Source organism: Plecotus auritus (assembly GCF_963455305.1).
Source record: "Plecotus auritus genome assembly, chromosome: 4".
NCBI lineage: Eukaryota > Metazoa > Chordata > Mammalia > Chiroptera > Vespertilionidae > Plecotus > Plecotus auritus.
The window spans coordinates 171,009,532-171,139,495 of record NC_137775.1 but is presented as its reverse complement, the minus strand read 5'-3'; the positions used below and the strand labels follow the sequence as shown (position 1 = coordinate 171,139,495).

Genomic DNA, 129,964 nt, shown 5'->3' with positions numbered 1-129,964 from the left:
TTCCTGTTTTGTGTGTGTTATCTGTTATAGGTTGAGATCCCGGTTGATAAATATCACTAGCTACATTCTCTATTCCCCTCCTAATCCGGACAATGAAAGGCAGGTGTGTCAGGCTCATTTTACAGATGAGGAAACTGAGGCTTTGGAACTTGTTGGAGGTCACTCAGCTGGTGGGTAGCCAAAGAGGAATTCAAGCTCTCTGTGTCTAATGCAAAAGCGCATGCTGCTTGCAAGAACTTACTCTTTCAATCCAAATTATTTGGCCAAGGTTTGTTCACGTAAGTATATGTGATATTTTTATTTTCTTCCAGCTTGTTCCTAGAGAGGCTTCTGATCTAGTGTCTAATGCAACACCAAGAAGTTTAAACTTTGTTCTGAGTCATTCATTGTATGACTTGATTTCCTTATCTGTAAAGTGGAAATCATTTTTTTTTTCTTGCTTTCTCTAGGGAAAAAAATGATGAGAACTGGAGCTCTGGATTTAAGATAGAGTTATTAATTTAGTTCAATTTCAGTTTTAGTGATAATTCCTTTCCTTTTAGTGAAGAAATAAAAAGAAAACTTTTGTATAGGTAAGTGAAATTCCCTCTCACTGAGACCAGATCTGAGGCAAATGCCTAGAATGCACTAAAAAAGTTTAGTAATATCAATACTATTTTGAGGTAGTATTTTAAAAATTTTAAATTAATGTGAAAAATCATGATAAAAATACCAAATTTTAAATAAAGGCAGTATTGTTAATAGTGCTTCACGGGACCATGTTGAAAGCTGAGGCCTTAAAGGAAATACTGATCTCCCTTTACTTAAACTTTTGATATTTGGTTTATCATTTTGGCATTAATTTTGATATTTTAAAACATACTGCATTAAAATATTATTGACCTTAATTACTGATTTTTTTTTTGCCATCTCCCTTAAATTTTGTGCCTGAGTCAAGTGCTCACTCCCATCACACTAGCTCTGACCTGGCTAGGCAATCTCTGGATTCAAACTTGCAACAGCTACCTAATTGATCCTGTGAAGGTCTAAGTTCAGCATGCTCAAACATCTCATCATTCCATCCAAACATGCTTCTCCTATTCCCAATTTCATTAATAACATGATTTCATTTTGACTCAGCACCCTCTTTTCATCTCCACGTTCATCAACTAGGGCAGTGGTCGGCAAACTGCGTCTCGCGAGCCACATGCGGCTCTTTGGCCCCTTGAGTGTGGCTCTTCCACAAAATACCACATGCGGGCGCGCACGTACAGTGTGATTGAAACTTCATGGTCCATTCGTAGAAGTCGGTTTTCAGCTCTCAAAAGAAATTTCAATCGTACTGTTGATATTTGGCTCTGTTGACTAATGTGTTTGCCGACCACTGAACTAGGGTGTCCAGAATTTTTCCCAGCTGCCGACTCTCTTGTTATTTCTCTGATTTCCATCTTCTGATTGCTATCTTCACTGCCAGTGTGCCCACCTCCCCCTTCGTTCAATCCCTCCCCCCAGTGATCTGCAGAGGATGGACCAGTGTGGTTCCCTGGGGAGTGAAGTTGTAGCCGCCAGGTGAAGCTGCCCAGATGACTATGCTTATAATGTCTAGCCTCCCCTTTGCTCTCTTCCTATTACTAATATTAATAACCTAGCTAGTTACGACAATAACAGTAATACATGCTGAAAAGATGTCGTTGAATAGTTGAGTTTGGATTAAATTACATTAAAAAATCAAGTTATCAATCTTCTCTCAGTCTAGTTAGAAACAGCCAAGGTGAGTAAGTCTTTTACTAAGAGTCAGGAGGTTTGAGGTGTCAGCTTGTGGTTGAATTCATGGTAGGTGATCTTCTAGAATGTTAATGACTAAGGAGAAATGTTGCATAGTTTAATCCTGGAAATAAATAACTAAGTTAAATAGTATAATTGATTCATTGTGCATGCAATTCATTGAGATGAGTTGTTAAACACACACACACACACACACACACACACACACACACACACACACACAACTAGTTGGCTTCAAATAATCTTCATTCCCCAAGTTGTAGACTCTTAGAATTGAAAAGCTCTTATTTTATTTCTATCACTGCATTGTGACCACAGAGTTGTTGAAATTAAATATATGCCAAAGACAGGAAGTGGACTTTTGTCCAAGGAGGAAAAAATGCTTCCAGAGTGCTACTTATTTGCTTTCCTTTAATTACAAATAACAAAATAATATAATTGATAATAGATTTCTTTTACTGGTAGTCCCTAAAGGGAACCAAAGTTTTGCCACGCCCAAATCTGTGCCTTTTGGGATATTGATTTTAAGCTGGTTATTAAGAAACATAAGTCTCAGAAAAAATGTTTGACCCTCCCCCCTTTTCTGCCCAAGAGACTTGTTAGAAAAAACGGCAAAGAAATCTTAGCATATTCACCTTAGTCTAATTTGAATTGAGTATGGTGGGTGGGAGGACATCTAGCAGGGGCATGTTTACTAAGTTACCGCCCCACCCATCCCCAACATACATCTCATTATTTTGGGGTTGCCTAGCAAAAATTTACTTGCAGACTCTCCCTCAATTACCTGCAAATTGCTCATTTTCACTTCTAAAATCTAAAACTACATCCCTCCCTTCTCTCCTTTGTCCAAAATGTCATATATACCCAATTTTGCCACACTGTCTTTGGAATTTTCATGCTTATATGAATATTCTGTGCATACATATTGCAAATTTGATTTTCTCCTGTTAGTCTGTCTTTATTAGTTTGATTATTAGCCCAGCTAAAGAACTTAGAAAGTAGAAGAAAAAGTCTTATTATTTTTTTAGCTCCCACATTCTGCTAACTGTTAGTAACTTATGTTTGATTTACCAAATTATTTGAGGGTTTAAGCATAGAAACTGGAGTTAGAAAACTTGAGTGCTTTGAGGATTAAGAGATCATGTATGGCAAAGCCCTGAGAACACAGTCAATACACATAAGGTTAATTAATAATCAGCAGGGATCTTAGCCCCAGTACTTATCAAAGATATGTTATGATTAAAGTGAAAATATACCCTAAGGAAGGGTATTTCATCCCTCCTCTCCATACTAGACAAACTAAAACTTACTTTTTAATTCACCTTTTTTTCTAAAACAAACAAACAAACAAAAAACATCTATCAGGATCTAGGACTTTCCCTTTCACTAATGAGTTATTTAAAAATTACACATGCTATAACTATACAGGCACAGTCATGCCTCAGTAAGTACTAAGGTGAAAGTTTTATTAGCCTTCAATGTCTGCCGTTTTGATTAATAATCTATATTTTGTAAGCCTGCTTACTATAGTAGGTAAATTCAGCACTTTCTTCTTATATTTTTATTATATATAAACCATTTGTTATTATTATTGTTATTATTATTATTATACAGGAAATAGCTAACCCCTGTAAGATTATTGAGAGAGGACATCATCATCAATTTAGGAGATTACATATTAGAGAATGTTTATGACTAAAAGAAAGGTTGAGAATCCAAGGTCTCATGAAGATTTATGATTTTAAAATGATAATTTTTGCTATAAGCTTATATTTATGTGAATAGAGATCTGAAGATAATTGTGGTTTTAAAATATAAAATTGAGCTAAAGCTGCTTGAAATTATAACAGCTTTTGTTGCTCTGATTTTTATAAATGTGTCTATTTATTAATAATTACAATTAACATGATACTCAGTTTTGTTTGTAGCCCTGAGTTTACCAGCTTGTGAGAAATAACTTCATATTTTCAAGAAATATTTCAACAATTACTTAGCATAGACATGATCAGATCATCATTTTGTTGTGCAGGTACTTACAAAAATAAAGTTCATTAGTTCACCTAAACCAAAAATAGCAGATTGTTTTAAAAAGTCAAGATTTCCTTCCCACTGACCAGAAATTACTTCCTTCAGCTAATTCTCTTCCTGATTCAACATCTCTTAATATGAGTTTAAATTAAGCAACTTGACTAGCGTTCCTTTCACTCTTAGCTTCCCCTTATCTTGATATTTTGAGACGTCCCTGAAATAATAGGTTTCTATGGACTATTCAAATTTATCAAAAGGATTGTTGAAAATATTTTATATATTTCAGAGAACTCTATATTCTGCATCTGACAAAATAAGAAAAAGAGAACACTTCTTTATCTAATGGCACAATAATAAATTATAACAATAACATATCAAATGGAAAACATTTAGAACAAGCATGTCAAACTTGCGGCCCGTGGGCTGCATGCCTTGTTTATTTGGCCCGTGTTAGCCTTTGAGTTTGACATGCTTGATTTAGAAGGATTTCATCTGAATGGAAAAATATAGGGAAAAATAATAGGAGCCCCAATATCTCATTGCTGTTCAACAGGGTACTGAAAGTCTTGGACAATAAGATCAGAAAAAAAAAAAGATATTAGTAATTACTAGGAAAAAATAAAAACTCATTAATTGCAGGTAGTAATCTTATGTAATAAATAGGTAATATGCAAATTGACCATCACAACCTTGCACAAGATGGCTGCCCCCATCTGGTCAAAAGATGGCCACCCCCATGTGGTCACAAGATGGCCACCACAAGATGGCCGGCAGGGGACGGCAATTGGTGGTGACTGGGCAGGCAGGAGAGGGCAGTTGGGGGCGATTGGGCAGGAAGGGGAGCAGTTAGGCATTGATCAGGCTGGCAGGGGAGTAGTTAGGGGGTGATCAGGCTGGCAGGCAGAAGCAGTTAGGGGCAATCAGGCAGGCAGGCAGGCGAGTGGTTGGGAACCAGCAGTTCCGGATTGTGAGAGGGATGTCCGACTGCCTGTTTAGGACCGATCGCAGGAATCGGTCCTAAACTGGCAGTCGGACATCCCCTGAAGGGTCCCAGATTGGAGAGGGTGCAGGCTGGGCTGAGGGACACCCCCTCCCAGTGAATTTCATGCACCAGGCCTCTAGTCTGAGAATAAAAAGGCTAAGAAATCTCCTAACAAACTAACAGAATAAGAAAGTCAAACAAGATTATTAAATGGTTAGAATGTGTTATAAAATGAGATGCAAATTCAAAAAAATTTAAATACTAAAAATTGTATGTGTATTTAATTTCTGAATAAAAAAATGATTTCTTAAACAATACCCAAAATATCAGGAAATATTAATATAAAGGAAAATTTTATCACTTTGACTACATTCAACTAAAGATGTGGCCTCAAAACAGGACAAAAAAGACAAAATTAAATGATGGGTGGTAGACTATGAAAATCTTTTCACTTTCTGTAAATAACTAAGAATATTAGGAATATATAGAAACAAAAAGGATGCAGCCAAAATAAAGTCAAGGAACTTTATGGAAAAGTAATGTGAACATATGGAGTAATCTGGCCACTAAAATATATGAAGAGTGCTCATTGATTTAGGCCTCACAATTAATTAATTAACTACATAAATAGTATTTGAGTGCTTTCTATGGTTCGGTACTATAGCACTTTTTTAAAGAAGTATTTTCATTTGTTTCAGAAAGGAAGGGAGAGGTAGAGAGGGATAACAACAATGATAAGAAAAAACCATTGATTGGCTGTCTCCTGCACACCCCCTACTGAGGATCGAGCCAGCAACTGGGGCATGTGCCCTGACCAGGAATCAAACTGTGACGTCTTGGTTCATAGGTGGATGGTCAACCACTGACCCACAACAACTGGGCAGCAAGTACTTTTAAAATATAATTGTTCTGATCTTCTTAGCAAGTCTATAAACTATGTATTATTATTATCTTATTTTACAAATTAGGCAGCAAAAAGTTATACAAGTATTAAGTGATAGAGCTGGAATCTGAATCCAGGTGGAATGGCTTTGAGTCCGTGCACCTAACCACTACCCGCTATGACTCCATTGGTTTTGTTACACTATTCTATAGCCATCATATTGTTATAAATTAGAAAGATAACATCAAAGACTGGTAAGGAGGTGAGTAAATGAGAAATCTCATGTAATAATGCAAGAGGGGCAGCTCTAACATGAGGTGGCCATTTGGAGAGCAATCTGGCAGCAGTAAATGAAAACGGCAGCCACATACTTTGTGCCCTAAAGTTCCACTCCAGAAATGCTCTTCACAGATGCACAAGGAGAAAAGGCACCCCAGGAGTTAAAAAATAGGTAAATGTATGAGTAAAATATGGTATATGGACATGCATGACAGGTATACTGTGCGGTATCAGAGCCAATGAACAGCATGGAAAGGATAGCAGTGTGGGCATATTAAAATTATAAAGTTGAATAAAATAGTAAGAAACATGACATGATGCCATTCAAACCATACCTATATTAATAAAAATAAATTTCATGAATGCACATATTTGGAAAAGGCCATGAGCCATGTAGAATGTGAGTTAGAAAAACGTACATTAACTGCATGTGAGTAGCTGCCAAGTAGGGGTGAGAAGGGAATTGATGATGGAGGAAAGAATGGGGAAAATCATGAAATATAACAAAAGAGGGAAGGTGCATTGGTGGACAATAAACATTTGCCATGAACCAAGGAGAACGATCAATTAAATTCTTTACCATGAACCAAGGGATATAATCAATTCTGAGATCCAAAACCCCAAAGCAAAACAAAGTAAAAATAGCAATAAAATTTAAATTCTTTCATCTATTTACCTACCTATCTATCATATACCTATATTTGAGATTTTTTTTATGTTGGCATATAAATATATAAAATTTAAACCTATTTTAATAAACATTGTGTAGGGATTTAAATAAACTGGGAGGCGGGGTGAGGTTAGAAAATAGCACAAAGAGAATTACTGGGGCTTAACACAGTAGTTCTAATTCCATTTTTTTTTTCAGTAGTATATTCTCTTAGTTAAAGAAAAACCTTTAACTCAGGAAGTGTTTCGCATGAATTATAAAACCTGTGTTACTGACTTACTATCTTATTAGCATCTGGTTTAAGAATGTGTACAAAAATACTTATTTCTATGACCTGAAATCTTGCAGCCTTGCAAACAAACTATTATAAAAACATTCAGATCATTATTGAGGATCATATGGGCTATACTGCATTTATGCAGGCCTTTTCTTTTTTTTGGGGGGGGGGTCCTAGTTTTAATGCTTAGAATGACCCATTTAATTATTTACTTATTGAATGAAAGAAACAGCAAGGAGGAAACAGCTTGGCCAGTACTTAATGTAAGAGAAGGCAGAAAAATGCAGAAAAATGTTTATTCCCTTTAAACTATATTCTTTCCAATGGTCATAATTACTATCCTCGTGCATTTATGTTCTTTATTATGTGATTGCAATAATTATTTAAATAATGACAAAAAATGCAATGTTTCTTTAAAATATAGAGGTAAAAAATATAAAAGCATCTTGTTCAAATTTAGATATATAAATATTTATGAATAAATTGGCACAATGTCTGTGATTTACTTTGAAACACTCCAGGAAGAAAGTTGGGGAGGAAAGAATGAAATGAAATTGGTAAAGTGATAATAATAGTTGATACTAAGTGATGGGCATTAGGGGTTTACTATTTTCTTAGGCCAACTTTTGTATAAGATTAAAATTCTCCATTATCAAAAGTTCTCTCTTAAAGAAATTATAAATGGGGGTTTGGTGTGGTGTTAAAAATTATTTTACTATAATTGCTTTCTGAAATATTTATGAATGAATAGAGCTTTCAGAGCTGTATGGCTGAATATATTTAGAAGAGTTTATGATACCAGTCAAAAAGGCCAACCACAGTCAGGATGTTCCCCATTTCCAAAACAACTGGCAGGTGGGGTTGCTTTTCTCTACATGTGGCAATCATCGGAGAGTCCTCTTCCTCTCCAAGTTTACATATGTGGGGCAGCTCCTGTCTATAAACATTGCTTTTCCTCTTGAGCAAAATTAAACCATTGGTTATTGAATATTTATGATAATCAAGTAACTTTGCGGAAGAAAAGAAAGATTTTTTTTTTTTTTGCAATTTCCAAAAGACAATTTAAAGAATAATTGCCCAAATGGACATTAGTGAGTGAAATTGATTAATATTATTGACACAGTTTAAACTAGTGGATAATTTGTTTCAGGGAGAATTTTCTATAAAGTAGTTGAAAATTAGTGCATTTATTTTGAAAGTTCACGATCATTTTAACATTTTAAATTGTGAGTACTGAAGTATAAAGGAGAATGTTCAGAGGCAGATAAGAATAACTAGAGGTCTTTGCCAAGCAGGCTTTCCATTTAACAATGTAACAACCTGGCTTCTTTCTCTTCTCATATCAAGTAAATTAAGCTCATTTTTTAAGAGAAGGGTGACATCATTCAAAAGGTCATCAGGAGGTTAACTTTCTTTTGTCATCTGGATGACTGAGATTTTAAATTTATATAATCTTCAATTTTTCTCTTAGGATTATGAGATTTAAAGTGCTCTGCCCATCTGCTAACAGAACTTTAAAAGTGAATAAGAGAGCCCTACCTGTTTTGCTCAGTGGATAGAGTGTCTGCCTGCGGATTGCAGGGTCCCGGGTTCCATTCCAGTCAAGGGCACATGCCTGGTTGCAGGCTTAATCCCCACTAGGGGACGTTCAGGAGACAGCCAATCAATGATTTTCTCTCATCATTGATGTATCTCTCTCTTTCCCTCTTCCTTCCTCTCTGAAATCAATAAAAATATTTTAAAATAAATAAAAGTTAATAAAAGATAGTTTGAAATTTAATCTTTCAACTTTGTGTTTCAACAAGTGAAAAAATCGAATGTTTCTCCACAGGCTTTAAAAAAAATATAGCAGTTATCTTTGCTTTTAAGTTTTTTCTATTATCCTAGAAAATATGGAGAAGGCATTCTTTTAACTTCAAGAGAATAACGACCCTTTTTTTGCACATCAAATTTTGTAGACAAATGAAAATGTCTTAATACTTCATAGTTTAGGAGATATAGTTGAGCAAAGTTGGTTTTCCAGTGATAAAATTCAAGATGAAAAGACACTTGAAAACTGTTTCCTGACCTTTGCTTGTATAGTTAGGGATCTGGACTTCCCATTTATGAAAACCAAAATTACCTGGGTTTGATTTCCAGATTCTCCATTCATAAGCAGTGTGGCCTCTGACAAACTAGTAACCTGTTCAGCTTCCCCATCTGTAAAATGGTGGTGATGAGTATATACTGAACACATATATATGAAAACATATGTACATTGTTATAAAGGTTAAATTAGATTGTGTATACAAGGCACATAATTTAAGTAACTAGAACATTTATAGTTATATAAATTAAATTTAATAAAAAAAGAAAAACTCCAAACTCTTATTATGAGGCCACATTTTACTTCCCTTGGCTATATTTCCTCAATGAGACTTCTGACTTTCAAAATCATTAAGCAATGGTTTTGCCTAGATCCATTTCTATTTTAATCGACAACTTCTATTTCAAAAACCTTTAAAATTGTATTTTGTGATAGTGAGAATCAGAATTAATCTCTTCTGCTTTCTACCTAACAAATAAGAGCAGTTTATAAGCCAAGCCTTTATAAGCCAGCACAAAAGTGTTGGATTTTATTCCACTACCAAAAAAAATTTACTATGAGAAACTTCTCTCCCTTCCATAATTTTTGATGTGATGAAAAAAATAATATGTTCCTATAGTTACTCATAAAAAACATTTTTAGGGATACTGTTTCTTCCTGCCTTTTGCGAAAAACAAATTATTCTTCCAGTGTAAATTAAGAATGATAAATCCTTAATTTTAATTTGTATAGCAAATGTTTAGCTATTTCATTGATAAGGATTAGAAAAGTTAATTTTGAAGTTATCACTGCATGTAACATAATGGTTAATGGGCCAGGTTTTGCAGTTTAGAAGCCTGGATATTATTTCCAGGTCCTCTTTACAAGCTGTATCTCTTATAAAGAGGACCATTAGGATATTGAAAGCATTTTGACTTAAGATGTAAAGACATTGGAGAGTTTTGAGCAGAGGAATGGCATGATGGGAACTGCCTTTTTATTTTTAATTTTTGTTATATATATATATATTTTTTATTTCAGAGAGGAAGGAAGAGGGAGAGACAGAAACATCAATGCTGAGAAAGAATCATTGACTGGCTGCCTCTTGTGTGTCCCACACTGGGGATCAAGCCTGCAACCCAGGCACGTGTCCTGACCAGGAATCTCCTAGTTCAGAGGTCCATGCTCAACTACTGAGCCACACCTGCTGGGCGGGAACTGCATTTTACAAAAGCCAAAACACTCTGCTGTTTGTTGAGCATAGACTGAGGTGGGGGACCTCCAGATAGGAGGCTATGCAATAATCAGGAGAGAGATGAAGGGGATTCGCACCAGTGTATTTACTAGAAGTGATTAAAAGTAGTTGGGTTATGGAATAATGTGAAGTAAAAAGGACAAGAGTGAATTCACCTGTATAATGTATTTATTCCAGTATTTGCTACATTTATTTTTCTAAGGAATGCATTTCCTGTTCATGGCTCAACTGTTAAAATTCCAAAGAATTTTTATTATGTAGAACATTCTTTGGGAAATGGTATCACTCATTGCCTCATCTTTCCACTTAATGTTGCTTATGCAAACAGAGCTATTAAATCCTTATTTGACTTTATTTCATTTAATTTTCATATTTAAATTGGAAAAAAGATAGGATAATTCATATGATAAAAATGTCAGTGGTATCAGTATCTACCCCTTTTTTTTAATTAAAATGACAATTAGCAAATATTTATCAAAAACAAAGAAATTTCAAGTCATTTGTTTATTTTCCCTCAAGATTTTAAAACAAAATTTTAGAAAATGATGTTAATTAATATGTTAAAGGAAAGACTTTTTCCCCCTCTGGAATTATAAATTCACCAAGCCTAATCTTCAAGGACATTTTTTGTTGTTGTTGTTAATCCTCTGCAACACTTTTGCATTGATTTTTAGAGAGAGTGGAAGGGAAGGAAGAGAGAGAGAGAAACATCCATGTGAGAGGGACATATGGATTGGTTGCCTTCTGCATGGGGCCCTTTGGGGCGCCGTGGATCAATCTGCAACCAAGATACAAGGTACGTGCCCTTGACCAGAATCAAACCCGGGATTCATACAGTCCTCAGGCCAACACTCTATCCACTGAGCCAAACTGGCTAGGACCAAGGACATTTTTTGTCTCAGAGATCTTCTCTCTTTTAATACATTTGAGTGTCTGAAGTAAACTTCAAAACATATACTGGGAAAAAAAAGAAAAATAAATATTCAGGCTGTGATTCAAAGCGCCATAAACCTATAAAATAAATGTTGATTGTCTTAGTCCATGTTCATATGTATAACTCTTGAATTTTTTCGAGAAATAGATAGTACCCTAAGATTTCTGCTGGGAACAATTTAAACCTTAAAAAATGGTGCTATACCACAAAGTAAACTTTTCTCTTTTTTGTCTTTGGGAAATCCCCCTGGAAAAGTGCCCTATTTGTATACTTCAACTCTGGTTGTTACATTGTTCTCTGTATTTTTACCTTTTACCAGTTATATCCTCCCCTAATGTTATGATATTCATCCTCTAAGTCTAAGAGAATATGTGGCTATATATAAAGAATTCTTCTTGTTAGGGTGAAGGATGCAAACAAATAGAATTTGCAATGCCTGCCTAGGAAAGCTTGGTAATGAGTAAGCATTATTCTTGCTTATCTGCTTCTTAGCTTAACCTGAGGCTAGAACATCACTTTGACTCTGGTCATTAACAGAAAGGACAAGTTTTCTCAGCATTTCCAGGTATGGTTGAGAGATCTGACTTTCACAAACTAAATCAAAACCGCGATGACAGTATTCTTATCACCGTTACAAGGGAATTTCAATGTAGGCAACTTTAGTTTGAAAAGTTACTTGTTGTTTTAGAACTTTTTTGTGCTTCTAGGAGAGTGGATATTTCCCTAGAATCCAGGACAATGCCCAAATCCAACCATCTATCTATCTATCTATAAAAATAGAGAAATATGCTAATTAACCAGGATGCCGTAACAGGTTGATGGGACAGGAGGAGGTTGTGTGCTCAGCATCGGGGGCGGGGCGGCAGGGGCCTTCGTGCCTGCGCTAGGCGAGGGCCTGAATAGCAGCAGCCTAGGCTGCTTCAAGGGCCTGAGAGGGAGACAGGGCCGGACCAGGAGTGGCCACGGCTGCTTCGGGGGCCGAGGAGGCAGGGCCGGACCAGCAACTCAAGGATGGGTGGCGCCCTGTGATTTCAAATCACACACTGGGCTCCTAGTGTTTTCATAAGGAAATGCACAGAAGATAAACATTCAAGAGAGATTTCAGGAAGCCCTATGTTGTTCTGGTCCCTCAGCTATCTAAGAGAACAAAAAAAGTGTGAGATCAGAATTTCCTGAATCAACTTCTATAAAGGGTGAGGCTTACCTGACCTGTCACTCCCGGAACCAGGAATTTGACTACAAATGCTACATGTTATCTGTTCAGTCCTTTTATCTCGTCATAGTGATAACTGCATGTAAACAGAAAGGAATAGTGGAGCAGGACTACAACTGATATGAGAACTATATCACCTTAGCCAAGCACATTTTTTTTCTGTTATTTATCAGAAACTATGCAGGTGCCTGCCATGGTGATAGATGCGTATTGTGTTTTGGGCCATCATCTTGAATAAGTGTTCTGAACAATAAATTCCTAATGAGAACTTTAGTTTCCTAGTTTATAAAATTGTAATAATAATAATGATGATGATGATAATAATACCACCTAACTAAACATCGTGTGCTCAGGACAGAATGGAGTGAAGTTATGCCTTTGAAAGTGATTGCATATTGCTGAGCTTGATTGTTAAAAGACAACTGAAGGGTGCAAAAATCAAGTACTCCTGCCCTACCCGGTTTGGCTTAGTGGATAGAGCTTCGGCCTGCAGATTGAAGGGTTCCAGGTTCGATTCCAATCAGGGCACATGCCTGGGTTTCGAGCTCTCTCTCCAGTGTGGGACGTGCAGGAGGCAGCCAATCAATGGTTCTCCATCTCTCATCAATGATGTTTCTATCTCTCTCCTTCTCCCTTTCTTACTGAAATCAATAAAAATACAACGGGCTGTTTTCTGTCCAGTTGTGCAGAAAAAGAAAAAAGGAAGATGATGTTCCCTTTCCCATTGTAAATCCCTGAGCTTTAAGGCAGATCTTTGTTGAGGAGAGCAAAGAAGTTGTAAGTTTTAATTTAGAATAAGTGAGACTTCCTTTTTCCTCTTCCCCCTCCCCCTCCCTCTCTTCTTCCCCTTCCTCCTCCTCCTCCTCTTCCTCCTCCTCCCTCTCTTCCTCCCTCTCCCTGTCTCTCTAATCCATGTTGTTGCATATAGTAAACTTTTTGTGCTGTAGTTAGCAATAGTCTATATGATTTTATGATTTTATGGAACTGCCTTTAAGTCACTTGGTAATGGACAGCCATGTCATTTCCTCTGTGGCTGGACCTTGTATTAGGCTACAAGATAGCAGTGGGCTTAAGCACACTATTGCCTATAGAGGAGAAGCCCCTATTACTGTACTAAACAAATTGTTCTCATATGCACATCAGGATCTTTGCAGTTTGAAATAACCACTGCATGAAATAACCATGCAATTTGAAATAAACTTTGAAAGGCTAAGTCTGCACCCTAAGTCATTGGTGGGTTGACTTCATACCTACCACTTATAAATATAAAATCAATTTCTGCCCATTTGAAGACAGTTTTCTGGCCATCCATCTCCTCTTTATGTATTTATCTGTACTCTGGTCCTCTTTGAGAGCTGTCTGCTGAAAATTCATCCTCTGGATTCCCCTCATTTACACAAATCCATAGATTAATCTTACTGAACTACACACACCTTTCAGTCAACTCTTAACTTGGACATTGTATATATTTTACTTTGTACAAGAAAATGAATAGCTTTTGAAATTTTATTCATAAAATGTAGCAATTACTAAGTGTCATGTGCTATGTTCCAAGTGTTTTACAAATATAAACTTCTGACTTTTCATAACAACTCTGTGAAGTTGATACTATAATTATTGTCATTTTACAGGTGAGAAAACTGAGCCAAATATATACCTTGCATTTAATTATCTTAAAACCTGAGAAAGATTGATTCAGAAAACTTAAGCAAATCATCCAAGATTATACAGATATGGGTAGTTTGATTATAATTTGAATCCATTTCGACCAAATCCAAAGCCCAAAATCTATCCACTATATTAATTTGCCCTACCACCCTCTTCCCATAGATGACACTGACAAGTGAATAAAGACGGGTAAGGAAAGTTATAATATTCCCTTCTTACAGGTGAAAAACTGAGGGAGAGTGGGCAAGTAATCTGCCCAAGATCACGTGGCAAGGCTGGGATGCAAAGCCAGGCTTTCTGCCTTCCAAGATCACTGTACTGTCTCCCGTTGTCTCGATTTAGGTTTCTCCAAAAGCAGACACAAGGATTCTAGGGAAACCAGAGGTGATCCCCAAAATGGAGGTAAGAATGGGAGAAAGGAAGACAGGAAAAGAAAAGAAGCCAAGGAAGTGGGTCGACTGGAGCTTAACCGTCTTGGGGAGCCTGGAGGAACACTGTAGAACAGTCACCTCAGTTCTGCGTCAGGACTGTTGCTGGGTGATATTAAATCTTGGGGCTTCTGACCTGTGGCACTCCAGCAGCCAGAGAGCATTGAGCAAGGAGAGGAAGTTAGGCAGAAATGCTCTGGCAGGATAGACAGAGAGGATATAGGCGGCACCAACAGTGTCTGCCAAACCTGGAATTTTGACATGTCACTGGTAATTTTCCAGCATTCCACTGAAACCCAGGAAAAAATAATAATCACTTGATCAAGGGACTGGATTCTTTCTGGCTCCACTAAAAATGGTTTAAGCACCATGAAAATACTTTATTTATAGTTTCTATGATTGTAGAGCCTCTATAGGTTACCACCTTATTAAAAGGTGATAAGTAAAAATCCACCTTTTTAGTATTATGCTGTTATGAGTATTACTGTTAAAATATATTGCCGTAAGTTTATTTTCTACCTTATTAATTACCTGTATTTAGTGTAATGCTTAAATTTTAATCAAAAATGTCTCTTTCGTAAGTTGTCACAAAGTTTGGTAAATTACATTGGTACTATATATATAAGGAAAAGATTGTACTGTTACTAATAAATACTGTATCTTACTGTATTTGGAATTTGATTTTCCCAAATAACAAATATTCCATTGGCAAAATGCAACTTTAAGGATTTTGTTATAGTATTTAAAACTTGTATATGAAAATTTGAAAGAAAGTAATCTAAGATTCAAGATAATGTACAAACTATTCATTTCATGATGAAGACCACTACTTCATTTATTCTTGTGTAAATAAATCAGAAATTGTATTTTAAACTAGATAAAAATAAGGGAATATATTCAAAATTTGGCAACTTAATCTTAAATGCACATAGAGTTGCATATTCTATTTCTGGAGCTGAACTTATTTCAGGAACATAAAAAAATATTAAACAAAACCAAAATATTTGCTGAGCCTGGAATAGCATGAACTGTGATTGCTTTTAGTAAGTTATAAGAGAAAGTAGTTTTTCTTTGATGGTTTAAATGCACTAGCTTGAACTGAAAGAAGATTTGTACACTTTCAGAAGCTAATTAAAGAAAACATCACAAATGTCTCGGCTTACAAGAGTTCCTTGGCCTTTTCAAGCTGCAGTTAAACAGGGTTCTCTTCTCAGTGAGTGGCTCTAAATCAGCCGTGGGCAAACTACGGCCCGTGGGCCGGATCTGGCCCATTCAGCTGTTCTATCCTGCCCGCGGAGCCGAAAGAGCGGAGGGTTCTCTTGCTCTCCCCTCCGCTCCTTTACTTTGAATTTATATTAGTTCACACAAACACTCCATCCGTGCTTTTGTTCCGGCCCTCCGGGCCAGTTTAAGAAACCATTGTGGCCCTCAGGTCAAAAAGTTTGCCCACCCCTGCTCTAAATCCTGCCACAAGCCAATGGGAAATGTTAAGTCACTAAGAAGGAAACTCTCTACATAAGGGTTTTCACTTTGTAATTAAATAAAATGTGAGGTCAAGTAAGTTTCAAAAAATTCTTCAGCCCTAGCTGGTTTTGCTCAGTGGGTAGAGCCTCAGCCTGAGGACAGAAGGGTCCTGGGTTCAATTCCAGTCAAGGGCACATGCCCAGGTTGTGGGCTCGACCCCCGGGGAGGGGGTGCTGCAGGAGGCAGCCGATCAATGATTCTCTCTCATCATTGATGTTCCTATCTCTCTTTCCCTCTTCCTTCCTCTGTGAAATCAATAAAAATATATTAAAAAAAAAAATTCTTCAGTTGAAGTTCCATTTGTAACAACACTGACCCCTGGTGGTTGTATAATTTATATTATGTTGCCTCCAAGAAAATAAATTCAACTCAAGTCTGTAATTCTAACTGTAACGAGTGAAATATTTAACTAAACTGACGACATTTGGCGACACCTTCAAAAGGTAACACTTGCCTTTATTATGAATAAAAGTAGTTAAATTCCCTGAATAACAGGGTTATGGATGAGGCTTTCTGGATTTTGCAATTTTTATCCTAATAGTTCATAAGGGTTAACATTCATTGAACACCTTGATATTCCAGACTCTGTTGTAAGTACTTTGTATATAATTGTCTCTTTCAATACTTAAAATAACCATATAACATATATAGTATTTCTATCCCATGTTGTAAAGAAGGAAAGAGGCTTAATTACTTGTCCAAAATTATTAGAGAGTAAGAGAACAGAGATAATCTGATTCCAGAGGCCACACTCTTAACTGCTTTCCTGTATTTTCCCACTGGAATAAATTTATTCTTTTTTTCTAGGTGTTGTGTGTGTGTGTGTGTGTGTTATCAGTACTATTGCTTTTCTCTTTTCTTATTGAGTTATATTTATGTGTTGAATTGTAAATCTCAGTGTAGGATATTTTCATTCAGATTCATGTAATGAATCCTCATGTAACCATCACCTAAAAGTGATCAATTTCTAGCCCAAATTCTTCAAATACACCTCCAACATACCTCCTTTCATTCCTCATATTTTGATATAGCACATAATTTTATCAGTAATTATTTTAGGAGGTTCCCCTAAAAGATAAAAATGGTTTTATTTGTCAAGCATAAGCACAGCTCCACTATGACATCTAAAAAAATGAACATTAATTCATTGATATTGAATATACAAGCAAAATTCAAGTTTTTCAGTTATCTCCCAAAGTCATAAGTAATTTTTGTTTTGCTTTACAGTTTGTTTGTTTGATTGATTTGGGCTATTTATACTCATTTGGTCCAAACTTTCCTATGACCTGAGTATTAACTTCTTTTTTCCCCCCCTCACAGGATATAACAGTTCCTGAAGCAAGATTCCTAATGGCTGTAGTTTTTTTGTGTTTTTTTTTTTTAAATATATTTTTATTGATTTCAGAGAGGAAGGGAGAGGGAGAGATAGAAACATGAATGATGAGAGAGAATCATTGATCAGCTGCCTCCTTCATACCCACTACTAGGGATTGAGCCTAAAACCTGAGCATGTGCCCTTGACCGGAATTGAACCCAGGACCTTTCAGTCCTCAGGCTGAATCTCTATCCACTGAGCCAAACCGGCTAGGGCTGGCTGTTGCCTTTTGACTACTTTATTATTTCATTTAAAGTGAAGGTTTACCACTAGGTGGCAGTGCATTACTTGGGATTTTAATCCAGTTTATAAACTGAGACACAAAGAAATTTGTTGGTACTGGTTTCCCTAGTGTTCAATTTTATCGTGTTTTTTCCTCATGGAAATGACAGTAGAGTTTAGCTTACTCAATTTCTTACAATTTTGGAAATAAAATTAAGCTATCTTTATGCTGATACCCCTCTCTCTCTTTTTTCTCTCCAAAGAGATGTACATGATTCTTTCTAAAAACCTCATGTTGAGTTCACTAATATTATGTAGAGTTCACTAATATTAGTTGTTTTGGATGCCAAAATATATATAACATAGCCCTGGATTTTCAGAAAATAATAAATAATTGGCTAGAAAAGATATCGACCTATAAGAATATGGTACTAAATGCCAAGATCAGTCCTAACAGTACTTCCACGGGAAATTAAAGATCCCTGAAGTTTGAGAACATCACTGCAGATTTCTCAGGGCAATTAAGCTCAATCCTGATCCTTGAGGATAGCAGCGTTCTTAATAAAAAGGAAAGGGAGGTGGTGGTTTGAATGGGTGAACAGCATAAAAACGACCAGAATTCTCTTTAACGCTCTCATGAATGTCTTTCCAGAATTTTCTAATAGAAATATACTATCTCATGGTTAAGTGGTTCAAGTTATATATAGAACCATCCAAAAATCTACTCTCTGGTAGATAATTTTGAGTGCATAATAAAATTTTATTGCACATGAATATCTAGGGGATGTGCAGAGATGTGCCACTCAGTATCCACAAATTTGGGAAGATAATATGCTGTGGGAAATAAAAACCTCAACCCTCTGACTTTTATGTTTCCAGGTACTTAAGAATATTCATACTTTTGAAAAGTTACTTGAATAACATATGTTTATACAAACAAGTTAACTTAAAATTCATTGTAGTAAATATTTGATCGTATAACCGGTAACTGCAGTTTGAAATACTCTATAAATTAATCATGAAGTAAAATTGGTTTTAAGTTATGCCAGAATAAGAATAAGGATGTTTCTTTACTTAGGCAGAAGGAGTAATATTAGCAGATGCCATAATGTAGCTAAACAGTTTAACTCCTATTTTATCTTTTATGAAAGGGAACAATTGCCAAAGTGAAAATAACCAAAATGAATAGGAATGATTTGAAGCTTGAGATAAATGAAAACAACAACAACAAAAAACCAATCCCAACATAGTTATTTACATGAATTCAGGCCCATAAAACCACATGAGTTACATTTCAATGAGAGAAGAGGCAGTAGGAAATGAGGTGGTACTTTTTTAAAACTTGTTGAGAGGAGAAGGTTGTTTTACCTGGTAACACATTATTGATTTTTTCTTTATATAATTTTATGACTAAAATCATTACAGAAGTTTCACACATACTGCATAAGTTACGTACTCAGGAATACTGGCTGAGCTACAGGAATTTCTTAGAAAACTTGATATATATATTTGAAAAGCAAAAACAAAATCCATTAATGATTTTAAGATAATTTTTAAATGGCCATTTTATTACACATTTGTGAAACTAGGTATTGAAAAACCTGTAATAGACCATAATGGGGAAGCAAACTGTTTTGAAAAAAACATAACTATAGACTTAGCAATTTTTAAATTAATTAGTATAACACAGCCCAACAATTTAGGGTCTCCAAAAATGCAAACCTAAATTTAAAAGTTAAAAATCATAACATAGAAAACTGAATTTATAAAACCTTATTCGAATTCTCATAATTTTTCATGGAGTGCCAGTCTTTATCACCTCTGTGCTATTTCCTGAATTATGACATTTAAATATTTTCTTTGATTTGTCATCCTATATAATAAAGAGGTAATATGCAAATTGACCATCACTCCAACACACAAGATGGCTGCCCACATGTGTTCAAAGATGGCCACCCCCATGTGAACACAAGATGGCCGCCACAAGATGGCCAGCAGGGGAGGGCAGTTGGGGGCAATCAGGCCTGCAGGGGAGGGCAGTTCGGGGTGACCAGGCCAGCAGGGGAGGGCAGTTGGGGGCAATCAGGCCTGCAGGGGAGCAGTTAGGCATCGATCAGGCTGGCAGGGGAGTGGTTAGGGGGTGATCAGGCTGGCAGGCAGAAGCGGTTAGGGGCAATCAGGCAGGCGAGCAGTTGGGAGCCAGCAGTCCTGGATTGTGAGAGGGATCCCAGAATGGAGAGGGTGAAGGCTGGACTGAGGGATACTCCCCCCGCCCCCCCCCCCCCCGCTGCCCCCTACACGAATTTCATGCACCAGGACTCTATATATAACATGGGATTATAGTACGGCATCATAAGAAACCCATTAATGACTCATTCCCCTCAGCTCTAAGCATAGAATCTGGGTAGCATTTTTCATGTGTCAGGGAGCTTCTGCACTGAGGAATCCGTGACACAGAGCAGAGCCACAGACAAAGACTGCAAACCTGATATGTTATCCCTTTGTTTCCCACTGTCCACCTTCTTATCCCACCCCTAATGGCTTTCACCCCCTCTAAGTCTTAACACACAGAGAGCTAGTTTTCCAGCATACACACCCTTATTGAAATTGACCTTTTCTCTTTATGCCATGGAATGACCTTAGGCAAATCTAACTTTTCCAAGTATAAAACTGAGATAATTCCACTACCTACTTTACAGAGTATTCTGAGAATAAACTAAACAATTATGTGTGAAAATATTTGGTAAAGTTAAAAAAAACCCACATATACATGTGCACGCACGCACACACACACCCCACTCATTTTTTTTCATCATGGCAACTTCTAATCCATTTTAATTACAATTTACTTATAATTAAAATAACTACACATCTTTTGTGTTTTTTTTTAAAGAGCAAATGAGAATTTCACAGATGCAAAAAGATAGATATCCTGATATGTAAGATACCGTAAAAAATTTTTCTTCCCTAAAGCAAGACGCTTCAAGATCCTTAAAAATTAGCAGAATCCATTCAAATTTCGTAACAGATTTCAAAATCTTCCCCTGGATCTTTAAGTCATTTGCTGTTGCCATACTCCAGATAACATTCTCAGCTGGAAGGAATTAAGACACCAAAGGGTTAAGACACCAATTGAATGTTTTCCTGCTTGGAATTCATTGTCAGCAACCTCCCTCAATTCTCTTTTGGCATGAGTTTAACAATGCAGGGGGTTGAAAAGTATTTCTTCATCTTGTAAAAAATGGAGACCCTGGATTATGTGTGTATATATGCATATACACAGCTCTTAGCATTTACCAACTTAAACTAGTAGCAAATCAAAAGCAAAATAAGACAGTAACTTGTGTATTGCCTTATGCCCTTTCAATACATAATTTGAATTTTAACAATATTTACATTCATGACTGTCTTTGAAAAATAGTTATGTGTAACCAAATAGACAATTTATTATATTGTTCCAAGTCAGACTAAATCTATGTGATTTTCCGCATCTAAATCAGAAGATTCTCAATGCCCTGGGAAGACGTAACAGAACTACACTGGTCAGCCAAAAGAAGTCTTAGTATTTTATTCTGATTTCTACCACGCCAACGCAAGTACTAGTTATTTAAATGTGCTAATATCATAATATTTTTAAGTACATGAGCCCTAGAAAAAGAGATATCCTATCCATCCAACATCAAAATTAGTGCTTCACATGTCTTGGAAGATGGAGAGGAAATTGCCAGATAGGAGCACACACACTATTCATATAAAGTGAACAAAACAAAACCCAAGTCCATGGCTCCATGTTAAGAAAATAACGAAATGTTTTACATTGGTCCTTCTTTTCATTGACTCTTTTTGAGGCAGAAAAGTCTCCTGAGTGGTTGTTGGAACTTAGAATTACTCCAGATTATTATAACTGAGTGGCCAGAGGGATATGCTGCCATTATGTCCTTCAGCACAAAGTAGCGCTGAGTTCCGTGAGGAACAATGAATGTCATGTTTGTCATGAAGGCGGCAAAATAAGAAATAAAGAAAAGAACGAACGTTAGCACTGTTCTTAAGGCGTTTATATGGACTTCTGTGCTGACACTTCTAAAACCATGAGATCCGTTTTGCATCCGATGAGTGTGCTTGTAGAGAGACATGAGTAACATAAAAGTGCACATCAGGAATATGGCTAGAGGAAATAGGAGTGAAAAATTGACAAGAAGCACTTCATTAATTTTCCTTATCTTGAATTTAGACGTGGTGTGTGTGGCATTTCTGAGGACATCCTCCACCGCGTTTTTAGGGTAATCTACCTCGATACACAGAGCTGCAGAGCTCACCGAGGCCAGCAAGCTTCCCAGAAGCAGCCCAGGCATTAACTTTGAGATCCTGAATTTCAGCCAAAGAAAACAGGGATGAGTGAAGCCTATTAACTTGAGGCAGTAAAATACAGAAAGGCAGGTGGCAAACCAGAGACTGACAGAGCTAAAAAACATCCAAAGGAACACCATCGCTGCACCATAAATTCTTGTCCGATAAAAGAGTGGAAAAAACATAGAGAAAAAACTCTGTACCATTAACACCATCAGCAGACCAACTCTAGACATCCCTATACATATTAAAATGAGCTGCATTGGTGTTAGCTTTCTGCTTTTGATCAATTCATTACAGCTGATGATTATCAGAAATCCATTGACTGTAATCCCTGTAATAAATTCTGCTGACATGATGATCGCATGAGGAATAGCTGATAAAGAGGAGGTCATGTCTCCTACCACAAATCTTAGCTTTTCCTTGTGGATGGTGTTAAATACCTCCTCTAGATGATCTTGCAGATAGGCACATATACTGAGAAATCTTATCTTCTGCCAACTCCTGGAGTAGAGTCTTACACTAGACTTTTCCCGTAAGGTAGAAAATCAGAGGGAGACTTTTTGAATCTGATGCCCTTCAAATGAAACTGTGGGAATGCAAATCCAAAGATTTGAATGATGGTTAGGCCTTCCAATTACATCCTTCCAATTGCCATATTGACATTATTTAATTCTCACTCATACTCAGTTTTGCCAAAAATGTAATTACAAATGTTTTACTTAGGTTATTATTATTTCTTTTTTGCCTTTTGTTTTTTCCTAATGACAATTACCACATCCTTGGGACAATTATTTCCTATTATTGCCACAAGTATCTAAACCCAGTGCACTTTTTTCCTGATAATAATTCTAAGATACTTTAATAGAATTTCCCCTTCCTCCCCTCCACGCCCCACCAAAGACAATTTCTTCTCCACACTTGAAAATCATTTTCTGGGAACTAACTTTGTATAAGAATTCTTCATTCCCCTAAGTCAGTGGTCGGCAAATTCATTAGTCAACAGAGCCAAATATCAACAAAACAACGACTGAAATTTCTTTTGAGAGCCAAATTTTTTAAACTTAAACTTCTTCTAACACCACTTCTTCAAAATAGACTCGCCCAGGCTGTGGTATTTTGTGGAAGAGCTACACTCAAGGGGCCAAAGAGCCGCATGTGGCTCGCGAGCCGCAGTTTGCCGACCACAGCCCTAAGTGAACTTTTATATTTTTAAAGTCTTCCTGGTACAATTCTGATCTGAGGATCAGCAAACCAGTGATGAAAGTAGTTTATAATTAATCCACCTGCTGACGGCATCTAATGCTCATCTGAAGAGCATCATGTCAAAAAGTAGATGGTACAGAAACTTCTAACCACCAGCAGAGGGCATAATTACCTCTATGAAAAAATGAGCTTACTCTACTTCACATAACCTTGCTGAACTTTAGTCACATCACAGGTAAAATGTAAATAAATCATCACTACTTCATAAATTAGATATGGTGCTCAAAGTGCTTAGCTCAGTAGCTAGGTCATGCTAAGCACTCAACAAATGTTAACTATTAATATTATTACATGTCTGTTTTCAAACCATGTTTACCCCAGCAATAAAATAATGACTCTATTTAGAAGTATTTTCAACAGCTTAAATATTTTCAATAAGAAATGAGACTGTAAGAGTATTGAAAATAGAAAAAAGCAAAGGACTAGACTTGCCACCCATTGTCTACACCAGTTATGGTTTTTTAAGCCTTCAAGAGCTATCCATAGAATGTATATTCAGCAACCCATGAAAGCCAATGTCAGTGGTACCTATGTGATATTCCCCTACCAGCTTTATCACCCTCCCACTCATCTTCTACACAGTACAGCTACCAACATGCAGCAAGATATGTACTTTGGCATACTGGAATAATGCTCTAACCAACTGAACTACCCAACCAGGGCCTCCAATCAGTTTATATTTATATTTACACTAGAGGCCTGGTGCATGAAATTCATGCATAGGGCGGGGGGGGGGGGTGATCAGGCAGGCAGGCAGGCAGGCAGAGGCTTTTATATATATAGAGGCCCGATGCATGAAATTCGTGCACAGGGAGTCCCTCAGCCCGGCCTGCACCCTCTTGCAATCCGGGACCACTGGCTCCTAACTGCTCGCCTGCTTGATCGCCTCTAACTGCCTCTGCCTGCCTGCCTGATCGCCCCTAGCTGCTCTCCTGCCTGCCTGATCGCCCCTAGCTGCTCTCCTGCCTGCCTGATCACCCCTAACCCATCTGCCTGCCTGATCGCCCCAACTGCTCGCATGATCACCCATAACCCCTCTACATGCCTGCCTGATCACCCCTAACTACTCGCCTACCTGCCTGAACACCCCTAACCCCTCTGCCTGCCTGACTGCCCCTAACTACTCACCTGCCTGATCACCCCTAACTGCCTCTGCCTGCCTGCCTGCCTGATCACCCCTAACTGCCTCTGCCTCAGCCCCCGCTGCTGCAGCTTCATCCAGAAGGACATCCGGAATGACGTCCAGAAGGTCGTTCAGCTGTCCGGTCTAATTAGCATATTATGCTTTTATTATTATAGATTATTATAGATGACACATTAATTGTGTAATGTTAGACTAAAAATTTTGGAATGTATGCTATTAGGACAATTTGTTTATTATGATAGATGTTCACTGCTTTTGCCTATATACTGTTGTAGAGGATACATGAATATGTCCAAAATATGTATATCCTATTCCAGTATAATAATATGGATTTTTAAATATTTCAAATATTAAATATTTAAAAATATTACCATGATAACCGGTATTTGGGGAGACAATAATCATATTAAATTCTTTATTTCCTATTATTCCTTTCCTATGGTCCTTTCTCTCAATTTTCCATGGTAAGCTAGGGCAATAAAAGATGGATCAATATATGAAAACTCCTGATAGCCAAAAAATTAACAAATTAATTGTAATCAAGATTAATTTCCCTGACAATTATATTTTATAAAAAGCAATTCTTTTTAAAAATTGAATATTTATAACAGCTACCTCAGGATGCACATACTCTATGATATGTAAATCCTTAAAAAATATGAAATCACACATTTTGTAAACAGTTACTTTAATCTCATTTCTTAGATTAAAAATTAATTTTTTAAAATGTATTTTATTGATTTTTGACAGAGAGGAAGGGAGAAGGATAGAGAGTTAGAAACATCAATGAGAGAGAAACATCAATCAGCTGTCTCCTGCACACCCCCCACTGGGGATGTGCCCGCAACCAAGGTACATGCCCTTGACCAGAATTGAACCTGGACCCTTCAGTCCACAGGCCGATGCTCTATCCACTGAGCCAAACTGGTTAGGACTTAAAAATTAATTTTTAAGATGGAATCTATCGGGGAAAAACCAAGATGGCGGCATAGGTAAGCACCTAAACTGCTGCCACGCACAACAATTTCAAAACTACAACTAAAAGACAGAACGGACACCATCCAGAACCACAGGAAAGCTGGCTGAGTGGAAATTCTACAACTGGAAGGAAAGAGAAAAGCTCACAGAGAATTGGAGGTACGGCAAAGGGTCTTTGTGCGCGCAGAGGGAAGGGCGGCTGAGAGCCTGGCTGACTTTCTCTGGCGGAAGGGAGAAGGAAGCCCCCGACTGCACTGAACCCCAGTTCTGACTGCACTGAACCCCAGTTCCGGGCGAGCCCCTGGGGACCCACGCTCTTGTGGGGGGAGTCTGGACTCTCAGGCGGAGACTCGGGAGCTGGGGAAGGCAGAAGTCTGAAGGCGCGCGCGTGCCAGTGCCCACAAAGGCTGCGGAGGTTGCCACAGGCTTTCCCTAGTGGAAGGGAGTCAGAGGCTCCTGACTGCACTGAGCCCCAGTTCTGACTGCACTGGACCCCAGTTCCAGGCGAGCCCCTGGGGACCCACGCTCTTGTGGGGGGAGTCTGGACTCTCGGGCGGAGACTCGGGAGCCGGGGAAGGCAGAGGTCTGCGCGTGCGTGCAAGGGCAAGGCTGCCGGGAAGCCAAGACTGTCTGCTCTGCCCTGAGACTCCACCCCATCCAAGCTGAGCACAGAGGCTATTGCAATTTGGCAAGTCTAATCCTATAAGGCTGTCTCCAGCACCGAACTTCTCCCAGCATAGACACAGCTGATCCTTACAGCCAACTGGCCTGGAGGTCAATTCCTCCCAGTGATACCAAGAACAATCAAGACTTAACTACAACAAGGCTGTGCACACAGCCCACAAAGGGGTGCACCAAGAGTGTCCACCTCAGGTTAACTGGGGAAGCTGACCCACTGGGCCATATAGGAAACCTAGCACACAAATTTACCCTACCAACTCAGGGAAGCAGTGAAAATGCGGCGTCAAAGAAACAGATCACAAACGAAAGAAATGGAGGAAAACAAACGACTGGATATAGAATTCAAAACCACGGTTATAAGGCTTTTCAAGAATATCCTAGAAAAGGCCGATAAATATAACGAGACCCTCGAAGATATGAAAAAGGACCAACTAGAAATTAAACATACACTGACTGAAATAAAAAATATTATACAGAGACCCAACAACAGACGAAAGGAACACAAGAATCAAGGCAAAGAATTGAAATACAAAGAAGCAAAAAACACTCAACCGAAAAAGCAAAAAGCAAAAAAAAAAAAATCCAAAAAGTTGAAGATAGTGTAAGAAAACTCTGGGACAACTTCAAGCGTACCAACATCAGAATTATGGGGGTGCCAGAAGAAGAGAGAGAGCAAGATACTGAAAATCTATTTGAAGAAATAATGACCGAAAACTTCCCCCACCTGGTGAAAGAAATAGATTTACAAGTCCAGGAAGCGCACAGAACCCCAAACAAACGGAATCCAAAGAGGACCACACCAAGACACATCATAATTAAAATGCCAAGAGCAAAAGACAAAGAGAGAATATTAAAAGCAGCAAGAGAAAAACAGTTAGTTACCTACAAGGGAGCACCCATACGACTGTCAGCTGATTTCTCAACAGAAACTATGCAGGCCAGACGGGAGTGGCAAGAAATTTTCAATGTGATGAATAGCAAGAACCTACAACCAAGATTACTCTACCCAGCAAAGCTATCATTCAGAATTGAAGGTCAGATAAAGAGCTTCACAGATAAGAAAAAGCTGAAGGAGTTCATCACCACCAAACCAGTATTATATGAAACACTGAAAGGTATTCTTAAAGAGGAAGAAGAATAAAGTAAAGAGAAAAATTATGAACAACAAATACATATCTATCAACAAGTGAACCTAAAAATCAAGTGAATTAAAAACCTGAGGAACAGAATAATCTGGTGAATATAATAGAATCAGGGGCATAGAAAGGGAGTGGACTGATAATTCTCAGGGGGAAAGGGGTATGGAGGGTTCATGAAGAGACTGGACAAAAATCATACACCTATGGATGAGGACAGTGGGGGGCAGGTAAGGGCAGAAGGTGGGGTGGGAACTGGGTGGAGGGGAGCTATGGGGGGAAAAAGGAGAAACAATTGTAATAATCTGAATAAAGATTTATTAAAATAAAATAAAAAAGATGGAATCTATCCCCAATGAGTGTTCAAGTGCTTTAAAATTTTTTGCTGAATTTCAAACAACCTTGTGTTTGTTACATTCATGCAGCTGCAGCTGGCAGCAAGGTCTGTGGATTATATAATTCTGCTGTGAGATGTGCAGTTATCCAGAACTGATTTCATTCTGACATCCTGCATTACAGCTCTCACTTGCCCCCTAAACACATCAGTTAACTGAAGAGAAAGCTTGAATTTTCCAAGAACTATTGTAAAGATGTAATGGACGTTCAGCTACAATTTAGCTGGTTTGTATTTGCATTTGTGATTTTCCTGTCATATGTGGACTGTTTTGCATTTGCCCTTATTGAATCTCACTTTGGAAAGAGAATTTTACTGAATAACTTTCTCTTAGATCTGGGAAAGGCACTGACCAAATAGAGAGGTGATTTTCAAATTAAACAATCTCTAAAAGCTTTACTTTAAAAATTCTTCAAAAAACAAACAATATCTACCAAGAGACATTGGGTATTTATAACCTATTAAGCGAATTTCAGTTTAGAGATCTTTCAGTTAGAATATATTCTTCTACATGCTCACATGAACCTTGAAAATATGCATTCCTCCAGTGGAGTTTTCTTGTTTGTTTGTTTTGCTTTTGTTTTGAATAAATGGTAAGAGTCACCTGATTCTAAGATGATGTTCATAAGTTGCTCCAAAATTAGGATGAACTTTAAATCTTGATTATTATGACCAGGTGTTTCCCACACACAAAGATCAGCTTATTTAGTTCTCATTGGTTATAACTGTACAAATGTCTGAATTTTTAAAACAAGCATATTTAATTGCTACTACTTTCCAGTGCTTTAGTGCTTTATGAACCACTAAGATAATTGAAGCTTGTTTTCAATTTTTTAGTTGAATACTAAAAACCGGCTCTCCAACATCCCCCAAGGGGTCCTGGATTATGAGAGGGCACAGGCCAGGCCAAGGGACCCCTCCGGTGCACCAATTTGTGCACTGGGTTGGTTTCAGCCCGATCCATGCAGGCCAGGCCTAGGGACCCCACTGGTACATGGATCTGGGCCTTTAGTATGCATGTAAGATCTTTGGTTAATCTCTTCCTGCCTTCTGAGATACATTAATCTGTTCCATGTTTCCATGCCTGTGCGTTAAACGTCTGCCCCCTGGTGGTCAGTGTGTGTCATAGCTACCAGTCGAATGGTTGAACAGTTGCTTAGGCTTTTATAGATAGACTAGAGGCCTGGTGCACAAAATTTGTGCACAAGGGTGTGTGTCCCTCAGCCCAGCCTGCACCCTCTCCAATCTGGGACCTCTCAAGGTATGTCCGACTGCCCGTTTAGGCCTGATCCTATTGGATCAGGCCTAAACGGGCAGTCGGACATCCCTCTCACAATCCAGGACTGCTGGCTCCCAACTGCTCACCTGCCTGCTTTCCTGATTGCCCCTAACTGCTTCTGCCTGCCAGCCTGAACACCCCCAACCACTCCCCTGCCAGCCTGATTGATGCCTAACTGCTCCCCTGCCAGCCTGTTTGCCCCTAACTGCTCTCCCCTGCAGGCCTGGTCACCCCTAACTGCTCTCCCATGCAGACCTGGTCCCCCACAACTTATCTCCCCTGCAGGCCTTGGTCCCCCCCCCAACTGCCCTTCCCTGCAGGCCCAGTTGCCCCCAACTTCCCTCCTCTGCTGGCCTGGTCAACCCTAACTGCCCTCCCCTGCAGGCTTGATCACCCCCAACTGCCCTTCCTTGCAGGCCTGGTCCCTCCCAACGGCCCTCCCCTGCTGTCCTGATCATCCACAACTGCCCTCCCTTGCAGACCTGGTCCCTCCCAACTGCCCTCCCCTGCTGGCCATCTTGTGGTGGCCATCTTGTGTCCACATGGGGGCAGCCATCTTGTGTTGGGGTGACGGTCAATTTGCATATTACTCTTTTATTAGATAGGATAGATAGAGGCCCAGTGCATAAAATTCGTGTACGGGGGGTGGGGGGGGATCCCCTCAGCCCAGCCTGCACCCTCTCTCAATCCAGGACCGCTGGCTCCTAACTGCTCACCTGCCTGCCTGCCTGATTGCCCCTAACCACTTGCCTGCCAGCCTAATCACCCCTAACTGCTTGCCTGCCTGCCTAATTGCCCCTAACCACCTCTGCCTCAGCCCCTGCACCCGGGATACAGGCTTCCCTCCATCTGGCCAGCTGCAGGCACCTAGAACTTGAGCTTCCCTCCCTCTGGCTAGCCGCAGGCATCCGGGACCCTGGGCAGCTTTGCCTGGGCTGGCTGCAGGCACCCGGGACCCCGGGAGGCTTCACCTGGGCCCCAGCTTTGTCAGGAAGGACGTCCAGAGTGATGTCTGGAAGATGTCCAGTCTATCCATTCTAATTAGCATATTACCCTTTTATTAGTACAGATATTTTTGTTTGCAATTTTCCCACTACCCTTGCTTCAGTATTGAAATGTTTACAGAGAGAATTGGCCCTAAAGACGGAATCCATTATTGGTCCAAAATAATTCATTGGATTGGCTTATTTCTGTGAAAAACACAAAATGATTTTTGGTCTTCTGTAAAGGATTCAACATTTCACTTACAATCTGTCTTGTTGTCATTATATGGTCATTGGAGATATAAGAAGTCTATGTAGCTTTAAAAGATCCCTTTTCACACATTGGCAGCATTTAGGCCACTCCCTTCTTGCTGAGACCAGACTACCATCACTGGAGAAACAATGTTTAAAGTTCATGCAATATGTCTTCATGTCTTTTACTAGTATGTTCAATGTAGTTCTTTTATGTTGATTTCAGTATTTGAATAGGTTATTTGTGTGAATTTTGAGCTTGAAGACAATTTTTTAATTTAGTCTCTGAGTTTCCTCCCCAAGTGTCTAGAATATTAAGTAATAGGTGGGTGGTAGAAAATCCAAATAGAGTGAGCATCAGGCTCATAATCCTAAAGGTCAAAACTATTAGCACATATAGTTATATTGCATTCATCTGTTATTTTCTTGGGGAAAAAGTAGACATCAAATTCAAATAGTAGACATTAAGGAAATTTGCTAATCATATTCATATTTGACAATAACATTTCAGTTAATTTGACATCTATTTATTATATTTTATTTATCTTTAATATTTATTTTTACTTTAAAATACATTTTAAGCATTGTTCTACATACTTATTATCATTTAATACTTAATGAAAACTATCAAATTATCTCATTTGATGAACATAATGAAATTCAAAGACTAACGCTTCAGAATAGTATAAATAGCCCTAGCCAGTTTGGCTCAGTGGATAGAGCCTCAGCCTGGGGACTGAAGGGTCCAAGGTTCGATTCTAGGCACGTACCTCAGTTGCAGGCTCAATCACCGGCCCTGGTCAGGGTGCATGTGGGAGGCAACCAATTGATGTGTCTCACTCACATAGATATTTCTCTCTCTCTGTCTCTCCCCGCTCCTTCCACTCTCTCTAAAAAATAAAAAAAAAATAGAACAGTGTAAATAAGGATTTGAATACAGTCTGACCCTGCCCAGAGCCCACATCTTTGTCCAAAACACTATAGTATATTCAGATTGTAATACTTTGCTTTACCAAAATTGTTAGAGAGCACATGTAAAATAAACTGGAGAATCACATTTTAATAACCATAATTCTTTCCTTCTCTATGACATCAATTAAAATATTAAATATAATTCATTTGTTTAGCGAAGTGATGAAGCCATGGAGACTGTATCATCAGCCTATCTGTCTGCATCAGGTGCCATGGAACCAAGGCAGCAAATGGAACTTAATAGTAAGTATTCAATAACTATTGTTATTGCCCTTTCCGTGGAAAATGAGACACAATTCAGATCAATGGAAAGTTATAGAGGCCTTAGGATTCATAAAAAACTTATTGGCAGAAGCAAGGAATCAGATTCCACTTCAATCATCCCAATTTTAGAGAGAAATATATTTTGGAATCTTAAAGGTTAAACAACTTATTCAAGACTTAAGTGAGTAACCTGTGTAGGTCATTTCACTTTTCTGGGCTTACATTTCTTCCAAAACAAAAAAAGAATCTAGAGGAAAATATGAATATTTATAGTTTTGATTTTGTCAACATTTTCAGATTCATATTCTGCTAAAACTTGAAGCAGTTGAGCTACCTTTGTATGAGCTATTTCCCATCATTTCATGATCCATTAATTAATATGATGGGTTAATGCACTGCCTATGAGCCAACTCTTCTCAGCTCCCCACACTCCAGCTGACATCATAATGTTTATTACAATTCTACTTTAAAGCCCTTTCTATGTGCAAATTTTAATTTGTATCTCGGACAACCAGTGAATGAGGGAGCAGAAAGGAGTTCAATTTCTCAAAGAGACTTTAATTAAGGACTTCATTATCTCCTTTACCACATCACTAAATATCAATTTTCATTATTCCATGGGACAGTTTAAACAAACAGGAAATGAAAGATTCAATACTTTTGGAAGTTGCATAAAATGCAAAATATATAAATTAGTTGCTATGAACTGCCTAGATATGATAAACAAGTATCTTAAGATAATAGAAGGGAGACAAATGTGGGGTGGGGAGGAGAATGTTTTAATTTTTTCATTGCAATCGAGTAAGTATTAAACAACATAATAGAAACAGACAAAAGAAAGGCTTAGTCCAAAAGTCAGAGAGAAGTATTTAGAAAGGTGTAGCAACAAACATAATAAAACATACCTTCTATTGGCTGTGCTCCCAGCAGTCCCAGATCTGTCTCTTGCTTTAACTGTTTGGACAGAACAGACCCAGGAATGCCCCTTCTTCCAGCCTCCAGCCACTCTCCCGCGTCTTATCCAGTCACCACCTTCAGAACCACCTCTGAGACCAGCCAACACACCAGGTTTTTTTCTTTTTTCTTTCTTTTCTTTTTTCCTACCTTAACTCATTGCTGAACAACCGTGAGCTCCCAAATTCGTCAGAACTATTCTACCAAGGTGGAGGCTGTGGTCAACCGCCTCGCCAACCTGCATCTGCGGGCCTCCCACACCTACCTCTCTCTGGGCTTCTATTTTAACTGCGATGATGTGGCTCTCCAGGGAGTGCGCCATTTCTTCCGCCTTCTCGCCTTTTTGAGGGCGCTGAGCATCTCTTAAAGTTGCAAAACAAGCACGGTGGCCGCATTCTCTTCCAGGACCTGCTGAAGCCTTCCCACAGTGAGTGGGCAAAACTCAGGAGGCCAGGGAAGGCGCCATGGCCTTGGAAAGGAACATGAACCAGACCCTTGTGGAGCTGCCGGCCCTGGGTTCTCCCAGCCCAGAGCCTCAGCTCTGACTTCTGGGAGAACCACTTCCTGGGTCAGGAGGTGAAACTCATCAAGAAGATGGGCGACACCTGACTGACTCCCAGGCTGGGCTGGACAAATATCTCTTTGAAAAGCTTACGCTCAAGCACAACCAGGAGCCTTTGGAGCCCAGAGGCCTTTGCGAGGCCCCTCTGCATCCCCTGGTGTCTGGCTTTTATCTGCGCCTCGTCCCAAAATTACTAGCCATTCTTTTAACCACCCTGAAGGTCTCTCCCATGCAGTGGACCAAATGAAACAATAAAGCTTTTTTGCAGCAAAATAAACCCCACAAACAAACACACAAAAAACACACATATATTCTATTATCCCTCCATACTGAAATGGACTGTAGCCACCTTCAGATGTCTAGCATTCCTTAGTAACATGCATATAACCAGAAGAAGTAGCTGACAGCAGGAAATAAGGTAACAGCATAGATATGCTCCTCCAATTGAGACTTTATAAAATAATTTATAAGATAATAAATAAATGGGGTATAATGAAACGATACATTCTTTACCAAAATAGTGAGTGCAGAAAGCTCATTTAACTTTTTAAAACTTTCTAGTATTTATAGAAGGGTTATCTCTATTGTCAAGATAGAAAATTGTAGCTTTGAGATGTTAGATAATTTACCTAAATTTAACCAGACAATCCATAAGAAAAGTAGAAATAAGTTGGAAATCCATATATACAAATTGGTACTTTTTATGCACACTCAGTCTCTCCATAGTTGATCTATTGAATGTGCTGAAATATAAAACAAAAGGAACTCCAAATCATGGTTTAGAACACACATAAAAAAAAAGAAAAAAAAAGGCTGCTATAATTTAGCCCAAGACTAAATTGTTTCAATAAATTTGAATAAACATACAATGTTTATATATTTTGACAGTGATCTGTCCCTTCTTCAGTGTGCTTTTTACATCCATTTTTTCAATATCTATTTCATATATGAGGTGACTGAATTCCAATGTAAGACCCTTTATATTTCTAGTAGTGCTCTGGACTCAAAATGATGAGCGCAATTTGATGGAGAATGATATATTTGTACTATTTTCCTGATCTGTTCAAAGATAAATTCTTAAAAGAAAAGATTTGTAGCAGCTAGAGACCAATCAGCAAGCACTAAAACTCCAACACCATCATTTATCTTCTTTAGCTTTAGGATCATAAGTTTAGGCTGTTCATAATTCAAGATCAATTTCTGTCCTTTGGGTTTTTTTCAATAACCTCTGTTTTTGAGAGATTTCAAAAGCTTAATTAAATGATGTTTTTCCTTGTCTGAGATCTAGCTAATGTTACCTTGAAACAATATTTATAGAAAAGAATAACCTTTGTGCCCAATTTCGGTGATACTGACATTTCAAAAGAAATCCTGATGAATCAAAGTGGCAGTATATGAACCTTTCAGAAAGTCAGATGAAGCAAGTCATCTACAAGTGGAAAAAAAAATAGAACAGCCCTTCCTTGATTTACATATGGATGTAGTCAGGTAGGCCTGCTGCACCAACTCAGAAAAAAGATTATGTTCACAGCAATGTGTAAATTGAGCCTTTTCTCAAAACACATATAAAAATGCCAACACACGTATATGTCTAGGAGACATATTTCTTCTGAACCTGAAATATCAAGCTAGTATATTTAAGACTGTGACATCTAAAACTTAGTGAATAATATAAAAAAATTTCCTCTTCCAAGATTACAGTTTTGTGTGTGGGCAGCAATATGTATACTTAGTACCATTCTGTTGATTCTGCCCTTGGAAATATTATATGGATTCTGGGAACAAAGTAAATGGTTGATTTTTAAAAAAATATATTTTTTTTATTGATTTCAGAGAGGAAGGGAGAGGGAGAGCGAGATAGAAACATCAATGATGAGAGAGAATCATTGATCGGCTACCTCCTGCATGCCCTACACTGGGGATCAAGCCTGCAACCTGGGCATGTGCTCTGACCGGGAATTGAACCGTGACCTCCTGGTTCATAGGTCAATGCTTAACCACTGAGCCACACCAGCCGGGCAACTCTGGTTGTTTTTAAATTTTGAAGACTGGATTTTTGGAATTGAATTTTAAATTTGGGGTCGATGTGGGTTGCTTATGTGAAATGGATATATTCTGTTTCTCTAACATTTCGGGATCACGGGTGATAAGTAGAGGAAAATGAGGACAATTCTTGAAAGACTTCCCTTTATATATTTATGCTACAGCAGTCTGTCTCCAAGTGAAGAGTATATGTTCATCTACTGTAAAATTTTCACATTAACATCCTTATAACTGATGTTATCAAATCACTCAATAGTTACCAGTGATCAGTCAAATAAATATGAGTGAAATTTCAAAGTGACCCTATTTTTTCTAGGAAGTTTAAGAACGTATGTTAAAAAGTGTAACCATGGATTCTATTACACAGAAGTGAAAGCAAAGTTTATGGCTAGTATCTCTTTATCTCTATCATTTCTATTAATAATATGGTTATGGGTATTTTAAATTTCATCCCCATGGTCACATCATAGCTTTGCAAAGGTCTGAATCCAATCATCACTTTTTTTTCATCACATTTTGAATTAAGTTTATCACCACGTTAGCTTGGGAAATAAACATCTAAACCTGGTTATAGCCTTTATGCAGGTCAGCAGGTATCAGCATGTGAACTAATATCTGCATGTTCTACTGCTTTCTGAGTCCAAATTAGATTTCCTTCTGCTCTGCTCTGTCTCCTCAATTATCATTGGCATTGACAAGTTACTTATGAATAGATCTTCATATTCTGGTTAAGAGAATATTACCCATTTTTCTAGCTAACAGTATGCCAAATGAAAACTAATTTTTTTAGCCAAGGTTAGTCATAGTGCTAAGATTATAAGCTGTAATTTTATTAAATATTTTGTCATTATAGATTAGTGAATAATCTAAGTTCAGAAACACAACTGCATAAACTTTCAATAATTTTGCATTGTTTTTCTTGTGAAAAGAATGAAGCTATTATAATCATTCTATATACATTTACTATAAAAAGATTCCATTTTTTACATAGCACATTAGCAATTGACAACTTAACTTTCTTCCCACTATATTGTGAGCATTTTCTCCCAAAACATTATCTCCAATAGGCAAATAAAATTTCATAATAGTTATGCAATAATTATTAATTTGTTAGATGTTTAAGTTGTTCCCAATTTTTAACAATATAAGTAATATTAAATAGAACAGCCCAGCCAGTTCCTTTCATCTTTCTACTTTAAACAGTTTCTTTATCAGAAAGGCAAACTTAATTCTATATTTATAACTAAAAGTTATTTATTTGGCAGAATATGAACTTATTGCATCATTTGTAAAAGCAGTTCTAATGGGAACTCTTTAATTTAGCTATTATACTTGGATTTTAAAAATCTGTTTCAATAGCTTTCAATATACTGTCTACAGATGAAGCTCAGAGTACACAGGAAATCTGAGAAATATGAGAGAGGCGCTGAAAGTTGTTAACACATTCTGCCAAAAGTTTAACCTCCTCTTGCTTCTTTGGGCCATATTTATATAGAATATTATAGACTGATGGTGTGAGCAGTGCTTTATCCAGTTCCCTCAAGCTCATTTCACTGTTAATATCTCTACTAGAGAATAGGGAATAAAAAATGGTGGAATTTCCAACAATTCATTTTCTGCCCCTGTAATTTTGGTTCCTTAGGTAAGGAAAAATCTTCAAAGTAGTATCTAAAATTAAGTTTCTTGAATTATCTATATATTTCAATAAATTTCTCAGTAATTTAACATTGCTCGGTGAAAAGCATGCACCTAATCAAACCACATTTAAAATATATATATCAGGTTCTCTACTTCTCTAGAATTAAAACAAAAAGATACAACTTTGTTTAAGGTGCCTGCTGGTGTTCAGTGTGTGTTTACAGTGGGTCAGAGCACAAGGTGCCTGATTAGTGTGTGTTTACGGTGGGTGAGAGATTGGATGACTCCTGTTGAACTGCAGAGCTGAGACCCTGGATCCCAAGGGAAGATGCTCTTCTGATGTGGGTAGTGGAGTGGATTTCCTTCCAAGGACTAATTTGCTTTTCAGAAAAGCTTGCTGAAGATCAGCCAGATTGAAGATCAAATTAAAATATTGAGAGGAGCAGTAAAGCCATCAACATATACTAGTATATGACTAGAAACTGAGTGGACACAATAAAACTCACGTCAAAATGGAAGGAGACTTGACTTGGGGTGACGAATACACAATACAAAATACAGATGAAGTATTATAGAATTGAAACCTATATAATCTTATTAACCAATGTCACTCCAATACATTTAATAGAATTTTAAAAATAACGTTTTTAAAATTTGCAAATATGCCTTTGTTTTTCCTTAAATGTTATTAGTAAGAAGGTGCAGGAACTCCTTTCAGGCTGGTCCTTTAAACATCTCAGAGTAGGAACGTATTGAATTAAGCCATCTCAATATCCTTTGCCTGTTCCAAACCATGGATGTATGAATAAGGTATAAAAAAGTTATAAAATGCTCTTAAGGCCCAGCCAGCATGGCTCACTGTTTCAGCATCAATCTATGAACCAGGAGGTCAAGGTTCATTATAAAAAACAGCTTTATGGTGTCATCATGTTTAACAAGCAATATGTCACAGTTAAATTTAAGTGGTATGCTGACTGTTGTGGGGTTTTTTGGTGGTTGTTAATTAATATGTTATTGATCTGTTCCAATGAATCCTATATAATAAAAGAGTAATATGCAAATTAACCATCACTCCACTACATCCACAAGCCATGCCCACCAGCCAATCAGGAGCAAGTATGCAAAATAACCCAACCAAGATGGCTGCGGCCACCAAGAGAGCAGGAGGGAGACTTGGGTTTCCCCGGCAATGGAGGAAGCCAAGCTTTCCACACACCCTGGCCAGTCCACTCCAGGCTACAAAGTTTCAATTATAGAAGATAGATAAATCCCAACAAAAATGGCGGCAGTCATGGAGCTGGAGAGAGCAGGAGGCTAGGGTTGCCCCTGGTGATGGAGGAAGCCAAGCTTCTGAAGCCCTGGACTGCCTTGTTCTCTGCTACAAAGTTTCAATTATAGAAGATAAATAAATCCCAACAGAAATGGCTGCCACCACCCAGTGAGCAGAAGGCTTGGCTCTGCTCCAGGCTACAAAGTTTCAATTGTAGAAGATAAATAAATCCCAGATACCAGGGCCTCCGCTTGGGTCGCCAGGGGGCATGGCCAGCCTGCAAACCACCACAGGCCCCTCTCCCAGGCCACCCCACGCCCCAAGGGAACCCCCATCCTGATCCGGGACACCCTTCAGGGCAAACCAGCTGGCCCCCACTCGTGCACCAGGCCTCTATCCTATCTAATAAAAGAGTAATATGCAGATTGACCATCACTCCAACACACAAGATGGCTGCCCCCATGTGGACACAAGATGGCCACCACAAGATGGCCAGCAGGGGAGGGCAGTTAGGAGGGACCAGGCTTGCAAGGGAGGGCAGTTGGGGGTGATCAAGCTTGCAGGGGAGAGCAGTTAGGGGTGACCAGGCCCGCAGAAGAGGGAAGTTGGGGATGACCGGGCCTGCAGGGAAGGGCAGTTAGGAGGGACTCAGGCCTGCAGGGGAGAGCAGTTGGGGGTGACCAGGCCTGCACGGGAGGGCAGTTAGGGGCAATCAGGCTGGCAGGGGAGCAGTTTGGCATCAATCAGTCTGGCAGGGGAATGGTTAGGGGGTGATCAGGCTGGCAGGCAGAAGCAGTTAGGGGCAATCAGGCAGGCAGGCAGGTGAGCAGTTGGGAGCCAGCAGTCCAGGATCGGGCCTAAACGGGCAGTCGGACATCCCTCATGGGGTCCAGATTGGAGAGGGCACAGGCTGAGCTGAGGGACTCCCCGCCCCGTGCACGAATTTCATGTACCAGGCCTCTAGTTGAACATAAACAAAAGTCAGAATGTTTATTGTGTGTCTTAGTTTATACAAGTTCTCATTTTCATTTTGCTTCTATATTTTACTTGAAAGAGAACTAATTATAATAATTTTTAGAACACAGATAGGAAAGCAAAATATACATTTTCTTATCACTTAACACACTTTTTGCTCATAAGCTATCATAAAAATACTGATATTTTTATAATTATTGTGTTTTTCTTCTTCCATAACTAATACAAGAATATTATTTTAATTTTTATTATTAGTAACTGGTTAATAAAATAACTGTGATATAATAAAAGAGATTAGTAAATTTTACATCACAAAATAATTGAAATTGCTGAAGTGGCATATTTAATCCTGTTTCTCTAGTCTTCATTTTGTTTAGAGGTACTTTGTATATACAGGATGACACATATTTACATGAGGAAGACTGTAGTTCCTGTTGTGTCTGCTTATACATTAGATCATAATACTGTAGGTAAATGCAGGTTTTCTTCTATGTAAATAAGTGAGATTAGGGGTCTTTTTACTAATCCATATTTACATGCACTATCTGGATTTTTACTGGTGGACAGTGAATCTACAGTTAATAGCTGTAGTACTTTATGGAAATGTACATTAAAAAGTTAAAAATACCATAAAAACAGAGGAAAATATTATAGGTGAGTTAACTATTATCATTAGATTGCCCTCATATTATAAACATATGATCATAATTCAAATGTATTATTAAACTTATTAGTCCAATACACCAAAATACTGAAATAATCTTTAGTATTGAAAGAGAGCTACTTAGCTGAGCAAATATTCATGAAGCTATGTGGATGCCTTGTGCCACACAGCTCTTTGTCTATGAAGAGTCGTCAACTTTGAGTGAGGGAGAAATTCCAGAAAACTAGCTTATGGTAAAACAAAATACAACTCTCCAGGCTGAGCTGAATTTACCAGGAAGCTAATGGAGCACAAGCTTCAGAGCCTCTTACTACCCGTGGTCATTTACTTCCAAGGCCTTGTAAGGGGCCCTAGCAACGCTTGTGAGTGTATACTTTTGTGACATTTGTAAAAGTAAAATATCTGATAAGCATGTTCATCTATCTAGAGAATGAACAGATTAAAATTACTTGTTAGAACGATGGCATGTTTGTGGGGCCTGTTGACTAAGCTGAATTTTTTTTAAATTCCTTTTTCTGCCCTAGCCAGTTTGGCTCAGTGGATAGAGCATCAGCCTATGGACCAAAGGATCCCAGGTTTGATTCTGGTCAAGGGCACGTACTTTGATTGCAGGCTCCTCTCAGGTCTGAGCCCTGGTCAGGGAGTGCACAGGAGGCAACAAATTGATGTGTTTCTTTCACATCAATGTTTCTGTTTTTCCCTCTCCCACTCTCTCTAAAAATCAACAGAAAAATATCCTCAGATGAGGATTAACAACAACAAAAAGAGATAAAATTTCTTTTCCTTTTTAAAATTAAATTTATTGGGTTGCATTGGTTAATAACATTATATAAGTTTCTGGAATATGTTTAAATAAATGAGGGATTGCTGATCTGCAAGTAATATAATAAGCAAAAGTGATTTATAGCATGTCAAAATTGAAAGTATGGTAGAATAAGCCATATGTCATAAAATGAATCAGTAGAGGTCATGGGAGGGTCAGATACCAGGTCTGTAAGTTAACATGCTTTATCTTTTTATGAAGTATTTACAGGTGTGTATGACACCTGCACACACAAACAGAAACTTATTTTCTTTTTACTTCGTTCCATCTAATTGAAATGTTCTTGGACTTCACTGTATTTTTTTAAAATATACTTTATTGATTTTTTATAGAGAGGAAGGGAGAGGGAGAGAGAGTTAGAAATATCAATGAGAGAGAAACATCAATCAGCTGCCTCCTGCACACCCCCTACTGGGGATGTGCCTGCAACTAAGGTACATGCCCTTGACCGGAATCAAACTGGGACCCTCGAGTCCGCAGGCCGATGCTCTTCCACTGAGCCAAACCGGTTAGGACTTCACTGTATTTTTTTCTTCAGGAATAATTTACTTTTATTTTATAGTTTAAGCAATAATAATGCAATCATGTCATTAAATAATAAAATAAAATTATGACTATTCAAACTGTAAATGCAAACCAGTGAAAGATGACATTACTGCATTAGGTATTTCATAATACAATGATTGGCAATGTTAACTCACTAATATATCACAAACAAGAGTCAAATGCTGGCATCGACCTGTGGCTCAGTAGTTGAGCATCGACCTATGAATCAGGAGGTCACAGTTCAATTCCAGACAGGGCACATACCCGGGTTGCGGGCTCGATCCCCAGTTGGCGGGGGGAGGAGGGGCATGCAGGAGGCAGCTGATCAATGATTCTCTCTCATCATTGATGTTTCTCTCTCTCTCTCCCTCTCCCTTCCTCTCTGAAATCAATAAAAATACATTTTAAGAAAATTTTTAAAAATCTAATGCTGATTTAAACAACTAAAATGATGTTACTATTTCTTCTTCCCAACAGCATTAAAAAAGGAAGAAGTCCTTGGTATTAATTATTTTGCTGTTATTGCTGCTGTGTTGCTGTTGCTTATGTTGGTACTAAGTCATTACAGGGCCTCATAACTGCTTTGTGTGTAAAAGAAATTGGAAGAAACTTATGAAATAATTTTATGGATAATAAAATTCCCAAAATTCATGTAGTATGTTGATATTTGAGAAAAAGCCTTAGGAGTAAGAAAGCTGGCTAACTTCAGTTTATTTATGGAAGAAATCATTAAAACTGATAATTTGACAAATATAGGGTGTCCCAAAAATGTATGCACACTTTGAATAATTATTAATTCCAATGGGTTAAATATGTAAAGAAAGAAACATCAATTGAGCTATAAAAAATTGTGTATATGTTTTTTTGGGGACACCAGTATAAGTATCCAGGATGTGTTCACTATGAATGTAGACACTATAACAGATATAAACAGTTCCTATTTAAACCAAATACTATACGTGAAATTTTAACACCAAAAAAATTTTGTGTCTCTCTCTTCCTTTAGAAAGAATGCTCATCACTATCTGATTACTGTTATCCTCAAACTTCACCATTATCCTTGATTTTCATCTTTAGTAAACTATTTGTTCTTCTACCTAGATTTTCACACTCTAGTTTGTGTTGGTTATTTATGGGAACATTTTCTATGTTTGTAATTTCTTTGGGGTCTTATGAAAAAGGATGAACATCAAATTTCTTTCTACACTATACCTATAATGGAAATAAAAGTAAATAAGACTCACCCAGTGGCTCAGTGGTTGAGTGTGAACCTATGAACCAGGAAGTCACAGTTCAATTCCTGGTCAGGGCACATGCCTGGGTTTTGGGCACAATCCCCAGTGTGGGGCATGCAGAAGGCAGACGATAAATGATTCTCTCTCATCTTTGATGTTTCTATCTCTCTCTTCATCTCCCTACTTCTCTGAAATCAATAAAAATATATATGTTTAAAAAATAACAATACACTACTTACTTGTATGACTTGATTAAACAAAAATTTAATTCCACAAATTATTAACAAGTAGCTTTGCCAGCAACAATATTATTGAATTAGAAAAAGTGCCTGACTTTTGGTAAAACAATTCTGTGGAATATGCCTCAATAAAGAGTAGTATCTTGCTTTTGGTGATGGGATCAGATCTTGGGACTATGGAGAAAAGAATGATCCCCAGGGACTGAGTGAGACAGTTGCACTGAACATGACATTTAGCTGGATTATACATAAAGACCTAACTCAAACATTTTGCTTCCCACTATAACTATAAACTGCAGGAGGATGCCCTAACGTACTCAAAGACAAGGTCAAGGAGAGATCAATAATAATGCTTTTGTCACCAGTCAAATCCAAAAGACAGCCTGGACCACAAAAATGTAGACTTCAGTGAAAGGAGTGTAAGATTAGGGAAATGGGCTGCTGATAACACAAGCTCCTCTTTTTTCATTGCACTGAAAATATACCTGTACCTGTACCTATCCAAAACATATAAACTACACTATATCATCTCTATCTATCTATCTATCTATCTATCTATCTATCTATCTATCTAATGTTTTCTTTTTGTGAAACTAGTATTAAGAATACTCTTAACTTCTATCTACAGCTAAAGGTTTGAGTTTCAAAACATAAATGAATGAATAAGCCGGTTTGGCTCAGTGGATAGAGTGTCGGCCTGTGGACTGAAGGGCCTAGGGTTCCAATCAAGGGCACGTACCTCTATTGCAGGCTTGATCCTGACCCCTGGTCAGGGCTCAGGTGGGAGGCAGCCAATTGATCTATCTCTCTCACATCCATGTTTCTCTCTCTCTGTCTCTCCTCCTCCCTTCCATTCTCCCTGAAAAAATATTAAAAAAATAAAAAATTAATGGAAAAATATCCTTGGATGAGGCTTAACAACAACAACCAACCAACCAACCAACCAACCAACCAAATAAATAAATAAATAAATAAATAAATAAATAAATCTCATTTGGATCTTTTATTTGCTTTTTTTGTCTAGTTGTTCTGGCTAGAGTTACCAGTAAAATGTTGAGTAGCAGTTGTGAAAGTAGACATTTTGTCTTATTCCTGATCTCAGGGAAAAAGTTCTTCACCATTGAGGATAATGTTAGCTGTGAGTTTTTTAAAAATGCCCTCTATTGTGCTGGTGGGAATAAATTATTGCTTTTCAGCTATAACAATAAAATTAACAATAAGAATACTTTGGAGCTCCAGTTTGTATATGATTTCCACAAAGACAAAAGGACCATTGTTAAGGGTAAATTGTAAAATATCTGTATGACAGTACTTTAAGAGAAAGGACTACCAAAAGTTGATATTAACGTGGTTATCCATGAAGAGTAGAATACTGAATAGATATGGATATGTCCACACTGTGGAATATTTGGTATTTTTATGTATTTTTAAAATAATAAGTTAGGTCTATACATATTGACTTAGAGGAATGTAGACTATCTATTTTAGAGTGGAAAAATATTTTAAGTAAATTAATACAACATAAGCTAATTTTTGTAAAAACAAAAACAAAACCACCCCCAATTTATGTGTGTGTGTGTGTGCGCGTGCACGCTTTCTATGAGTGCAAATATGGAAAAGGATACATCGTGTGATAATTAGTTACCTAGAAAATAAGAGGGTAGAAAGCACATGGTAATTTCTGTTACTAAATTAAACATTATCTTGTATTAAGGTACAAATCCTTCAGAAGATTTCATCAATACTTTATTAAAAATTTATTGATAAATATTTCAGAAGACTGGTATGAAAAGAATGATAAAAACTGTGGAATAGCTGGAGAAAGGTTTTTTTGTCAAGGGAAAAAAAAATGTGGAGGCCAGCATGACAGACAGCTGCTACACAGAACGGGCTGGGAGGAGTGAGACAAGGAGGCTTTGTAGGTGACTGGAGATACGAACTAATCAAGACAGAATAGCACTCACTTCAAGGAGCTCCCAGTTTAACAGGTTGTGTTCTATTCCCCTGAGTGTTTCTGGGAAATGACAACTTAAGTAGTTTTTTTTTTTCAGGTAAAGCCTCAAATATCCATTTGAATGTAACCTTTGTGATTCATTATAGCTATGTACAAACCATTTCCCCCCTAATTTTAGGGTATTGCTGCCACCTGTAGGTAATAATAGAGTATTACATACAGTTTGCATCAAGACTAATATACACCAGTGAGTTAGGGAGTAGTGAATGCCAGACGTAGCTTGAGTTTCATACAGTTTAGATCAGTTCGATTCAGTTCAAATATTTATTATCAACATTAAGCACTGAATTATGCACTGGACATTTAGAGGTAAATAAGCAAGGCTTTGATCTTTTAATTAGTCTCTCAAGGTTTAAGTTGAGTAGAGAACCTGAGGAATGAATAAAAAAATATCTTTGGGAGAAAGATGACAAAGACAGTCACAAAGATACATGGGTACACTCCAACTAGCCTCTTCTAGATTTGGAAAAGGAAGAGAGACAGGTGGGGCAGAATCTTTAACAGAGTGGCTCAAGGCAGGTCTATGCAGAAAGACCAGGTCACCCCAAAGGAAGTTTCCAACTGGCTGGGAAGCAGCAGCAAGCTGAGAGAGCCTAAGGATCCATGATGACCCAGGCAACGTCTGCTGCAGGAGAAAAGCAGAAGAGCAGCACCCCACCCTGACAAAGCCTCGCCACTCTGTGGGACCCCCACCACCTTGATCACACCAAGGCATTGTACCCACAGAAAACAAGCTCTCTCCTGTCTTCCCCAACCCTCCTAGTCAAACACACACACACATCTTAATAACCACTCTGTTATAATGACAGTATGTTTTCTCATTCAGCCTTACACACACACACCATCATTCCATGACTTATTAGAAATTTGGTGAGGATAATATATTGACCCTTCAGTTGCTATTGTTTATTTTTACTGAATTCTGTGGACTGTTCAAAATTTAGTTATGTGTATTACTTCAGAATTTGCCATTTATGTGTTCTGTGCCTTACTCAATTTGGGATGTATGTTTTGTAGGTTGATATTCAGGAATGAGGTTATTTGTGAGTTAGTTTTTTTTCAATTTTGTGAATTTTTTAAAATATATTTTTATTGGTTTCTTTACAGAGAGGAAGGGAGAGGGATAGAGAGCTAGAAACATCGATGAGAGAGAAACATCGATCAACTGCCTCCTGCACACCCCCTACTGGGGATGTGCCCGCAACCAAGGTACATGCCCTTGACCAGAATCGAACCTGGGACCCTTCAGTCCGCAGGCCGAGGCTCTATCCCACTCAGCCAAACCAGTCAGGGCCAATTTTGTGAATTTTTAATGTCAGTTTATAAAAGTAAATAAACCAGAGCTCCAAAACCTCCAAACCCCAAGCAAAGAAGAGAAAACTGTAGTTCTTGCTGTAGCTCCTGCTGGGTGGCCTCAGACAGTAGCTGACCTGCACCCCATTGGAGATCCAGAAGCCAGTGTACCTAGTGGTCAGTGTGAGACACCAGATTTCAACTCCTCACATCCATAAGTGACACATTCAAGAGGCAGACTCAGTGAGCACCAAAGCCCCACTGAAACAAGTCCTGCACCATAAGCGTGTCTCCAGCGCAGCAGTTCTTCCATTATAGACACAGCGGGTCCTCACAGCCAATTGGCCTGGAGGTCAATTCCTCCCAGTGTACCAACAGCAATCAAGGCTTAACTACACCAAGACTTTGCACTCAGCCCACAAAGGGGTGTACCAAAGGCATCCACCTCAGGTGATTGGGGAGGCTGAGCTACTGACCCCTATAGGTCACCTACCACACAAAGCCACTCCATCAACACAAGGAAGCAGCAAAATGCGGAGACAAAGAAACATGTCACGAATGAGAGAAATGGAGGAAAGCAAACTAATGGACGACATAGAGTTCAGAACCACATTTATAAGGTTACTCAAGAATCTTCTAAAAAACGCTGAGAAACTTGATGAGACCTCCGAGGAGCTTAGTGAGACCTTCAAGGACCTTAATGAGAATGCCAAAAAAATGGAAAAGGACCAGTCAGAAATTAAGCATACACTGTCTCAAATAAAGAATATACAGAAACTCAACTGTAGATCAACATACCCCAAGAATCAAACCAAAGATCTGAAATATGAGCAAACAAAAAACACCCAACCAGAAAAACAAAAAGAAAAAATCCAAAAATATGAAGATAGTGTAAGGAGCCTCTGGGACAACTTTAAGCGTACCAACATCCGAATTTTTGGGGTGCCAGAAGAAGAGAGAGAGCAAAATATTGAAAACCTATTAGAAGAAATAATGACAGAAAACTTTCCCTACCTGGTGAAAGAAATAGACTTACAAGTTCAGGAAGCACACAGAACCCCATACAAGAGGAATCCAAAGAGGACCACACCAAGACACATCATAATTAAAATGCCAAGGGCAAAAGACAAAGAGAGAATCTTGAAAGCAGCAAGAGAAAAATTGTTAGTTACCTACAAGGGAGCACCCATACGACTGTCAGCTGATTTCTCGGCAGAAACTATGCAGGCCAGAAGGGAGTGGCAAGAAATATTCAAAGTGATGAACAGCAAGAACCTACAACCAAGATTACTCTACCCAGCAAAGCTATCATTCAGAGTTGAAGGTCAGATAAAGAGCTTCACAGATAAGAAAAAGCTAAAGGAGTTCATCACCACCAAACCAGGATTACATGAAATGCTGAAGGGTGTTCTTTAAGAAGAGGAAGAAGAAAAAGGTAAAGATAAAAATTATGAACAACAAAATGACATCAAATGCATACCTACCAACAAGTGAATCTAAAAATCAAGTGAATAAAAAATCTGAAGAACAGAATGGACTGGTGAATATAATAGAATCAGGGACATAGAAAGGGAGTAGACTGACAATTCTCAGCGGGGAGGGGGTGTGAGAGGTGCGGGAAGAGACTGGACAAAAAGCTTACACCTATGGATGAAGACAGTGGCGGGGGGTAAGGGTATGGGGTGGAGTTGGGAATCAGGTGGAGGGGAGCTATGGGGGAAAAAAAGAGGAACACCTGTAATAATCTGAACAATAAAGATTTATTTTAAAAAAAAAGTAAATAAACCAGAAGTCTATAGCGACAACATGAGCACATAGTGATTTCTGTCACAGCACGTCGGTCAAGAGGAAGATACTGGCAGCAGTCCTCAAACGCCTCACCCCTGGCAGAGCTGGAAAGCTTGACCACAAATAAGATTTTGGTGTATGGGTATGTCACCCATGTGGCTGCTTCCTAATTCCTTTTTCTTTCTCCTTTTAAAATAACAACATTTCCATTCACTAAATATACCCTCTTCGTGTACAGTTCTGAGAGTTTTCATAACCACCTACCTCTATAAGCAAGATATAGAACAGATATCTCCCCCCAAATGTATCTCCTTGTCCATCTGAAATCAACAACTGTCTCACATGCAGCCCCCGGCAACTACTTCTCTTCTCTCTGACCAGATAGTATTGCCTTGCAATAATGCCATATAAATGGAATCATACAACATGTAGCCTTTTAAGTCTATATCTACTTTCACAAAGCATAGTGCAACTGAGATTAATCCTTATAAAAATGGCACATTTAATCCTTATAAAAATGGCACAATTACAGCTCTAGGATGGCCTGTTCAGCAACATTTTGTTTGCCAACATTTTGTTTGTCAATAAAACAAAAGCCTGCCAATGTCGTTTATTGACAAGAAATATATCATATTTAACATTGGGGAGAGACATATAAAGTTTATTAAAACAGCTTGACAATTACTATGTACGTATAAATGAAGATTAATGGGTGCAACAATGAAGGGGCCTAGAGAGTAATGAATGTGACACTTTGGAGACGTCTTACTTTTCTTGGCATGGAATTTATAAGTCCTTTATCACTGGATGTATTGCAGCTGAATCGCAAAGAGGATCTTTCCAGGAAGAAATAGTGGGAAGAGCAGTTTAGGCAAAGGAAACAGCGTGAACAAGGATATGTGGTACATTTTGATATCACGGTTGCAATACAATGAAGTTACAGAAAGGAGTATGAATCGATCTCAATTTCCTAATCACAAAACAAAATGCCTTTCTCATCTGATATTCTGTAGTCCAGATGAAATGCCACCAAGTTGTGTCATGCTAAGCAAGTGTAACTGGAATAGATTATACTGTGACTTGAAAAACAATGCTAGACAGTCTTGAGAATATGAGTAATTAACTAAGCATTTTACTGACCTGATAAGCAGTTAAGTACAATTGGTAATGATTGCGTATCAACTTTGGTTTTGTTTTTTAAATATTTAAGGGGAAAACATTAGAGGACAAAGCAACTTTTTTTAAGTAGGTTGTTTGGTGCCCTAATGTATGGAAGCCAGATCTCTGCTGGGGTTGCAGAAGCAACTCTACCTTTTAAAACCGATACTGGGCCTTATTCTTAATTTTCTTATGAACCTGCTGAATAACACTGTCCACTCAGACCCTTGACCTACCCTTCCTTAACAGCATAATTCATACTTATACTGTATTTTTTTTAATGGAAATTTCTTTTCTTTTTTTTAAAATATATTTTATTGATATTTTACAGAGACGAAGGGAGAGGGATAGAGAGCTAGAAACATCGATGAGAGAGAAACATCGATCAGCTGCCTCCTGCACACCTCCCACTGGGGATGTGCCCGCAACCAACGTACATGCCCTTGACCGGAATCGAACCCGGGACCCTTCAGTCACAGGCCGACGCTCTATCCACTGAGCCAAACCGGTTTCGGCTATACTGTATTTTTTTAAAAAAATATTTTTATTGATTTCAGAGAGGAAGGGAGGAGAGATAGAAACATCAATGATGAGACAGAATCATTGATCAGCTGCCTCCTGCAAGCCCCCTACTGGGGATGAGCTCACAACCGGGCCATGTGCCTTGATCAAGAATCCAACCATGACCTCCTGGTTCGTGGGTCAACTCTCAGCCACTGAGCTACAGCGGCCAGGCATACTTCTACAGTATTCAATTTATTCCAGCAAGTACTTTCCAAGTGCCATCAATGCCTCAGGCACTGAGCCATCCTCTACAAGATAACATGTTGATCCACACAATCTTTACTTTCAAGGACCTCACAGTTTGGTGGGATAGGCAGATGAGGATGTAAGAAATTCATGGGTAGAGATGGGAGCTGTGAGAAAGCTAAGTACATGGAGCTATGAGAATGCCAGTGCGAGAAACAGGGCAGGCGGGAGCATGCGGGCTGGCACGGCTCCCAGGCCTGCACATGTACCTTGGTTGCGGGCACAGCCCCAGTAGGGGGTGTGCAGAAGGCAGCTGATCGATGCTTCTCTCTCATCAATGTTTCTAACTCTCTATCCCTCTCCCTTCCTCTCTGTAAAAAAAATCAATAAAATATATTTTAAAAAATAATTAGATTATAATTAAACTGTGCTGCCAATTTGATACTTACTCTGTTGTTTTTAGAGATTATCTTTAGGAATAAGTCATGCTGATTCATTAAAATAAGCTAACCACTGTTTAAATAATCAGGTTTAAAGAGGACCTTAAAAAAGATCTTTCTGCCAAGAACTTCCAGGAATCTTCATGTTTTATAACCTGCTATATACTTGATTTTAAGAAATGAAAACTGAACATAGTTATTTGTTTTTTGAAACCTTTCTTCATTTAATTCAGATATGGTCCTCTTTCATCTACAAAATCCTTTTATTACAGTGTATTAGTGGCACATGCCTATTTCATTACTGCCTGAAGTTGAAACTGCCACTCATAGAAGCAATTGTGGCTCTAAAAAATAACAGACAGGAAATTCAGAAGCAAGACTGGGGATTTACTTTGGTAGTTAAAGGGGAAGAAAGAGACCTTTTCAAAGTATATTGGAAGTCTCTCATTAAAACCATAGTTCAACACAACATAATTTACAATAAGCCATGTTTTCTTAACATGTTCATTTTTCTATCTCCTTTTGCAGTGAATTATAGTCATCTGTTTGCTTCTTTTGAGGTGTAGTTTCTTTCTCATCCAGATTAAGTGTCACAATTTTAAGAGTAAAACTGAGATACATAATGTTTCACTGTCACCTAACAGGTAGGCTCCCTTTTATGACTTGGCTGCATATAAATTGTCAGTTACACATGTGGAGAGCTACAGTCTCATCCCATCCCTCCTTTCAAACTACCATAAGTGCTCATATTGTTGTTGTTGTTGTTTTCTTGATTGAAAACTTATGGAACTAAACAATTCTGATTTGTTACATTTGTGTAATATTTTTTTAAGATATTTATTCTATAGATCCAGAGAAACAAAAATGCATAGTCATGCTTACCAAATGACAGCGCAATAGTCCTGTATTTTCTTTTTTTATAGATTTCAGAGAGGAAGGTAGAGGGACAGATGAGAGAGAATCACTGATAGGCTGACTCCTGCATGCCCCCCACTGGGGGTTAAGCCCACAACCCGGGCATGTGACTGGAATTAAACCAGGGACCCTTCAGTCCGCAGGCCGACGCGAGTCTAGCCACTGAGCCAAACCAGCTCGGGCAGTCCTGTATTTTCTTAATACCACATATCAAAACTTTCATTACAGTCTAAAATTTAATAATAGCTCCATTTATCAAGTGAATACTATATGCCAGAATGGGCTCAATGCTTTCCATTCACTATGCCTTTTAATCCTCACCACAGCCCTATGTGGATGCGTTTACCTTCTTGTGTTACAAAGAACACTTAGACATAATGGTGACCAGAACTGGGATTTCTAAAACAGATCTGCCCAACCACAAAGTCTGCATTCTTAATTGCTACATGATCAGCCCAGCTCTCTTCCCAAATCAAAGACAGTATGTTAGTGAAAAGTTTATTTCACTGGTGGATAGGGCTCCAGAACTTCCACTCCCACTTTAGTCAAAGCCTTTGATACATACTATTTTCTTTAAATAAATTGTCTTAAATAAGCTTAAAAACCATTGATCTAGATGACTTCTTCAGCTCTAAGTTATGTTTATTCAGATATAACTAGATATCTTTTACTATTTTTATTATTATGCAGGTAAGACAACACTGAAATTTTAAGGTAGGTTTAAAATGTTTCAATAAAACAAAAGTAAGACCATATATTTAAACATTAAGACGAAAGAAATTCACTATGTGCAAGGCAAGTAGATAATAGTACATGCCACCTTTTAATTATCTGTGAGGGATCTACAAACTATATAGAGGCATAAAGGAATGTATGTTGCTTAATATTGGAGGTTGGAATGGAAAGAGACTGTAAGTTGGCATGAGCAGTCTATCTTTACAGTGATGAAAATGTTCTAAAATTAGGTTATGGTAATGTTTTTACAGTTCCATAAATATGCAACTATTCATTGAATTATTCACTGTAAACAGGTAAATTTTGTTTTAAAATCACATAAGCTATTTTTAAAAATGAGTTTGCATCTAGTAAAATTCAGACTTATTTCAAATTGGATTAGGGTAGGTGCTTGAGACAGATGAACAAAAACTAAATTTATTGACATCTATTAGATTATTTTGTAAATCTAACTATTCATGTCCTAAATAATAACATTACTACTCCAATAGTATCAAACATTCCTACTACAGTTATAGAATTTAACTAATTATATATTACAAGATATAATTACAAGGTAAGGCTCAAAATAACTTATGGTTTAGAAGAGGATGGTAACATAAATAATATAAACAAAAATAGGAATGTCACAGAACTTTACCACCTGCTACAATGTTTTATTGAAGGCTTCTAGAAGAATTTAAATAACAGTCAGGTATAATCATGACTCTTACTAGCCAGCCATTTCAATTATAAAGGTATTTTATAATATATATTTAAGATGCAAACAGTATTGCTTACCATATGTCTATGGATGGAAGTTGAACGGGAAAATATACACTTTTTCCAACTCCATTCAAAGAAATTTTAGTATCTCAATCTCATTTTAAATCACATTGTGAAAAATATTAAGTTGAAACAATTTATTAAAATACCCATTTTTAAAGTTGCTTTTATTGTATAAAAATGACAGAAACAATATCTCTGAAAAGTAACTTCTCAGCCTTCTGTAAAATATTCTGAGTTATAAGATAGGAAAATAGCTTAGCTGAGAAAGCTTATGTCACTTTGTTGCAATCTGTGTAGTTTTGCATGGCTGATTGATAGTAATTAGTTTGTCAACTTCTATGATTATGAATTTGTGTCCAAAAGTAAATTTAATCAGGGGTTAAGCCTTTCTACTCAACCGAACATTTCCAAGGAGTCTCTTTGGAATCAGTAATGTTGAGATCTGTTTATATAAAGGACTTGCTTTCTAGATGATGGATGAACGATTTTAAAAAAAATTTTCCCCTACTGTGGCAAAATATACATAACTTTACCAATGTCCCTCCCCCCAGCCCTTGGCAACCACCGTTCTATTTTCTGTCTATGAACTTGACAGCTCTAGGTACTTCATTTTAGTAGAATCACACAGTATTTGCCCTTGTGTGCCTGGCTAATTTCACTTAGCATGTCTGCAAGGTTTATTCACATCAGTAGTTTGTACCAGAATTTCCTTCCCTTTGAAAGCTGAGTAATATTCCATTGTATGTATATACCATCTTTTGTTGGGTTTCTTCCACATTGTAGCTATTGTGAATAATGAGGCTATGAACATGGGTACACAAAGATTCATTCTCATAACCAGCATTCATGCCAGGCATGCAGTGCCCCTCTCCCAGCTTATCCATATTATTTTTAAAGACAATAAACATTATAAAATTCCCAGTTAACTCCTCTTTTAACAAAAAGGAATGTTCTGTTGTTGACAATGAGATGTCTGTTTCATTTAGTGTTTCTGTCTGGGAGCAATGCCTTCCCCAATATGAATTCAGGGCCAGAGCCAAGACATTCATTTTTGCAGCAAAAGTATTGAGCCTCACATCATCCTCTTTTCCAATACTATTTCTATGAATCCCCTCAAAAAGATGGATAGGGAGAGAGCAAGACTCTCATCTAGTAAAACATACACAGGCCAAGGAATTCAGATGTTTTTTGCGTGCTTTTCAGTAGGAGCACTCTACATTATACTGCATACTGTAATAGGACAAGCTGAAAAGGGTACATAACCTTCTCTGCATGTAAAAGATCCACCCAAGTTTTGTGCATCATGAATAATTTTTTTCCCCAAGATGGGTTAATGCTTCTATTTTTGGAAACAGGTTTTTAAATTTTAAGTGGCAATTTCTCTTTCAAATAAAATAATTGTAAGTGATTTTTAAAGTAACTCATGTATGTATGTGTTTGGGCACCTCCTGTCTTTAGCACCATGCCCACTCCAAGCCTCAATCCTCCAAATCGATAGGTGGAACTCTGTCCTGAACCCTGGCACCCAAGGTGTCCAGTACTACCTCTGTTGACCCCTCAGACTCTGCAGGCAAAGTTCCAAGGGTGAATAAGGGGGCATTAGAAGGAGACTGCCAGAGAAAAACTAGGAGAGTGAGGTTTATTTAATAACATAAGGCAGAATCCGTGGGGGGGGGGGTGTTTTTTTGTTTGCTTGTTTTACGGTAGGGGCTCCCTCTGCAGAGACCACCACACATCTGAAGACAACTTCAGATTGGAGACCGTCCCCAGTGCAACCTTGGGAGTCATGTGATCATGTGCTAAAGGATTCTGAGTCACTGGTCACCACTGGCCCACTAAGGGAGCTCTGGGCATCATTGCTCAGTAAATACACGATGACTGACACCATGTGTTTGGAAAATATCTAAATATCTCCCTTCCTAACCTGGCACAGAGGTAAAGGAAGAGGACTACTATTGCAACACTCTCTACTGGCTCCTCCCATCCTTCATCTCTGAGGCAACTTCTGAGAATGTTCTCCTTGGGGGAGCAAACACCAAACAAGCAACCGGATTAACAGATTAAAAATCCATCTGCAAGTATGATGGGGCACTGCCCCTTTCAACAGAATCTTGCAAGTCTTCTCTTATTGGAGGTCCATCTGAGCAGTTTCTAGGATTACCACGTTTTCCTAAAGCATTTGTTCCAACAGCGAGATACGAGGTGCCAAGCTATATCCCCGGAGCTAGTCCCTGGGGTGTGTACTGCTTACTGCAGGCACCTGAGATCTCACCGTAAGGACCCGCGGGGGGCGTGCCGCACACTCCAGGGGCAGGTTGGGCGTGGCTTCTGGGCAGGTGGCCGGGGCTTGGAGGGAGGAGTCACCAGGCTCGCGCCACAGCCCCTGGAAAAGTCGGCTGCACCCTAAAAGTGAGGACAAGCAGGGATCCTAAAGGCCGAGGAGAAACAGACTAAGCAAGACCTGCGGTGGCCCCATCCTCCCCGCACCCACAGCGGGGGTTCTGCAGAGCTTTTGTCCCTACCGTGGCAGCAGCGATGCCTGGCAGAGTTTGGGCGCTGGCGCTGGCACTGATGCTCCTTGACGCGGGGAATGGTCGGCCAGGTAGGGCGCTGGTGGACGGGAGCGCAAGGCCACCACCTGGACCTTTGGGGAGGGGGCTTCCCCAGCGGCACGTGGGAAAACCTGTGCACATTTATGGCTGTATCGGTATTTGTCCCTCGCCGACTTCCGCTCTGTCCATCTACTGTCTTTGGTCATTTACAGCCTTGGTGTTCCTTAGTAATCCTTGGGAGGTTGTTGTCTCTTCTGCTTTAAGATCCTCGGCTCTGTTTTGGTTCCTTTGTTTCCTGCTGATGTCTTGCTCCGTAAGATCCCTTTAATTTAACATAAGAAACTTTTCCCAGGCATGTCAGGTATCCTAGCAGCATTGGATGCTAATGTTCAGAAGAGAGTTCAGCTCTAAACTGCACGATTTCTACCCCACTACCACCCCACAGCCGGGAATAATTAATAGCTGAACACCTTATTCCTACCAAAAATCAACAACTTAAGTTTGGTGATATTTTTGTATAGCTGTTAGAATCCGTTTTGCTACTGTGCCAGTAAAAGAGATCTCTATGGAGAGAATAGCGCCTCTCCCACTTCTTTATCCACCACAAAGAAAAGTTTAAAATACAGTGACATTAAAACAAAATAGACTTTCCACCGAAGACCGATGTCCAAAGACTGAAGCGCTTCCCGGCTGGAGCTCAATCATCCAAGACCTCTGGCAGGAGTAGGGCAGAGCAGACCCGTGCTACAGTTGCCTAAATAAATTCTCCCTCTTCACCACACCCCAAACTGGGGATTCAGACGCCAACCTTCCCAACAGTGGAGCTCTGAAGCCAGGAGCAGCTCTGACGCAGTGCTGAAACCAACTCCTCTGGCCATGAACAACGCCTGTGCTGGAGTTGTCTTCCTGGCGGCACCTAAGGATGTGGGGAGCTGTGGGTTGTGACTAATCAACTGAACGTTACAGCACCCTATTTGTTGATTAAGTATTATTATTATTATCCCTGAAGTTCAGAGAAGTTAAATGTCGCTTTCAAGGCCAGACAGCCTTTGAATGGGAAAGCCTGGGGTGAAGCCCCAATTGACTAATGCTGGTGTCAAACTCCCTCTGGATAAGCCTGGTTTTTTCAGCCTCCATAGCCCTCACTGTTTGTAGATGCAAAGGCAGGAGGGAGTTATTGATGAGACATTTGTTTGGAAGCCTGCAGTCTTGGGTAGAGGTGCAATAAGAAGATGAGAGTCTAGAATTAATCATATTACCTTATGGGAATATACTGAGTGTGTGATTCAGAATTGTGGTGAGAGCAAAATAGATTTAACAAACCAATACCTCTCTATTGGACATTGCTTTCCAAACTTTCGTGTTGTTGCAGAAACCATAATCATATTTTGAAAGCCAGAAGCTAAATAATTTTTTATTTATCCTTGAATTTGGAGCTTCAAGGTAGGTTTTTTTCCCCACGTCTTTGGGGAAGTTGTAAGACTTTTAAAAATTCACAAATATTTGAAATTAACACAGGGTATCAATATACCAAAGGTTTTATAATTACAATCTCAGATATTATAAAGTTCCTCTCTTCTGGTATTAAGCATATTCATCTCTTAAAGAATTTACTTATTTTCTTACCATATCTGTCAAACAATTATGAATCTTTAAAAAATGCTAGTCTTGGCCATTGTATTAAACCAGAAAACAGTATAATACAAGTTCCCTTGTACCTACAAACAAAACTTGAAAATCAAGTGCATATTGTATTATTATGTATCTATTATTTATAACTTGACACATTCTCCCAAAGTATTTAAAATCTAAGTATTGCAGATTCTATTACATAATAATTAGCTACTTTAAATTATCTTAGGAAGAACAAATAGAAATGTGAATTTTAATTTTTATTTTATATGTACTTTTGTTTTGAGGGAAATGTTTTATTAGGAGTTTGCTTGAAAGTTCTACACATCATTCATGTTATGAAATTGACTAGTAGATGAGATGTGCTTATAAACTTATTCTTTCAGTACTTGAGCTAAGCCCTCAAACTCTCAAATGGGAGCCTAAACAATCCTCATAATTTAGTTAACTATATCTTACATTCTAAAGTTAAAGTTGTGATGAGGTTTTTAAGAGTGTGGCTTGTTTATTGCAAGAAAAATTTAAAAATTTTAAAAGGAGATTTGGTGGTGGGGGGGTAGATTGTGACATACCCAATCTATATATAAAAGCCTAATATGCTAATTGTTCCTCTAACGCCAGTGTTTGGCAAACTCATTAGTCAACAGAGCTAAATATCAACAGTACAACGATTGAAATTTCTTTTGAAAGCCAAATTTTTTAAACTTAAACTTCTTCTAACACCACTTCTTCAAAATAGACTCGCCCAGGCCATGGTATTTTATGGAAGAGCCACACTCAAGGGGCCAAAGAGCTGCATGTGGCTCGCGAGCCGTGGTTTGCCTACCACTGCTCTAACCTTTTGACCAGTTGCTATGACACACACTGACCACCAGGGGGCAGATGCTCTGACCAGTAGGTTAGCTTGCTGCTGGGGTCCGGCCGATCAGAACTGGGTGAGACAGGGCTGGACACACCCTGGAGCCCTCATGCGGTCCCTCCCTGGCCCCAATCATGCACAGGTGGAGTCCCTCAGCCTGGCACCCTCTCGCAATCCGGGACCCCTCAGGGGATGTCGGAGAGCTGACTTTGGCCTGATCCCCACAGGCCAGGCCGAGGGACCCCACCAGTGCACGAATCCGTGCACTGGGCCTCTAGTTTAAAATAGGAACTATTCTTAATTATATAAATTAAGAAGTTTCCTCTAAATAAATATTAAATAAAAATAAATAAATATAAATTCCTGTTTAAATACTATGCATTTTTAGTGTTATTGGTGTCATACTGTCATTCCTACATTCATCACATTTTTAACTTTGCATTAGAAAATAATTCTTCAAAACTGCAAAATCAGAGAACATGTGGGGACTACAGAAGCACTTAGGGAGGAGAAATACTACACAAAATAAAGATGGAGGTATTGACTTTTTCACCAACACAAAATTCTATTGCAAGGAGATCAGAGAAAAATATTTCAATAATTCATGCAAACCTCGCCAGTAATCTCTGTTTAAACATCTTCCTTAGTTTCTAACCAGGTGTAATATTCTGGTATTGACAAGATCTTAGAACTATTTCAAAGTTACATATACAGCATATCCCCTGACTTCTATCCACACACACTTTATAAAATATTTATGTACGTTAGCAGATTGAGATTATCAAAGCCACAAGAGCCTTTTAGACCAAAATTTTCTTGGGAAATTTAAAACTGGTGGAGCAAGATACAAAAAGAAGAGGAACTTTTGGACTCATTTCTAAAATATTTTACTACAGAAATTATTTAGGGAGAAAATTTATCTTGCAAAACAATGCCTTTCATACAGTTTGTTATAACTACAAGCAATAAAAAGGAAGAAAATTATAATAATTTTTATAAGCTATACTTGTGAGATTTGCCAGTTAATATCTCTAGTTTTTTGAGCTCCTTATTAAGTTCAGAAATTGATTTTGTTTTATAAACACTTCTGCAGCATGAAATTATATAATAAATGAGTTTTATTCAGTTAGATCATTTTTTTTCACAGTGAATACTTTAATGACTGAATTTTTCTTTCACATTTCTATTTCATAGATATTGTCTTTATTATAGTGTTTTCCTTCAACAAATATAATACTTAATGTTTGGAGATTTTCTACCTACGGTGTCAACAAGATACTCTGGTATCCAAATAAGGAAAATTTCTGTGTTTCTTATTATTTGGGAATCAGAAGCCTCAAAGAAGATCTGTATTTCTCAAATTATTCTGTTTCCGCTGCTTCCTCTATGCTGGGAAGAGGAGCTTTCTGTTCTCTCTTAGTGGGTTTGAGAGAAAAAGTATCTTCCAGGCCACCTGCTGCTCAGAAAATGATTTCTCTAATACAGCTACAGAACTCTCCCTTTCTCCCTGGTCTTTTCTTGTTCCTCCCTCAAAACTATTCCTGTCTACCCTTTCCTGCACTTAGTAATAGAAAATGGACTTCAATAGTCAACTATTAATTGAACTATTTTAACGAAGAACACACTTACATAAAGACACTTACCTTTCCATCCTAGCTCAGGAGTGCTCTCCAGGGGGACACCAGTTACTTCAGAGCCCTCACAGAAGTGTCCATTTTGATTCATCATTCCTCCAGCAGTCAGCCCCTCAAGACCTGATATGTGACCATTCCCTCGCTGCTGGATGGTATCGATTTGTCATCTTTGACAGACCTGCTGAGATGCCAACCAAATGTGTCGAGGTATTCCAACTCACTAAGAACTGTATGTGCTTGTTCTTATGTATTTTTTTTTCATGGGAGGATTGAATCTTATTGCACCCATTTATCTCCAATGCTGAATTATTATTTTAATTTTGTGTCAAGATTGAATTAATCTGAAGTGTTCCATGTTCCTTTGTGCCGTGCCAGCATAGCCAAGGGTTTGGTGAGCCTGAGGGGCGGTGGCGAAGGATTTAGAAAAGACAAAGAGATCTGTGCCTGGCTAAGGCCACAGAGAAAGATACAGACAGCAAGCTGAGCCTTTATTTTATAGCCAGAGGTAAACAAGGTAGTGGTCACCATAGTTACAATGTTCTTGTGAGTTTCACTTGTTTTAGCAGCACTTGCTGTATCTCCCACAGCCCATTAGCTACCCAGATAAGATCTAGGGAGCATCATAAGGTCAAGCTTAATTATGCTAAGAAGGCTGTGCCTTCTAAGCTGGGACTTATTTGTGGCTTTGCCAACAGCTCAGTCCGAGGCTTAACACTATAGCTGCTCCCTACATTCCTTATTATATCCTATACTAGAGGCCCAGTGCATGAAAATTTGTGCACTCAGAGGGTCCCTCAGCCAGGCCTGTGCCCTCTTGCAGTCCGGAAGCACTTGGGGGATGTCCAACAGCCTGGCCTCCCTCTGCAGGAGGTGACCAGCTGGCCAATCAAGGGGTGGTGCCGGCTGGCGAGGGGCCAACCCTGCCTCCCATTGCCCCGCCATTGCCTCCAGTGGCCTCCCTCTGCGGGAGGCGACTGGAGGGCCAATCGCCACCACTGCTGGTGGCCTCCCTCTGCAGGAGGTGACTGGAGGGCGCAGGCCAACGAATGGCCAGCCCCACCATTACCCTGCTGCCCCCTGATCACCATCCATTCCTTCTGCTCACTGGCACCCACCTTTGCTGGCCTGGCGCTGCCTGCTTGCCAGCCCTGCCCCACCGACTGGTCATTCCACTGTTCGGTCTATTTGCATATTAGGCTGCTTTTGTTATATAGGATAATAAAAGAGAAACATGTAAATTGACTGTACCTCCGCTATGCTCACCAGCCAATCAGGAGTGAGTATGCAAATTAACCTGACAAACATGGTGTGTTAATTTGCATACACAGGCGCTGAGTGGCCTGGGTCCTGGGAACATCCTCAGGACCCAGGCCACTCCTAGCCTATAGGCCCACACGTAGGCCCTGAGCGGCCAGGGTCTCAGTACGCCCCCGGCCACTCCGGGCCTATGGGCGCAGGTGCCAAGCAGCAGCCTGGGTCCATGCCCCCTGCCCAGTGCCAACAACGCGAGGCTGGCTGCCGGCCTCGGGGGTGTGCAGAGACCCAGCAGTCGCTACGTGGCCCAGGGTCTCTGCACGCCCCCAAGCCTGGTGCCCACAACACGGGGCTGGCTGCTGGCCTCGGAGGCGTGCCCCCCTGGGCAGCAGCGCATGAGCTGCAGAGGAAACACCTTTTCTTTTTTTTTTTAATATATTTTATTGATTTTTTTTACAGAGAAGAGGGGAGAGGGATAGACAGAAATATCGATAAGAGAGAAACATTGATCAGCTGCCTCCTGCACACACCCCACTGAGGATGTGCCCCCAACCAAGGTACATGCCCTTAACAGGAATCAAACCTGGGACCTTTCAGTCTGCAGGCCGACGCTCTATCCACCGAGCCAAACCAGTTCGAGCGTAAACACCTTTTCTGACCACTCATTGGCTAAGCTCCCTGAATGCCATCACTTGAAGTGTTCTTGGTAACTTGGGTTATTAAGAATCCAAGAAAGTGATCTAGGGTTTTCCCACCACACTCCTGGAGGAAAAAACAAAGCTCCGCTGCTGGAGGGGCCAAAAAATGTCATATCCTGCCCTAGCTGGTTTGGCTCAGTGGATAGATCCTTGGCCTGCCGACTGCAGGGTCCATGTTTGATTCTGATCAAGGGCATGTACCTAGGTTACAGGCTCCTCCCTGGCCGGGGCTCAAGTCGGGGCTCATGCAGGAGGCAACCAATCAAAATGTCCCTCTCACATTGATGTTTCTGTCTCTCCTTCTCTCTTCCACTCTCTCTAAAAATCAATGGAGCCGAAACCGGTTTGGCTCAGTGGATAGAGCATCGGCCTGTGGACTGAGGGGTCCCGGGTTCGATTCCGGTCAAGGGCATGTACCTTGGTTGCGGGCACATCCCCAGTGGGAGGTGTGCAGGAGGCAGCTGATCGATGTTTCTCTCTCATCGATGTTTCTAGCTCTCTATCCCTCTCCCTTCCTCTCTGTAAAATATCAATAAAAATATATTTAAAAATAAATAAATAAAAAATAAAAATCAATGGAAACATATCCTCAGGTGAGGATAAAAAAAAAGAAAGGTCATATCCTATGAAAGACACATCTTGAAAATGCCTAAAGAAAGTTGTCATTTTTTTTTTTTTTGCCCTAACCGGTGTAGCTCAGTGGATAGAGCATCGGCCTGCGGACTGAAGGGTCCCAAGTTTGATTCCGGTCAAGGGCATGTACCTTGGTTGCAGGCACATCCCCAGTGGGGAGTGTGCAGGAGGCAGCTGGTCGATGTTTCTCTCTCATTGATGTTTCTAACTCTCTATCCCTCTACCTTCCTCTCTGTAAAAAATCAATAAAATATCATTTTTTTTAAAAAAAGAAAGTTGTCATTTTTTCATGAGGAAGGGACTGGAGTCCGTGTTGATGAAAACACTTTGGCGGCTGCGATGGCTGGCAGTGGCTGCAGCAGTGGTGTGATGGGGCTGGTGCCTTCCCCTGATCAGCCCGGTCACCTCCGGTCAGTAGGACATCCCCTGAGGGCTCCCAGTCGGTGAGAGGGGGCAGGCTGGGCTGAGGGAACCCCCACTCCATGCATGAATTTTGTGCACCGGGTCCCTAGTTATGTAATAAAGATAGTAATAGTTTATGCTATGCTCATGCAGTCCACCAAGTGATTTTACCTATAGCATCTTATATAATTTTTACAGCAATTCTAAAATACAGTCGATCATTATTATTTGCATCATACAGTGCAGGACACATATATCCTTAGACATAACACTTGTAGAGTCACCCAGGTAGCAGGTCAGCCAGCCATGTTTTGATCACAAGTCGTCATTCTCCAGTATTCATGTACTTAAATACAAGTAACCCAAAACCTGCTTCTGTTCCTGTCAGTCTTAAATAGAAGGCTCATTCTCCTTATTGTTACTCACATTTTGTGAATTATAGAGAAACAGGAATTATTTTCCCTTTTAAGCATGTAACTGTGAGAAAAACTCAAGAAAGATATTCAAATTTTAAGTTGTGACATTGTAGCCGTCTTATTTTCTCCTTTTCATTTATTTGCTTGCCATATTTGTGACATTTCACTTGCAATAAACTAAAAAATAAAACAGAATTTGAAAGTAAAATTTGAGGAAATTCACTACGTCCTTAAATATTTGTGTTCTTTTGGTTCTATATTTTAGTTCTTTGGCTAAATTAACTATAACTGATTCCAGAACCTCACACAAAGGTGAAGGTGAACTGGCTCTTTTCTTGGATGTCAGTTGTGCCCCACAGGGAAGTGTTCCCTGTTCCCATTCTTTCATACACTCTCCAACCTCGTCTCTGGACCATTCTGCTAGAGAACAGATATAATTTACTTTTTGTCTACAGCAGTGGTCGGCAAACTCATTAGTCAACAGAGCCAAATATCAACAGTACGACGACTGAAATTTCTTTTGAGAGCCAAATTTTTTAAACTTAAACTTCTTCTAACACCACTTATTCAAAATAGACTCGCCCAGGCCGTGGTATTTTGTGGAAGAGCTACACTCAAGGGGCCAAAGAGCCGCATGTGGCTCGTGAGCCGCAGTTTGCCGACCACAGCCCTAAGTGAACTTTTATATTTTTAAAGTCTTCCTGGTAGAATTCTGATCTGAGGATCAGCAAACCAGTGATGAAAGTAGCCTATAATTAATCCACCTGCTGACGGCATCTAATGCTCATCTGAAGAGCATCATGTCAAAATAGACTCGCCCAGGCCATGGTATTTTGTGGAAGAGCCACACCCAAGGGGCCAAAGAGCCGCATGTGGCTCGCGAGCCGTGGTTTGCCGACCACTGGTCTACAGGATAATAAAAATCTGTGTAAATAAATTTCTATTTATAATGTTTTAAGTAACTCATGTGCATTATAAAAACTTAGAAAATAAAGGACAGGTAATAGAATAGCATTCATTGATAATCCACCTACATATTCTACCATTAACATTTTGCTATTATTCCTTCTTATTTATCTTGTTTTGTAAAGTTCATGCTATATGTTCAGTTACATAACATGATTATTTTCCAGTTACAGCTACAGCATTAACATTTTCCTATTACTAAAATTATATAGTTTGAAAATAATATTATGTCGTATGTACACCATATTTATTTAAACCATTATCATATGTGTGTACTTTCAGGCTTTTGCTATAATAAGTAATTATGCAATTAGCAAATGTGCATATAAATCATTGTTTGATTTCAGTCTTTTTGATTTTTTTAAATACATAAATTGTTTTTTAAAAATATAATGCTAATTTTTAATTCCAGTAGCAATAGATAAAAATATTTTTTTAGTATTAAATATTCCCATGTATTCATTAGACATATGTATTTATTCTTTAAATTATGTTTGTGTATTTTTCCCATCTGTGATTTTAGGATCTTTAAATGGATATTAAATGGCTAAAATACAATAAGAAATATAGTAAGGTAATAATAAATAAATAATATAACACAGACTAAATATAATGCTATTAAGTAATTTTCTCTTTAACTCATTTGTCTTATATTTATTAAATTATTATTTAATATAACTATCAAAATTTTCCTTTATGATTTTTTCTTTGCTTTTAAGCATGGGAAAATAATTATATTAACAATTATTGAGACATCGCTGTGGAGAAGTTGTGCTATATACATTACTTTATTTACACTTCACAGCAGTATGAGGTGGGTACTACAATTCACCTAATACAAAAGCAAAGGTGTTTAGTGCCCATGGTCATGCATTTAGTAAGTGTCCAGTTTTTCCCAAATCATATAGTTTCATATTTTTCCTGGGTTAGTTTTCTATTTAATTATATTTTCCATCTGAAACTGGTTTTGATAATTGGCTTCAAGTGAGGTACTAATTTCATTTTTTTCCAAATTGCCAACCAATTGTTTTTACCAGATTTCCATCAATCCCTTCCTTCTCCCCTGATTTTTTGATGCCTCCTGAACTGTACATCAACTTCTTACATATACTATTTCCAGCAATTTTTCAAGACATCTCCAATGTCAGTTCATCTTTGTGCTATATGTTAAGATGACTTCAGACTGACTTATATTGTCTTAGAATATACTAAGTTATCTGACACCAAATTTCTCTTGTTCATAATACAAGTGTAGCAAATGGAATAAAGGTATTTAAATCCAATAAAATTATATTAATTATGAGGAATCTACCTTTAAGTGTACTATCCCATAAAATTACTTTTTCTTTTATACTACAGGTACAAGTTATTTGATTTTTTAAAATATAATTGATAATTAAATATCTTAAAGGTTGTTTAGAAGAAAATGTAAAATTGCTTTATCTGCCACACATAAAAATAAATTGAATTTTCAACTTTTGTTTTCTCTGATGCAAAAGATGAACCACTGTGGAACACAGGCTCCCATCTGGCTGTCTCTGAGAGATTCAGAAACAATGCCTGCACCGGGGGAGCTCAAGCAACTGACTGCTTGTGCCACGTGGCAGTTTTTGCTGAGCGCTACTAAAGACTGCTGTCTTTTTCACATCCCAGTGTCTGTAAGAAACTGTGGACAATTTTTTGTGTACTTACTACAACCCACTCAGGGGTGTATGGGATATTGTGCAGAAGGTAAGAATACATGGGTAATACACATGAACTGCTAATCATGGCACTGTGTACGTTGGTGTGTTTATGCCATTCTCCAGATGGGTTGTATGGAGCTAATGCAATGCTCAAGAGATTTGATCTACCATGATTGCTCCAGTGAAGCTAAATTTCTGGTTTAAACTGGCCAGATTTGTTTAGGATTCTTTGCCAAGATCTTAAAATACTCAAAAATGTTTGTCGATATGAAAGCATCAAAGATTAACATACAATAACAAGCAATAACAAAGGTTAACATACAATAATATTTTGCCTCAAAAGCCACAACTCCAGTCTAATCAAGAGCAAATTCATATGTAGAAAACTGAAAATGCTGGAACATACTGGTATAAATCAGTGTTATTAAACTAGGCAAACACTTGCAAGTAATAATAATTATATGAGTAACACCTATGAACATTTTCATCCTGTGGTTGTTGGACTTTTCAAACTAGGAAACCCCAAATAACACAGGTACAGCAAAACAGTGGCAAAGAATATACATACAATTACAAATTGCAATTAATGGTATGGATAAAAAGATTAAAATTTTCTGTAAATGGTAATACTTGAGGTGAGAAAAGGATGAAATTTATAATGAGGTGTCACCAGAGAAAGCCTCTTCTGAGAACAGGGCATTAATACTGAGAGTTTGAGAATAAACAACCCAATTGAAAGTCAGATTGGATTAAAAAAAAAATAAGGCCCAACTAAAGACTACCCAGACAAACCTGGAAAACCAAGGGTCATTTTCTAATGATAAAAGGGTTAATTCAACAACAGGACATAACAATTATAAATTCTTATGTACCTAAAAACAGAGAATCAAAATATATGAAGCAAAACATAGATATTTAAGAATAGACAAATCTATAGTTAATGTGTTAGAGATCAACACTCATCAGATAATAATTAATTGAATATGTAGAAACAAAAACAGCAAAAAAGGTGACTAGAAAAAGTATCAGCCAACATGATCTACATGACATTTATAGAAGATTCTACAAAAAATAGCACATCAATATTTTTGTAAGTGCACATGAAACATTTACCAAGATAGTTCACATCTGGGCCCCAATTTTAAAAAGTTAGAATATCACAAAAGTTTGAATTTAATTTAAAGAAAACCCACCAAACATTATATTGGAAAAATAAGAAAGGTCATAAACAAAAAGAAACTCAGCTTATACACATAAAGGAACTAGAAGAAGAAGCACAAATAAGACCCTGAGTAAGCAGACAAAAGGAAATAATGATCAGAGTGAAAGCCAATGAAGCAGAATATACAAAACAGAAAATTAAAGAAAATCAAAAGTTGGTTCTTTGAGAAATTCAATAAAATTAATATTTTAGCAAATCTTATATGTAAAAAAAAAGATCAATATCAGGAATAAAAGAGAGATACAACTACAGATTCTACAGATATTACAATGAAAAAGAATATAGTGAAGAACTCTACCAATAGATTTGACAACTTAAATAAAGTGAACAAATTTCTTGAAATACACAGAAAAGCAAAACTCACTCAAAAAATAATTAGATAACCTATTAAAGAAATTGTTTTTCTAATTAAAATCTATCCCACTAAAATACTGAAACTAAAACAAACAACAACAAAACCCTACCATCCCTCCCCACCCCCCCGTCCCCCACCTCCAAGCTTACATAGATGGCTTGGGAAATCTTCTAAACATTTAAGAAGGAAATAATACCACTTTTATACACTTCTTTCAGAGAAATAAAGAGAAGTGACTACTATATTGTCAGGTTAGCATTATTCTGAAACTAAAACCAGATATAGGCATTAGAGGAAAAGAAAAGTATGGAATAATATCCCTCAAGAATATAAATGAAAATTACTTAATCATCTATTTCGAAAGTTCAATGCTGAAAGAAAAAGGTCAACCTACAGAATCATTTATAATTCTTTATACTAGCAATAAACAATCAGAAATGTCATGTAAAATATCAATAATATTACCGAACACAGGGTGTCTCCCCAAAAATGTATACACACTTTGAATAATTATGACTTCCAATGGGTTAAATCTGAAAAGAAAGAAACATCAATTAATCTATCAGCTGTTAAAGTGTGTATACATTTTTGGGACACCCTGTATATGAAATATTTAGCAATAAATATGGGAAAATATGTACAAGAACTATAAAGTTAAAACTATAAAATTTTGCTAACAGAAATTATAGAAGTCCTAAAATAATGGAGCAATGAACCATGTCCATGAAATGAAAAGAGTCAATGTTAAGATCTCAATTCTCTTCAAAATGATTTATAGTTCCAAAACAATCCTAATCAAGGTCCCAGCAAGATTTTTGTGTGGGAATTGACAAGTTCATACTAAAATTTATGTGGAAATAGAAAGTACCCATAATCCCCAAACTACTTTGACAAGATAAAAAGTCGGTTTACACTATCTGATTGAGACTTATTCTAAAGTTACAGGAATCTACAGAGTGTTATTTTTGCATCAAGATACATAAATAGACCAATGGAAAAGAAGAGTGTCCAGCCCTAGCCAGTATGGCTCAGTGGACAGAGCATCAGCCTGCTGACCAAAGGGTCCCGTGTTCGATTTCAGTCAAGGGCACATTCCTATTGCAGGCTTCTCCCCGGCCCTGGCCCTGGTCAAGGCACCTTCAAGAGGCAACCAATTGATGTGGTTTTCTAACACTGATATTTCTCTTTGTCTTTCCCTCTCTCTTCCACTCTTTCTAAAATCAATGGAAAAATATCCTCTGGTGAAGATTAAAATAAAATAAAACAAAATAAAATAATAAAATAAATAAAATTTATTACTTAATGCAGATAAAACTTTAGAAAACAAGATATAAAGGTTATAATTGTTTTAAAATATAATCCCAAATTATCTCCATTTGATCTCATCCTGAAAAGGGAAAAAAATTATTATGAAAAAATAAAACAAATAAGTTTTAGTCTGTATTAAAACATACTTCTCTGAAGATTTGTCATTTCAAATACATTTATATCTTTATGCTCAATTGGATAAATATAAAAACCTCAACCTTTTGCAGCTATTTCTGATGCAAAATTAAACCCATGTGGCCCTGACGAAATCGAAATTGAAGGTGACTGTGTTCGTAAGTATCAGATTTTATTTTTAATAATTTATTTATAAACTAATAATTTCAACAGGCTTTTAGGTTTTGTGATATACTTTGGATGTTGATTTATGCTAATATTTGACAACACCTCAGTTTAGTGGATATCAAAAATAAAAATCACTTTATCATGCCTTTAAAAAATGGCAGTTGAGTTATTAGCGAAGGTGCAGAGCAGGGATGTTCATGCCCTACAAATGTGTATATATCGGTAGAGTCATTTTATGAGAAAAATTGGCAATTTATCTCAATAATCATAAACATCCACATGCATTTGTACCTAGCAATTTGACTTCCAAAAATCTAGTTTAGAGAAATATTTAAAGAATTGTGCAAGTACAATTTTTATAAAAGCGTTTTTCTAATAATATGAAACAATTGCAACTATCCAATAACTGCAGGTTGGTTAAGTATTTTTGATATATTCATAATGATAAAATATTCTATAAACAATATTAAAATTCATGAATATATTCTTTGACATTAGTATTCATGGTATATTGAAACTAAGAAATCAGATTATGCATCAAAATCTCATTTATTTCTTCTAGGGATGATTGCATTTGTACCAAATAAGTCTTAAAAGATAAACAACAAAAATGTTAATGGTTGTCATAATTTTTCTTCTCCTTTAAATCTGTAATTTTCATTTTCTAACTTGGTTAAAATTTTTAAGTTATTTCAAATATTAAGAAACCTCCTGCTATAATATTCCTTACAACAAATCACTCTAAATAGATTGCCTAATAAAATGTATGACATCTTCCTAAAAAAAAGTACAGAAATAAAAATTATAGAAACACTAGAGGCCCAGCATGCGATTCAGGCACCCCATGGGGGACCGGGACCCGCGCCAGACTCGCAGCGTCCCCTGGCCCCCCACCTGTGTCTGATTCGGGGCCATGGGGGGCCGGGACCTGTGCCTGACTCACAGCATCCCCCAGCCCCCCTGCCTGTGTCTGCTCGGAGGCCACCCGAGGCCATGCTGGCTTGGGCAGGCCTCCCTGCCTCTGTCTTCATCTCCCCTCTGGGCCTCACCTGCGTGCGCAACTTCCTCCTGTCTGGTCGTGACCCGTTACGGAGTCCCGGCCTAATTTGCATATTACCTCATATATATATACACACACGGACACATGTGTATGTATGTGTATACACACACACACACACACACACACACACGCACACACACACATACTAGAGGCCCAGTGCAAGAAATTTGTGCACGGTGGGAGGGGGGAGTGTCCCTCAGCCCAGCCTGCACACTCTCCAATCTGGGATCCCTCTCACAATCCAGGACTGCTGGCTCCCAACTGCTCGCCGGTGTGCCTTCCTGACTGCCCCTAACTGCTTCTGCCTGCCAGCCTGATCACCCCCTAACCATTCCCCTGCCAGCCTGTTTGCCCCTAACTGCCCTCCCCTGCAGGCTTGATCGCCCCCAACTACCCTCCCTTGCAGGCCTGGTCCCTCCCAACTGCCCTCCCCTGCTGGCCATCTTGTGGTGGCCATCTTGTGTCCACATGGGGGCAGGAACCTTGACCACATGGGGGCAGCCATCTTGTGTGTTGGAGTGATGGTAAATCTGCATATTACTCTTTTATTAGATAGGATAGAGGCCTGGTGCATGGGTGGGGGCCATCTGGTTTGCCCTGAAGGTGTCCCGGATCAGGGTGGGGGTTCCCTTGGGGCGTGGGGCAGCCTGGGCGAGGGGCCTGTGGTGGTTTGCAGGCCGGCCACGCCCCCCGGCGACCCAAGCAGAGGCCCTGGTATCTGGGATTTATTTATCTTCTACAATTGAAACTTTGTAGCCTGGAGCAGAGCCAAGCCTTCTGCTCGCTGGGTGGCGGCAGCCATTTCTGTTGGGATTTATGTATCTTCTATAATTTATGTATCTTCTATAATATATAAGCGGGGTCCAAGGCAGACCAGGGCTGCAGAAGCTTGGCTTCCTCCATCGCCAGGGGCAACCCTAGCCTCTTGCTCTCTCCAGCTCCATGGCTGCCGCCATTTTTGTTGGGATTTATCTATCTTCTATAATTGAAACTTTGTAGCCTGGAGTGGAGGCCTGGGCCGGCCAGGGTGTGCAGAAAGCTTGGCTTCCTCCATCGCCAGGGAAACCCAAGCCTCCCTCCTGCTCTTTCCGTGACTGCAGCCATCTTGGTTGGGTTAATTTGCTTACTCACTCCTGATTGGCTTGTGGGCATGGCTTGTGGGTGTAACGGTGTGATGGTTAATTTGCATATTACTCTTTTATTAGATATTATATATATAGATTAGCCTTTTCCTGGAACCTGTTGTCCAAACGTGATAATGAATGTGAGATTGTTGACATATAATTAACGAAGATTTTTTTATGGTGAAATAAGCCATAATGACATAAAACAAATTAGATTATACAATATTCATGTACCATGCCTAAAAATTAATATGATTTATCTTTAACTAAAACTATTATAATAATCCTCAATAAATATTCTGAGTTGCTTTTTTATAACCTCTTCCAGTTATAAATGGATTTTCCAGTCCCCCTTTTTAGCATTCTTTAAACAAGCTAGTATTTTTTCTGAAAGTCTCAGTGTAATTAGACCCTGTGATTTAATTTCTTAAAAGAATAAAACAATATTTCTAATAATAGTAACTTTAACCATAAAGTATAACTGTTTGGCTATCCTGCATAATAGGTTTGGATTATCTTTATCAAACATATATTGTAGTAAAAATCACTTTTCTTTCGTAAGTAAACAATAAATTTAAGCTACTTGTTATGCTATTCAGAATGTTTATGCAATTAACTGAAAAATAGAGCTATACAAAATCATACATAATTCAGACAAGTAACACTTTCTTTAAAATAAGTCAAAAGGCCCTAGCTGGTTTGGCTCAGTAGAAAGTGTTGGCCTGTGGACTGGAGAATCCAGGTTTGATTCCAATCAAGGGCACATACATCAGTTGCAGGTTCCTCTCCAGCCCAGGCCTGGAGGCAATCAATCGATGTTTTTCTCTCACATCAATATTTCTCTCTGTCTTTCCCTCTCTCTTTTGCTCTCTCTAAAAATCAGTGGAAAAATATGATCAGGTGAGGATTAAAAACAATAATAAGTCAAAAGTTAAGAGATAGCCCAGCCAGTGTAGCTCAGTGGTTGAGCTTCGACCTATGAAGCAGGAGGTCACAGTTGGATTCCTGGTCAGGGCATATGCCCAGGTTGGGGGCTTGATTCCCAATAGGGGGAGTGCAGGAGGCAGCCGATCAAAGATTCTCTGTCATCATTGATGTTTCTTTCTCTTTCTCTCTTTCCCTCTCCTTTCTTCTCTGAAATCAATAAAAATATATATTTTTTTAAAAAGTTAAAGCTTCATGATAAAATAGAGACTAAGTTAACATATTTAGCATATGCTAACATTAGAATTAATAAGGCATTAATATTTGTGTTTTAAATTGAATTTATTGGGGTGACATTGGTTAATAAAATTATATAGGTTTCCAGGGTACAATTCTATAATATATCATCTGTATATTGTATTGTGTGTTCACTGCCCCAAGTGAAGTCTCCTTTCATCACCATTTATCCCCCCTTTACCCTCTCCTACCTGCCCCCAACCCACTTTCCCTCTGGTAATCACCACTGTTGTCTATGAATTGTGCTTTTCAACCAAAAATAATTTACATGTCATTTTGAAATGTTTAAGTTTCTTTTAACACATTTTCTTTGATCTACATTGTTTTGAGCAATGATCAGCTCTCCCAGATAGTTAATGCTATTTAAAAATATTGATTCAAAACATTTAATTTTGCCAGGTCAGTGTGGCTCAGTGATTGAGCATCAACCTATGAACCACGAGGTCACAGTCAGAGCACATGCCCGTGTTGTGGGCTTGATACCCAGTAGAGGGCATGCAGGAGGCAGCCAATCAATGATTCGCTCTCATCATTGATGTTTTTATCTCTTTCTCCCTCTCCCTCCCTCTTTGTAAAATCAATAAAAACATTTTTTTAAAAAATTAATCTTTATGAATTACTTTTCTCATTTTTCATTTCTTATTTCTAATCATTTCTGTAGATAGTCTTTCTCTGTTTAAAAACAAATTCAACTTCTTCTTCCTAGTTTATTTAAGAAGAAAATTTTACTCAGATACATTTTTAAAATATGAATATATACTAATTAGTCATCTATTATTTCAAGTTTTAATATGATGATTTGGCCTAATGTTTAAAATGTTTGAAAAAAATATTTATTGTTTAGATTAATTTGTTATTGGAGTTTTGTAATTTGATATCTAACAAAATAACACTTTAAAATATCTGAAAGTACACACATTTCCCCACCCCCCACCTCACCTTTAGGTTAAGTTTCTCAGAATTTTTCAAAATGTACATCACAGAACTAAAAATTAACATTTTAATTATAAAAAAATTATCATGTATACCATAGAAAAATATATCTACATTTTAGGACAGTGGTCGGCAAACTCATTAGTCAACAGAGTCAAATATCAACAGTACAACGATTGAAATTTTTTTTTGAGAGCCAAATTTTTTAAACTTAAACTTCTTCTAATGCCACTTCTTCAAAATAGACTCGCCCAGGCCGTGGTATTTTGTGGAAGAGCCACACTCAAGGGGCCAAAGAGCCGCACGTGGCTCACGAGCCGCGGTTTGCCAACCACTGTTTTAGGATATTTAAAAAATCTTACTTTTAAAATTTATCACTCAGATATTTTCTCTCTTTTCTAAAACAACAGAACAAATTTAAAAATTAATTTAGGAACATTTTATTATTTTTTAAAAATCTTTATTGTTGAAAGTATTACATATGTCCCCCTCCCTTCTTTTTTAGGAACATTTTAGATTCCCAGATTTAATCTTGCAAATGTCCAGAGATAAATATCTCTCTGAGTTCCTGGAGGAATCTTCAACCATTTTTAATCCCCCAAAAATGAAAAGAATAAGACTATTTTTCAACACTGGTATATTTCACTAAGATAGTATAATCACTCCCAATAAGGAACAGCTCTTTCAACCCCGAGTAATAGCAAGTTGAGTTATAAATTGTAAGAGTAAAATAGTAAGTCATTTGATTTTACATTATAGTGACCAGTTTTCTTTGTAACAAAAAATTATAATGTATGTACATCTACACAATGGAATACTATGCTGCAGTAAAAAAGAAGGAATTCTTACCATTTGCAACAGCATGGATGGTCCTGGAGAGCATTACGCTAAGCAAAATAAGCCAGTCAGAGAAAGATAAAATATCATATGATCTCACTCATTTGTGGAATATAATGAACAACATAAACTGATGAATAAACACAGATCCAGAGACAGAGAGGCATCGATCAGACCATCAAACCTCAGAGGGAAGGTAGGGGAGGAGAGAGGTAAAGGGGGAGAGATCAACCAAAGGACTTGTATGCATGCATATAAGCCGCCCTAACCAATGGACACGGACACCAGGGAGGGTGGTGAGGGCATGAGTGGGGGGTGGGTGGGAGGAGCAATGGGGGGATAAGGACACATGTAATACCTTAACCAATAAAGAAAAAAAGCAAATAGAAAATATTCGAAAAATTATAATGCAGAAAACCTTTTGTTTGTTCCATCTTTTAGAAAAGGTAATAGCCGAAAAGAAGGTAAATTACTTTTTGTTCAAGAACTTGACTTTTCTAGGTAGACATATTCAATATACATTAATATAAGCTTGATAAGCTGAAGAATTTCTCTATCAATATTTACGTGATTATGGATCAAAATAAGAATGTGCTATTCTGCTGAATGCTAGAGAATATTTTTCTAAATGTCTTTTCTAATATAAAACCTTGAGTTACAGTCTTTGTGAGCTTTTCCTATAAGCCAGTCTCTCTTTTTCAAGATGTCCAACTACAAATAATGCATTTTCTCCCACCAGGTCAGCTGTCTGCCTCATTGCCACCACCACCTCCAGGAAGACCCAAGATTGTGGTGGAGCTGATTGAGTCCAGGGTTTTCTGTAGGTGTGCTTTTGATGTTTCCCCTACGAACAACTCCGTGGGATTTATTATAGCTTGGTCTAGGCTTTCTTCTCAAGACGTCAAAGAGGAACTGAAGCAAGAGACCACCTTTCAGGCATTCTCTCTTTTAGAACTGGATGGCATAAATCTTAGACTTGGAGATAGGGTATGTACAAAAGTAATTGGGTTTTCTTTACTTTGCATGAATGTATTAACTTGCAAAACTGGATTTTTAAATCCTATCCTAAAAATAGTGTTTGTCCCCATAATATAAAGCACTAATGTTTTTTTTCTTTTTTCCTCGGTAAAAATTTTCCTGTGCCAAATCCAGTGATAATTGGATGAGTCAGAAATCTTAGTAACTATGAGTATCTGAATCTAGCAATTTGTTGATTATTATCAATGAACCCTTGTAACTTAATGTCTTTTTCTTAAATTGATATACTTTTATTCTAGAAATATTTTCATTTTTTCAATGATTATATCACTTATTATCCACTTTTAAATGTATATTAAATACAAATTCTACAATACTTTAATTTGTTGAGGTTTGAATATTTTATAGAGATAAAATTATTTCTCAATGTTAAGCAAGTTTTTTTAAAATATTTTTATTGTTGATAATATTACAGCTATCTTCCATTTTTCCCCCTTTCTCCCCTCCTCCCAGGCCCTACCCATCCCCCAGGTCATCACTACCCTACTGCTCATGTTCATGGCTAAGCAAGTTTTTAAATTATTATCTCTTACGTGCTAGCAAAAATTGAAATTAAGTACTTAAACATAATAATTTACACATATTTTCTCCATAATGTTATTGCTAAATGATTATTTGTTAACTATATTTATAGATATTCTGTACGGCTTCTATCTTTTTCTTGGAGAAACCACAAGTAAAAAGTTTAGCTACCGAAAGTCAAGAATTTTTTGCAGGCATTAAGGTATGTAGCCATGGGGATGGATCAGAAAGAGTATTCCTCTGGAACTGTGTTTTCCATACTGTGATTTGGGAATGCTGGTTACAGGACCTCATCACAGTCTGATGTTGGGACCCAAGAGTCTGTATTTTTGAATAATAACCCCAATAATTCTAATGAAGAAGAAATTTTGAGGGCCCCTGTTAATGAACTAAAGTTGGAATATACTTACTTTTTTTTCAGAAATAGCTCAAATTAAAATAAAACACAAGTTCTATCCTCATAATTTATTCCATTGTGTAAGTAAAAGTTAGAATATCAATATGTAGTTAGCATGTATTTTAGAAGGCAGGTACCAGGATCAAATGACTAGAGCCTAGCTAGAGTAGAATTGGCCCAGAAATCTAGACTCTATTAACTGCAAAAATTGCACCATCTAAACAGGCAGTGTCTATGGTCACTACTGGTAGCACTGGGGTTCAAGAACTGATGAGCTATTCCAGCAGATGACAGGGAATGCAGAGAGGGAGAAAGAGTGGGCAGTACCAAGAGGTCTAGGCAGGCACGTGCTGCACACCTTCTGAGGTCTCAGCCATAGTACTGGAGTTTGAGCTGGACTCATCTCTAGTTCAAGAACAAGACGGATAAGTGATAGATTGTAAGAATAGGATTCAGAACCAGTTCAAAGCCTGTTCCTGAACAAAGACCATTTATACACAACAGGGACCAGGGAAAAGAGCGAGAAGAGTGAACTAACTTGTCAGAGTAGCATAGTCACAGTGGGAGGGGAAGTGGAGCTCAGACCTTGGGAACACAGAATCTTTGGATCTACATTGGTGAGAACTCAGTAGACTATGAGGAATAGCAGTCAGCCCTCAGGCACTGTTTCTAGGCTAACAGAGAAAATATTCTGTACTAAGAACCATCTGTTATGAAAACTAGCCAAGAACCAAGACAGCATAAAAACTTCCTGCCTCAAAAAAGGATTCACCCATGAACTAGGATAGATTTCAGTACTCAGCAACTCCAACCATGGAAAGCAGGAGCTGAGAAATAAGCTGAAGGTTGAGATATTTCAGGTGACAATGATGTTTTGATTTATGAGTTAAAAATAGATTTCTAATTTATATTAGGGATAATATTAATGCCTAAGGATAAACAGACTCTTCCATTAGTGTGTCAGTAAACATTAGCAAGCAAATGGAAGGATATAGGAATCTTTGTTTCCTCCATTCTCCAGTGTCCACCACAGAACCAGAATCACTAAGTCAGGCTCCGAACTGACTACAATATGTTGGAGAATGAAATACACAACTCAGAGCAGTACAACAACTCCATTTTCTGTGTGTTGCTGATGTTTTTAAGGGTTTGGTTTTAATTGATCTTGTGTAATTAAAAAATTCCAGTGCTTAAGTTATTACTACCTGTTACTTTAGAAAAAACACCTTTCAAAATTATTATATCATAGAACTAAATCCTATTTTTACATGACTGCTTTACATATTTTCTTGTACCAGTTACAACCCGAATTGAGTACTATATCAGAAGATGGAAAAGAATACCAGTTGAGGATAGAGAGCACAATTCCTGTCGTTTGTCCTGAATTCAGTGAGCTTGATCAGGAATGTAAAATCTCATTAAAACTGAAAACTGTTGATCAAGGTAATATACTAAATCCATTCAATTTTATTATTAGATTTCAAGTAATAACTAATGCTTTTTTCCTCTAGAAAAATTCACTGAAGTGTGCTCATAATTCATTGTGTTGCATGTTTACATCAAATTATAACTCAATCATATTAATAACACTGAGCCAAGTTTATGATGGCCAGAGAAGTCTGCATTGCAACCCACGTTTATCCCTCCTGGGCTCAAAGTATAAATTAAAAAAAAATAACAAAACAGGAATGAAATAACCTCCTCCTCCTCCTCCCCCTCCTTCTTCTCTATCTCTTCCTTTTTTCTTCTCCTTTTCCTTTTCCTCTCCTCCTCATCTTCCTGTGTATTTTTTTCTTTGCTTTGTTTTCAGAGATTGAGAAAACAAAGTGCTCTTTAATGTGTTCCAAATCATATCTAATGAGCGAGGGGTGATGTTATGCTAAAAGTTCAAGCTTGTCCACCATGGATCTCATAGTGCACTTTGCACTTCTCTCCCTAACATAAGCTTATGTTTAAGATCTTTTAAAACGTCTTCTATTTAAATTACTAATTATGTAGATTGTATGATACATGACCACATACATGTCACTATCACAGCCATAACATAACAAATGTATAATTTAAACATAACACTGTCACATAACAAGTATATAATTTAAACTATAACTTTTAAGAGATACTGTAATTCTATTAGCATAGATTTTCACCATAAGACATACAATTTTATTTAGTAAATACACCAAATAAAATGCATCTATGTCTTTATGGCTATATTATTCCTAATTAAACCAGAGAAACAAAGGATAAAAATGCTATGGGAGAGAGTCTCATGGAATGGTGCACCCAGGAAAGGAGATGATGTGAAGGTATAAAGGAGTCAAGAGAGCCTATTTCAAGATACTTGACAGTAAACAGGGTTAGTAGATATTACCCAGTTACTCACTGGAGTTTCAGGAGCACCATGAGCAACACTCTATTTTGAAATACAGCTCACAACTATGAAATTAAACCCTCTGTCTCAGATGACTTGAAACAATTATACTTCAAAGTACCCCTGAAAAGCATATTGTGCAAATTTCACTACAGTTTAGGAGGCAAAATAATAAGAGGATGGTGTTATTGATGTTTTCCAAAATTACATTAAGCAAAGATTTTCTTCAGTTACAAACAGACTTTAGGCTGTATTTGCCTGTTCTCAATTCTTTCAACAAGTCAAGCATTGCTAGAAGTGATATAAAACAGCCTAAATGTATTCCTACATTTTAGAAGTTTATATGTTCTTGTTCTTTGTCAAAAATATTTTTTTTTCTGGAGGAAAATTTCTGGGTTTTATTCTAGATATTCCTCATCTCACAGGAACTTCCTTAAGAGTATTTGCATTACATCTCTACTTTCATTAAGAACAGGTTGGTGTATCCTAGTCTGTTTCTGCAAAGACTATGCTGCTTTTTCACAGGGTTAAGAACAGTACTCGGCCCTCATACCATAAACCAAGGAAAATGATATCAGGGGCAATATCTAAGCCAGATATATTCCATATTCACTTTAGGAAGCTAGTTAAAAGTTTGGATGTTTCTGTTATTTGTTAAGTTCATAAAAAGCATGTATTCCTAGAAAAAGTGCATGAAGACAAAAATTGTTTCAGAAAATTTGAATCAAGTTCAGCCTACCTATGTTAGACAAATATAATTCATATCTGAAAATGATATGTAGAAAACAGAGTTTTTAATGACTTCTTTTTTCCTCCTCGATTCTCAGAAGGATTAGTAATAATTCCTTGGATGTGTGAGCAAACTTTCTTTGCAGATATTTTCTGGAGGAATCTATCCTTTTTGTTTAGTTATACAAATTCCTGGAGTTCCTTCTCTTCTGCTACCATTTTCTTTCCAAATTATTTTTTCTTGGGTTTTTTGGGTTTTTTTTTTTTTTTTTTTTTTTTTTTTTTGCTCCATAGATAAGGAAGCATCTTTAGGTTCTGAATATATTGGAAAATTTGGGAGGTGAAAAGAGGTAGAGAGTTTATTACTAATGTAGAATTACCTTAATTGCTTTTGTTTTTTTTCCCTATTTTTTAAGTTTGGTGAACCTTGTATTAATAATCATTGCTATCACTCAATGGATAGAACATGAGTTCAAGCCTTAAAAAATGTTAAGACATACCTAGAACCCAAGGCCCAATTTTTATACAGAAAAGTCAAATTGTGCTACTCAGTGCTAGAATTAATTATTTTTTTACAGAAGCAAAGATGAATTTTACATATTGCTTTTTGAATTTTATCCAGGTGCATATGGGTTTAAGACCTACTGGAGCCCTAGCCAGTTTTGCTCAGTGGATAGAGCATTGGCTCGCAGACTGAAGGGTCCCAGGTTTGATTCTGGTCAAGGGCACGTACCTCAGTTGCATGCTCAATCCCCAGCCCCCGTAGTGGTGGGTAGGGGAGGTAACCAGTCAATGTCTCTCTCACATCAATGTTTCCCTCTCTTTGTCTCTGCCCCTCCCTTCTACTCTTTCTAAACATCAATGGAAAAATATCCTCAGGTGAGGATTACCACCCCCCCACCAAAAAAAAAAAAAAAAAACTATTGGAAAGAGTAGTATGCATGTACATATATATGTATATATTGAAGTTGACTAAGTATATGTAAAGATCAGGTAGGGAGCTCCAATGGCACAATTGGTTAGTGCGCGGTACTTATAAGATCAGGTAGAGTTACAACCTTAGTTTTATTTAGCCAAAATTTACAACTATATTTTTTAAGTAAGAAAGGTAATTTAAGAATAATCTCTCATTTTAATGTTCTGTGTTAATCAAGTGATTACATACTTTGGTTGGTATATTTCCTTAGAAAAATCCTCAAAGTATTTTTTCTTTATAACATAGGTAAAGACCTGCTAGGTTTAAATTTGGCACTGTCTTCCTGTCACGTGGACCTTCGCCAGACATCGTCCTGTGCTAATGGAACCTGTAGCCATGCTCTTGTTTACTACACTGCTGTAACTGATTTCTCCCATGATGGAAATAGAGTTACAGACATTATAGTGGAACCTATAGTTAACGAGGATTTCCTGTGGAACAGCTACACTCCAGACAGCATTCAGGTTGACAAATCACAAATATACCTTCAAAACTCAAACTTTAAAAGTGATATGTATATTTTATCACCATACCTTGAAAACTTTTCATTTCAAAAATTTTAAATGTTATTTTAATTTTAAAATAATTTTATTTTCAACAATGATAAAAATAACTTTTTTTTCAGATTGTTAAGCAATTTATTATATATCAATAAATAACATTAATGATATTATTTACTGAAAATATTTTTGCTTTTAAGGTCAGAGTAAAGGATGTCCCAACTGCTTACTGCTATTCATTTACTGACCCACATATAATTACATTTGATGGCAGGTAATTTCCTTAATATATATTTTTTTATTTTATTGACTTTTTACAGAGAGGAAGGAAGAGGGATAGAGAGTTAGAAACATCAATGAGAGAGAAACATCGATCAGCTGCCTTCTGCACACCTCCTACTGGGGATGTGCCCACAACCAAGTTACGTGCCCTTGACCGGAATCAAACCTGGGACCTTTCAGTCCGCAGGCCGACGCTCTAACCACTGAGCAAAACCGTTTTTGGCTTTCCTTAATTTTTTAAAATAGTTTGTGTTCCTTTGAATTTTTAAAAATCATAATATTTTATTATTTCTTAGTCCTATTCACTGAAAGATTAAAAAGGAAGGTATAGCCCTAGCCGGTTTGGCTCACTGGATAGAGCATCGGCCTGCAGACCAAAGGGTTCCAGGTTCAAATCCGGTCAAGGGCACATACCTTGGTCCTTGGTTGCAAGCTCCTCCCCAGCCTAGGCCCTATGCAGGGGGCAACCAATTGATGTGCTTCTCTCACATGGATGTGTCTCTCTGTCTTTCCCTCTCTTCCACTCTCCCTAAAAAAATCAATGGAAAAATATCCTTGGGTGAGGATTAACAAACAAAAAATTTTAAAAAAAGGAAGGCATGGATGGACATCACTGGCTTATTTCAAAATACCAATTTACTTGTGTGGGGTGGTTTTTCTTTAAAATATAGTTCTTAGTAAATATATGAATTAGCTATGATTCTGAATTTGTAAAAATGAAGATTCTTACAAACAATCATTTTATCTTGACTATTTTTAATAATGTTAATTTTTTTTGCTCTAGACATATCTACTGTATTGCATTTCTAGGTGATACTGAAATAATCTTTAAGGTTTAAGGCAAGATGATTAAACTAACATATAATTATTTTAAAATCTCACTTCTAATTCATGGCAAGGATACTCAGGGAAATATCTATTGTGGTAATCATGAATACCTGAATATTGCCTCTGGATCTTAAAGTAAAATGGACAAAATGACCAAAAAAAAAGTAAGCTATCCTGCTACTAATATCTGCATAGAAAGATTTAAATTCAGTTACTGTTCTGGGGAATTAATATTTTTAATAAGTCCCTAAAAAATGATATGAACACTTCATTATTGTCAAAATTTTCTTCATGATGCAAGGTAATTTATTCTTTTTTAAACAGTATAATGTGACTATTGTTAGTAAAATTATTCAATATTAGTGCATAGACGCAGATCCCCTCTAATAATGAATGATACTCCAAAAGTTCGAACCAGTATACAAAGCTGTAGAAACCAATCCCACAGGCAAGAATCCTTTATGGTTATAATAAAAAACAAGTTTTAAATGGAAGAACCTCAGGAAAGCATAGTGGTGACTAATTTTATCCACTATAATCCAACAAGATTAATTGTGCAACAACTAAGTGATAAACCATGCTCTATATGCTGGGGGGGGGGGTGTATGGCAGTGATAAGACAGACAGACACACTCTACCTTATCTTTGTGTAGGTGAAGAGAGATATACACAGTTAATATATAAAGTATATAGTGTAACTGAGAAAGATAGGCATTAGGAAGAAAACTAAGCAGGGATGGAAAGAGAAGGCTGGAAGCAGGGGTTGACAGAGCATTGCAAGGGTAGATCAGTGAGAGAGATTTAGGTGTTTATCACTATTTGTCTCTTTCAATGCTCTACAAAAAAAATGCTCATGATAAATAAACCTATTAGAAATGTAGATTTTTCATTTTTGCAGCAAAGTGTATTGAATGTATATAAATAAACTGAGCACACATTTTTGGTTTATAACATACTGTTGTGATATTTTATAACAATTCTTAATGCAGTGGGCTTTTGTTAATGTTAGGGTATATGATAATTTCAAGACTGGAACGTTTGTGCTTTATAAGAGTATGTCACGTGATTTTGAAGTCCATGTACGTCAATGGGACTGTGGAAGCCTTCACTATCCTGTGTCATGTAACTGCGGGTTTGTTGCCAAAGAAGAAGGTGATGTAGTTACTTTCGATATGTGCGGTGGTCAGCTACATGAATCGCAGCCATATTTATTTCTAAAGAGCCAACATGAAACCAGCAATATCAAGATAAGTGAATCTTATTTAGGAAGAAAAGTCACAGTATGTATGATTATTAAAACTATTTTTTTCTTCTTTCTACAGAATTTGTATTCTGAACCCATTTGCATCTCTATTAATTTAAAACTATCATTTTCAACATTAGTGTTTTGTGTGTGTGGTTTTTTTTTCAAGAAAATACATTTAGAGTAACACTGATCTTATAAGCAGTAAAATTTTTTTCATGTACCACACACAAATAGACAAAACAATAGTTAAAACTGTCAAACTGAACTTCCTTATTTAAAATTTCATTATAACTTGGTGGATGATTCATAGAAATATTTTAGCAATGCCTAATAGGTGATATATTTATTAGCCATACTTGAAATATATAATTAAGAATAAATATTTGGGAATAGCTAGTCAATTTTTGAAATGAACACAGATGGGTCCTGCCTCAGAAATAGGCTGGTAGACATGGAAGAGATTAGAAAATCAAGAAACATCAAAGATTATATAGTCATTAATATGCATCACTAATGTATGATCAGCACACCAATTAAAATGAGCAAATAATATAAACAGGCAATTCATAAAAGATATAAAATTGATAAATATGTCCAAAGTACAAATAACCAATATAAATATAAAAACTTCAATTTCATTAGTAATCAAAGAAATGCAGCTCCTATATTTCTCATACAATATTGGCAAGATTTCCAGAGAACATATGTATTATATATGTATATATAAATATATATATAACATGTATATGTAAATTGAACCTATGCATGTCATTTTTGAAGAAAGTTTACTTCTGAAAACTTACCATAATAAAATAATTAAGGATGTGCAGAACCCCACATAATCTCTCTCCTTTTGAGAGGGAAAAGTTATAATCAATCAGTGATGAATAAAAGCATTTAACCAAAACCCCAAATATAGCAATGTCACATAATAGACCACTTTGTAGTCATGAAAATGTTGAAATAGATGTGTATTTATTGACGGGAAAAGAAATTAATGAAATATAGGAAAGGTTTTCAAAGAATATGCACAAAGACCCTAACATTAGCCACCTCAGATTGAGTAGCAATATGAAATTGCCTTGCTTTTAAAATAACACCGTTTTTTCTAAAAAGAAAAACTGAAAATTTTAAATCTAAAACAATATACGGGACCAGAATAGACACAGTCAAGAAACAGGGTGGCATCAACAAAAACAGATGGAAATTCTTTAATCTAAAAAAAAATAGACGGGGTAGTAAAGTCAGAGGAACAGGCATACATGGTGTATCTTCAGTGGTTTTTAGAAGAGAGAAATTCTCAACATGTACATCCAAGTCCCTGATCTGGGAGGGTGCGACTTCTGTGAGGAGGATCACAGGTGACATAGGCTATTAGGATGATTCAACAAACCCCTTCTCTCATTCCAACTCCCCTAGCAACGTTCTGGTTGTAATTTGGCTTCTGATTCTATTTGCCTACTGGCAGTAAGAGAATGCTGATTAGGAATATGTATCCTTCTGGAATTACATTTACATGTGTAAATCAATTACTCATCAGTCTAAGTCTAGATCAAATAATTACTATCAGAGACATTACTTGGTAAACACTATACTCAACATTAATAGCTGTTTTAATTGCACAAAATGTCTCATTCTAGTTTAAATTATTTTTAAAAAGAGTTTAAACAAAATATCTCAATAAAGGGATCAATGTGGAAATCAAATTTCAAATCAGCAAAAGGCAAAAACCCATTATTTTGACATATAGCATTAAAAGGAAAGGTATAGTCTAAGGAAAATCAATATTTTATTTTCATTTTATACTGAATGAATTTATTTTTTACATAATAGTTTTTTCATAATCTGCATTGAATATTATTATTTTTGTAAGTTTATCTTTATTGTTGAAAGCATTAGATGTCCTCCTCTTTTTAAGATTGCATATTATTTTAAATGACTTCTTTCTGTATTTCAGATATGGTTTTCTTCTGGAGCATTTATCCGTGCCGATCTTAGTGAATGGGGCATGAGTCTAACTATCAGAGCCCCTAGTGTAGATTACAAAAACACTTTGGGACTTTGTGGCACCTTTGATGAAAACCCCAAAAATGATTTCCATGACAAAAATGGGATCAAAATTGATCAAACTTTTAATAATTGTTTTGCTTTTATTAATGAATGGAGGTAAGAAAGTAAATTAATATTTGACTTAAAATGAGTGATGACTCAATACTCTACTTTTTTTTTGCAAGACCTTCCTGGCAGGGGGCGGGGAATGTTTTTGTTCAAATTACTTTTCTGTTTTCCATCTGGAAGGATTTTGCCAGGAAAAAGCATGTTCGACACAATGCCAATATCTCTACCATCACCTAGAAAACTGCCCTACTGTAGCTGCTCCTTGGACACCACTTCACTATACCCATCTTCTAATCATCTGGCCCGTGTTTCTCAAGCAGACAATGCTTCCGACTGCAAAGTCCTCACACGTGTCAAATTCTCTTCCTTGATACCAGAATTGGATGTCACTTCTAAATATATTAATTCAGAAGCTCTTGTCAGAGAGATAAACAAGCATACCTCTCGAGAAGAAAATAATTCAAATTTCTTTCCTCAAGACAAAAAGCATGTGAACCTACCCAAACTGGATTTAAATTTACAAAAACATCCTAATAATGAGAAACAAGATGTACCAAAAACTTTGAACAATGGAATACACACACGGGACCAGGACAGACAGAGTCAAGACACAGGGCGGCATCGACAAAACAGATGGAAACGGCAAAACTTTTATGAGTTTCTTCCTTTGCTTGCTTTCCAAAGTCTCAGCCAGACGGATGTAAAAGAGCTTACTTATTTTTTCCCTGAGGACCATACTGAGGATGTCCAGCAAGAGTTTGTGCCCTCGTGGCCTACACCCTCTGGCCTCACGGAACACAGCACGTTGGAACTGTGTCAGCGCACTCTAGCCAACTCCAGCATAGGAAGGCACTGTCTTGCCTTTCTTGGCAAGAGACTAGACAGTGTTATAGATATGTGTGTTAAGGATGTTCTCCTAAAAGATGATCTCAGCTGGGCAGGAGCAGGTGTAGCCCTTTTAGAAAATGAATGTGAAAGGAGAATTTTGGAAGGGAATAAATATAACACAGAAGAATATGGCAAATCAATTGAAGACATTCTCTTAGTATTAAAATGCCCCAACTTATGCAGTGGCAATGGGCAGTGTATGCAATGGGGCTGCATGTGTCCCCCAGGCTTTGGTTCCTATGACTGCAGTGATTCACATGGTAAGTAAATACTCTTCAACTGCAATATTGTGAATGTCATTTAATTATGAAACTATCTGTTCTTTTTACCATCAGTATTTTAGCAGGGTTGTACAGATAATATAAGGGGAAAAACAAATTATACTAACTAATCCTATATGATAAAAGGCTAATATGCAAATTGTCCCTTCGAACAGGAGTTCGACCAGGAGTTTGACCTGGAGTTCAACCGGGAGTTCAACCAGGGGGCAGGGCACAGCCCCTCCCCGCAGCCAGCCCGATCCAATCAGCCCCAATTGAGGCAGGCTGGCCAGACGCCACCCGTGCACGAATTTGTGCACCGGGCCTCTAGTACATTAATAATTTTCCAAAAGTGTTACATCTTATTCAGAGTAAAAGCTGAAGCACAACCCTAGCTGGTTTGGCTCAGTGGATACAGTGTAGCCTGTGGACCAAAGGTTTGATTCCGTTTAAGGGCACATGTCTGGGTTGCAGGATTGATCCCCAGAGTGGGGTGTGCTTCTCTCTCATCATTGATGTTTCTATCTCTCTCTCCCTTTCCCTTCTTCTCTGAAATCAATAAAAAATATTTTTTTAAAAGTTGAAGCACATATAATAAATAGCCTGTAAGGCACATGATCTCGTACACAATATTTGTCAAAACTTATCCCCTGCTATTATCGCCCTCACTCATTCCATTCCACCCACTTTGTTCTCGTGCTGTTCCTTGCAAATTCAAGGTTCTCTTGACCTCAGGAACTTCGCACACAGCTGGTCCCTCCACTAGCAGAGAATAAGTTTTTCTAGAACTCAAATTTAGTATTCTTAAGACTATGTTTATATTTTGCTAATTATACTAATTTGCTTATTTTTTTCTCTAATTTATCTACATGGAACTATTTCTCCCAATATATTAGAGAAAGAAGCTTTTAAAGTCAATTTGATTCCATTAACAACAGGTAAACCAATAACTCCCGATTTTCCTCCTATCACCACCATTCTTCCCTTTTCCAACTGCAAATGTTTCTAGCTCAGTAAATGCAAACTTTGTTCCTCTCATTGCTCACATTAAAAATCTGTAGTCATCTTGCACAGCCAGTGTGGCTCTATGGTTGAGCGTCAACCCTTGAACCAGGAGATCATGGTTTGATTCTCAGTCAAGGGCACGTGCCCTGGTAGGGGCTCGTGCAGGAGGCAACCAATCGATGTGTTTCTCTCACATCAGTATTTCTGTCTTTTCCTCTCTCTTACACTCTTCCAAAAAAAATAAATAAATAAAAAAAATAAAAAGGTTTACAGTTGTTAAGTATATAAAACAGTTTATTCTTGTATTATTTATTAATTATTGTATTATTTTCCATACAAACAACTGTAAACCTACATTTTCTCCACTCTATATATAGCAAATATACTGACTTAATGGGTTTAAGTATAATAGCAGGAAATGTGACGTGTAATCACATAGTTCAGTATGGTGTTCTGTGTCTTTAGATAGAAGTGCTTAGAATAGTAGGAATCATGTCTACCTGGAGGGATAATAAAAAGCTTTCAAAAGGCCGTGTCACTACAGCTAAATTTGATCCAAAAGAGAAAGGCATTCGAGGTAGAGGAAAGAGCAGGAGCAAAGGTACAGAGGCGTCACACACACAAACCTCACAGCACACCTTGGGCACTGTTGGTATGCCTGAAGTCTAGGGGGAAGGGGGCTGCTACAGGGGTTGAAGCTAGAGAGCTAGCCAGTGTCCAGACCACTAAAACACTATGAGAAACAGGGTAAGGTTTACATTTGAAAATGTCTATTTAAGAGCAGTATGGAGGATGGACCATTTGCAGGTAAAGAACTGTCTAAGTCTGAAGATGGGAAGAAGGGTTAAACCAATATCACAAATATATACAGAAAAGGACATGAAGATAATTCTGACCTAAGTGAGGAGATAACAAGTGAAAGAGACACTAAAGAAGCAAATTGATAATACTTGGTCAATGATTAAAATGAGGACTGGGTTTTAAATTTTATCAAGTTTTATTTATTAACTTGCTATGATTTCTATTAACATGTCCTTAGACTAACTTATTCAAAATGTTTTAATGTATCAAATTACATTTTTAACATTTTATATTATTTTCATTAGTATCTTAATGTAATTATGTAATATAATAACATGGATAGATATACAAGTCTATGTAATCCCAATGCAGTACTATATAACCACAGAGCTACATTTGATTTGCTATTTCATTTAAATTTTTATGCATATTTACAAATAATATTTACTATAGGATTATGCCACTCTGATCAAATGTTTATAAATTTTTCATCTCTTTCTGTGCATTGCAACAATTTGGAAAATATTCTTTCCTTGATTATTTGGTAAAAGTTTTCCCAATAGATCATCTGTCCTGACATCATTTTGGGAAGCTATTTTAGATTATTTTCTGTTTCTTTCATGGTAATTATTATTTCAACTATATTCTATCACTTCTTGGGTCAATTTAGTCATTTATATTTTATTTAAAAATCATTATTTCATCAAGATTTCAAATTCTTATTTAAAATCACATGTAGTCTTCTTGTATAATTTAAAATTATCCTCATATATATAGCTTTTTCTCTTTTCTTATGTTCATAGTTGTTTAGTTGTATCTTCCCACTGTTTTTATCTGGACAGAACTTGACAAAGGTTATCTATTTGTTTGTTGTTTTTTTCATACAATCATTTAGATTTGCTTCTCTGTTTCCTGTTCTGTTCATAACACCTGTTTGACTTTTTGTTGATTTGTACTTTACATGTTCTTAAAATTATCTTCTTTGTCTCAGTGGCTTGCTTTTATCTATGTTGTCTTTTTATGCAGAAATATTAAAATTTTATGTAGTCAAATACAGGTATCTTTTATTACAGTTTTTATTTATAGCTTCCATTTCTAAGGATCTCCTAACTTCTAAGTTATGCATATAATCTCTTTAATTTTCTTATATCTATTCATTATTTATATTATCTTATATTTTACATTTAGTTCTTAGTCCACCTCGAATTTATGTTGTGAGTTAGAGGCCCTATATATTTTTCCTCCAGATAAATAAGCAGTTATGTGTTATCATTTATTAAAATAAGCCATACTTTCACACTGGACTTTAATACCATGTTTTTATGTTAAATTCAAATATACATTGAGATATATTTCTGAGCTTTCTATTATGTTTTTATTACCTAGTGGTCTTTTTCTATGCCAATAATGCATTATTTTGATTAGTATGGCTTTATAATACACTTTAATAATGCTAAGGTAAACAGCCCCTCACAATTCTATTTTGTAATTTTTCAGTATTTCTGATGCATACTTTTAACATGATCCCTCAGATTTTATTATATTAAATTACAAAAGAAAACAATACATTTTATTAATGTGCATTTGCTAATATATACTCCTCCCTTCATTTCTTCTGCTATATTTTTCATAATCTGAAATTAATTCCAATTCTTCTCTACTTCCTTCAATTCAGTACCAGAAACTCTCCTAAGAAGATGATTCATATGAAGCAGTGTGGGGCAGGAAGGAGCAGTCCTTCAGGGCACAAAGACAGGACAAAAGGAAACTAACTTGTCTCAGGGTTTTTATCAATTGACCTGAGGATTGATCCAGGGTCCTCTTGTTCTTTGTACTGTGATAACTACTTTGTTCTTATTTTTGTTTTGGGCTATATTTGGTACACTCTTGTTTCTGTATTAGTCTGAAACCCTATGATTTCTGTGTTTTATGAAGTCCTCAAAATTACCAAATTAGCCCTAACTGGTTTGGCTCAGTGGATAGAGTGTTGGCCTGCAGACTCAAGGGTCCCAGGTTCGATTCCAGTCAAGGGCATGTACCTTGTTGCGGGCACATCCCCAGTGGGGAGTGTGCAGGAGGCAGCTGATCGATGTTTCTAACTCTCTCCCCTCTCCCTTCCTCTCTATAAAAAAATCAATAAAATATATTTTTAAAATTACCAAAATATTTCATTGCCCTTGTTTCTGTTTATCAATTATATTATGATTATTTTTTATTGTTGTTTATGGTTTGTTTTCATATGTCTTTTTCTGGTTTTGATTTGATTCCCCCTTTTTTCATATTGTAAGGGGTTAGGGAAGTGCTGTGCCTAAAGACACTGCAAAAATCAACCCTAAATAGACAGTAGAAAGGATTAAAGAGAAACATGTCTAGTCACTGCTTAAAATTACCCATATTCTAAAATATTATATTTTTCATACCAAAGAAACTTTTTAAAAGAATTACTGGATAAGGAAAATAAAATACCTTGGAAGAGAGAAAAGATGACGATCCACCCTTACAAAGAACACACACAAGACTGTTTAATTCCTACTTGAGCAATCAATAAAGATGAGGGTATAAAATCCTGTTTTGTCACATTGATAAAATGACTAGAGCCACAGTTCTTCTTTGCCTCTCATACAAAATAGCATTTATATAATTATCAATTGATTTTCTATAAGCATTCATTTTCTTTCCTTACTTTTCCAGGCAAAATAAGTTGTCCACTCTTCTATGCTCTTATAGGTTCCATAGCTGTCACTTTTATAGTAATGATCACAGATCATTAAAATGAGTTGCTCACAAGCCTATATCCTTAACAACACCGAGTTTCTCAGGGATGGAGCTGGGCTTTCTTTTGCTTTGAGCCTACTGTGTATTAGGTAGTAATAAATGTTTGTTGACTATTCCTAACTCTAAATAAAATTATTAGTTATTGTCCTCTAATTGTTATACTATGTATTCAAAAAGATTATAAATCTATTAAAAGCAGGAATTGTGGGATGACTCCTCATTACTGCACGGCTCCTCGTACAGTGTTATACATGCAATAGATATTAAATGAAAGAATGAATTACTTAATATTTGATATTGTGGGTAGAGCAGAAGCTTAATAAATATTATTGACTTACATTTACTTTTTCTCTGGTTGTTTAGATATAAATTCTCAGTCATCATCAACAGAGCATTTACTAACTGGTGCAAGTTTTACCCATAGTCCGGTTACTACCAAAACCAGCAACATCTCGTACTTCTCATTAAAATCAGTTACAACTCGAATGAATAATTCAAAGGCAATTTCTCATCAGATATCAGGTTGTAAACATGCGGCTCATACTCTGAATACAAATCTCAGTCTGGGGGAGCTAGAAGTTCCTATGGACAATCGTAGTTCTATACGCATTAACATCAACCACTCCCATGATGAAGTAAAGGACATTACCCACGGCACCATCCAAACAGAGACAGGAGGATATAATTATCAAGTTATCACGTCTGCCCAAGGTTACACACAGCACAAGGATGGGTTTGCGGCATCAGTTAGTAGAGCCATCACTATTTTGCCAGAAAAGCCCGAGTCAATCAAAATATCAACTTGTGCAGAATCGCCTTGCTTTCTGGGTGTTTCCTGTGTGCCAACCACCGATGGTCACTTCCGATGTGGACGCTGCCCCCTGGGATATTACGGAGATGGTATCAATTGCAGAGGTAGTATGAAAACTCTTCAAAGAAAACTATTGAGTTCACATTAAAGCAGTTAAGAAGATATACTTTCTATTTATTAATCTCTACTCCATATAGTTCAATAATTTCTATTTATTTTACTTATTTGTCTGTATTCTTTTTCATATTTCAAAAAATTAAGATGGGCATTTCTGAGTTATTTTTTAAATAGTGTTAATATTAAATAGAATTATAACATTTATATAATATACATGTATTTATTGAGTACCTACTGTGGTCCATGGTCTATGGACACATTCTGTTTCAATTTTGTCATATAATCCACAAGGACCCCACAAATTGGGTGTTATTTTCTCATTATACAGATGAGAAAGCAGAGCCTTAGAGGGCTAACTGGTTTTCCTGGAATTAAGCAGCTAAAAGATAAAATAAGGATATGAATAACATTATGGTCTGGGTTATTTTCAGCTCTCAGTACTCATTTAGCTCTTTAACTTACTATTTCTGACATATTTGCTTATTTGCATAAATGAGGTTTCTCTGTAATTCCTCCAGCTCTTGAGAATAAAGCATACTGGGCATCACATTAATTTTGAAAAAAAAATAAGCATTTACTTCTTTTCACAATTATCAGCATTGTTTTCCCTGATGCAAATCAAATTTTTGGCTTTGACAACTTAGATGCTATTTTTTTGTTATTGTTTTGTTTTAATTTGAGACCTACTTAAACAATAGCGATGTTGGAGTATTCCTTTGTTCTCATTATTCCCTGGAGGAACTCTTATTTTTTTCTGCAGGAATAATGATAATAATAATCTTCAATACTTAATGTTTATAATATGAAACTTGTTACTATTAACAAATAAAACAAAACAACCTCATGCACTGCAGTTTCCTCAGAAGTGTTAAATGACTAATTAGAATATATCAGGTAGTTATAGAAGCTTAAGGAATACAAACCTATAAGCTTATGATGTGTTCCCGGCATCTAATAATAAAATTCTAATTATCCTTGCCTTTCACCAATATTTACCTGACTAATACCTGACATTTCATTGCCCTCTGGAAAAGACTGTAATCCCATTTATGATTAGTCACCATCTCTAACGGGAGGGATTACCCATATGGTTTTTCTTTCTAACCCTCAGGCATTCCAGTAGTAAAATAAATATAAGGGGGAAAATAATTTCATGGATAAATGTAGTGGTTATTGTTTAGTAATAGTATCAAATCAGTCAAATTTCAGAAAATTTTACTTTTATGACTAAGTCTATAAGCAACATGTACATACTGTATCAACATTTTACCCTTCATTTTTACAGCCATTTGTAGACACCCATGTGGAAAAGGGAGGGAGTGTGTTGCCCCAAACATATGTAAATGTAAACCTGGTTACACTGGTTCTAACTGCCAAACTGGTAGGTATAGCACTCATTAGTTTGCATAATTAATTTAATTAATAATGGATATTTCTAAGCATGAGCTTTATTTTATACAGCTATATGTCATCCTGACTGCAAAAACCATGGAAAATGTATTAGACCTAACATTTGTGAATGTACCCTAGGACATAGTGGAGCAACCTGTGAAGAAGGTAATATTTCAAATTAAAAATTGAATGATAAAGCAAATTTTTAAGGATTGTTTTTCTGTATACATATTAATATACTAGTGGCCCAGTGCACGAAATTCGTGCACGGGGGGGTGTCCCTCAGCCCGGCCTGCACCCTCTCCAATCTGGGACCCCTCGAAATATATCCTACTGCCGGTTTACAGGGATCGGGCCTAAATCGGCAGTCAGACATCCCTCTTGCAATCCGGGTCTGCTGGCTCCTAACCACTCACCTGCCTGCCTGCCTGATTGCCCCTAACCACTCTGCCTGCTGGCCTGCTTGCCCCCAACTGCCCCCCGCCGCCGGCCTGCTCACCACCAAATGCCCCCCCCCCCCCGGCAGCCTGATCACCCCCAACAGTCCCCCGTGCCAGTGTGCTCGCCCCCAACTGCCCCCCCTGCTGGCCTGCTCACCCACAACTGCCCCCCCTGCTGGCCTGCTTGCCCTCACCTTCCCTCCCCACTGGCCTGCTTGCCCTCAACTGCCCCCCTGCTGGCCTGCTCACCCCAAACTGCCCCCCCCCGCTGTCCTGATCACCCCCAACTGACCCCCACTGACAGCCTGCTTGCCCCCAACTGGCCCCCATGCTGGTCTGCTCACCCCCAACTGCCCCCCTCACTGGCCTGATCACCCACAGATGCCGTCCCCTCTTGCCCTCTAACCACCTCTAGCTCGGCCCTGCCACCATGGCTTTGCCCAGAACAGTGGTCGGCAAACTCATTAGTCAACAGAACCAAGTATCAACAGTACAACCATTGAAATTTCTTTTGAGAGCCGAAAACCGACTTCTGCGCATGGGCCACGAAGTTTCAATCGCACTGTACGTGCGCGCCTGCACGTGGTATTTTGTGGAAGAGCCACACTCAAGGGGCCAAAGAGCGCATGTCGCTCGCAAGCCGCAGTTTGCCCACCACTGGTCCAGAAGAACATCCGGAAGGTCTCCGAGGTCTCCCAGTCTAATTAGCATATTACCCTTTTATTAGTATAGATAGAGGCCTGGTGCATGGGTGGGGGCTGGCTGGTTTGCCCTGAAGGGTGTCCCGGATCAGGGTGTGGGTTCCCCTGGGGTGTGGGGTAGCCTAGGTGAGGGGCTGAGGGCTGTCTGCAGGCCGGCCACACCCCTATGGGGTGAGGGTCCCTGCTGGGGGGGGGCATGGCCAGCCTGGGTGAGGGGCTGAGGGCTGTTTTCAAGCTGGCCACACCGCCTTCAGGGTGGGGGTTCCTGCTGGGGTACCTGGCCAGCCTGGGTGAGGGGCTGATGGCTGTTTGCAGGCTGGCCACACCCCCCAGCAGGGACCCTCACCCTATGGGGGTGTGGCCAGCATGGGTAAGCTTTCAGGCTGGCCATGCCCCCCGGTGACCCAAGCTCCCAGCCCCCTCCTTCAGCAGCAGCCAGGGCAGGCTGGAAGCTTAGCTTCCTTCATTGCTGGGGTAACCCAAGCCTCTTGCAAGCTCCAGCTCCGTGGCCGCTGCCATCTTTGTTGGGTTAATTTGCATACTTACTCCTGACTGGCTGGTGGGCATAGTGGAGTGATGGTCAATTTGCATGTTTCTCTTTTATTAGTGTAGATATTCATTAATGCTTATGAGGGAGTCAAAGTTTTTAATGTTTATTTAAAATAATTTATTTGAAGATTTAAAAACATTAAATTTCTAAAATCAGAAAACTAAAGAGCAATAGCTTATTTGTCCTTGGTAAAATTATCTTCAGGAATAATTTTTTGAGATTTATTTATAAGTTATCAGAGCCCTACAAATACTGTACCTTCAAACAAAGAACATCTGATAACTGAAGGACTTGTCAAACATAGTTTCAAAGAACTGTGAAATACCAAATAATTAGAAGATATCAGGTAGTAAGAATAAATCTAAAAAGTGATTTTTAGAAACATGTCTATACAGCCCTAGCCAGCATGGCTCAGTGGTTGAGCATCGACTTATGAACCGGGATGTCACGGTAAGATTCCCCACCAGGGCACATGCCCAGGTTATGGGCTCAATCCCAAGTGTGGGGCATGCAGGAGGCAGCCAATCAATGATTCTCTCTCATCATTGATGTTTCTATCTCTCTCTCCTGCTTCTTTCCTCTCTGAAATCAATACAAATATATTTTAAAAAATAAAGAAATAAAAGCATGTCTATCGCCATATAATTTTATGGAAATCTTAAGTAGAGGGTTTAGAAAATGATATTCCTAAAGTGGATAATATTTTAAAAAACAAATTTGTTATTTTAAAAATAATATATGTTGATAGATGGTAACGTATTAATAAAATAGAACCATATTAAATGCTCTCATAACAAGGTACAAATTAACAAATTAAACTAAATCTAGAATAAACCAACAGAAACAATATCAACAGCATATGAAAATAATTATGGAAATATAAAAGTGTTCTATTTGTAAGCTAGAATGCATATATCTAAGTATCACTTTCCAGAAGAAAGCTAAGATCATATATAATTTTAGTTTTATCAGTTAATCATAAGTTTTATAAACCAAGACATGATAATGATTTGTGGGTGTTTTTATTTATTTTAATTTTAATAAATCTTTATTGTTCTGATTATTACAATTGTTCCTCTTTTTCCCCCCCATAGCTCCCCTCCACCCGGTTCCCATCCCGCCCTCTGCCCTTACCCCCCCAACTGTCCTCATCCATAGGTGCACGACTTTGGTCCAGTCTCTTCCCGCACCCCTATACCCCTTTCCCCCCGAGAATTGTCAGTCCACTCCCTTTCTATGCCCTTGATTCTATTATATTCACCAGTTTATTCTGCTCATCATATTTTTTATTCACTTGATTTTTAGATTCACTTGTTGATAGATATGTATTTGTTGTTCATAATTTTTATCTCTACCTTTTTCTTCTTCTTCCTCTTCTTAAAGAATACCTTTCAGCATTTCATATAATACTGGTTTGGTGGTGATGAACTCCTTTAGCTTTTTCTTATCTGTGAAGCTCTTTATCTGCCCTTCAATTCCGAATAATAGCTTTGCTGGGTAGAGTAATCTTGGTTGTAGGTTCTTGCTATTCATCACTTTGAGTATTTCTTGCCACTCCTGTCTGGCCTGCATAGTTTCTGTTGAGAAATCAGCTGACAATCATATGGGTGCTCCCTTGTAGGTAACTGTTTTTCTCTTGCTGCTTTTAATATTCGCTCTTTGTCTTTTGCTCTTGGCATTTTAATTATGATGTGTCTTGGTGTGGTCCTCTTTGGATTCCTTTTGTTTGGGCTTCTGTGGGCTTCCTGGACTTGTAAGTCTATTTCTTTCACCAGGTGGGGGAAGTTTTCTGTCATTATTTCTTCAAATAGGTTTTCAGTATCTTGCTGTCTCTCTTCTTCTGGCAACCCCATAATTCAGATGTTGGTACGCTTGAAGTTGTCCCAGAGGCTCCTTACACTATCTTCATATTTTTGGATTCTTTTTTCTTTTTGCTTTTCCAGTTGGGTGTTTTTTGCTTCTTTGTATTTCAAATCTTTGACTTGATTCTTGTGATCCTCTAGTCTGCTGTTGGATCTCTGTATATTATTTTTTATTTCAGTCAGTGTATGCTTAATTTCTAGTTGGTCCTTTTTCATATCCTCAAGGTTCTTGCTAAATCTATCAGCCTTTTCTAGAAAATTCTTGAAAAACCTTATAACTGTGGTTTTGAACTCTATATCCAGTCATTTGCTTTCCTCCATTTCTTTCATTTGTGGCCTGTTTCTTTCTCTCTACATTTTGGCTGCTTCCCCAAGTTGATAGAGTGGCTTTGTGTGCTAGGTGTCCTATATGGCCCAGTGGCTCAGCCTCCCCAGTTACCTGAGGTGGACACTATTGTGCACCCCTTTGTGAGCTGTGTGCACAGTCTTGTTTTAGTTAAGCCTTGATTGTTGTTGGTATCACAGGGAGGAATTGGCCTCCAGACCAAGTGGCTGTGAGGATCAGCTGTGTCTACAATGGGAGAACTTCTGTGCTGGAGACACCCTTATAAGACAAGACTTGCTTCAGTGGGGCTTTGGTGCTCACTGAGTCTGCCCCCTGAGTGTGTCCCTTATGGATCTGAAGAGTTGTAATCTGGATGGTGCTACTCTGACCCCTGGGTACAGTGGCTCTTGGATCTCCAAGGAGGTGCTAATTTAGCCTCTGCCTGAGGCCACCCAACAGGAGCTATGGAGAGATCTGCAGATTCCTCTTCTTTGTTTGGGTTTTGGGGGTGCCCAGATGAGGCCCAGCTGTGAAGCAATGCAAGCTGCTGTGGGGCCTTGGGCCTTCTTTTGGATGTTCTGGGTCTCACTGACTCAGCTGCAGTTTGTTAGATAAGTTTAGATTTCAAAAGACCAGACCATTCATATGCAAAAGCCTCTGCGCACAGCTTGGATGGGGCAGAGTCTCAGGGAGGAGCAAACAGCAATGGCTTCCCCCTGGGTCTCAGCGTTCCTTGGTAATTGCTGCAAGCACCTCTGAGAGAAAGCCGCCCTCGAGTTCCGCCCGCTGCCAGTCAGTTCAGTTTCTCCCCGTATGAATCTGGGTCCCCAGGGTCTCGCCCAGAACTGGAGTTCAGAGCAGCCGGGAGCTTTTGTCTCCCTCCAGCTTGAAAAAGATAGCCATGTACTCAGATGCCAGCCCTCTCCGCACGCACGCCTCCATGCCTCTGCCTTTACTTCCACAGCTCCTCTGAGTCTCAGTGTGCTTTGATCTTTCCTTCTAGTTGTAGAATTTCCACTCAGCTAGCCCTCCTGTGGGTCTGGATGATGTCCGTTTTGTCTTTTAGTTGTAGTTCTGAAGTTGTTGTGCGAGGCAACAGTTCAGGTGTTTACCTATGCCGCCATCTTGGTTTCTCTGATTTGTGGGTGTTCTTAGAGCACGAACTCATAGTGAATCCCACAGAACTAAATTTCATAGTAAAAGATAACTGAGCTTATTATAATTTGCTCTTATAAAAAGCTTTTATTGTAGCTGTACTTTATAAACAAAAACAGACTTTAAAAATTGAGAGCTGACTTAATAACGTAATCTGTGTCTGCAGAATATTGTAGCCCACCTTGTCAACATGGTGGCACCTGCTTGGCTGGAAACCTCTGTACTTGTCCTTATGGTTTTGTGGGACCAAGGTGCAAAACAAGTAAGCAAAGCTCTTGTGGACTCATACAATGAAACTGCTCCTTTGAACTGTTGATGGCTTTAATGCTAATTGATATAAACCCAAACCCCAAGGAAAAACCACACATTTGTGATTTATTATGACAGTTACCATTCAGCATACTACTGAGAGTGCTGGGTGTCAAAACTAAATTAAAAGTTTCTTCTTATAAGCAACTCTGTTTTTGGCCTTATTCATGACCATTTCTCCATTTTTTTTAGATGACAGGAATTCAGTTTGTTGAATTACATATAAATTTACCTCATTTAATTTATGCCTATGATTACTTTCATTAGTAAGTAATAATTTTTCCAAATGGCCATTTCTTGTTTACCATTCAGCTCAATGGTTTCCTACTTTTCCCATCTCTATCAGCAAAATAAGTAAAATAAAAAAAGTTGATGTGAGAAATGGAAACCTTGTAAAGCCAAAGGAAAAATTATTTTTATCTTTCTTTCTGATCTTATTCATTGAAGATGTAATAGGCAGTTATGAGCTAACCAGGTAATAATCAATAATATTACCAATTCCAAGCCTAATCTACCTTTCTTTTATTTGTGTCCTATGATCTTAGTGGTTTGTAACAAGCACTGTGAAAATGGAGGTGAATGCCTTACACCAGATGTTTGCCAGTGCAAGCCTGGCTGGTATGGACCCACCTGCAGTACAGGTGAAATAAAAGTATTTTCAATAAATGTCAGTTAAAAGAAAATTTAAATGCATCAATGTCCTAAAGACTTGCACCCCAAAACATAAAACTAATCTGACAAGATTGGTATGAAGTTTTTATTTCAGAAATATTTTTAAAAACCTATCATCTTCATTCTTTTTTCTTCTTATATTAAACCATAGACTGTTTAACAGCTTTATTGTCATCCAATCTGACCAATACTTTTTTTATTTTTGCTTTTATATTTTCTTCACCCACTTGCCTCATGGTGGAGAGAGACATATCTGTGTTGCATCTTCTAGATCTCAAATTGTTGTGGGATTTTTTTTAAATCACAGACATTCTATTTCATTAAACATTCAAGCAATTTTGAGTTAAGTGGGCACCATCAAATGAATTCATTTATCACCAAACCAGGCTTACTTCTTGGCAGCAGTATTTGCAATTATCTATGTTTAATCTAATACATTGTATTCTAATGACTTTTTTCTCTCTCAAAGTATGTTGACTCTAGACTCTGGATTCCAATTTACAGGCTGCTGTTGTTCCTTGTGATTAAGCCCCTATCCAGTGGTCGGCAAACTCATTTGTCAACAGAGTGGCAAACAGCGGCTCTAGAGCCGAATGTGGCTCGCGAGCCGCAGTTTGCCAACCACTCTCTAATGACTTTTTTCAACATAGATTTAATTCAATATTTGTAGCTTGCCAACTATTTGTGAAGCATAATGCAAAGGAAAAACAAAGATCAATTTGATTTTGCCCTGCTTTTAAGGAGCATATCATTAGTGAAGGAGAACAGGATTGCATTATTAAAAAGACTCTGATACAAGTTGAGTTATAATAAATTATGTAATTAATGTACAGTTTCTTGGAAGCAGAGAAGAGGAATATTAATTTTGGCAAGTCAGTTTGGAGGGAAAAGGGTTTCACTCATATGTGGGGTATAAAACAAAAAGCAACAATTGAACAAACAAAATAAACAAACTTGCAGATACAGACAACAGAATGGTGGTTACCAGAGGGGAAGGAGGTTGGGGAAGAATGAAGAAGTAAAGGGTGTCAAGTATATGGTAATGGGAGGAGACTGGGTGGTGAGTACACAATGCAGTATTCAGATGTTGTATTATAAAATTATACACTTGAAATTTATACTAGTATGTTATTAACCCAATAGATTAATTTTTAAAAAGAAAAATGTAATTGGGGTACCTTTTAAAATGAAGCAAAGGTAAAGAAGCAAAAACGAAGATTGTTTTTTAGTGTGCTAGGACTTGAGTACAGTGTTCCTTATAAATTGGGGAGGAGACTTAAAGAGGTCCACATGGCCACTTGTACTTGAGCAAATTACAGACCATCCTGTTTGAGCTTTTGAATTGCCTTCTCCTAACTTCTAGTCATTCTTTCAGCTTAACAAGGGCATTCTGAATTCTAACCACAGTCTCCACAGTCTTAGCTTGGTATTATTTGTAAGTTTGATGAACAGACTTTAGAAACTATTACCCAGTTATTTTATTCCTCTTATATTTGGCAAATTCTAACTAATTATAAGTTATGGGTTTAATATGCAGTAAAAATAAAATATTTCATTATGCACTATTTTGCACTTCCATGCAGCTTTCATTTTTTTTTATTAAGGTATTATATGTGTACATATCTTACCATTGCCCCCCCCCCACCCCACTCCCATACATGCCTCACCCCCCAATGTTTTGAATCCGTTGGTTACTCTTATATACAAGCATATAAGTCCTTCAGTTGATCTCTTATTTCCCCCACCTCTCCCTAACCTTACTGCTGTAATCTGACAGTCTGTTTGATGCTTTACTGCCTCTGTATCTATCTTTTTGTTCATCAGTTTATAATGTTTTTCATTATCCCCAAATGAGTGAGATCATGTGGTATTTTTCTTTCATTGACTGGCTTATTTCACTTAGCATAATGTTCTCTAATTCCATCCAGGTGCCTACAAATGGTAGTAATTCCTTCTTTTTTATGGCAGCATAGTATTCCATTGTGTAGATGTACCATAGTTTTCTGATCCAGTCATCTGCTGATGGGCACTTAGGCTGTTTCCAAATCTTAGCTATGGTAAATTGTGCTGCTATGAACATAGGGGTGCATATATCCTTTCTTTTTTTTTAAATAATAAAACTTTTATGGTCTCTCTCCTCCCGGCTGTTCATTAGCTTTGTGTGACCCTGTTTGCCTCAATGGTGGTTCCTGTAATAAGCCAAACACTTGCCGCTGTCCAAATGGATTCTTTGGTGCACAGTGTCAGAATGGTAATTATTCTTTCTTTATAAATAAAAAGGCTAAGGGGAAGTTAGACATAAACAGAGATCTGAGTAAATACAAAGAGACAAATTCCAAAGGGAAGATGCTATTTCGTGTGTTTTTTTCTCTATTTCTTATGATGTTGCAAGTCTGGCCACCAAAGGACCACTTCATAGAAACGTTATCAAAGTTATGATGAACAATGATTATATTTATTCAGCATATATTAGGCTCACAACTATGGCAGTTGTCTGCACAGTTTTATAGAACCAAGGTGTAAAACAAATAAGCAAAGTTTTCTTGCAGTCTGTTATAATGAAATGATGTCATTTTGTTGCATCCACAGCAAAAACATTTGACTTTTGCTCCATTTATTGTTCACTTTTATCTCATGATCTCTCTTGACTTTAGTTTTATTAAACATTTATGAAGAGCCAGATGTGCACAGCACTATGCAAGGCGATACGTGAACATAAAGATGCATCATTACCCCTTTATGGCCTGTTATTTTAATACTTTCCCTCATAATGTTAATGCTATGGGTTTTTCAGAATAGTGGGCATGCCTGAAGCAGTCAGTGTAGACATGAATTAATGTCAATAAATGAAATTTAAAAATGCATCTTCTAATCTTCCTATTTTTTATCTAATGCAAAGTGTAGGGTAGATTTTTTAGTAAAAGCATGTCAGAACACGTCATAACTTAATTCCTGAAATATATACTTTTTTTGTCCTGTTACACTTTGATTTTATTCCAATTTTTTATTTGGGTGTTGGCTAGAAGTATTAGGTGGCAACTGAGGTGGAGAAAAAGAGCATCATTTTAATACTAGATATGTGCACATTGGAAATGAGTTCCTGTAATTCAAATTTCCTATAAGAAACCAAATAGCAAAAGAGAAGAAAGTAAAGACAGAGATAAGGCAAATCTTGAAAATTAGGAGACTATGTTGAAGCCCATGTTTATGAGTTATAGGTATAATGTTGAGTGGAGAATGTAAGAAAGGAAATGAAAAGCTTACATCTCTTATACTACTTTTTAATTTTATTTTCTAAAATTTTAAAATATATTTTTATTGATTTCAGAGAGGAAGGGAGAGGGAGAGAAAGAAGCATCAATGATGAGAGATATCATTGATCGACTGCCTCCTGCAGGTCCCTTACTGGGGATTGAGCACAAAACCTAGGCATGTGCCCTGACCGGGAATAGAACCATTACCTCCTGGTTCATAGGTCGAAGCTTAATCACCGAGCCACATTGGCCGGGCAGTTCTCTAAAATTTATATGCATGCCCTAGCTAGTTTTGCTCAGTGGATAGAGCGTCAGCCTGAAGACTGCAAGGTCCCAGGTTCAATTCCAGTCAAGGGTACATGCCCGGGTTGTGCTCTTGATCCCCAGTAGGGGGCGTGCAGGAGGCAGCCAATCAATGATTCTCTCTCATCATTCATGTTTCTATCTCTCTCTCCCTCTCCTTCTCCCTTTCTCTCTGAAATCAATAAAAAATATTTTTTAAAAAATAAAATAAAATTTATATGCCAACCATTAACTGGGAAAGAGGAAAATCTCTAAATTATCAAGTAGAACTAAAAATTATATATAGCCTGGCTGATGTGGCTCAGTAAATAGAAATAATTTTATATCGTATAAAGATTAAGAAGCAGAAAATATGAGTATTTCTCCCTAATAAAAAGTAGCAACAGCCCTAGCCAGTTTGGCTAAGTGGATAGAGCGTTGGCCTATGGACTGAAGGGTCCCGGGTTTGATTCCAGCCAAGGGCATGTACCTAGGTTGCAAGTGGAGGCTCCAGTTGGGGCACATGCAGAGGCAACCAATCGATGTGTCTCTCCCCCTCCCTTACACTCTCTCTGAAAATCAATGGAATGAATATACTCAAGTGAAGATTAAAAACAACAACAACAAAACAGCAATAAAGACATCAGAGAAAGTAGACTCAAGCATTAACCAGGAAAAGCTCCGTCTAAAATAATGAAAAGTATCCATTTGTTAAAATAATTCAGTTATATTGCTTTTATTCATAAAGTGCTACATTATTTTTACTTATAAATCCATTAGAAATCAGGTGAATTTTTCTTACAGTGTTTGGAAATAAAGCAGCTATTTAAGATGGATCTAATTCAAATGGGAAGTGAGTCTGCAACATCCCTATTATCAAAACCGGACAGAAATAATCTTAAATCCTATATATAAGATTAAGAAGCAGAAAATATAAGAGTATTTCTCCATAATAAAAAATAGCAACAGCCCTCGCCATTATTTGACATTCATTTTTAAAACACAAACTAAAATTTATTTATCATTTAGGAAAAATTAAATTTAAAATTGCCTGTGTATTATTATTTTTAAAACAACCACATTTAATTGTCATATCTGGAAGAAACAAAGCAATATGATAAATATTAGATTCTGAACTTCATAGAACACACACACACACACACACACACACACACACACACACACATATATATGGAGAGAGAGAGAGAGGGAGAGAGAGAGAGAGAGAGAAGATACTACAGTATGTTCAAGATTACCCAATAAATATTCCTAACAAAGCCAAGGATTTGTTGTTTAAAAGATTTTTACCAAACAGTCATAGAAAAGTCACATATAAAGCTCTGCATTCATTACTTCTGTAGGTATTTAAAAGTTAAAGTATTTTCCAAATATTATGTGACAGATTATTCAAATTTTTCTGATTTCCACAGGAACAGAAACATTCTTACACAGAGCTAGGTTTTGACTTATTTTCTTGTTTTTGATCAGATCATTTCATTCTTTACTTAAAGTGTGGTAAAACAAAAGATAAGGTTCATAATATGTGCACTATAATACCAAAGACTCCATTTGTTATGACCAATTCCCCAATACATTGCAAACTGTGCTAACCCACTAGCAGCTTATAGCTCCAAGAATTGTATTTTGATTTAGAAGGGGTGATTTTAGTACTCACAGTTGTGATCTTTTATTTTAATAGCACATCCCTCTGCCTTATGGCCCCACAGATAACAAGCACACGATGCAATATGTAATATATAACAACTGAATGTGTAATATTCACAGATTGCTACCATGTATTCTTTTAGCTATCTGTCACCCTCCCTGTAAGAATGGTGGCCACTGCGTGAGAAATAATGTGTGCACCTGTCGTGAAGGATACACTGGTAGGAGATGCCAAAAAAGTAAGACACCACTACATGTATTTGCCAACTACAGGTAAATCAAACACATTAAATAGCTAAACTATTGCTATTTAAGACCTGACATTTCATCTTTTTACCTTAAGGTATCTGTGATCCCATATGCATGAATGGAGGAAAATGTGTGGGACCAAACATTTGCTCTTGTCCTTCTGGTTGGAGAGGGAAACACTGCAACACACGTAAGAGGAATACTCAATGCTAACACCTCCATTATCTTGTGAATATGAACTCGAATTTAAGACAAAGAACATTTTCCTTGTTTTTATTTTTGCTTTATTTGTTTCTATTTTAAGTGACATCTTTTTTTAAAAAAATAGAAATCTGAGTAAAATTCCAAATCCTTTCAACTTATTCTTTCAATTTAGCAGAGGAAGCAGATATATTGTATTTTCCAGTCTGTCCACTACGATTGCCAGGATAAATAGCCAGTCTTTAAGTCATGGTCTTCTAGTTTTAAACAGGAGTCAGGAGAAGGTTTTAAAAAACTACTAATTCCATGGGTCCCATCTCAGACCAACCAATTTAGAACCTCCCAAGGTGGGGTGCCACTGCTTTTAAGCTGGATTAGTTTTTTTTTTTTTCTTTTCTTTTTTTTTAAATAAATCTTTATTCAGATTATTACAATTATTTCTCCTTTTTCCCCCCATAGCTCCCCTCCACCCATTTCCCACCCCACCTTCTGCCCTTACCTCCCCCCCACTGTCCTCATCCATAGGTGTATGATTTTTGTCCATTCTCTTCATGAACCCCCCATACCCCTTTCCCCCTGAGAATTATCAGTCCACTCCCTTTCTATGCCCCTGATTCTATTATATTCACCAGATTATTCTGTTCCTCAGGTTTTTAATTCACTTGATTTTTAGGTTCGCTTGTTGATAGATATGTATTTGTTGTTCATAATTTTTCTCTTTACGTTTTTCTTCTTCCTCTTCTTTAAGAATACCTTTCAGCATTTCATATAATACTGGTTTGGTGGTGATGAACTCCTTTAGCTTTTTCTTATCTGTGAAGCTCTTTATCTGCCCTTCAATTCTGAATGATAGCTTTGCTGGGTAGAGTAATCTTGGTTGTAGGTTCTTGCTATTCATGACATTGAAAATTTCTTGCCACTCCCGTCTGGCCTGCATAGTTTCTGTTGAGAAGTCAGCTGACAGTCGTATGGGTGCTCCCTTGTAGGTAATTAACTGTTTTTCTCTTGCTGCTTTTAATATTCTCTCTTTGTCTTTTGCTCTTGGCATTTTAATTATGATGTGTCTTGGTGTGGTCCTCTTTGGATTCCTTTTGTTTGGGGTTCTGTGGGCTTCCTGGACTTGTAAGTCTATTTCTTTCACCAGGTGGGGAAAGTTTTCGGTCATTATTTCTTCAAATAGGTTTTCAGTATCTTGCTCTCTCTCTTCTTCTGGCACCCCCATAATTCTGATGTTGGTACGCTTGAAGTTGTCCCAGAGTCTTCTTACATTATCTTCAACTTTTTGGATTTTTTTTTTTGCTTTTTGCTTTTTCGGTTGAGTGTTTTTTGCTTCTTTGTATTTCAATTCTTTGACTTGATTCTTGTGATCCTCTAGTCTGCTGTTGGATCTCTGTATAATATTTTTTATTTCAGTCAGTGTATGTTTAATTTCTAGTTGGTCCTTTTTCATATCTTCGAGGGTCTCGTTATATTTATCGGCCTTTTCTAGGATATTCTTAAAAAGTCTTATAACGGTGGTTTTGAATTCTATATCCAGTCGTTTGTTTTCCTCCATTTCTTTCGTTTGTGATCTGATTCTTTGACCCCGCATTTTCACTGATTCCCTGAGTTGGTAAGGTAGATATTTGTGCTAGGTTTCCAATATGGCCCAGTGGGTCTGCTTCCCCAGTTAACCTGAGGTGGACACTCTTGGTGCACCCCTTTGTGGACTGTGTGTACAGCCTTGTTGTAATTAAGTCTTTATTGTTGTTGGTATCACTGGGAAGAATTGACCTCCGGGTCCGTTGGCTGTAAGGATCAGCTGTGTCTATGCTGGGAGAAGCCCGGTGCTGGAGACAGCCCTATAGGATTAGACTTGCCAAATTGCAATAGCCTCTGTGCTCAGCTTGGATGGGGTGGAGCCTCAGTCTTGGCTTCCTGTCAGCCCCGCCCCTGCGCGCACGTGCGCTTTCAGTCCTCCGCCTTCCCCAGCTCGAGTCTCCGCCTGAGAGTCCAGACTCCCCCCACAAGAGCGTGGGTCCCCAGGGGCTCGCCTGGAACCGGGGTTCACTGCAGTCAGAACTGGGGCTCAGTGCATTCAGGATCCTCTGACTCCCTTCCACTAGGGAAAGCCTATGGCGACCTCCGCAGCCTTTGTGCGCACTGGCCCGCGTGCACCTTCAGACTTCTGCCTTCCCCAGCTCCCGAGTCTCCGCCCGAGAGTCCAGACTCCCCCCGTAAGAGCGTGGGTCCCCAGGGGCTTGCCTGGAACTGGGGTTCAGTGCAGTCAGAACTGGGGTTCAGTGCGGTCGGGGGCTTCCTTCCCCCTTCCGCCAGAGGAAGTCAGCCAGGCTCTCAGCCGCCCTTCCTCTCTGCGCGCACAAAGCCCCTTTGCCGTACCTCCAATTCTCTGTGAGCTTTTCTCCTTCCTTCTAGTTGTAGAATTTTCACTCAGCCTGCTTTCCTGTGGTTCTGGATGGTGTCCGTTCTTTTAGTTGTAGTTTTGAAATTGTTGTGCGAGGCAGCAGTTCAGGTGTTTACCTATGCCGCCATCTTGGTTTCATGGATTAGTTTTTTAAATGATAGCAGCTCTCCTCGTTCAAATATTATTTTTTTCCTTTTTATAAATTATTAGTTAAAATGAGCAGCTATGATAACATATTGGTCAAAGAGAAAAATGAGAAGCAAAATGATGTCTAATAATTGGAGGCAAGTTAAATCACTATGCACTTTATCAATGGAACATTATGCAACCATTAAAATCAAGAATAAGTAGTGACATTGGAAATATTCTGGATAAAATGTTAAGGGAAAAGACCCTTTCATCACTGACTTTTAACTGTCATTTTATTTCTCTAATGAGCACTTTTGTGTTTTATGATAGGATTTGTTTAGTAAATCATATTTTTGACTTGTTTATGTTTCTATTTGCAGCTATCTGCGTTCAGAAATGTATAAATGGTGGTGAATGCATTGCTCCCAGTATATGCCATTGTCCTGCCACCTGGGAAGGAATGCAGTGTCAAATACGTAAGCCTACAGCATTCATTTTCTATGATAGATTCTGAATCTCAATCTGTTATATTGATTAGCCAGAGAGCAGGGAAGAACCAAACAGCCATCTTGGGTTTCCCATAGCCCCTACTATTTGTTTAATTTACAACCACTGTTTATCCATACAATATACCCTAGAAGTTTTCATCACTAATTTTACGATGCTTCCCATGCAATTTCAAATATTTTGAGGTATTCCAGGGGCCCTTCTGAAATACTGCCAAGTTATTCCTACATATATTGAGATTGTAAACCCTTAAAACTCAATTTCTAGCAAGACTCTGAGACCCGAGAATTGAGAGCTTCTTTGTGCCCGGGGGACTGCACCCGGGGGCCCAGCAGCTGTCACCATGCCACAAAATGAGTATATTGAGTTACCCCGGAAGCTCTATGTATATCGTTTGGATTACCATGAGAAAAAGAGAAAGAAGGAAGGTCGAGAAGTTCATGAACGTTCAAAGAAGGCAAAAGAAGATGATTGGTCTGAAGACTAAGCTCTACCATAAACAGCGCCATGCTGAGAAAACACAAATGAAAAAGACTATCAAGATGCATGAAAAACGAAACACCAAACAAAAGAATGACGAAAAGACTCCACAAGGAGCAGTACCTGCGTATCTACTGGACAGAGGGACAGTCCTGAGCTAAAGTACTTTCCAATATGATTAAACAAAAAGGGAAAGAGAAAGTGGTAAAATGGGAAGTCCCTCTGCCCAAAGTTCGTGCCCAGGGAGAAACAGAGGTATTAAAAGTTATTCGAACAGGAAAGGGAAAGAAAAAAGCATGGAAGAGGATGGTTACTAAAGTCTGCTTTGTTGGAGATAACTTTACTCGAAAACCACCTAAATATGAAAGATTCATTAGGTCAATGGACTTAGGTTTCAAGAAGGCCCATGTAACACATCCTGATCTGAAAGCTACCTTTTGCTTGCCAATACTTGGTGTAAAGAAGAATCCCTACTCCACACTTTATACAACTTTGGGTGTTATTATCAAAGGTGCTGTCATCGAGGTGAATGTGAATGAGTTGGGCCTTATGACACTAGGAGGCAAGGTTATTTGGGGAAAATATGCCCAGGTTACCAACAGTCCTGAAAATGATGGGTGCATAAATGCAGTCTCCCTGGTTTGACAGCAGTTTCATACAAGTAACTCTGTAATTGTTGAAGACTGTGCACCAATCAGGAAAACTCCTTTACTGTGATGTTTCTGAGTGCTATCAAACAGCTTATATGTCTGTAGTCATCAAGAGAATTATTTATTCTATTGTAAAGAACATTAAAATGGCCCAGTTTTACAAACTGGTCTTTATTTTGGGGTCTGTTTATCACTTAGATGTTCATGAAATTGAATGATTAAAAAAGCAATTATAGCAAAAAAACAACAAAAACTCAATTTCTAATAAAAATAAGCAATTAGCACCCTTTGGCTTGTACATTTTATAACCTCTAGAAACATTATTTATAGACCTAAAAGTCAATTACTAACAAGGAATTATTTTTTTAAAACTGGACAAAATAAATGTCTGTTTTACTTGAACCAACAAACTTAAGGTAGCTTTTATTTACTAAGGATTAATCTTAGATCCCATGAACTTGAAAAGCATTTGAGTTAGCTTCTATATTTCTGAGACTTTTAGAAGTCTTACAAGCCCTCACCTTTGAATTAATTTTAAACAATACCATCCAGAAGTAGAAAATTATCTCACATTTACAACATGGACAGACACAAACAGAAACCGTTTGACCATTAGAATAACTCACTAGCTTATAAAAGGACAACTGAATCCAAATTTTCCCTGGAGGCATTTACAATTTACATTGTAAATTCCATGACAAGTCAAGTTCCAAATGACCATCCCCCTTTTAAAATTAGGACAGCCCTGGCCAGCATGGTTCAGTGGTTAGAGCATCGGCCTATGCACCGGAGGGTTGTGGGTTTGATTCCCGGTGAAGGGCATGTACCTGGGTTCAGGTCCAATCCCTGTGCCTCCCCCTCCCCCGTGTGGGAAGCAACCAATCGATGTTCCTTTTTTAATTGTTTAGTATTACATGTCTCAACCAATCGATGTTTCTATGTCACATTGAAGTTGGTGAGAATTTTAAAAAATAAAATAAAATTAGGACAGAAAATTTTTAAAATAGGTTTTTATTGATTTTTAGGGAGAGGAAGGGAAAAGGAGAGAGGAACATCGATCAGTTGCCTCCTGCATGCTTCCTACTGGCTTTCGAGCCCCCAACCTTGGCATGTGCCCTAATCAGTATGTGCATGAATGGACACTCAACCACTGACCTACACTGGCCGGGCAGGACCGCCATTTTTAATCCTCAAAGAACTGGGTTGATACCTAAATGACATCATAGTTGAAGTATTTATCTAAATCCTCTTTTTGAAGCTTGGAGAGACCAATACATTTTCCATTCATTCTGCCTAACATTATAGCCAGCTTTTTCTAATTGTGCACAGGAAAGTTAATTTAGAACTATCAATGGATTCTCATTTCAGCCAAGTTAGGGGGTTTGTGTGCTGTTTTGTTTTTTTAAAACAAGTATATTTTTTATTTTATTTTTTTTTAAATATATTTTATTGATATTTTACAGAGAGGAAGGGAGAGGGATAGAGAGCTAGAAACATCGATGAGAGAGAGAGAGAGAAACATCGATCAGCTGCCTCCTGCACACCTCCCACTGGGGATGTGCCCGCAACCAAGGTACATGCCCTTGACCAGAATCGAACCCGGGACCCTTCAGTCCGCAGGCCGACACTCTATCCACTGAGCCAAACCGGTTTCGGCTATATTTTTTATTTTAGAGAGGAAGGGAGAGGGAGAGAGAGATACAAAGGTCAATGATGAGAGAGAATCATTGATGGGCTGCCACCTGCACACCCCACACTGGGGACTGAGCCTGCAACCCTGACCCGGAATCCAACAGCGACCTCCTGGTCCATAGGTCGATGCTCAGCCACTGAGCCACACCATTAGGGTTAAGGAGAGGCTGACGGTGGTGTGCCCTATTAGCCTCTGAGGCATGATTTCCCAGGATAGTTTTGAGACCTGCAGGTCTAGCGAAATTTTAGGGAAAACCAGCCCTATATGTATGTCTCCAGACAAGCCAAATGCAGTGGGCATCCTTTAGCCCTGCCTTACGCCCTAGAGGTAGCTTTTCCTCAGGCAATTCCACAAAAATTCGTCTTCACCTACCTGGGCAAGAGCCAGCCAGAGCTTACCTGCCGGCCCCGGAGCCACCACACTTTCTGAGGCACGGCCCCTGCCCTTGCCCTTGCCCTGGGGTGCACCCGTCCAGGGGCCGCCCGCTCCCGGCGCCCGGGGTTGGCGGTGAACTCACTTCACGCCCCAAGGCGCCCCCATCTGCCACTCTAGGTGCAGAGGGGGTGAAGTCTGAACTATCGTCACCCTTTGGCCATTTGGGTTGGGGAAACAAGTGTCCTTTCTCCTTGGGAAGGGAGAGTTGAGTCTCTCATGGACCCAGCCAAACTTTTATTTAGCCTCGCAGTGAGCAAGCAATGAAAAGGCCGAATTAAAAGCGGCACCCTTTTTTTCCTTTCCCCGGGGTATCTCAACCCTTACCCGCCTTGAGGATTTTTGAAGAACCGCTTAAATGAAGTCATGGCCTGCTTCTTAGAGCAAGGAGGCCGAGAATTCTGAGAGAAACTCACCAAGTTCGCTGGATGGGAAGCAGGAAGCGGGCCGGCTTCTTCGGATCCTGACGCACCACGTGCTGCGTGCAGGCCACGTGGCGGAAGGAACGTGCAGGCCACGTGGCGGAAGGAACGTGCAGGCCACGAGGCGGAAGGAACGTGCAGGCCACGAGGCGGAAGGAACGTGCAGACCGCGTGGCGGAAGGAACGTGCAGGCCGCGTGGCGGAAGGAACTTCCAGACCAGCAGAGAATTTTACGAGCTTCTTTGAGCCAAACTGATGTCATGTGCGGGGGAGGGGGAGGGGGACGCAATATGTCAAATGCTCCTCCATTATGTGTATCTTTTAAAATTCCCCTTTCTCAAAATGCCTTATTTCCAACTATCCAGAAACTATCTAAATATTGATAACACTTTTAAAAAATACGTTTTTATTGATTTCAGAGAAGAAAGAGATGGAGTGAGAGATAGAAACATCAATGGTGAGAGAGAATCATTGATCGGCTGCCTCCTGCAGGGGATCAGGCGGACAGCCCAGGCATGTGCCCTGACTGGGAATCGAACCGTGACCTCCTGGTTCACAGGTCAATGCTCAACCACTGAGCCATGCCAGCCCGGCTTGATGACATTTGAACAAGATGTCCTACTGCCCTTTTCAGGAAAATTGTTTAATACGTATTCCAATCCATGATGTCTGTGACGTGAACAGTGCTTCCTTAGCTGTGCGGCTTGTGCATTACACAACCTGCCCGACCATTCTCGCCAGTCCTGGTGAAAACAACCTGTAAATGTTGCCTTTATACCAAAGGGAGTATTATCTTGAATTATACCAGTTTACAGTATGAGCTATTGAAGCAGATACCTCTCTCATGAAAAGTGTCGTGATTATAAATTTACATTATGTTTATTTTTACTCAATATTATTTAAAAGCATTTCCATGTCCTTAAAAACAAACAATAAATGATATATTAAGTTCTATAATACTAACACTATAATCCACTTGACCTTTCCCCCTTATGTGGAACATTTATTTAGAAGTTATTACTATTACAAGAATTTTCTCAGAGGCTAAGATGGTGGCATAGGCAAACTCCCGTACTCACCGCCTCCCACAACCACATCAAAATTACCACTAAAATAGAGAACAACCGTCATATAGAAGTAAAGAAGAAAGCACACTGAGGCTGGTAGGAGGTACAGAGGTGCAGAACGGCTGGTCCAGCACCCACCTGTGCTGATTTTTTAATCAGGAGCGAGATCATCTCTGCGGAGGCCACCCAGAGGAGCAAGGGGTCCCAGCCCCACACCAGATGCCCAGCCCTGGGTCCTAGAGCTGGGAAAAAGTCCCCGTAACTGCAGGCTGTAAAAACCAGTGCGGATTGGGGCTCAGTGGCTGAGAGGCTGCTGGAGACCCAGCTGCTCCTCTTAAAAGGCCAGTGCACAAACTGAACTTACAACGTCTTGCTTCCTCTGAGCTCCAACACCAGGGCGAGGCTCCGGGGGACACAGACACATATGAAGAGGAATTGGATTGTCTGGCATCGGGGCAGGAACTTGGAGGCAGCTTTCTCTCAGATGGAGGTGCTCTCAGGCATCATTGTTCCTATGCTGGGACCTCCCTGGTTGGTCGCAGGGCTGACTGGCGGCCATTTCTGTTTGCTCCACCCTGGTGATTCCCTGAGAACCCCCCTCATCCTATTTACCCACCCGTCACCCCCCACGTTGTGAGCAGCAGCTTTTGCACCTAAATGGCCTCTCCTTACTCAGGGTAAAATCTGTCAAACAAGCTGCAGCTGGGTCAGGGAGCCCCAACCCAATCAATAAAAGGCCCAAGACCCGGCACCAGCACCAGCCTGCCTTGCTTCACAGCTGGGCCTCCTCTGGGCACTCCCAAACCCGATACAAAGAGGAGGAATCTGCAGATCTCTCTGTAGCTCCTGCTGGGTGGCCCTAGGCAGTGGCTGCCTTTACTCCTCCCTGGAGACCCAAGAACTAGTGTACCATTGGTCAGTGTCAGGCCATACCAGATTACAACTCTACACATCCATAAGCAATACGCTCAAGGGGCAGACTCAGTGAGCACCAAAGCCCCACTGAAGCAAGTCCTGCTCCATAGGGGTGTCTCCTGCACAGCAGCTCTCCCACTGTAGTCACAGCTGGTCCTCACAGCCAATTGGCCTGGAGGTCAATTCCTCCCAGTGCACCAACAGCAATCAAGTCTCAACTACAACAAGACTGTGCACACAAGCCCACAAAGGGGTGCACCTAGCAGGGGTGGGCAAACTTTTTGACTCGAGGGCCACAATGGGTTCTTAAACTGGACCGGAGGGCCGGAACAAAAGCATGGATGGAGTGTTTGTGAACTAATGTAAATTCAAAGTAAAGGAGCGGAGGGGAGAGCAAGAGAACCGGATAGAACAGCCGGATCCAGCCCGCGAGCCATAGTTTGCCCACAGCTGACCTAGAGTGTCTACCTCAGATGATTGAGGAGGCTGAGCCACTGCACCCTATAGGACACCTACTACACAAGGCTCAAGGAGACATAGCAGCTCTACCCAATACATAGAAACAAACACAGGGAAGCAGCCAAAATGTGGAGACAAAGAAACATGTCACAAATAAAAGGAAAGGAAGAAAGCAAACTACTGAATATAGAGTTCAAAATCATGGATATAAGGCTACTTGAGGATCTTCTAGAAACTTCCAAGGGACTTAGTGAAACTTTCAAGGATCTTAGTGAGAATGCCAAAAAAAAAAAAAAAAAAAAAATGGAAGAGGACCAGTGAGAAATCAAGCATACACTGACTGAAATAAAGAATAATATATAGGGATTCAACAGTACACTAGAGGATCCTGAGAATCAAACCAACAATTTGAAAATATGAGGAAGCAAAAAACAGCCAACCAGAAGAGCACAAAGAAAAAATAATCCAAAAATATGAAGATAGTGTAAGGAGCCTCTGGGACAACTTCAAGAGTATCAACATTCACATTATGGGGGTGCCAGAAGAAGAGAAAGAGCAAGATATTGAAAACCTATTTGAAGAAATAATGACAGAAAACTTCCTCTACCTGGTGAAAGAAATAGACTTACAAATGCAGGAAGCACAAAGTCCCAACAAAAGAAATCCAAAGAGGACCACACCAAGATATACCATAATTAAAATGCCAAGGGCTAAAGACAAAGAGAAAATCTTAAAAACAGCAAGAGAAAAGCAGTTAGTTACTTACAAGGGAAAGCCCATACGACTGTCAGCTGATTTCTCAACAGAAACTATGCAGGCCAGAAGGGAGTGGCAAGAAATATTCAAAGTGATGAATAGCAAGGACATACAACCAAGATTATTCTATCTAGCAAAGCTATCATTTAGAATTGAAGGTCAGATAAAGAGCTTCACAGACAAGAAAAAGCTAAAGGAGTATCATCACCAAAGCAGTATTATATGAAATGCTGACGGGTATTCTTTAATAAGAGGAAGAAGAAGAAGAAAAAGAAAAAGATAAAAAATATGAACAACAAACTGGCAACAAATACATATCTATCAACAATTGAATCTAAAAATAAACGAATAAGAAATCTAATGAACAAAACTGGTGAATAAAATAGAATCAGAGGCATGACAATGGAACTGACTGAGGGTTCTCAGAGGGAAGGGGGAATAGAGGACAGGAAGAGATTAAGCAAAGATCTTATGTGCATATATGCAATACCTATGGACACAGACAATAGGGTGGTGAAGGCCTGGGGTGGGGCAGGACTCAGGTGGAGGGGGACTATGGGGGGAAAAAGGGACATCTGTAATAGGTTCAACAATGAAGATTTTAAAAAAAACATGCTAGAGAGGAAGTGGGTAACTAATTCAGGTAAAATTTATATAAGATGTGAACTTTTCCTACTTATAAAATAAAAATAATATTTAACTGCAAAAAAGAATTTTCTCTCGATAGGTGGGTATGTAGATAGATAGGCAGGTAGGAAGGTAGATTAGATAGATAGATAGATATTGATATATATTGAAATAGAGATATTTTTAAAATTCACTAGGAGAGATTTTAAGGAAAAATTTCTAGTACAGACACTGAAAAATTTTTAAAAATATTTTTATTGATTTCAGAGAGAGGAAGGGAGAAGAGATAGAAACATTAATGATGAGAGAGAATCATTGATTGGCTGCCTCCTGCATGCCCCCTACTGGCGATCAAGCCTGCAACCTGGGCATGTGCCCTTGACTGGAATTGAATGTGGGCTCCTTCAGTCTGTAGGCTGACGCTCTGTCCATTGAGCCAAACCAGCTAGGCCCTAGGGCTTTAGAATGTTTCCCATAGAGTTGTTTCACTTTTAACTTCTAATGATGGTATATAAAATTATCTGTTTTTCCATTCACTGGCTTGTACTGAATTGTCTTTTTAGAGTTTTTGCTAAATTATTAAAAGTAAATCATGAATTCCATCTTATGTTATTGATTTGAATCTCCTCTCTAAACCTAACAAAAAGAAGCCCAACCAATGTGGCTCAGTGGTTGTGCATCAACCTACCGACTGGGTCAAGGTTTGATTCATGGTCAGGGCACACTCCTGGGTTGCAGGCTTGATCCCCAGTAGGGGGCGTTCAGGAGGCAGCCAATTGATGATTTTCTCTTATCATTGATGTTTCTATCTCTCTCTCCAGCTCCCTTCTTTTCTGAAATCAAGATAACAAAAAGATATATTTTAAATACTTGAAAATGTAGTTAATAAAAATTTTGTGTGCTTTAGTAATGTCTTTATAGAATTGTAAAACTGTTGTATTGAGTTTTGGATAATTTATTTTTTGATGTGTGAGTGTGATTGTGTGTTTGTGTGTGTGTGTGTGTTTGCACTCTGGTTGCAGGAAGATAGATGTGCAATTATTGGTCACTCAGAGGTTCTTATGACTATTTTTATAGCTGATTCATTGAATGGCTTAAGACCGCCGGAATAGAATATATCACAAGCAATTGTGTCAAAGATGGTAATTGTAAAAATATGTGTATTGCAGCAATTTGCAATCAAAAGTGTCTTTATGGAAGCAGATGTGTACTTCCCAATGTGTGTTCTTGCCGCACTGGATATTCTGGAGTCAAATGTGAAAAGAAAAGACAGGTATTTAAAATTATAAACAGAAAACAAATATTAGATATTGACATATGCTCTCTACTCAGATATTCTACTTAGTAACTGATACCTATCTGTTAATGTTTTATTTCATTTTATTTCCAAAATAAAAAAAAAAACATACAAGGATTTTCTATTTGCCTTTAAATCTAAAAATCATATTATTTTATGTAATTATAGTTACCTTATTATTCAAAATTTAGATGTGTACCTAAGGAATTTCAATGTGTAGATACAACCATCAAATGTTATGGAGTATTTTGTGGCACTGGATCTGAAAGAGAGCAAGTATTTATATTTTGGACAAATATTAGATATAAATACCAACCTCACGGGTGTTGGGTTGGGGGGCTGAGTATGATGATTATTAGGGGGGAGGGGAGTGGGGCTAGGTAGAAGAAGGTAAAGGAGGTATAAATTGTAATGGAAGAGACTTGACTTTGGGTGGTGAACACATGATACAATATACAGATGATGTATTATACAACTAAATACCTGAAACCCATGTAATTTTATTAACCAATATCACACCAATAGAGTAAAAAAACAAAATCTATCACTTTTAAATCAATGAGTCACTATTTTGAGTAAACATTTTCAGTGCATCATATGGCACTAAAGACTTGTCAATCTTCATTCTTTTCCTTGACAGTTCTTTCTCTTTATTTGCTCTCTATTAAAATCATTTTCAAAAGAAAAAGAGTAAAAAAATAAAATAAAATAATTTTCATGGAAAGCAATAAAAAGACTATATCATTAGAATTAGGAGTTATTTGTATTTCAGAAATCAAGAAAGCAAAAGAAGAATACTAGAAGCTTCTTTAATTGCCTAGAGTTCCTGAAATTACTTGCCCCACACTTACTTTTAAGGCCAGTGCTACATAAACATATATTTTAAAAGTTTCTGTGATCATATCTTTACTCAGAAGATTAAACTGAATTTTATTTGGTCCCCAATCTTAAAATTCTAAGTATAACAGCCAATATTATAGTCCTAATTGCTACACATACCAGGGTGGCTCTAATGATTACAACAAAAATTGCAGAGCTCTCAAAAATTGCTTAAAGTTCTAATTATTATTTTAATTTAAAAAGCAATTATAAGCTGTTTAGCACTTCAAAAAGCCAAAAGGTCATGAAGTATGCTGGTATACTAGAACTTGAAAAATAATAAGGAATTTTCTTTTTGAAGTGTGATACTGAATCAGGCTGGCCCAGAGGCAAAGTAGACATATATATGTTTTTCTCCTAGCACTGTGTTCAGCCTGGAAGTGTATGACTCCCATTTTGAAAAACACAAGATCATAATACTACCATGGGTTGAAAACTAGAAACAAAAATTATTGAGTACTTATTTCATCAGCTATTGTTGAGAAAAGTAAATATAAAATCTTGAGTTCTCTCCTTTTAAAGGCAACCTAAATATATGTATTATCTTATTTTATTTGAGATTTTTATGCCACAGAAAGCCCTATGAGTTCAAAAGTTTTCAATTCCACGGTAGCATACTACAGTAGGATACTTCTCTACATTTAATTTTATGTATTTCTTTACCAACTTAATCCTTTCTCATAAGATAAATCGCAGATCATCTTCATCGCCATTAATGTTGCTCCTGAGACGGCAGCTGGAACCATATTAAAAACCAAGAAATGAGGAAAAGAGAGAACAGAGGTCATGGGGAAGAAAATGGAAAACAAAAAACAAGAAGACTAGCTCAAGGACCACATGTTCTGCTTTACTATAACTGCTCTCCCAAATTCTTTACTTCAATTTTCATTCTAGCTTTATTCTATTGCTTATTGGTGTCATCAATTTCATTTGTTTTTAATATTTCTTTGGCTCCTAAAATACGGGGGGCAGGGGGGAGTTAATTTCTCTTTAACAGGAAAAAAACAACAACTACCATTTATGGGTATTCATAGAACCATTTCGAATTTCCTCCCCGACACCTCTCTTATCCCAAAGGAGAGTTCAGGCTGGCTAAATCACTGCCTGGCCCTCTTCAAGCAGCACCCTGAGATCATGGGTGAAAAAAGATGTCATCAGATGAAGGAAAACCTTTTTGTGTTTTTTTTTTTTTTTTTTTACTTATATTTTTATTTAAAAAAAATCTTTATTGTTGAAAGTATTACATATGTCCCCTTCCCCCTCCCCCCCATTGACTCCTTCTAGCCCACCCACATCCCCAACCCAGGGCTTCAGCACCCTATTGTCTGTGTCCATGGGTGTGCATATATGCCTACAGGTTCTTTAGTTGATCACCTCCCACCCACCCACCCTCCCCCGCCTCCCCTCAGAGATTCCACACTCTGTTCCATGCTTCCATGTCTCTGGAGCTACTCCGTTCATCACTTTATTTTGTTACTTAGATTCCACATAGAGTAAGATCATGTGATACTAGTCTTTCTCTGACTGGCTTATTTCACTTAGTATCATCCTCTCCAGGTCCCTCCATGCTGTCTCAAAGGGTAAGAGATCCTTCTTTTGTACTGCTGCATAGTATTCCATGCTGTAAATGTACAACTTTTTATCCACTCCTCTACTGATGGGTACTTTGAACATAACTATTTTAAATCATGTGAGTTTACAAAGCTCTTTTTTTTTGTTTAAGTAGAAAGAGTAAGCATTCCTAAGAGCCATGTCTAAAGTATAAGATAAAGTGAGACATTATCAGAATAAAATTATTGCTAACTTTGATAAGAATCTTTTAAGTAATAAAATTTAATGTCAGAATTAATAAGATTTTGATTTATCATTTCATATTTGCTAAAAATTTTAAAGAATTTTTTAAGAGAATATAACATTTCATGATGTTTTATTTTGTTATAAAACATACAAACATATAAATGCAAAATAAACCTTTAACAATTAGTGTGTACTTAAAATTTTAAGCTCTTGTGAAAATATGAGTACTAGAAAGAAAAAGTACTCTAGATAAAAATAAAAAAAATTTGGAGTTAACAATTGGAACTGAAATTTCTACTATGGAAATAGAGATAATTTTAATATCTTTCTCTTTGCCACCTTTGCTTGATATTCAATAAAGCAAATTTATCAGTAGCCTTATTTAATTGATTCTCAATATATACTTTTTATGGTTAAAAAGTTATCATTGCCCAGGGATTGATTCTGAAATGTCTAAACCAGCACTTTATTTTTTAAAATATATTTTTATTGATTAAAGAGAGAAAGAGAGAGGGAGAGATAGAAACATCAATGATGAAAGAGATGCATCTATTAGTTGCTTCCTGCATGCACCTGAATAAAGCCTGCAACTGAGGTACATGCCCTTGACTGGAATCGAACCCAGGACCTTTCAATCCTAAGGTCAATGCTCTATCTACTGGGCCAACCTGGCCAGGGCTCTAAACCAGCACTTTAAATTTTTCATAAATATTTCCTAGATCCACACCACAAATCCCAAGCTTTCATTAAAATAAAGCAGGCTATCCATTTGTAATAGACTAGAGGCCCAGTGCACAAAATTCATGCACTCAGGGGGAGGGTTCCTCAACCCGGATTGCGAGAGGGTGTAGGTCAGGCCGAGGGACCACACCAGTGCACAATCGGGGTCAGGGAGGAACACGGGAGGTTGGCCAGCCAATGAGGAACCACAGGAGGGCTCCAGGGCATGTCCGCCCATCACACTCAGTCCGGATCCGCCAGACCCCAGCAGCAAGCTAACCTACCAGTCGGAGCTTCTGCCCCCTGGTGGCCAGTGCACATCATAGCGACTGGTCAACCTGTCGACTATCTGCCCCCTGGTGGTTAGTACATCTCATAGTGAGCAGTTGAGCGCCCTTAGCATATCATTAGCATAATACGCTTTGATTGGTTGAAGGGACGGCCAAGCTACTGGACACTTAGCATATTAGGCTTTTATTACATAGGGTTTAATAGACCTGTGTGTACTAATAATGAAGAAATGCTATGGTTTACAGATTTTATATAAAAGCACTCCTATGAAAGCTAATGACTCATGCAAATGAAAGAAATGTTTTAGGAATATAATGTGAATTTAGAAAAAAAAGTAATTTAATAAATGTATGAAAAAGAAATTTAATTTTTTGCTTATTTTTTTATGCTATTTTCACACCTATTACCTGTAAAAAAAAATTTTACCCAAAACTATTTGGAAAATACTTTGAAGAAAATGAGTCTGAGAATTTAAGCAAAAGTACTTTAAAATGTGTAACATTCAACATTTACCTTATAAATCATTTCCCCCGAAAAAATACAGATTGTAGACATTGTTTAATATGTTTAATTCCTATTAAAATTTACATGAGATATTTGTGTGATCAAATATTTTTATCTTTTCTTTGACTCTGTTTAAAATACAGCAATTCTCTAAACTTTATAGATGAAGATGCCAGAGGCCAGAAAAGTCTAATTATTTAATCTCCTGATGCTTACATTTGAAGTGGCTGTATTTGAATGCACATCTGTCTCATATGGAGGGCTATTATTTATTTCAATGGCATAGTATCACTTATTTTTTTAATATATTGTTATTGATTTCAGAGAGGAAGGGAGAAGGAGAGAGAGTTAGAAGCATCAATGATGAGAGAGGATCATTGATCCATCGGGTGCCTCCTGCACGCCCCACACTGGGGATCAAGTTCATAACTCAGGCATGTGCCCTGACCAGGAATCAAACCATGACCTCCTGGTTCACAGGTCAAAGCTCAAACTGGGCTCACTTATTTTTTTTAAAAGCCAAGAATTTTCAATGACTTTAATGGCTCACGACCACTTGATAAGGGATCTTACTTGAGTATCTTCCCCTATTTTTTTAATCAATGTCATGGGTTGACAGAAAAAGCTATGCCTGGACTTTCACAGAGCTTCACCTCCCTCTATATTTAATTCCTTCACTTGTAAGAAGGAATGAATGTTTTTAATTTAAATGAGATTATTATAAATAATTTTTTCATAATGAGTGTCATTTAATAAGTACCCAATATAGCCTGGCCAGCATGGCTCAGTAGTTGAGTGTTGACCTGTGAACCAGGAGGTCACGGTTGATTCCTGTTCAGGGAACATGCCTGGGTTTGGGCTTGATTCCCAGTGTGGGGTGTGCAGGAGGCAGCGGATCCATGATTCTCTCTCATCATTGATGTTTCTATCTCTTTTTCCCCTTCCTTCCTCTGTGAAATCAATAAAAATATTTTTAAATGCCCAATATACAGGTTTTATTATATGTTTTTGTTGCTAAAAATGAATCAGTGGCCTCACTGGCATGGCTCAGTGGGTGAGCATCGACCTATGAGCCAGGAGGTCACAGTTCAATTCCTGGCCAGGGCACATGCTCCGGTTGTGGGCTCAGTCCCCAGTGTGCAGAAGGCAGCCATCAGTAATTCTTATCATTGATGTTTCTATCTTTCTCCCTCTCCCTTCCTCTCTGAAATCAATGAAAATATAATTTTAAAAAATGAATCATTGGAACCACTCTAGAAAATGATGACCAACTTCCTCATTTGAGTTTTAGGTTTTCCAATGATTACTGTATACCAGTGTTTCTTGTTCCCTAATTAAAGAATTTTGAAAAGCATTGGTTAAACAATATGTGAGAAAAAAGAAAGATACGTGAACATAGATTTTAAATCAAGTCTGGCATAGCATTAGTAAGAACCAGACAAAAAGGCTAAAAGCAGCTGACATATGACAAATTTTCTAAATTGACGAGGATTTACAAGGATTTACAAGGATTTACAAGGATGAAGTTGATTATGGCTCCTGACTCTTCGTGGTGCTTCAGCACTGAGCAGTCAGCCCGCCAGTAGGACCTGTGTGGGCTCCAGGCACGTGTGTCTTCCCAGACCCTTTCTCCACTTAAAAACATTAAAAATTATATTCTACAAGATGGACTGGTATATTCACATCGTACGTTAAAACACTTTCTTTGACCTGGAAGTTCATTTTTACTTCTGAGTTTAAAAGAAATGAAAACGTTCCCATGAGCCTTTAAAAGTATGTGGACCCTAGATGCTGTGCCCCCTGGGCCCAATCAGAAAGGTGGCCACTGTGAACACTGAGACAATGAAAGGAAGACAAACTAGATAGCATTTCAGTTCATATTTTTATTGTAAGCACAGCCCTCGCCGTCATATGGAAATAATTTTAACCTCAGTTGTAAAGCTTTTGTGAAATTAGCAGATCTTTGCCTGCAGATGGTGCTAGATACTCAGTTCCCAGGTAACGGGCCTGAAATGAAAAATCCAACTTTGGAAATGGGAGCATATTAAACAGTTAGTGCAAACATGACATCTTTTCAAAAATAAAATTCTTCATTGACACAACATGGGTCTTTTCTGTGAGCCTAGAACTCTTTGTTACCCCTAGTGATTAATCAATAACCGTAGCCACTTGACTGAGTGCAGTTAACAATCCCTATTTGTGCTAGTAAAGGGATGCTACTTTCATTTGAAGATCTGGTGCCTTCCTCATTACATATGAGATTAAAATTGTTGTGAGTGGTATTAAGATAAGCAGAAACATTTTGTTTTTCATATATACATTGAACTTGGAAAATTCTAGCAATTATAACAGCCAATACTTTCAGGTACTTCAAAATAGTATCTTTTTTTCCTTGTCACTGACAAATATTCATAAATCAATAGGCAGCATACCCTGAGAGAAAAAAGTCTTTTTTAAAAAATATATCTTTATTGATTTCAGAGAGGAAAGGAAAGGGAGAGAGAGATACAAACATCAATGATGAAAGAGAATCATTGATCGGCTGCCTCCTACATGCCCCTTACTGGGGATCATGTACCCTTGACCAGAATCAAATCCTGGATCCTTCAGTCCCAAGGCCAACACTCTATCCACTGAGCCAAACCGGCTAGGGTGAGAAAAAGTCTTTGTAAAGGATAATGCTTTCCTGAATATGCTCCTTCTTGGCACCATGATTTTGTCTGAAGTGAGGAGGGTCCCCTAGCTATACATCTTGTACATGGCAATGCCTGGAGAACCTTTGACCTGAAACACTATCAACTTGAAAAAAATACTAAGACTTCCTGAACCCAAACATTATAGTGAGAATAATCCCAATTTACAATAGCTAGATAAATAGATATAGACAAACGTTTACAGAGTGAATTCTGCTATTCAGCTTCAATCTTCCTCACCAAGGAATCTGGGAATCCGGGCTAGTGTGGCCTAGCAGTAGCCTTATGGTCTAGTTTGGATTCGCATTCTAGGATCTCAGGATGTCCATCTCAGTGATTTCCTTCACTGCTTCTTGAGCTGAGATGTTCCTCTCTGGTTAAGGGCTCTGATTAGGAATTTCTTAGAGTTTGCCTTTTCCATGTCCCCACGTTGTGATTTTAGCCACCAAGACCTGCCCTTTATTTCTAGGGAAGACTTAGATGATGCCTCCTATATTAGCTAATGGAGATGGCAGCTGCCAATGGCTCATCCCTTACTCTGACTGCTCTTTGCCACGCCAGTGTTCTCTGCTGATGCTTTCTAACTGATGATTGACAATTTCTGAGGACTGTGGAAATGGACAGGATCTTTTTTAAAATCCCTTCTTGTGATAACAATCAATTCTTTCTTTGGAGTTGACCTGAAACCTATCTCTCCATATCAAAGAATCCAGCCATTTTTAGTGCAATGCCATAATCATACCCTGCTACAGCATTACAACTGAAATAAGTAAAGCATTAGACATGATATGTACAGTATAGTCTGACCTCATTTCCTACACAATGGCCTACATGGAAGAGTAGAATAGTTCAATCTAGGATAAAAGTCATAAGGCAGCAACAAAGCTTGGTCAAAAATACGAGCACCTTCCCGGAGAAAATGCATCATGCTTCACATGGGTCAGACAAATATTTTGAAAAGAAATGTTTTCATTACCTTTTCCTCCCTATAACAGAAGAAATAACTGTAGGAAATGGAAATTGGCATTGCCAGAGCATAAAACCTGAATTGCTCGTTTTGAGGGTTGGCATATGGCTGTGTGCCTGGCTCTGCAGAGACATTTTTCTAGAGCCATATGGTTGAATCAAGAAGGGCAACGGGCTAGAGCAGACTGAAGGCAGTTTACAGTTAATGATAAAGTCCTGATGCATAATATATTTGAAAAAGCTTCCAATCTTAGATGCACATTAAAAAAGAGGCAGCCAAGAAATACCCTGATATTATTTTTCTCCTGCAATGAGAAAACAAAGATGCCAGGCAGAGCACTACCTGTCAACTCTTCTTAGATGATCTACCTTCCAATTACTGTGAAACCAAACTATTGAGAGAAAATTCCTATTCTAATTGTTTTAACTCCATGATAGACTTCCTGGTGGGTAAATACTGAGTTTCTGCTAAAACACAAAAATCCTTTACCAATCCATGGAAGCAGACAGATTGCAGGCTCAGCCAGTGCATATCACTAAGCACAGCTGAGACAACTTTCTAGAAAGAGCGTTAGGTTCCCCAACCCTCAGGGAAAACTAAAATGACAAGCGTGGTTGACACCAAGATGAATAATCTGTTTGCAACTTCTGATGGACTACTCATGTTGAAAATATTACAGATGAGATTTTTAACTAATTAGGCCCCAAGCTCTTTGTAAAAGCCTCATTGCAATTAATTAAGGTGATTGCTGCTCATTATTTTTTTAAAAAGCAAATTCTTGTTTATATGTTCAAAACTGCCAGAGAGAAAGAAACACTCTTACACTACCATATTATGGTTTTTATGCTAAAATAAATAAGATATTTAAAACTATTTTTAAGCTGTTCATGTGAGTTGAAATTGGCATACTGTTATGAATTCTTTAGCTAATCTGTAATAATAATTGAGTTGACTGAAAATTAAAGTCAAGATTTGTAACCTCTTATTGAGGCCCAAATATAAAGCGTTATAACATCCACTATTAAGAGCAGTGCTATGAAATTCCTACCTGTAAGTAGGAATTTTGAAAGATACAGCAATTTAAGGGAGGACATCAAACATTTAAATAATATTCTCTGATATATTACTTTACTAATAATTCATTTTAATTATTAGAATAATAATTTCAGAGCCAAGAGTTTATTTGGGCATTTTTTTAATACTAGAAAATAAAAAATAATACATAAGATACTTAAATAATATAAACAGAAAAATAGTTAAATTATTATAGATCCAGCTATGTGATTTTTATACAGTCAATAAAACCGTGATTCATGTAGAGTTGTATCTTATAAATACAGCTATTTACTGTTGAAAAGGCAAATTTCCAGACCACAATTATGGTACTCTCTCGTTTTAAAATGCGTATGTGTGCATATGTGTAAACACATATATGTTTTTAATAACAGAACATTTCTAAAAAGACAAACATCAAGTTTTTAAAATTTGTTACCTCAGGTAAGTGGAATTAGGAACTGAGGGTTGATTTAAATGGATTTTACTTATACGTCATATATATTTGTACTGCTTAAAATTGTGTAGTAGTCATAAGTTATTTTGTAATTTATGTTTTTGTAGACTCTCCCATTTGCCTCCAACAATGAAGCTTTCTTAAAATATTAATTAAGAGAAATCCAGAATAATATAAATTAAAAATCAAAGAACCGCTACATAGTTTTTCTTAACTGAAAAGGGGCAATAAAATTAATTTAAAAATTTGTGTCATTTTCATAAAATTTTTGTTGTAAAACTTACAATTATACTCTTTTTAGAGTAAACGATTTTGCTAATTCAGTACTGCATATACAGTATATTTAAGTTGGAAACCAGTGAATTTAAGTTAATGAGAATGGTTTACAGTCCCATGAGTGTTATCGTAAGATTAAAATTAATTGCTCAGAATTTTCATGAGGCCAAACTGGACAGGTAATCAGTCATAGGCTAATGTTATTAGCTTGATTCATGTTATCAAACTGTATTTCTGATAATACCAGGCAATGGGATAGATGGGAGAGAAATATTACATATCAAAATGATAGAACCAAGTTCTTTTGTTTGCATTAATTCTAATATTTAGAGGTCACATTTACAGCAAAGAGTTAGGTTTATTGAGTAATTCAAACACAAAACTCACATTTGCCTAAATTTATGAAAGCAAAGACACCACAAAATAATTTTTCTTCTTATAAGTTTGTAGAGTGCCTTTAATGTGAAAATTTTGGAAGCTTTAAAAGACTGAATTAAAGATACTTTAAAATGAATTCATTAACATTTTACTTTAGAGATAGAATTAAAGCACACTATTCGTTTGACATATACCGTGTGAAGGAATGAAGTGACCTTCCCCAGAATTCATAAATCAGATGAAATGCAATGGCTAATTTTCAGTAGGAACTAAAGTTATTAAGGGTCAGTCTTGAATATGTACAGATTTGTTTTGTTTCAGAAGATGAACTCTTTCTTTCATTTTGAAAAAAATATATTTTATATATAGGAAGGAAAATGATGTTGTATCTCTAAAGTTAAAAAGCATACCACAACAAATACCTACAATTGGATCATCCAGTTCAGAAATATGCCAATGCCAGCCTCTGGAGGCTTTTCTTATAATCCTGCTTCTCTCCACCCCAAACTGCTGTCCTGTATTTTGTTTTTATTACCTGTGCTAGGCAACCTCTAAGATAGTCCCCAAAGACTACCACTTTCGGTTACTCACACCCTTATGTAACCCCATTGCTTTGAGGGTGGGCTGGATTTAGTGATTCATTTCTAACAAATAGAATATGACAGAAGTAATGACTCACTTTGGAAATTAGGTTATAAAATTACTGGAGCTTCTCTCTCTCTCTCTCTCTCTCTCTCTCTCTCTCTCTCTCTGTCTCTCTCTCTCTCTCCTTCCCCACTCTCCTCTTGCTCTATCCTGCTTGTTCATTTGCCAAGAGGTCAGTTTATCTATGAAAAGATCTACATATTGCCAAGAACTGAGGAATGTCTCCAGCCAAACCAGGAAGAACTGAGGCCCTCAGTTCAACAGCCCAGGAGGAACTGAATCTTAGAGATCTAAACCCAGGAGAAGGGAGTTGTCAGAGCACTTATTCCCTCTCTCTACCTGAATAGTGTTAATGTTTTTACTTCTTTGTGAAGCTGGGCTTTATTCTTTTGTTTATGAAAGACACAGAAGCACAGAGGGTATTTTTCCTCAAACTGCAGTGGGACAACCAATGGGTCTGGGCTGCCTGTTACTACTTGAGCCAGTGAAGCAGAGACAGGGTTGAGTCATATATTAGCATTTATTCCAATACCGCCAGCAGGATGGGAGAGCAGCAGGTCATCCACAAAAATCTGCTCTGCAAAGGACGAAGATTACCTGGGGAAGTAGGAATTACAGGCATGGGGAAGTAGACAACGGGAGCTGGGACCGGACCCCATTGTTTGGGCAACAAGGTTGTTAATCTTTCCTTGTTAATTGGCAGTTCTTGAATGAGAATGGACCGCATTCCAAAGTTGACTCCTAGGTCCAAGGTTGACGCCCAGGCCCTAGGGGTGTACAATTCCCATCCAAGTTAGAATGTCCTTTCTTTAACCAGAACAAGACAATCACGATTAACAGAGCATCATTAATATTTCTTATAACTATAGCTAGTCCCCAATATTCTATTTTTGTCCCTAACAAAACAAGACTGAATTGAATTCTTCAGAATCATGAGCAATTCCCAAATAAACCAGGAAAAACAAATCATTTTTGCTTCACCTTAATATTGCCATGCTAATCATCACGAGTATTTTAGGTGAAATTGCTTCAAGAATATTAAAGATAAATAAACAAACCCTTTTCCACTCTAAATGAAAGGGACAGAACAATTCTCCAAATGTAGCACCTCTGGTAACAGAATGGGCATTGTTGAATGGAAATGTAGAATCTCATAAAAAAGAAAAAAAATGTTTAGAGATTTGGCCTAATGTGATCATGTTACAGAATTTACCAGGCAACCGAAAAATACACAGGGAGTACTCAGAGATCCAGGAAAAACCCATTTATTTTCAGACTAGTTTATTTCCAGATGTACTAGTTCAGTGACTCAAGGGTTCAGTTCTCCAAATCCCTGAGTGAATATGGTGGAAGCTTTTCTTTATACCCTTTGGTTTCTTTGTCCCCCAAATATTAATCAGACTTCTAGACCTTTCTCGGGCTTTGTGAAAAGCCCCGTGTGTTGGGATGGGGGACGTGGGACCACACCCAAAGGCCTGGCCTGGTACCAGAGCTGATAACCCTCTCCAGGGTTTGTGTATGGCTCATGGTTTATGGTCTCTGTAAAATGGGAGTATTCTGGAAAACAGGTTCTGCAAGACAGGACAGGCATCAATGGGGTTAATTAGCGGCTAGCAAGAGTATGTGTTAGAAGGCAGGTTACTGGCACAGATTCAGATTGCTAGCCTCCCTAAAAATGTCTTATATTCCCCATCAAAAAAAGCTTTCAGAAAAAAAAAAAATAAAGACTACTGAAAAGTGAATTAATAACCCACAATGTTTTTTTCTTACTGATGTAAAAGATGGATGCCAATCATAAAAATGCTTTGCTAATTTTGTATACAGTTTTATATCTTATTTATAGGCAATTACTTTATATTAATGACATACATAAAGTAAAAAAAAAAAATCATTGTAAGTTAAGAAAGAAGAACAGAATAAAAATAAGTGGAAGAAACTAATTACACACCATAAAGGAAAGCTGTCACATTAGCACAAAACTTCTTCACCCCTGTCTATCTAATAATAAAGGAATATGCAAATTAGCCAGGATGCTGTAACATCACAACCAAATAGCAGGGACCTGAGGCTGCATGGTGCCTGGCTGAGGTGAGGGACCTCAGGCCATGCCTCCCGCCCCATGGGGCTTGACGGGGATCTCAGGCTGCACCCCCCAACCCCGACACCGGGCTGGGAGACCTCAGGCAGGGCTTGACAGTGGACCTGAGGCTGAGCTCCCTGCCTGGCGCCAGGCTGGGGGACCTGAGGCTGTGACCCCTGCCTGGAGGGACTTGACAGGGGTGGGGCCAGCTGGGTCTGGGTCTCATCCAATGGGGGTGGGGCAGGCCAAGTCTGGATCTCCTGCATTTGGGAAGTGTGTGTGTGGGTGGTGGGCGGGGACTTGACTCTAGGTCCCACAGTGCACCCCAGGAGAGAGATTTTCATATATATTTTACTAATTTTTTTTTCATCTCTGACACTTGTATTATAGAGAAAGGGTAAATAGCAATATTAAAATATTTCCTCTAATTAATTCCCTTTTAATGTGCACAAATTTCGTGCACCGGACCACTAGTATTTTATAAACACTCCCTGACCACCTACTTTTAATACATAGGAGAATGGGCACTGCCATAGTCCAGGTTCATTTTTAGGTTCCCTGGAAAGTGCAATGAAACTGAAACATGTATACACCATTTCCAGAGCTTGTTTCTTCACTCTCAACATGCCTACTTTTAGTTATTAGTAGGAAAGCTTAACCAACTACCCTGGTCTACCCAATGATTATTTCAACAAACATAACCTGTCATAGTCTCACCCAGGTCCTTGAGATGAGAAATAACTAGGTCTGTTTGTCCACTCCAAAGTGTCTCTAACCAGTCCCTCTTTCTTGGGCTTTCATTCTGACCTGACTCTGCTTTTAACTATCTGACAATGACAGAAATAAAATAGTAATAAATGCTACTATGACAACTTTTTACCTTGACATGCATGATTCTAGTTGTTAGTTGTTAGGTCAAAAAATATTTTAATGCTTACATAAAGGAAATTATTTACAATATTTCAGCACAGATAAAATATAGTTCAACTATCTATACTAATCTATACTAATAATAGAGAAATATGCAAATTGTCTGGGACGCCATCATGTAATGACCAATCAGGATGGGGATGGGGCCACAGCAGAGACCTCTCAGCACACCTGCGCCTGTGTCTGAAGGGTGCAGAGAGTAAAAGAGAGCAGATAGGCAGTTAGGGGGATCAGGCCAGGAGGGGAGAGCAGTTAGGGGGATCAGGCCAGCAGGGGAGAGCAATTAGGGCCATCAGGCCGGCAGGGGAGCAATTAGGGCATCAGGCAGGCAGGCAGGTGAGCAGTTAGGAGCCAGTGGTTCTGGATTGTGAGAGAGATCCCGGATTGGAGAGGGTGCAGGCCAGGTTGAGGAAATTCCCCCTTCCCCCATGCACAAATTTCATGCACTGGGTCTCTAGTGAAATTATAAAAAGTGTAGCTCAGCTAGTGTGGTTCAATGGTTGAGCATTGACCTATAAACCAGGAGGTCACGGTTCAATTCCAGGTGGATCTGGGCACATATCCGGGT

At 38.1% G+C, this 129,964-nt stretch overlaps 2 protein-coding genes and 1 pseudogene across 3 annotated transcripts; 2 read left to right on the top strand and 1 right to left on the bottom strand.

Annotated features, from left to right (window-relative positions):
• Window positions 1-21,397: 21,397 nt before the first annotated feature.
• LOC308247269 (taste receptor type 2 member 2-like) lies at window positions 21,398-22,309 on the bottom strand (the record flags this gene model as incomplete). The annotated part of the gene is made up of 1 exon (XM_080666146.1): window positions 21,398-22,309. The coding sequence occupies one exon, from the start codon at window positions 22,307-22,309 to the stop codon at window positions 21,398-21,400; it is 912 nt and encodes a 303-aa protein (XP_080522272.1).
• A 32,299-nt stretch (window positions 22,310-54,608) lies between these two features.
• Window positions 54,609-117,356, top strand: VWDE (von Willebrand factor D and EGF domains; the record flags this gene model as incomplete). The annotated part of the gene is made up of 23 exons (XM_080665211.1): window positions 54,609-54,675; window positions 58,773-58,957; window positions 64,619-64,850; window positions 67,917-67,982; window positions 73,907-74,154; window positions 74,840-74,929; window positions 76,423-76,567; window positions 79,447-79,664; window positions 79,901-79,974; window positions 81,820-82,090; window positions 84,014-84,222; window positions 84,355-85,322; window positions 90,267-90,818; window positions 92,117-92,212; window positions 92,293-92,388; window positions 97,423-97,518; window positions 98,111-98,206; window positions 100,393-100,488; window positions 103,582-103,677; window positions 103,782-103,877; window positions 106,802-106,897; window positions 115,599-115,702; window positions 117,291-117,356. 23 exons carry the CDS (start codon window positions 54,609-54,611, stop codon window positions 117,354-117,356), a joined length of 4,263 nt encoding a protein of 1,420 aa, XP_080521337.1.
• On the top strand, window positions 107,272-108,053 carry LOC308247090 (ribosome biogenesis protein NSA2 homolog; annotated as a pseudogene). Its single transcript has one exon. The product of its transcript is annotated as a ribosome biogenesis protein NSA2 homolog (transcript).
• Window positions 117,357-129,964: the final 12,608 nt, after the last annotated feature.